Source organism: Biomphalaria glabrata, chromosome 12 (genome assembly GCF_947242115.1).
Source record: "Biomphalaria glabrata chromosome 12, xgBioGlab47.1, whole genome shotgun sequence".
NCBI lineage: Eukaryota > Metazoa > Mollusca > Gastropoda > Planorbidae > Biomphalaria > Biomphalaria glabrata.
In genome coordinates, this window is record NC_074722.1 from 18,267,168 (window position 1) to 18,389,063 (window position 121,896).

General features: G+C 36.3%; 4 protein-coding genes across 10 annotated transcripts; 3 read left to right on the forward strand and 1 right to left on the reverse strand.

Moving 5' to 3' along the window:
* Positions 1 to 8,531: 8,531 nt before the first annotated feature.
* LOC106051888 (uncharacterized) lies at positions 8,532 to 58,319 on the forward strand. The gene is made up of 5 exons (XM_056007171.1): positions 8,532 to 8,844; positions 38,396 to 39,508; positions 52,219 to 52,490; positions 55,334 to 55,646; positions 56,973 to 58,319. The coding sequence occupies exons 2-5, from the start codon at positions 38,468 to 38,470 to the stop codon at positions 57,150 to 57,152; spliced, it is 1,806 nt and encodes a 601-aa protein (XP_055863146.1). The 5' UTR covers positions 8,532 to 8,844; positions 38,396 to 38,467; the 3' UTR covers positions 57,153 to 58,319.
* A 4,232-nt stretch (positions 58,320 to 62,551) lies between these two features.
* LOC106073049 (replication factor C subunit 2-like) lies at positions 62,552 to 74,475 on the forward strand. The gene is made up of 9 exons (XM_013233519.2): positions 62,552 to 62,705; positions 66,072 to 66,183; positions 66,549 to 66,655; positions 68,999 to 69,100; positions 69,593 to 69,693; positions 70,266 to 70,423; positions 71,446 to 71,511; positions 71,859 to 72,053; positions 73,779 to 74,475. Exons 1-9 carry the CDS (start codon positions 62,620 to 62,622, stop codon positions 73,893 to 73,895), a joined length of 1,044 nt encoding a protein of 347 aa, XP_013088973.1. The 5' UTR covers positions 62,552 to 62,619; the 3' UTR covers positions 73,896 to 74,475.
* Positions 74,476 to 75,838: 1,363 nt separating this feature from the next.
* LOC106073048 (uncharacterized) lies at positions 75,839 to 97,604 on the reverse strand. 3 transcript variants are annotated; one of them, XM_056005208.1, is made up of 9 exons: positions 97,370 to 97,604; positions 85,350 to 85,547; positions 84,847 to 85,051; positions 83,941 to 84,009; positions 83,556 to 83,594; positions 82,840 to 82,975; positions 80,730 to 80,910; positions 80,286 to 80,446; positions 75,839 to 79,404 (listed from the first exon to the last, which is right to left on the reverse strand). In XM_056005208.1, the coding sequence occupies exons 2-9, from the start codon at positions 85,407 to 85,409 to the stop codon at positions 79,269 to 79,271; spliced, it is 987 nt and encodes a 328-aa protein (XP_055861183.1). In that variant the 5' UTR covers positions 85,410 to 85,547; positions 97,370 to 97,604; the 3' UTR covers positions 75,839 to 79,268. The 3 variants fall into 3 exon arrangements, with proteins under 3 accessions (XP_055861183.1, XP_055861182.1, XP_055861184.1); XM_056005207.1 differs by having other exon boundaries at positions 84,847 to 85,069; positions 97,370 to 97,600; XM_056005209.1 differs by lacking the exon at positions 83,556 to 83,594 and having other exon boundaries at positions 84,847 to 85,069; positions 97,370 to 97,588.
* A 133-nt stretch (positions 97,605 to 97,737) lies between these two features.
* Positions 97,738 to 120,654, forward strand: LOC106078224 (uncharacterized). 5 transcript variants are annotated; one of them, XM_056005204.1, is made up of 19 exons: positions 97,741 to 97,918; positions 101,184 to 101,340; positions 101,541 to 101,719; positions 102,725 to 102,837; positions 107,069 to 107,246; positions 107,606 to 107,746; positions 108,534 to 108,736; positions 109,465 to 109,689; positions 110,274 to 110,517; positions 111,253 to 111,397; positions 112,546 to 112,701; positions 113,121 to 113,151; positions 113,554 to 113,591; positions 113,797 to 113,866; positions 114,474 to 114,584; positions 115,751 to 115,829; positions 116,486 to 116,576; positions 118,873 to 119,106; positions 119,480 to 120,654. In XM_056005204.1, the coding sequence occupies exons 3-19, from the start codon at positions 101,551 to 101,553 to the stop codon at positions 120,009 to 120,011; spliced, it is 2,760 nt and encodes a 919-aa protein (XP_055861179.1). In that variant the 5' UTR covers positions 97,741 to 97,918; positions 101,184 to 101,340; positions 101,541 to 101,550; the 3' UTR covers positions 120,012 to 120,654. The 5 variants fall into 5 exon arrangements, with proteins under 5 accessions (XP_013094497.2, XP_055861179.1, XP_055861180.1 ...); XM_013239043.2 differs by lacking the exon at positions 101,184 to 101,340 and having other exon boundaries at positions 97,738 to 97,918; XM_013239045.2 differs by lacking the exon at positions 101,184 to 101,340 and having other exon boundaries at positions 97,750 to 97,813.
* Positions 120,655 to 121,896: the final 1,242 nt, after the last annotated feature.

Below are 121,896 nucleotides of genomic sequence, written 5' to 3' on the forward strand. Positions count from 1 at the left end.
CTCTTTGCAATGTCTTTGTCGTGAACACCTCCACTCTTCTGGTTCTAGCCTCTTTGCAATGTCTTTGTCGTGAACACCTCCACTCTTCTGGTTCTAGCCTCTTTGCAATGTCTTTGTCGTGAACACCTCCACTCTTCTGGTTCTAGCCTCTTTGCAATGTCTTTGTCGTGAACACCTCCACTCTTCTTGGTCTAGCCTCTTTGCAATGTCTTTGTCGTGAACACCTCCACTCTTCTGGTTCTAGCCTCTTTGCAATGTCTTTGTCGTGAACACCTCCACTCTTCTGGTTCTAGCCTCTTTGCAATGTCTTTGTCGTGAACACCTCCACTCTTCTGGTTCTAGCCTCTTTGCAATGTCTTTGTCGTGAACACCTCCACTCTTCTGGTTCTAGCCTCTTTGCTCTGCAATGTCTTTGTCGTGAACACCTCCACTCTTCTGGTTATAGCCTCTTTGCTATGTCTTTGTCGTGAACACCTCCACTCTTCTTGGTCTAGCCTCTTTGCAATGTCTTTGTCGTGAACACCTCCACTCTTCTTGTTCTAGCCTCTTTGCAATGTCTTTGTCGTGAACACCTCCACTCTTCTTGGTCTAGCCTCTTTGCTCTGCAATGTCTTTGTCGTGAACACCTCCACTCTTCTGGTTCTAGCCTCTTTGCAATGTCTTTGTCGTGAACACCTCCACTCTTCTGGTTCTAGCCTCTTTGCAATGTCTTTGTCGTGAACACCTCCACTCTTCTGGTTCTAGCCTCTTTGCAATGTCTTTGTCGTGAACACCTCCACTCTTCTGGTTCTAGCCTCTTTGCAATGTCTTTGTCGTGAACACCTCCACTCTTCTGGTTCTAGCCTCTTTGCAATGTCTTTGTCGTGAACACCTCCACTCTTCTTGGTCTAGCCTCTTTGCAATGTCTTTGTCGTGAACACCTCCACTCTTCTGGTTCTAGCCTCTTTGCAATGTCTTTGTCGTGAACACCTCCACTCTTCTGGTTCTAGCCTCTTTGCAATGTCTTTGTCGTGAACACCTCCACTCTTCTGGTTCTAGCCTCTTTGCAATGTCTTTGTCGTGAACACCTCCACTCTTCTGGTTCTAGCCTCTTTGCTCTGCAATGTCTTTGTCGTGAACACCTCCACTCTTCTGGTTATAGCCTCTTTGCTATGTCTTTGTCGTGAACACCTCCACTCTTCTTGGTCTAGCCTCTTTGCAATGTCTTTGTCGTGAACACCTCCACTCTTCTTGTTCTAGCCTCTTTGCAATGTCTTTGTCGTGAACACCTCCACTCTTCTTGGTCTAGCCTCTTTGCTCTGCAATGTCTTTGTCGTGAACACCTCCACTCTTCTGGTTCTAGCCTCTTTGCAATGTCTTTGTCGTGAACACCTCCACTCTTCTGGTTCTAGCCTCTTTGCAATGTCTTTGTCGTGAACACCTCCACTCTTCTGGTTCTAGCCTCTTTGCAATGTCTTTGTCGTGAACACCTCCACTCTTCTGGTTCTAGCCTCTTTGCAATGTCTTTGTCGTGAACACCTCCACTCTTCTTGGTCTAGCCTCTTTGCAATGTCTTTGTCGTGAACACCTCCACTCTTCTTGTTCTAGCCTTTTTGCAATGTCTTTGTCGTGAACACCTCCACTCTTCTTGTTCTAGCCTTTTTGCAATGTCTTTGTCGTGAACACCTCCACTCTTCTTGTTCTAGCCTCTTTGCTCTGCAATGTCTTTGTCGTGAACACCTCCACTCTTCTTGGTCTAGCCTCTTTGCTCTGCTATGTCTTTGTCGTGAACACCTCCACTCTTCTGGTTCTAGCCTCTTTGCAATGTCTTTGTCGTGAACACCTCCACTCTTCTTGTTCTAGCCTCTTTGCTCTGCTATGTCTTTGTCGTGAACACCTCCACTCTTCTTGGTCTAGCCTCTTTGCTCTGCTATGTCTTTGTCGTGAACACCTCCACTCTTCTTTGTCTAGCCTCTTTGCTCTGCTATGTCTTTGTCGTGAACACCTCCACTCTTCTTGGTCTAGCCTCTTTGCTCTGCTATGTCTTTGTCGTGAACACCTCCACTCTTCTTGGTCTAGCCTCTTTGCTCTGCTATGTCTTTGTCGTGAACACCTCCACTCTTCTTGGTCTAGCCTCTTTGCTCTGCAATGTCTTTGTCGTGAACACCTCCACTCTTCTTGTTCTAGCCTCTTTGCTCTGCTATGTCTTTGTCGTGAACACCTCCACTCTTCTTGGTCTAGCCTCTTTGCTCTGCAATGTCTTTGTCGTGAACACCTCCACTCTTCTTGGTCTAGCCTCTTTGCTCTGCAATGTCTTTGTCGTGAACACCTCCACTCTTCTTGTTCTAGCCTCTTTGCTCTGCTATGTCTTTGTCGTGAACACCTCCACTCTTCTTGGTCTAGCCTCTTTGCAATGTCTTTGTCGTGAACACCTCCACTCTTCTGGTTCTAGCCTCTTTGCAATGTCTTTGTCGTGAACACCTCCACTCTTCTTGTTCTAGCCTCTTTGCAATGTCTTTGTCGTGAACACCTCCACTCTTCTGGTTCTAGCCTCTTTGCTCTGCAATGTCTTTGTCGTGAACACCTCCACTCTTCTTGGTCTAGCCTCTTTGCAATGTCTTTGTCGTGAACACCTCCACTCTTCTTGTTCTAGCCTCTTTGCAATGTCTTTGTCGTGAACACCTCCACTCTTCTTGTTCTAGCCTCTTTGCTCTGCAATGTCTTTGTCGTGAACACCTCCACTCTTCTTGTTCTAGCCTCTTTGCTCTGCAATGTCTATGTCGTGAACACCTCCACTCTTCTGGTTCTAGCCTCTTTGCTCTGCTATGTCTTTGTCGTGAACACCTCCACTCTTCTTGGTCTAGCCTCTTTGCTCTGCAATGTCTTTGTCATGAACACCTCCACTCTTCTGGTTCTAGCCTCTTTGCAATGTCTTTGTCGTGAACACCTCCACTCTTCTTGGTCTAGCCTCTTTGCAATGTCTTTGTCGTGAACACCTCCACTCTTCTTGTTCTAGCCTCTTTGCTCTGCAATGTCTTTGTCGTGAACACCTCCACTCTTCTTGGTCTAGCCTCTTTGCAATGTCTTTGTCGTGAACACCTCCACTCTTCTTGTTCTAGCCTCTTTGCAATGTCTTTGTCGTGAACACCTCCACTCTTCTTGTTCTAGCCTCTTTGCAATGTCTTTGTCGTGAACACCTCCACTCTTCTGGTTCTAGCCTCTTTGCTCTGCAATGTCTTTGTCGTGAACACCTCCACTCTTCTTGTTCTAGCCTCTTTGCAATGTCTTTGTCGTGAACACCTCCACTCTTCTTGTTCTAGCCTCTTTGCAATGTCTTTGTCGTGAACACCTCCACTCTTCTTGGTCTAGCCTCTTTGCTCTGCAATGTCTTTGTCGTGAACACCTCCACTCTTCTTGTTCTAGCCTCTTTGCAATGTCTTTGTCGTGAACACCTCCACTCTTCTTGTTCTAGCCTCTTTGCAATGTCTTTGTCGTGAACACCTCCACTCTTCTGGTTCTAGCCTCTTTGCAATGTCTTTGTCGTGAACACCTCCACTCTTCTTGTTCTAGCCTCTTTGCAATGTCTTTGTCGTGAACACCTCCACTCTTCTGGTTCTAGCCTCTTTGCAATGTCTTTGTCGTGAACACCTCCACTCTTCTGGTTCTAGCCTCTTTGCAATGTCTTTGTCGTGAACACCTCCACTCTTCTTGTTCTAGCCTCTTTGCAATGTCTTTGTCGTGAACACCTCCACTCTTCTGGTTCTAGCCTCTTTGCAATGTCTTTGTCGTGAACACCTCCACTCTTCTGGTTCTAGCCTCTTTGCAATGTCTTTGTCGTGAACACCTCCACTCTTCTGGTTCTAGCCTCTTTGCAATGTCTTTGTCGTGAACACCTCCACTCTTCTGGTTCTAGCCTCTTTGCTCTGCAATGTCTTTGTCGTGAACACCTCCACTCTTCTTGGTCTAGCCTCTTTGCTCTGCAATGTCTTTGTCGTGAACACCTCCACTCTTCTGGTTCTAGCCTCTTTGCAATGTCTTTGTCGTGAACACCTCCACTCTTCTGGTTCTAGCCTCTTTACAATGTCTTTGTCGTGAACACCTCCACTCTTCTGGTTCTAGCCTCTTTGCTCTGCAATGTCTTTGTCGTGAACACCTCCACTCTTCTTGGTCTAGCCTCTTTGCTCTGCTATGTCTTTGTCGTGAACACCTCCACTCTTCTGGTTCTAGCCTCTTTGCTCTGCAATGTCTTTGTCGTGAACACCTCCACTCTTCTTGGTCTAGCCTCTTTGCTCTGCAATGTCTTTGTCGTGAACACCTCCACTCTTCTTGGTCTAGCCTCTTTGCTCTGCAATGTCTTTGTCGTGAACACCTCCACTCTTCTGGTTCTAGCCTCTTTGCAATGTCTTTGTCGTGAACACCTCCACTCTTCTGGTTCTAGCCTCTTTGCAATGTCTTTGTCGTGAACACCTCCACTCTTCTGGTTCTAGCCTCTTTGCAATGTCTTTGTCGTGAACACCTCCACTCATCTGGTTCTAGCCTCTTTGCTCTGCAATGTCTTTGTCGTGAACACCTCCACTCTTCTGGTTCTAGCCTCTTTGCTCTGCAATGTCTTTGTCGTTAACACCTCCACTCTTCTGGTTCTAGCCTCTTTGCAATGTCTTTGTCGTGAACACCTCCACTCTTCTGGTTCTAGCCTCTTTGCTCTGCAATGTCTTTGTCGTGAACACCTCCACTCTTCTGGTTCTAGCCTCTTTGCAATGTCTTTGTCGTGAACACCTCCACTCTTCTGGTTCTAGCCTCTTTGCTCTGCAATGTCTTTGTCGTGAACACCTCCACTCTTCTGGTTCTAGCCTCTTTGCTCTGCAATGTCTTTGTCGTGAACACCTCCACTCTTCTGGTTCTAGCCTCTTTGCTCTGCAATGTCTTTGTCGTGAACACCTCCACTCTTCTGGTTCTAGCCTCTTTGCAATGTCTTTGTCGTGAACACCTCCACTCTTCTGGTTCTAGCCTCTTTGCTCTGCAATGTCTTTGTCGTGAACACCTCCACTCTTCTGGTTCTAGCCTCTTTGCAATGTCTTTGTCGTGAACACCTCCACTCTTCTGGTTCTAGCCTCTTTGCAATGTCTTTGTCGTGAACACCTCCACTCTTCTTGGTCTAGCCTCTTTGCAATGTCTTTGTCGTGAACACCTCCACTCTTCTGGTTCTAGCCTCTTTGCTCTGCAATGTCTTTGTCGTGAACACCTCCACTCTTCTTGGTCTAGCCTCTTTGCTCTGCTATGTCTTTGTCGTGAACGTAGACTCATTATTAGGGAAAGTTTCGTCAAAAACAAAAAGTACGTTGGACTTTGATTTGTACTATAGGCTGTATATGGGTGGATACAAAAAGGATTTTAGGTTTAACAAAACCATTTAGGTTCCGATTTTCAACGCAGCGAATCACGGGTATCAGCTAGTAGCTAATATATAGGCCTATAGAAAGTTTGGTAATAATCACAGTCAAAGGAATGTAAAAAAAAAAAAATGATGAGCATGTTTTTTTTCTCATGTAGGTCTACAACAGCTGATAATTACATATGCAATGCATATTGTATGCATATACAGATTTTAAAACAATATAAGACTTATCTTGTCTTGGAGTCCTAAGATTAATGAGACATGCAGTATTTCCAGTGACTACGCAGCCCCAGCTGTGATCTACATATTTTCCCACATCTAGCGTAGGCATAACCATTGTCCGCCAGTGGTTGATTTAGATGTTCTTTTCGCCGCCGTCTATGTAGTTAATCCCCTGATTTGTTTGTTTATTAGAGACGAAGAGAATTATATAGAGAGATATATTTCATGAACTAATAATGCTGTTTTTGAAAGAAATAGACACAATGAAGTTGAACAACGTCAAGGAGGCTGTACTAAAACATCACTGTTGCCAACTAAATAATACAATTCAATTGTGCTACAAATGTAAGAGCTTAGAAATTAGCTTTATAGTGCTAACAAGAGAAATACAAATATAAAGCTCTTTTTTTTTCATTTCCATCTCAGTAATTTGTAATGTTTATTCCAATAAATTTGATTCAAGAACAACAACAGAAATCTCAGATACTAATCCTTCTCTACTTACTGTCAAGCTTCTAAGGTTTAAAAAAAAAAGCAAAAAAACACCAGCTCCCTAGTTGTAAACAGATCTGGGTCATTACAAAAATAGATTTCTTGGCTGACCTATTTCAGTTACGCCCAGAGCTTTTGAAGCGACCAATTCAGAGTCAATGTATTCCGCCTGATTGTTGATCAGTGTACAATTGGAGTATTGAACCTGTTGTAATTGTGGAAAAAAAAACAAGCAATAGAACAAAGGATTCCTTTTGAAAACAAAGCTTATCTAGCGGAAAGAACCGCTAATGATTGAAATTCATACAAAAAAGCAGGGTTTAGCTCCCTTTCTGTTTTATAAAACATAATTAATTAATTATTACTTTTTGAATAATTAATTGGGTAATATTTGGATTGATTCGTGTACAGTTATCGACTTCCAATAATTCTTCCAAATTTCAACTTGATCCGAGAATGGGAATTAGGAGAAAAAACGTGTCAAAACGTACTAAGGGAATTAAATCGCTCATTTATTCCCATTATTTCGATATCAAACACAAAATAAATCACCAATAATTATTTATTGGGCTATGACGGTACTGTTAGCATTGGAGGAAGAAGAATCACTAACTTGCGCTTCGCAGACATTTAATGGCTTAGCAGGGACAGAAGAACTAGCTGTCCTGGTGATGCGCATTGACAAGACTTCCGCAACATATGGCAAGCAAATAAATGCCGAAAAAAAAACAAATTATGACCAATAGCCAACAGGGCTTTAAAAGAGGCATCAGTATTGGAGGTGAAAAGCTGACTAGTGTTAACAGCTTCAAATACCTCGGAGCTATTGTTTCAGATGAGGGAACAAAACCCGAACTATTGGCCCGAATATAGCACAATCCACGGCAGCCCTTTCAAAACTGAAAATAATTTGGAATCACAAGGGCTTGGCCCTCGGCACCAAAATCAGACTGATGCGCTCCCTGGTCATGGCCACATTTTTATATGCTTGCGAGTCTTGGACGCTGACTGCAGAGCTAGAGAGGAGGATCCTAGCAATGGAATTGAGATGCTACAGAAGGATCCTAGGCATCACTTTCGAAACCGCATCACAAACCAAGAGATTAGAGACAGGGTTACTGCAGCGATCAGACCCCATGATGACCTGCTAACTATTGTAAAGAAACGCAAGCTTAAAATATATGGCCATATTACAAGATTCACGGGGCTCGCAAAGACCTTCCTTCAGGGAACAGTACCAGGAAAAAGAAGATAACAGGCAGACAGAGAAAGCGATGGGAGGACAACATAAAGAATGGACGGGCCTACCATTGATAGAGATTTTAAACAAGGCAAAAGACGGGGAGGAATGGAGAAAGGCGGTCGACAAATCTTGCTTGGTGCCCCAACGATCCAACATACTAAGGGATAGGTAAAGGTAAAAAAATTAATTAACTAATAAATTATTTGTTTTATTGATTCATGTCTTGTCAGGAACATAGAATAACGGTGTAAAATTTCATCTTGATCCGCTACCACAGATACCACACACTTTCTCTCAAAAATTTTCACACATTCTCAGAGACACACTCTCAACAGTCTCTCACACATTCCCACAGACACACTCTCACATACTCTCTCACACATTCTGGATTTTACACTCACATACTATCACACAGCCACACTCACACATATACACTCTCATACATATTCTCTGAGACACACTCTTACAGATACTATCACAAATTCTCAGAGACACACTATTACATATTCTCTTACACACTCTCACACATATTCCCAGACACGCTCTCACTTATTTTCTCACTCATCCACAAAGTTACACTCACAGACTCACATACACACACACACCCAGACACATTTTTACACACACTCTCACACTGCCATTATAAGATACTTCGTCAGCCATCCTAGGTCTAGGACAACAAATAAATGTTGGTCAGTGAAAGTCAGTTGAAAGGCAATCTGTAGAGTAGAGCGTTAGGGTTATCATGACCATAAGTTCTAGTGACTATTTGACTATGTCTATATTAATTGAGGATGTGAGACACTTAAGAAATTACCTACTTGTACTAGAATTAGTTTGTTATCAAAGTAAGATAAGATTTACATAGAAATATAATCATTGTTTTAGAGAACATCTGTAATTTAAAAACAATTTAAACAAAAGTTATCGTAGGCCTACATGTGCTTTCAATAGTTATATTAGTCAATGTAGGACGTAATCATCTTCTTTTTTGAAGTAACGTATGTATTATATAAGATGTAGGCCTAAATGTGCTTTCAATAGTTATATTAGTTTTTGTAGACCTACATGTGCTTTCAATAGTTATATTAGTTAGTTTTTGTAGACCTACATGTGCTTTCAATAGCTTGAACATATTTCTTGAGTGCTTTGTACTTTATATTTATTGTAATGTTTACACTTCCAGATCAGTTCATAGACTCAAATCCTTTCTTTATTTGGTCGCACTGTAAACACTTTATCGATTGGATCGATCTGGGCGGGAGCCAATCGTAATCTGTAGATCGAATGTTTGAATGACAAACCCCCACCGAGTCAACGCAGGTTTTCTGAAGTCTGCACAACACTAGTTCCTGTTCAGCGACATACCTGACCAATAGATCTACTGTCTACATAATAAGTTCATGAGTCAAGTTATTATACGCTGTGACCATATACTTTAGAAAGAGATACTTGTGTTCGTTTGTGTTAGGAAAGAAACTGAACCTTGAATGTAAACATTTGACAAGAAAGGGTAAGTCTTGAATACTAATGATACTAATAAGGGCGTCTTCAAGTAAGAACATTTAACTAGATCGAAGAATTGGATGTGGCTGTGGGGGATTTTTATGAATAAAGTCTTTTGTGTATTCGTACAATACATTTTGAGACACTTAACGTAGATAAGTATTGTCTGCTTGGAAGTCACTTTAAGTTTTTCTATCTATCTATCTATCTATCTATCTATCTATCTATCTATCTATCTATCTATCTATCTATCTATCTATCTATCTATCTATCTATCTATCTATCTATCTGTCTGTCTGTCTGTCTGTCTATCTATCTATCTATCTATCTATCTATCTATCTATCTATCTATTTATATATCGAACCAAATTTTATCTTATCTTATCTAATCTAAAGTAATCTCTTATTTCATCCTGCTTCTAACAATTAGCTCACGTCAATCAAAGCCAGTCACTTAATCTCATGCCAAGAAATATAAAGATATAGCTCCCTCCCAGTCCTGACATCGAATGTCTGTCATGTAAACCCCAAGATCACGTGTCATCTATTGTTGAAAAAATAGCTTCACACAATCTCAAAACTATCCAGTCACATGACATGTATTTACCGGCACAACTGACAAACACAGGACGGGGTAAATTGAGTTTGTCTTCATTTTGATTTATACAATTAGCATGATTGATTCAAAAGTGCGGGACAAATAAATAGAATCTAGTCTTGCTGTGTATTTCTTAATGCATCGCAGAGAATTCATCACCAATTTTTTCTAGCTCAATCTAGCACTTTGCCATGTGTGTGTGTATGTGTGTGTGTGTGTTTGTCTTTTCTAAATTGTTTTTCAGTTCTATTGTTGAGGACATTTTTTTTTTCCATTTTTGTTCTATCGTATGTCATAGATTATAGACGTTACTTCACTAAGTACGTCCTAAGCATTTCATGTGTCAATCTAGTCTGTAGGTTATAAGGTAAGAGAAACAACTGTCTGTAGGTAGTATGAATATCTAATTAATGTCCGAGTCAAAATATGGCCTCATGTATAAAATGTATCTTTCAGAACACTTGGGCACGAGCTGCAAGTTCTAGGAAGTCATAAAGTGAAAATTTCGGAAAACAGTCAAAAACATGTGCACCTAATCTTTCTAATCTTTCTTAAACAGATTGTTTTTCAAATGATAACAATCTTACTTTCAGACTTGTCTAAGACTATCAACAGCTCATAGAAAGTCCTCATATAAACAACTCTTATCACTCACAGGACTATATATGCCAGAAGCCGGAATAGATCGCAACAATGGCATGTTTGACCTAATAAAGCAGCGTTTCTCAAGCCGAGAATGGTGCCACTGTCAAGGGGGCGCGAAGGCGATTTTTAGCGGCCCCCTAAAGTGGAAAAGACGCTATTAGTTTTGTGTGGAATGTCTGTCTGTCCGTCCGACCGTTCCTCCGTCCAATTAGATCTCATAAACTATTAAAGATAGTGAAAATCCGACATCATAATATTTTAGACCACTCAAAGTTCTGATGCAACGGCTACTTTTTTTTTTCTGAAAGCGAAAAAACTAATTTTTTAAATCATTTATGCAAGCAGTTTTTTCATAAAATACACCATTTTACAACTATTCAGTATTAATAGTAACAAGCTTTTTTGTAGGGGAGTCTACCATATTTACAATTTATTTATGCATATGGTTTTAGATTTTTTTGTCAAAACAATTTTTTTGTTTTTTTTGTTTACATATGTATTGCCAAGTGCTGTACGTTCTGTCCTACTAACTACAACATTTACTCAAAATAAATGGTTACCTTTTTTTAAAAGAGAAAAAAATCTATTTATTATATATATATAAGTTGGACATAATTTTAAACAACAATTAATAAGTAGTTTATCATATTATCGCGTAAACTGCCGGGTGACATTCAACCTATAGTACGCTTAACAAATCGAAAAAACATTTTTTTTTTATGGAAGTGTTTATTTCTTGAGGATTTGATAAGAGATTAGCGCCCTTTGCAAAACAATCAGATCACTCAGATATTTACTACTCGACTCATGGCGTATTTTGCAGGGCCGGCTTTAGGCCAATGCAACCTATGCGACCGCAGTGGGCCCCGCACTTTCAAAGGACCCGCGCTAATTCTAGGAGTAAATTATTAAATTAAACCATTTTTATAACTTATAACAGAATTCCCGCAGCCTCCTGATTTAAAATAACTGCTGAAGCCTACATTTCAATGCTCGGATCGCCAAATAATTCACATTTTTCTAAATTTTTCTTGATTTACATTGACGAACGTGTTCAGTAGATCCCCGAATATCAAATTAGAGCTACAGTATATTTTTCTTACATAATAGATAATTTGATATAGAATCATGGGCGTAGCCAGGATTTTTTTTCTGGGGGGGATTGTTGCCCCTCATCTTTAGCCAATATATATATATTATATATATATATATATATATATATATATATATATATATATATATATATATATATATATATATATTTGTATGTATGTGTGTGTGTGCGTACATAATTAATCATTATTACATTCTGACCCTTCTTTCGGAAGACGTTTATTGTTCCCTAGAATATGTTCTTCCTGGAGTTAGTGGAAAACTTGTAGACTCCCCGCCCTTGCCAGCAAAGGGGTCTGGGGGAGCTCTGGGAGCTCTATTTCCTGTATTGAAAGCTAACAAAATGCCTATTCTGAAATATCTACAGTGCATTATCCTGCTATTAAAAAGTTTTATTTCTAAAACCTAATGTCCTATTCTTACTGACTTAGATCCTCCAGCGCCGCTCGGCGCATTGGGCGGCTAGCTGTTTCCACAAAAATCTGTCACTGGCAATGTCTGAAGCCTCTTAAATTCCCACCTGCTCTGAGGACCTCCATGAAAGTGTGGCACCAAGTTGTACTAGAATGTCATCGCAACTCTTATTATATGTAACTCATTTTGTCGGAGAAATGTGTGACCTCTCTTGACTACGCTCTTGGAATTAAGATTTTATATCGAAAAGGGAAGTTTTTTCGTCAAAATCATCTGCTGGGGGGGGGGGGGTTTAAACTAAAAAATCTGTGGAGTTGTTTTTTTTAAATTCAAAACCCCATTTAGATACGCTCATAGAATTAGGTGACTGTAGTTTGCTTTAGAAAAATATTGAAGAGAGAGGTTTTTAACCTCAAAACTCTCTGTAGGGGGATTTTAAACTCAAAACCATCTGGTGGGGTTTTAAGCTTTAAAAAAAAAGCCATCTGGGGGAGGGTGTGTGAATGAAGGTTGAATGGTGTAAGATTGCAGAATGCGAATGTCGTGTAATGCTGGGTTCTTGCTTCCTGAAGTACTCTTGACACGTGACAAGACAAATATTATAAACTGACTGAAGTCCGTTTCAGCAGACAAATATGAAGTTTATTTTACCACACAATAATAATAATACTGCACTCCTTGTTAGTGCTACAAGTCAAGAAACAATAAACAAAATCCTATCCGCATAACAGCGGTGTCAAATGTATCCAATATATGTTAGTTACAAATCACGTCCGCATCTCAGCGGGTAACACTGTGCAGAAATATAGATCAACTAATACATGTCTCAAAAGACCACTGGCAACAACTGCCCACAAGTTACTTTCTAACTGAAATTACTACAGACTTTTCTAAGTCGCTACTGTCCATCCCGGACCAAAATATACTTTACCACTCGGTCCCAAGAATACCACTTGACTTAACTAACTTGACTTCACTTGTCTGCTTGACTTCACTGACTGAACTCAAAGTCTAACTTTATTCATTCTACTTCCTGTTTTCTACATCAGGAATTCCACGTGTCTTTTAAACTCTTAACATGACGTGAACTTTAGATCATGCAATGTCAACTAAGACTGTGACAGGGTGGTTGAAACTCAAAACCTCCCATTGGCTTGGCTACGCTCAAAGAATTTTAGTGTGTAATTAGCTTTTTATTAAAGAGGTATTTTTTAGCATCAACCCCCGCTGAAAAAGGGGGGGGGGGTAAACTCAAAACCCCTTTGGCTACGCTCATAGCATTTTGAGTGTGTAATTTGCTTTTTTATATTGAAGAGGTATTTTTTAGCTTCAAATCCCGCTGAAGGGGGGTTTAAACTCAAAACCCATTAGGCTATGCTCATAGCATTTTGAGTGCGTAATTGGCTTTTTTTGTATATTGAAGAGGGGGTTTTATCGTAAATTTCGGAGGGGGTTTTAACATCAAAATCTTCCTTAGCTATGCTCTTGGAATTTGGGGATTGTCATTAGTATTTTTTTTTTGTTTTATACAAGAGGGGGATTTAACTGCAAAACCTCCTGGTAGGGAGTTTTAAACTCAAAACCCCCTTGGCTGTGCTGGGGCAGGTGATGGTTTAGTTTTAAAATCTCACCTAAAATAAACAAAATCAAAGCAAAAGATCAGTCAGTAAATTCCGCCCCCCCCCCCACAGAGGGGGGAAATCATTTCGGTAGGGGGGTTTGAACCCCACCCCCGGCTACGCCCATATATATAATAGAATATTATTGTATATCATAGTATAAACTAGATCTAGAATAGAGTTTAGATTTATAATACATTCTTGTTTTACACAATAGAATATGAGAAATCATTTCGGCATTTTAAAATTAAAGACGAAAGAATTTGGCACGTGCCATTGTTTCTACTCTGTTGGAATGGTGAAACAGACTTATGACTTTGTCACAGTTCTAGTGTCAGAAGTCAATAAAACATTGTTATCTGTAGGTCTCTACTTGATCTAGACTTGACTTGATCTTATACACCCTGACAACATTGAAAGGTTTATCTCTTGGCATGTCTGTAGTCGGGCTGTGTGTTTATATGTGTAGGTTTTATCGTAATACACAATATACAGCTTAATATTAAGCCTTCAAAATTATAGAGGGGAACAAAAATTCTTTATTCATCCTTTAATGATCTTTTAGCTTTTTAGGTGGGTTTTTTTTTTTTTGGTGTAATTGCATCATTTTAAAGACAGATTGATAATCTTATCCTCGAAGCAGAACGTTTTGGCGCAGACGTTATGACGCGGGACGTTTAGACGCGAAATGTTTCAGTCACATTATGTTCATTTTATGTCTTTAAGAAAAATGACAGGTCTACATATCTTCTATGTTTAGTGTGTGTGTTTGTGCTTAGGTCTACCTATTATGTACAGAACAATAGTGTGTTGTTGTTTTTTTAACCATTAGATTTGAGATTTAAGTTCAGTTTGTAGTTATTGTTATATGCATAGGCCCTAGAAGGCTTGTCTTCGGGCCCGAAGATTAATGAAAAGGGCAGTTTTTCACGTAGCTAATTAACCCCAGCTGCGACCTACATATTTTGCCACAACCAGTGCAGACATAACGATTGTCTGCCGATGCTCGATTCTCTTTTTGTCGTCTGCGTCTGTCCTCGACAGTTGATTTTAAACCATCTACCAAAAGAAAGTTGTCATTCAAAAGTAAGATGTAGAGAATATCTGAGTCACAGGGGTGAAGCTAGGGATTAGGGGGCCCGTGGGGATTGATCTTTTTTAGGGCCCCTGCATTTTGACATGAGATAATGTACTTAATAAATATATTTCTAAATTTCAGTTGGTACCGTATATAAGTAAAATTAACAAAAAATAATCTAAATAATCAGTAAGACTCTTTAGTAAACAATACCGTTGTTTGTAGGCGAGATAATGTACAAGTGACAAATCTCAATGGACCTCATTCACGAATCGTAAACAAACAACATTTAGTCACGTGATAATATTGATAAAACAACGGGAAAAAACTGTCACGTGATAGCTATTGTGTATACAAAAAATTAGATCGTAATTTGTATAGAAGAGATAGAGAATCACGTGGCTAAATGTTGTTTGTTTACGATTGGTGAATGAGGTCCATTCATATGGCCTCACGTCGTGCTTTCTGTGCTACAAAGGCCACACAATAACACCATCTAGATCAATGCTGTCTAGTCTGGTTGACTCCACGTGAATAGCAAGATTAAATTACAAAGGCGTAATATCAAACATATAATGTAAAATAACTTTCATTTGGGGGAACCCCTCAAGTAGGGGCCCGGGTTAGGGTTACATTTGAATTCGGACCCTCCCCTTCCCCCACCATAGCCACCCTAGCAACGCCACTGCTGAGTCAGAGAGTGTCCGACTATAGTGTGCGTTCAAAAAAATAATTGAAACAATCGATGCATAGTTAAGTGCCAACGAAAATGATTTACTTAATGTCTAGTACCTTCAACTAAAAAAAAGAGAAAACTAATGAATGTCACACTGTGCGTTTCACACATCTCACTAGAGTTTACGAAAGCGAGGAAAGCATGCCAATATTCTGGTCTCAGCCAATATTCTGGTCTCAGCCAATATTCTGATCTCAGCCAATATTCTGATCTCAGCCAATATTCTGGTCTCAGCCAATATTCTGACCTCTCAGCCAATATTCTGGTCTCAGCCAATATTCTGACCTCTCAGCCAATATTCTGACCTCTCAGCCAGTATTCTGACCTCTCAGCCAATATTCTGACCTCTCAGCCAATATTCTGACCTCTCAGCCAATATTCTGACCTCTCAGCCAATATTCTGATCTCAGCCAATATTCTGACCTCTCAGCCAATATTCTGGTCTCAGCCAATATTCTGACCTCTCAGCCAATATTCTGACCTCTCAGCCAATATTCTGACCTCTCAGCCAATATTCTGACCTCTCAGCCAATATTCTGACCTCTCAGCCAATATTCTGACCTCTCATGGTTTGCACGTTTTACGTTTCGAATGTTTACTCAGCATTGAAGATGATTACATCCTAGCCCAACTCCTCCACCAGAATGGCGTATTTTGTGTGGAAACGCAAACTCAGAATCGTCCCCCTAAAAGGTCCCCCCAAGTAGGTAAAAAGATAGGATTCAATATTTTCATCAGGACTGTCAGAAGCTAGGAAGTATCAGCTACCACCATCCTCCCTCTCTCCACACCAAATAGACTTGCGCGGGGTGAAAGTAGTCCCGGTAGGATTCTATTGTTAGTACGGCTGACGGTGATACTGCAAGGTGCGGAGAGATCTATTTATGTTGTAATTGTTCTACATTGTTAATGTTCATATGTTTTCATTGACTCAATTGTTATTGTGTTATTAAATGATCATCTAGTTGAGGATTGTTGAAGCGCTTTCATGGCCTCAAGTCTTGTTTAGATTGTCTGTAGTCTGTATTATATTAAACAAAAGGAATTCTTTATTTTTAAAACTGAAAAATAAACGTCATTTAGCTCGTATAACAGAAAACACGTAATTTAATTCTCTAGGAAGACCATCTATATTAAAAAAAATTGCTTTCAGAAAATAAAGGTTGCCATTGCAAAATATTATGAAATCAAATTGTCAATATCTTATCTAGTTTTTGAGATTGAACTAAATTTGAGGGATGAACGGACAGACAGACCACACAAAACTAATGGCACCTTTCGAGGGCCGCTCAAAAAGGAGTGGAGTGGTAAGGAATGTGTGTGTGTGTGTGGGGGGGATGGAGGGTAAATGCAAGAGGAAATACTCAATCATTCAATGTCCACACGCGATATTTTAGATCTCTCTCGTTATAAAAATCAAACTATCAGTTTATATTATCAATAATGTTGTATCAACAAAAGGACCACGTTCAATATAATACATTATCAATTCCACTAGAAAAAGATCAATCAATAGTTCTTCAGTTCAAAGAAAAATATCGATTGAATGATTCAAACATTCTACAATTTATTTAATTTATTTTTAAAAATTTAATGAGACACTCCACTACATATTATCTTGTAGATACACCTTTATCATATAGTATCATGTAGATACTTTTTGTATCATATATTATCTTGTATATACGAATTGTATCACATACTTTCTGGTATATATTCCTTTATATATTATCATTTAGATACTTTTTGTATCATAAAATATCTTTTAGATACTCCTTGCATCATATGATTTCTTGTACATACTCTTTGTCTGACATACTGTCCTATAGATATTTCTTGTTTGACATACTGTCCTATAGATATTCCTTGTCTGACATACTGCCTTATAGATATTCCTTGTTTGACATACTGTCTTATAGATATTCCTTGTCTGACATACTGTCTTATAGATATTTCTTGTCTGACATACTGTCTTATAAATATTCCTTGTTTGACATACTGTCTTATAGATATTTCTTGTCTGACATACTGTCTTATAGATATTCCTTGTCTGACATACTGTCTTATAGATATTTCTTGTCTGACATACTGTCTTATAGATATTCCTTGTTTGACATACTGTCTTATAGATATTTCTTGTCTGACATACTGTCTTATAGATATTTCTTGTCTGACATACTGTCTTATAGATATTTCTTGTCTGACATACTAACTTATAGATATTTATTGTCTGACAAACTGTCTTATAGATATTTCTTGTCTGACATACTGTCTTATAGATATTTCTTGTCTGACATACTGTCTTATGGATATTTCTTGTCTGACATACTGTCTTATAGATATTTCTTGTCTGACATACTAACTTGTAGATATTCCTTCATTCACATACAATCTGTTACGTTGTATGATTGATGTAATGAGAGAAGCAGTAGTTTTGGTGCAGGCCCCTTCACTTTTTCTTAAGTTTTAATAAAAATCCGCTTATTAATAATATCCCTTTCTTACTACTACTACTTGTCAAATACATAGTACAGTCAAGAAGAAAGAAATAGAATACTTTTACATTTGATCTCATTTTTCATAATAAAAAACAACAACATTTAAAATGCATATTTGAGAACAAAAAAGTTTTTGTTTGAGTTTGTGGAGGATAAGGTCCTGGGTTGAGACACTGACGTGGATTTGGAGATTTGCTTCTATAATACGGACACGCTACAGGTGGAAACGTCTTAATCACGGCAATGTTACCAACAGTAAGATTTAAAATAGTTTTGTGGGGAAAAAATTAAACATAGAAAAAAATATAAACAAATAAAACGTAAAAGCTTATGACCTGTCAAACTGTGGATGTTTTTTTTTTAAAGCTTATATCAACTGACGCTTTCTGTCTTGTCAAAAGTTTGAACACATTATTTCTTCGACACCCAACTCTCGGATCAAGATGAAACTTTGCACAACTATTTCTTGTACTTGACAAAACAAGAACCAATAAAATAAATTTAATCAAATAGTTAATTAATTAATTATTTTGTTTGGTATCGAACAAGCATTGAAAGAAATTGTACTTGACTGGTGTCGCGGTATAAGTTGAATTAGTCTCCTTTATACTTTGTGCAGAGAATTAAGTCGTCGTTTAAAATTTTGAAACTAAGAATAGATATCTATAAAACTTTTTATTTTCAGAAACACTTCGCTGGCACAGTGGTTAGTGTATTGGCTTGAGGAGGCTTGAGCCTTCGAGTTCGAATTCAAGTGTCGTACAGTTTGTTTTTTTTAATGTGTAAATATAGAATGCATTTAAAAAGCTATTACAGTTACTTCAACCTTTCATCCCCTCCCTACACATCTATCCCAACTGGTCTTTACAAATGATAGGAACATCGCGTAGTGCACTAAACAAAAACTGTTGGTCAAATATTTCTTATTGCACAGATGTTTTTGTATATTTAATCTAAATCTAATACAACTTGAATCACATGACTGATGATCCAAACTAATTGATCCAACTACACTTAAAGATTTTTAAAAAAAATAATTTACATTTTTCTTGTTTTTATTTCTAATTTGGAGGCCCCTATATTGTGGAGTCTCCTGGGGGAGGGGGGGGGAAGCCCCGCCTGCCCACCCTTAAATTCGTCCCTGACATTCAAATCAAATCATGCTCGCGTCTCCTTATACAGTCACTATATTTCCTGAGCCTCGTCTGCTACCAGATGTGACCTATTGATCAGTAAGGCAGAAGTAACATGTTATTTTGAATATCATTCAGATCTAATGTGTATCTAATCGTTCAATAGACATTATAGTTACAGGTGAAGATAGCCACTATAACATTAAAGATAAATCCATCTTGATAGAGCGGCAGTAAAATATGCATTCTCCCTGTGATAGTATTCACTATCAATTAATAGTCTGTTAGTAGTAGTATGCATCGAGTTAGTCTTTTCTTTCTTGCATTGAGGTATGCTTTGAGAGCATGACTGCATGGTCTATGACTGCATGGTCTATGACTGCATGGTCTATAAGAAGAATGAAAGGAGTCACGAGTTGATATTTGCAGAATGGGGAGATACCCTAAACAAAGTATTCAGATTTATTTATTTCAGATACCCAAAACAAAGTATTCAGATGCCCTATACAAAGTATTCAGATGCCCTATACAAAGTATTCAGATGCCCTATACAAAGTATTCTCTTTGTATTTGTAGAGTATCCGGTTTCAGCATCTGATAATTTCATTCTTATTTAAAATACAAAATCAAATGCCCCAAATATTTTTGCATTAGATTGCTGCGTGTTAATCATTTTAGCTACGTGAAAGTTTTTTCCCCTTGTATTTTAAGAATTGTATCTCAAGGCGAATTGTGTTTGGTTTAGTTTCTAGTTTCTTGTGATTTATTATTTATTGTATTTTGTCTCTTTGTCTTCTCGTTGATGTTGCGCTTTCAACGAATTGGAATTGAATCTGCAACATCAAAATGTTACTTCTGACATGGCTAATTGTGTTTTTAGTTTAATTTGTTTTTCTCCTTGTCCAATGGAAAACACAAATATAGATCTAATTTTAAGATCAAATATCTAGTTCTAAGAACAAATCAAGAACAAATTCGAAGCCAAATAAAGAACTGATTCTGTGAACAAACAGAGAACTAATTCTGAGGAATAGATTACAAATATTCTTTTCTAAGAACAAATAGAGAACTAATTCTGAGAAATAGAGTACAGATATTCCATTCTGAGAACAAAGAGAGAACTAATTCTGAGAATAAAGAGAGAACTAATTCTGAGAACAAATAGAGAACTGATTCTAGGAACAAATCAACAACTAATTCTGAGAAATAGAGTACAGATATTCCGATTCTAAGAACAAATAGAGAACGTATATTCAATTCTGAGATCAGATAGAGAAACGATATTTGATTCTGAGAACAAATAGAGAAACGATATTCGATTCTGAGAACAAAAAGAGAAACGATATTCGATTCTGAGAACAAACAGAGAAACGATATTTGATTCTGAGAACAAATAGAGAAACGATATTCGATTCTGAGAACAAATAGAGAAACGATATTCGATTCTGAGAACAAATAGAGAAACGATATTTGATTCTGAGACCAAATAGAGACCTGAAAACAAATATTGATCAATTCAATCTAATAGATATAGATATCTAATTCTGAGAACAATTCAATATCTTATTATGCATTATTAATTTGTGTGATAGGCCTATTTAGCTACAGACTAACCAGTTTTGACATTAGTTCTTAGTAGACAGTTGTGTTCCCTCTTTTTCTTGTTAACTCTGTAAAACTAGTAACTAGAAGGGATCTTATTCTGAGAACCAGTAGGGGTCTTATTCTGAGAACCAGTAGGGGTCTTATTCTAAGAACCAGTAGGGGTCTTATTCTGAGAACCAGTAGTTATCTTATTTTGAGAACCAGTAGGGATCTTATTCTGAGAACCAGTAGGGATCTTATTCTGAGAACCAGTAAGGATCTTATTATGAGAATCAGTAAGGATCTTATTATGAGAACCAGTAGGGATCTTATTATGAGAACCAGTAGGAATCTTATTATGAGAACCAGTAGGGATCTTATTCTGAGAACCAGTAGGGATCTTATTCTGAGAACCAGTAGGGATCTAATGTTGAGCAGAAATAGAGAATTGATTCGGGAAATATTGATATCTTCATGCTTATGGTTAGGGTTATTTTGTCTCCCATAGTTCTCCCCATAGTTCTCCCATAGTTCTCCCATAGTTCCCGTTTGGTCTTTTCATCGCTTTTGTGTTTATTTTACTTCAAAATAAAAAGCCACAAGTTTTGTTTTTGAATCAATGATATTAACAACAAAAAACTTCAGAGAACAGAATCCTTGGCACTCTTTTCATTCCGAGTTTGTATAATGTGAGCCGGTGTCAATTTACAAATGAGCAAGACCAGTGTAAATATTAACAAAACCGGTGTACTGTAAATTTATGCTATAAAGAAAAGATAACAAAAGTTGTAACTGTTTTTTTTATTATTAAACAAAACCCTAGCAAGAGACTACGTCACGTGATTGTGTGTTGACTCAACACTACACTTTTGAAGTTTTCCTAAAGCATCGGATAACAGACTTGAATAGAGGCAAATATCCTGTCACAGTTCTGTATGCTATCTCGCGCGTTGGGTTGTTGGAGTAATCTCATGCGATACAGATTTTAAAGATCAAAACTGGAATGTGAAGGGGAACGACTCTCATAACACGAAACCAGCAGGCTATTTGGTTAAAAGTAGGGTTATGATTTTTTTTTTTTTTTTGCTCGATTTATTGATATTTGGGCGATGTCTATTTTTATTCATATTTGTTTGTTTTGTTGATATTGGAGCGAGGTCTACTTTTATTCATAGTTATCCAGCTTTTTAATATTTGGGTTATCTCTAGTTTTATTCATAGTTATGCATCGGTCAATTTTTGAGTTATGTCTAGTTTTATTCATATTTGTTTTGTTTTGTTGATATTCGGGTGATGTTACTTTTATTCCTATCCATCTATATCATAGACTTTATGGCTGGTTGGAAGGGACGCATCAGGGAAGAGGGAGATAAAGTTTCGCTGGTTTAAAAAGTTGAACATGACTTGATTTATATAGCTTCTGGTATATACTAGATTGGAGCAACTGTAACAAACGATAGTGTATAATTAGTGTATGCAGATCGATAGAAAAAATCAATAGTGTACACATCAGCAGTGGCGTCACTGGAGGGGGAGATACGGATGCGACATTGTTACCAATGTAAAAGTAATTCAATTCAGTGACGTTGTTTCATCTTTTAAGTGAAACCTATTTTTCGTGAAATACATCAGCAACAAAAGAGATTCACAAAGAAAACATTTCAATTCTAGAGTCTGACACCCTCTAACGTCAGAACGGACAAATGTTTCTTGAGAAAAGTACCGTCGTCCTATTGCCGTCTTTTGCGTGAACTGAACATGCCCGCCACAAGACGACTTGCTGAAGACGCCGATCAAGCTCATTCCAAACCTGTTCACACTGCCTCGTCTCTCACAGCTAAGTATGAACTCGTCCCAACTCTTCTTGATTGAATTCTACTGGACTTGAAATCTTAATGCGTTGTAGACGCCAGGAGAAAGAGTTTCTGAAGCTCAGAAATAAAACAAAAGATCGGCGGTTTGTCTTTTCCCCCGACAACTCTGAGTGAATTACAGCTCTCCCACCCACCCCCCACCCCCGGACCTCTTATCTGACCAAGTAGGTGGTGAACGTAACATTTTTGGTTGTAAAAGTTTGAGCAACACTTAGACTTAGGCCCTCTCGCGCCGTTCGGCGCATAGGGCGCAAGCTCTTTCCACGAAGATTGATCTACAACTCCATAACCAGGCTAGGCGACTATTGATGATCTCATACATAGAAATACTGTACAGAGATGTGAGCATCACTTACCTAAATACATTCTTATAATTTTCTTTCGTATCTTTAATTCTGAGTATTTGCGTCTAAATCTGCCAAACTTACCACAGTGTAGCCCATTCAAATGAGAGATATCGCTATTTGCGTTTTTCTGGACCACATGGACAGTTGTTTTAAAAGTTTTTGTCCGGACATAAGCTTAAAAAATAGTATTACTTAAGATTATTTTTTAAACTAATTGCATGAAAACCGAACAAAAAAAGATTAATGCCAAATCAATTCTCAGAAAAGCACAATGAGCATGAAACATTGAGGGGATTCCCTGGGGCAATGTAAATATTGAAATCTGCAGGTTCTCATTGAGATAAAGGAACAAAATGAATTCCTATCCCACTAGTAAAGATAACATGGAAGGTCATGTCTAAATGTCGGACAAAGGTGTTTACCCGGAACTGAAATTGACGTTACCATGACAGCATGTGATAACAGGAACTTGCGTATGCATGGAATGTAGCCAACCGATGATTCTCCGATATCCTCCCCCCCCCCCTCCCCATTCGCGTCCTTAGGAGATGTGGGATCGAGTAGTTAGGACTAGGGATGACCTAACTAGTGATTAGTGATCACATGGCTGGTCATCACGTGACACGTGATCACGTGACCATGCTCTTCGTACACGAATATTGGTGATGTTATGACTAACTGTAGACTATAGAGTAATAGTAATTTATTGAAGTCAAGAGTGCAATCCCAGAATTCATACGTGTAAAAGTTTTATAAGATCAATTGTTTCTCGATTATAATGGCCTATTATTTACATATATTTGTTGACAGTGAACTATTACCATTATAACTGTGTTTATGACAATTCTGAGTGAGCATATTTGGTCCAATGACTCGTGGTTAGAGTCCCACTGTCAACATTCCCTGAGACCTAGTCTTCCAAGCGTACAAATGTGTCAATACAGCTAAGTAGAGTCAATATCCCAATGAACCATTCACGATAGATATATTACCGTTTTGGAAGGGTAGAGAGCACACATATAATGTATTCAAACGTTGCATTGGGCACCAATGTCAAGGTCGAAAGATGTGCTTCCCATCAGACCTTTCGTTTCACGTGCAAGCTAAAAGGTCAAAATGACCATATTTGAACTGCGCATGTTCATCCATTACATAGCTCACTTGAACCAGACCTGGTCATGGGTTTGTAAACTCACCGGAAGTCCTACATTTTCTCGCTTGGTCAGCTCTCGTGCTGGATACGTTCAACGATTAGTTACACTCTTAAATAAACAATGAAACCAAACAGGAGCTCGACCTAACAGAATAGCGTTATGTTTGGGCCGCTGGGACATTTTAGTGTATGACATCATACTACTGTCGTTATTACGACCACGACCAGGGCTTGAGTATTTAAAGATCAAATGAAATGTTTCTAGAGCGAGGTGCTCAAGTGTTGTTTTGTTTGTTTTGAAACTCTAGCCAAGTCTACCATAGCCACACATGGTGTGCTAATCATTTAGAAACCAGTTCATATCATCGTGTTGCATTTTATCAATACAAAAAAGTTGCTCATTGATAGTCCAACAGACTGGATGTCGATCTACTTTATCCCTACTTTTAACTACTTTATTCTTAAGTTGATCTACTTTATCCCTATGTAGGTCTACTTTATCCCTAAGTTGATTTACTTTATCCCTATGTTGATCTTCTTTATTTCTATGTTGATCTACTTTATCGCTATGTTGGTCTACTTTATCCCTAAGTTGGTCTACTTTATGCCTATGTTGATCAACTTTATCTCTAAGTTGATCTACTTTATCCCTAAGTTGATCTACTTTATCCCTAAGTTGATCTACTTTATCCCTAAGTTGATCTACTTTATCCCTAAGTTGATCTACTTTATTCCTATGTTGATCAACTTTATCCCTATGTTGATCTAATTATCCTTATGTTGATCTACTTTATCCTTATGTTGATCTACTTTATTCCTATGTTGATCTACTTTATCCCTATGTTGATCTACTTTATCCCTATGTTGATCTACTTTATCCCTATGTTGATTTGCCTTATCCTTACGTTAATCTACCATGTATACGTAAAAAGATGTATATGTTTTTTTAGCGGCCCCCGAAAGGTGAAAAGACGCTATTAGTTTTGTGTGGAATGTCTGTCCGTCCGTCCGTCCCGTTTGATCTCGTTAACTAGAAAAGATGATTCAAAGTTCTGATGCAATGGCTACTTTTTTTCTTTTCTGAAAGCGGAAACTTTTTTCTTTAAATCATTGATGCAAGCAGTTCTTTCATAAAAATACACCACTTTTACAACTATTCACTATTAATAGTAACAAACACTTGAGGTTCTTTAGAAGGGGAGTAGCCTATTTACTATATTTTTGACACATGTATGCAAATGGTTTTAGATTTTTTTTCAAAAAAAAATTTTTTACATTTGTATTGCGAAGTTAAATAAGTTCTGTTATTCTAACAATTACATTTACACAAAAAATGTTTATTTTTTGTCTAGAGAAAAAATCTATTTAGTATAAGTTAATATAAGTTAATATAAGTTGGAACATAATTTAAAACAACAATTAATAAGTAGTTTTTCATATTATCGCGTGAATTGCTGAGGGACATTATGACTATAGAACACTTAACTAAAGATTTTTTTTTTAAATTTGAATAAGAGATTGACCCTTTACAAAACAATTAGATATTCATTATAAGACATCATTTAGGCCAGGTTCACATCTAACTTCACATTCACTTTCACCTATCCTTTGGTCTGCAGGACCGCTGGGGCACCACACAAGATCTGTCAACCTTCTCACTCCATTCTTCTCTGTCATTTGTCTTTGATAGAAATTCATTCTGATGTTCTTACTGAAACTATTGAAACCTGTCTGTTTACCTGCCTGGGTGGTTACTTTAATGAAATCGTCCTCAATGATGTCGAAAGTAAAAAAATGTGTGTACTTACGTCACACGGCTTACCGAGACTAAACTATGTCTTTGTAAGCAAGAGAGAGTCTTAATGAATCACGAGAGCTAATTAACACTTGTACACGAGGTGTTACAACATTTATACCAATGTTTTCAATTATTGCAACTAGTCAAAAGGCCATCTAGCATGGTTCTCAAACAAATCATTTGATCGAGTGACGAATCTAGGTACTGAAGATAATTAGTCTTATAGACATTCGGACACAATTGTCATTTGTTCAAAAGAAACATTCTTAAATAAGCTTTTAAAAAAAACAGTAAAATATTACAAAATTCTTGTGCAAAAAGAGAAAGAACTTATATAAAGGAAGAACTGTACATTTACAGCCATATAACTCAATGCTGTAAGATCTATTTACCTGTTCTATACCTAACACAATTAATTAATTACCACTCATTAATTAAATAATTGATAAATAATTGATTAATTAATTTGTCTATTGATTCATGTTTTGTTATGGAAAATGAAAACTTATGTTTCAGTGGGAGCACTAACGTGTGACCATTTGACCATCACAGAAAAGATATATGACACCAATGACAAAAAACAGACACTCAAAACGTTGCCATTCAACTTATTGCAAGTCTCACGTGTAGCGTTTGAGTGAAACTAGTGTCAGACTTTATTTTGTTTTCTAGAGTTATAAAGTTCTTGTTTGGTGTAATGCACAAATTGTAAGACAAACTTCCTCATGGATAATAAAGATTATTAGTATTATTATTATTAATTCTTAAGAGAGATTTTAATGAATCTTTTGGCGTTAATTTATTTTTAAATTGAAAAATAATGTAGGTTTTATTTTCTATAAAAAAAAATTGGAAGAACCTATTACCAATAATGATTTTTTTTTTTTTGCTACATTTTTGCTTTAAAAAATAAAAAAAAAATTAATTATCAAAAAAAAAAAAAATCAGAACCAACGATCATTGATAATAAGATTTTTGCGACGTTTTAGCAAGAAAATCAAATGTTAGAAGAGCAAGTTCGAACAGCTATTTGGCTTAAATTTCTTTTAACTAAAATCCGGAACAACCTGATATCGATGATGAAATTTTAGCCACGTAAAGTTTATGTAAAGAGCAATTTCAAACATTTCTTTGGCATTAATCTGTTTTTAATAGACCAATAAAATCCAAAACAACCTATTTTCGATAAATAGACTTTTTCGATGTTTTGGTGAAAAAATTAAATGTTATATATAACTTAGAATAGCGAAATCTAACAACCTTTTGGCGTTATTTTCCTTTTTTATATTAAAAAACCAGGGTTAACCTAATATCGATATTTTGGTCGTTTTTGCAAGAAAATACATGTTATATTAATCAGGAAAACAATTTGCTTAATGTGATAGCTTGCCTAATTATTTTTTTTTTAAAGTTCGCTTTTAGAAAACAAAGTAGCCGTTGCACCAGAACTTTGCTAGCAGCTAAATATCTTGAGGTCGGATTTCAATAACATTTTTTAGTTTTTGAGATCTGAGTGTAACAGACGGGCGGACGGACGGACAGACAGACTTTTTCCGTTTCGGGAGCCGCTAGAAAAAAAACAACATCTAGCCTATATAAGACCATAAAATAAGACCGGCAAATTCTTCTTGTATGTGTTGCGCTAATTTATGACTTTGACTCACGAGGCCGTCGTTCAATGCAGATTTTGAAATCAAAACAAAACAAAGCAGACACAACAAACAGCAAGAACAGGCGATCACGTGACACGATTCTTTCCTCTTTACTTTGTTTTGTGTTTGTGATATTTTTTTTAAAAATACAATGCGTTTGACGTCACATAGTATTTTTAACAATGCAGTGAAGAAAAACAAAACCAGATCTAATAGCTAATCAAGACGTCGAATACAAGAAAAAGTCGATACGAAAATAAGGTCATTAAGCTAATGGAGCTTTAGCAGACGTGAGAAGTTGCTTCCCTTAATGTTGAAAAAAAATATCATTAGCCTATAGGTTTTATTTTTTACCATTGGAGAACATGTCTGCTTTAACATTTGAGCTCATTGGAGTAGGGTGAATGATAAATTCTGGGTGAGAAAGGAAATGAATAAAATTTCAATAGATTTCTATCGAAATTTGCGTTAGAAAGAAAATAATTTATCCAACATGTAGACTCAAATTCTCACATTCCATAGAAAAACTGAATGGTTGTAGGTAGACTCTGATAATTGTCTGTCACACACACACACCAAAGTAGATCTAGATCTGATTACGTTAGTTAAAGCAACGCCTTTCATAATTGTCCCCCTTTAAAAAAAGTGTCCGAAGGAGATACACGCCTGTAACAGACATGTTTGTCTACCTGCCCAGCACCACATTAAGACAGAAATCAGATCACTCTGACCTGCGTTATCGATGAATCAAAACAAAGTTGATAGTCTCATTTGTTTTTTTGTGTTGAAGCACGAAAGTGTAGAGCAGTCTTTTATTGGTATGAGTGTAGTGGTAGAGCAGTCTTTTATTGGTATGAGTGTAGTGGTAGAGCAGTCTTTTATTGGTATGAGTGTAGTGGTAGACAAGTCTTTTATTGGTATGAGTGTAGTGGTAGACAAGTCTTTTATTGGTATGAGTGTAGTGGTAGAGCAGTCTTTTATTGGTATGAGTGTAGTGGTAGACAAGTCTTTTATTGGTATGAGTGTAGTGGTAGACAAGTCTTTTATTGGTATGAGTGTAGTGGTAGACATGTCTTTTATTGGTATGAGTGTAGTGGTAGAGCAGTCTTTTATTGGTATGAGTGTAGTGGTAGACAAGTCTTTTATTGGTATGAGTGTAGTGGTAGACATGTCTTTTATTGGTATGAGTGTAGTGGTAGAGCAGTCTTTTATTGGTATGAGTGTAGTGGTAGAGCAGTCTTTTATTGGTATGAGTGTAGTGGTAGACATGTCTTTTATTGGTATGAGTGTAGTGGTAGACATGTCTTTTATTGGTATGAGTGTAGTGGTAGACAAGTCTTTTATTGGTATGAGTGTAGTGGTAGACATGTCTTTTATTGGTATGAGTGTAGTGGTAGAGCAGTCTTTTATTGGTATGAGTGTAGTGGTAGACAAGTCTTTTATTGGTATGAGTGTAGTGGTAGAGCAGTCTTTTATTGGTATGAGTGTAGTGGTAGACATGTCTTTTATTGGTATGAGTGTAGTGGTAGAGCAGTCTTTTATTGGTATGAGTGTAGTGGTAGACAAGTCTTTTATTGGTATGAGTGTAGTGGTAGAGCAGTCTTTTATTGGTATGAGTGTAGTGGTAGACAAGTCTTTTATTGGTATGAGTGTAGTGGTAGAGCAGTCTTTTATTGGTATGAGTGTAGTGGTAGACATGTCTTTTATTGGTATGAGTGTAGTGGTAGACAAGTCTTTTATTGGTATGAGTGTAGTGGTAGACAAGTCTTTTATTGGTATGAGTGTAGTGGTAGACAAGTCTTTTATTGGTATGAGTGTAGTGGTAGACAAGTCTTTTATTGGTATGAGTGTAGTGGTAGAGCAGTCTTTTATTGGTATGAGTGTAGTGGTAGATAAGTCTTTTATTGGTATGAGTGTAGTGGTAGACAAGTCTTTTATTGGTATGAGTGTAGTGGTAGACAAGTCTTTTATTGGTATGAGTGTAGTGGTAGAGCAGTCTTTTATTGGTATGAGTGTAGTGGTAGACAAGTCTTTTATTGGTATGAGTGTAGTGGTAGACAAGTCTTTTATTGGTATGAGTGTAGTGGTAGAGCAGTCTTTTATTGGTATGAGTGTAGTGGTAGACAAGTCTTTTATTGGTATGAGTGTAGTGGTAGAGCAGTCTTTTATTGGTATGAGTGTAGTGGTAGAGCAGTCTTTTATTGGTATGAGTGTAGTGGTAGAGCAGTCTTTTATTGGTATGAGTGTAGTGGTAGACATGTCTTTTATTGGTATGAGTGTAGTGGTAGAGCAGTCTTTTATTGGTATGAGTGTAGTGGTAGACAAGTCTTTTATTGGTATGAGTGTAGTGGTAGACAAGTCTTTTATTGGTATGAGTGTAGTGGTAGAGCAGTCTTTTATTGGTATGAGTGTAGTGGTAGAGCAGTCTTTTATTGGTATGAGTGTAGTGGTAGAGCAGTCTTTTATTGGTATGAGTGTAGTGGTAGAGCAGTCTTTTATTGGTATGAGTGTAGTGGTAGACAAGTCTTTTATTGGTATGAGTGTAGTGGTAGAGCAGTCTTTTATTGGTATGAGTGTAGTGGTAGACATGTCTTTTATTGGTATGAGTGTAGTGGTAGACAAGTCTTTTATTGGTATGAGTGTAGTGGTAGACAAGTCTTTTATTGGTATGAGTGTAGTGGTAGACAAGTCTTTTATTGGTATGAGTGTAGTGGTAGACAAGTCTTTTATTGGTATGAGTGTAGTGGTAGAGCAGTCTTTTATTGGTATGAGTGTAGTGGTAGACAAGTCTTTTATTGGTATGAGTGTAGTGGTAGACAAGTCTTTTATTGGTATGAGTGTAGTGGTAGACAAGTCTTTTATTGGTATGAGTGTAGTGGTAGAGCAGTCTTTTATTGGTATGAGTGTAGTGGTAGACAAGTCTTTTATTGGTATGAGTGTAGTGGTAGACAAGTCTTTTATTGGTATGAGTGTAGTGGTAGAGCAGTCTTTTATTGGTATGAGTGTAGTGGTAGACAAGTCTTTTATTGGTATGAGTGTAGTGGTAGACAAGTCTTTTATTGGTATGAGTGTAGTGGTAGAGCAGTCTTTTATTGGTATGAGTGTAGTGGTAGAGCAGTCTTTTATTGGTATGAGTGTAGTGGTAGACAAGTCTTTTATTGGTATGAGTGTAGTGGTAGAGCAGTCTTTTATTGGTATGAGTGTAGTGGTAGACAAGTCTTTTATTGGTATGAGTGTAGTGGTAGACAAGTCTTTTATTGGTATGAGTGTAGTGGTAGAGCAGTCTTTTATTGGTATGAGTGTAGTGGTAGAGCAGTCTTTTATTGGTATGAGTGTAGTGGTAGAGCAGTCTTTTATTGGTATGAGTGTAGTGGTAGACAAGTCAAGATGTATACGTGTGGTTTGAGAAAGATAAAAATCAAAAGCTTCTGGCTCAGGAGGAGTGCTTCAGTAGTGGTCAGAAGTGTGGAATCGGTGCGTCGTAAGGTGATTTGATGAAATGGCTATTGATTAGTGCTGTGACGAAGTGGCAATTGATTAGTGAAGTGATGAAGTGATGATTGATTATTGATGTGATGAATTGATGATTGATTAGTGATGTGATGAAGTGGTGATTGATTAGTGATGTGATGAAGTGGTGATTGATTAGTGAAGTGATGAAGTGATGATTGATTATTGAAGTGATGCAGTGATGATTGATTAGTGACGTGATGAAGTGATGATTGATTAGTGATGTGATGAAGTGGTGATTGATTAGTGATGTGATGAAGTGGTGATTGATTAGTGATGTGATGAAGTGGTGATTGATTAGTAATGTGATGATTTGGGGATTTAATAGTGATGTGATGAAATGATAATAGATTAATGATGTGATGAATTGATGATTGATATAGTGATGCGATGAAGTAGTGATTGATTATTGATGTTATGAATTGGTGATTGATTAGTAACGTGATGATTCAATAATGCTGTGATGAAGAGGTGATAGATTAGCGGTGCGATGAAGTGGTGATCAGAAATTGATAGAGTGGTGAACTGTTGGCATAATGACTATTATAAGACTATAGTGACTATTAAAAGACTGTAAATAGTGATGTAATGTGTTGCTGAACAAAACTATACTAAGTTCTATTATGACGTTAATGGTGAGTCTACTCTCACGAATGTTTGTTACCACATGTAACATACTATTGCTTGTGGAAGTTTTACAATTACTAGGCATTCAAATTAGTATTTTTTTTCCCCTTTTTTTCCTGTTCTCTACTTTGACTAGCTAAAGCAAAAGTTCCTCCATTTTGTAATTTCATTTATGACTAGCTTGTTATTTTCCTTATCAATTCTACTCAATGAGCGATGAAAGCCAAACCCATATATGATATAGTTCAGTGCATGCAGCAAACGACACTTCACCAAGCGATACATTCAAGATTCAATGAAGTCTGAAGTTAACAAACACTTCACAACCCGTGCTTTCTTTTTCAATCTGCTATATTCTATTTCCTAATTAAATTATACAAGTACGGATTTGTACATTGTTTGGACTCTTCAGCGCCATGGTCCAAAACACAATAGAACCAAGCAGCCGCATGGTGCTTAGCTTAACGCTGAGATCGAAGAATTAGAGTTGAATGGTATTCACTAATGCAATACAATTTAAGTAATCGATTTCTATACACACGACCACTCTCGCCTTATAGGAAAATTGAATTTCTATGAGCGACTAGTTCCTATAATCATAAGAACAAGATAAGTGTTTGTATTGGGCAATCGATGAATATGTCGACAGAAGAAGCTAAAGGAGCGATTCTAAAATTGAAATAAGCCGATGAACTGTAAGAGCCATGAAAGTTCATCAGTAGATTGTTAATTGTTTTCTTGTAACAATTAATTAGAACCTCAAGTTGGGGGGGGGGGTGCTCTAATAGGTTATAATCTAAAGATGTTCCAAATAAAATTGTAACATTCTCTTGAAATATTCTAGTCTTAATTAAGGCGTTATGTTAATTAAAGATATAGATGAAGTAAACCAATATTGTTGTTTTTTAAATCCCTGACACTCTCGTCCTAGACTGAGGAAGTTGGAACATATACATTATGAGTTAGTTTGTATTTTTTTTTATAGTAGGCCTACTCGTTTTCTGGCCGATTTAATCGATTCGCTAGATGTTCGAGAGTTATTCGGCAAGAAAAAATGATTACAGTCAAATCTAAGTTCGCCATAGAATATGGAATAAAATGTGATTTACTTCTTATGTCTTACAAGTATTTTAATATACTGTAGGTGTGAGTAAAAAAAAAGGCAGGACTAGTATCATTTTATAAGTATTATTACCCCTTTAGTTTGAAATCTCCTGTCTTAGACTGTTTATAGTTTTACTCTTATTAATACTGCAGCCTCAAAAAAAAAAACAACCCAACTTTCCTTGGTTTATTCAAGTTGCTCTATGTTTTCTCAGTTCTAATACAGAGGATACATTAAGTGAAACTCACTGAAGTTAAATTGCATTCTAGGTTTGTATACGTTTAACAAATAAACCCTAGTGCCTTGTTTGAGTTTAAATCTTATCAATCTGGGGGTTTAATGATAGCTTTTTATTTATTATTATTAGGAGAAGATAAGATAATGTTTTATTGGTCCATAATAGATAATTTTGTATTGGTCCAGTCAAATGGAAATTCGTTTTGACTACAATTGACCACCACAGCGTAACTACTGTAACAATAACAATATAGATGCAAATACGAACAACATTCACACACGAAACACATACACACTCTAATTATTAATAAGTTTTGTTGTTGTTGTTGTTGTCCGTATAGTTTCTTTGGTCATGACCTATTGATGTTTATTGGGGTAGACTGAATGCTACTGGCCTATATGTCAATGAAAAAAAATATTTCTGATTTTGTCTATTTCAATCCATCCTGTGCTTGCGTTTTGATATAACTAACGAGTTGCAAATCTTTTTGTGTGTTAATTTTCAAAGGTTTTGCTGACTTGTTATGACGCTTTTGTTCACCACTAAAGAACGCTAAAAGTGGCATATTTTTAGACCCCTCGAAGACAAACGGAGTGTCAATGATTGTGGGTTTAATGTAGTGCAGAGTTGGCAGTAGAATGTCACTTTTGTCTCTTTTCCTTTCACTTCACTATTCGGGACGAGAGAAATTAAAAAAAAAATGCTTTAGTGACTGGTATGAACGAAAGTAATTATGGGATTAGCTTGTAAAGTTGACAGGTGGGCGGAGATCCGAAAGCACGAACGTACCTGTGTACAGTACATATACATAGCATACTCTATGAATAGCTCCAAAATCTAAGGAGTTATAGATTACTAATCAAGCTTTGAATATTAAATAATAACTAAGAATAAAACAATAGATCTAGAATTCTGTGACAGTGAACAAGAACATTAGATTTGTAAGGAAGTGAATTAGAAGATTAGATTTGTATGGAAGTAAACTAGAACATTAGATTTGTAAGGAAGTGAATTAGAACATTAGATTTGTAAAGAAGTGAATTAGAACATTAGATTTGTAAAGAAGTGAATTAGAACATTAGATTTGTAAGGAAGTGAATTAGAACATTAGATTTGTAAAGAAGTGAATTAGAACATTAGATTTGTAAAGAAGTGAATTAGAACATTAGATTTGTAAAGAAGTGAATTAGAACATTAGATTTGTAAAGAAGTGAATTAGAACATTAGATTTGTAAGGAAGTGAATTAGAACATTAGATTTGTATGGAAGTAAACTAGAACATTAGATTTGTAAGGAAGTGAATTAGAACATTAGATTTGTAAAGAAGTGAATTAGAACATTAGATTTGTAAAGAAGTGAATTAGAACATTAGATTTGTAAGGAAGTGAATTAGAACATTAGATTTGTAAGGAAGTGAATTAGAACATTAGATTTGTAAAGAAGTGAATTAGAACATTTGATTTGTAAAGAAGTGAATTAGAACATTAGATTTGTAAGGAAGTGAATTAGAACATTAGATTTGTAAAGAAGTGAATTAGAACATTAGATTTGTAAGGAAGTGAATTAGAACATTACATTTGTAAAGAAGTGAATTAGAACATTAGATTTGTAAAGAAGTGAATTAGAACATTAGATTTGTAAAGAAGTGAATTAGATTATTAGATTTGTATGGAAGTAAACTAGAACATTAGATTTGTATGGAAGTAAACTAGAACATTAGATTTGTAAGGAAGTAAACTAGAACATTAGATGTATGTGGCAGTGAAGATTTGTATAGAAATGAACTAGAGCACTTCATTATCCTTACATGGAGCTATAGATTTTTCGATATTTAGACGTCCGGGATATGTCTTTAGCCAATCTACCTTTGAACCTAATGTTATAACACTGTCATCCATAACACTGCCATCCATAACACTGCCATCCATAACACTGCCATCCATAACACTGCCATCCATAACACTGTCATCCATAACACTGCCATCCATAACACTGTCATCCATAACACTGTAATCCATAACACTGCCATCCATAACACTGCCATCCATAACACTGCCATCCATAACACTGCCATCCATAACACTGTCATCCATAACACTGTAATCCATAACACTGCCATCCATAACACTGCCATCCATAACACTGCCATCCATAACACTGCCATCCATAACACTGTCATCCATAACACTGTCATCCATAACACTGCCATCCATAACACTGCCATCCATAACACTGTCATCCATAACACTGTCATCCATAACACTGCCATCCATAACACTGCCATCCATAACACTGCCATCCATAACACTGCCATCCATAACACTGCCATCTATAACACTGCCATCCATAACACTGCCATCCATAACACTGCCATCCATAACACTGTCATCCATAACACTGTAATCCATAACACTGCCATCCATAACACTGCCATCCATAACACTGCCATCCATAACACTGCCATCCATAACACTGCCATCCATAACACTGCCATCCATAACACTGCCATCCATAACACTGTCATCCATAACACTGCCATCCATAACACTGCCATCCATAACACTGCCATCCATAACACTGCCATCCATAACACTGCCATCCATAACACTGCCATCCATAACACTGCCATCCATAACACTGCCATCCATAACACTGCCATCCATAACACTGCCATCCATAACACTGCCATCCATAACACTGCCATCCATAACACTGCCATCCAAGTTAGTGCCGAAGTTGCTGTGTAGCTCGTGCACTGCTGAGGTGAATGCTGACATAGTACAGAGACAATGGAGTTCCCCCTTAAGTCAAGGAGCTTGAGAAGAAGCTGGACTTAATGCACACCTTGTCATTGTGTCTTTGTGATGCCCTGTTCATAAACACCTGTCCTCCTGAGTTGGCTTCCTTAGATTTATGACAATATCATATGAATGCCCGAACATCAGGAAATTGTATTTACTGATTGCTGTTCCTAGCTTTGAGAGAGTAAATTACATTTCTCCTATTATCTTTTTTTTTAAATTCTATTTTAACTCACCCCGTCAGTTTGTCATGCTAAGCGAAAACTTGTACACATTTCCCACTTCCCATTCTTGTACACATCTCCCACTTCCCATTCTTGTACACATCTCCCACTTCCCATTCTTGTACACATCTCCCACTTCCCATTCTTGAATCAGGTTGAATCTTTGCACAATTATTCATTAATGAATCAATTAGTCGTTTTGAATTAATTTTGAAATTTTAAAACTATAAAACATTTTCATAAGTACTTGAATAGCTCAGTAGCAAAACATGTCGGCCTTCCATCATTGAAGCTCTAGACCTCGGGTTCTAATTTATACCAGAGCAACTTTTTTTTTTAACAAAAAAAAAAGCTTTTGAAAACAGCGAACTGAATCCTTCTCCCAGATACCACCTCTCCCACCCCAACTGATCCACATAAGTGATTTGACCGTGAAACAATGAACATCATCGGCGTAGCCAGGGGGGGGGGGGGTTGGGGTTCAACCCCCCCCCCCCCAACTGAAATCCCCCCTGCGGGGGGGGGGGGGTGGATCGGAATTCAGTAATTGATTTTTTGCTTTGCTTTTGTTTATTTTGGGTGACATTTTAATACTATACCAACACTTGCCCCAGCGCAGCCAAGGGGTTTTGAGTTTAAAACCCCCTACCAGAGGGGTTTGAGTTTAAAACCCGTATCAGGGGGTTTTGAGTTTAAAACCCCTACCTGGGGGTTTTGAGTTTAAAACCCCTATCAAGGGGTTTTGAGTTTAAAACCCCCTACCAGGGGGTTTTGTGTTTAAAATCCCCTATCAGGGGGTTTTGAGTTTAAACTCCCTACCAGCGGGTTTTGAGTTTAAAACCCCCTTACCAGGGGTTTTTGCTGTTAAATCCCTCTCTTACAAAAAAAAAAAAAAAGCTAACGACAATCCCCAAATTGAAAGAGCACAGTTAAGGAAGACTTTGATTTTATAACCCCCTATTCAATATTTAAAAAAGCAAATTACACACTCAAAATTCTATGAGCGTAGCCAAAGGGTTTCGAATTCACCGCCCCCTCCCCTCGTCATTAGGGTTTGAAGCTAAAAAATACATTAAAAAATATTTTAAAAAAAAAGCAAATTACGCACTCAAAATGTTATGAGCGTAGGTAAATGGGTTTCGACTCAGTTTTTAGTTTAAACCCCCATACAGCATGGTTTGAAGTTAAAAATACTTATTCAATATGAAAAAAAAAGTAAATTATGCACTTAAAATGTTATGAGCGTAGCTAAATGGATTTTGACTCAGTTTTGAATTTAAACCCCCCTTCAGCGGGGTATGAAGGTAAAAAAATACCTCTTTAATATTAAACAGAAAGCAAATTATACACTTAAAATTCTATGAGTGTAGTCAAATGGGTTTTGAGTTTAAACTCCCCTCCAGTGGAGTTTGAAGCTAAAAAAATAACTCTTCAATATAAAAAAAAGCAAATTACGCACTCAAAATGCTATGAGAGTTGCCAAAAGGAGTTTTGAGTTTAAACCCCCTTTCAGCGGGGTTTGATGCTAAAAAAATACCTCTTTAGTATAAAAAAAAAGCAAATTATACACTCAAATTATTTGAGCGTAGCCAAGCCAATTGAGGGTTTTGAGTTTAAACCCCTCTCCAACAGATGGCTTTTCTTAAAATGGTTTTGAGTTTAAAATCCCCCTACAGAGAGTTTTGAGGTGGGAAAACCTCCATCTTCAATATTATTCTAAAGCAATTAAACTACAGTTACCAAATTCTATGACCCTAGCTAAATGGGGTTTCGAATTTAAAAAAAACAAACTCCTGAGATTTTTTAGTTTAAAATCCACAACAGATGATTTTGACGATAAAACTTCCCTTTTCGATATAAATTCTAAAGCAAACTACAGTCACCTTATTCCAAGAGAGTAGTCAAGAGAGGTTACACATTTGTACCAGTGGCGGGCTCCGTTAATAAAGTGCAGTGAATAGTCATCTGCGAAATTGAAATGTGGCTCAACAAAGATGGCTAAGACAGATTTTAGGAGTCAGTTATAGAGATCGGGTCTAAATCAAGGAAATCCTATGCCGAATTGGGAGTCGACACCTTAGTAAGGTTGTGACAAAGCCTCGCATGAGGTTTGCGGGACATGTTTTCCGACAAAATGAATTACGCATACTAAGGGTTGCGATGACATCCTAGTACAACTTAGCGCCAGTAAGGCAGTAAGAATGCATTTTAGGTTTTTGAAATAAAACTTTTTAATGGCAGGAAAATTTACTGTAGTAACTTCCGAATATTCATTTTGTTGGCTTTCAATACCAGAAATAGTGCTTGGCGGCGGGGCTTCGCCCCGCGCTGGAGGAGGTCCAAGCGCTCCCCAAAACCTTTGCTGGCAATGGCGGGGAGTCTACAAGTTTTCCACTAACTCCAGGAAGAAACATTCTAGGGCATAATAAACGTCTTCCGAAAGAATGAAGGGTCAGAATGTAATAAAGATCATGTACACACACACACATACATACTATTACATTTTTTTTCGCGGGGGGTGGGGGCGGGGGGGGGAGAAAAAAAACAGAAACTAAATCCTGGCTACGCCCATGATGAACATGCTATACGCCTGAAAGTTTTGCTAAACAAAAACAATGTTTTTGTTCCCCAATCACACATTAGTTATTGTTAGTCTAGATGTATTAGAGCGGATTGATTCAAAATACGCTTTTTTTTTATTTTAAATTTCTTTTTTTAAGCATTTGGCTACGAGGAAATAATTCAATGGATTTTAATTTTAAAAAAATGGAATACGCAGAATCTGTGAATATGTTTTTTTTTTATTTTCAGAATCTGTCTACAAGATGTAAAACAGAAACAGACATTAAAAAGACATAAAACAGACATTAAACAGACTTCAAGATGAATCCTCACACCAGTGATATCCTCACATTCATCCAGTTTGCCAAAAAAGGAGAAACATCTCGAAAATTGCGTGGCCTCATCGAGCACATTCCTCTCAGTGATGTCATGGCTTGGCGCGACGAAGACGGCCTTGACCTTATGCATCACGTAATCCTCGGCAACAACTCCGAGCTGGTCGCCTTCCTGTTACAGCACAACTTTTTCGTGCGGCCTCACATACCAGAAGTGAACCCGTACAGCCACCTGGCGGCCCTGCTGGGAGAGAGAGCTTTGCTTCAGGTCTTGCTGCAGCATCGCCCAGACGATTATTATCCATCTAAAGTTTCCATCCGACTTCCACAATCCGTAATCGATTCTTTAGCTAAGAATAACAAAATGAATACATCCACAGTGCTGAATTCAACGAGACTGTCTGGAGCTGGTTCAACCAGTTCTTCATCATCATCAACATCATCGTCATCTTCTTTGCCCAATAACTCGACAGGTAACTTTTACAAGACCGAAAGTCTTTCGGAATTGCTAAAAAACTTATCCAATCAGGCCACGTCTCCTCTGGACATTGCTTCGCGTGCCGGTCACTTGCAATGTGTTAAAGTCATTCTCAACCAATGCGTTCTGAAAAAGCATTCAGAGGATACCCTCCTGGACAAAAGTGACTACACCTTGGCTTGCATTGCTGACAGCCCCCTCTCCTTGGCGCTGCTTATTCACGAACAGGCGCCCAGCAGAGAAGAGTGGGAGGGCGCCGTGCAGGTATGCCTCCACTATGCGCGCCCCGAGTGCCTGGACCTTCTCCTCCAGCAGAAGCGTGACACGAAGCAGATGTTCAAGGGAATGAACTTTTACCACGTCCTGTACACCTACACCTCGGTACAGGGAGCCTCAAGTTATCCAAAGCTTGCCCAGACCACAGAGGTTCTAGTCAAACACGGCCACAAAGTGGGTGCTAAAGTGCCATGTCGGACTTACCCCATGTACAGTCTCCTCACCCACGCTTTCTGTTTTCATGACTACTCCAACACTCAGTATTACATCAAAGTAAGTACATAGTAAGTACACAATAAGTACACAGTCAGTACACAGTAAGTACACAATAAGTACATATTAATTAAATAGTATTGAAAAAGAGGTGTTAACCACAATATCCCTTTTGTTCTCTAATGAAATTTAGTAATTTGAGCTTTGCTTTTGTTTTTTATTATTAGGGGGCTTTAAACTAATAAAACACTTTTGCAATTTGGTGGCTATAGTTTTCTTTATTATTTTTTTTTTGTATTGAAGAGTGGTGTCTTAACCTCAATCCCCTTGTCTGGACCAGAAGGAGAAAGAAGGGAGTGACTTGTCTGGACCAGAAGGAGAAAGAAGGGAGTGACTTGTCTGGACCAGAAGGAGAAAGAAGGTAGTGACTTGTCTGGACCAGAAGGAGAAAGAAGGTAGTGACTTGTCTGGACCAGAAGGAGAAAGAAGGTAGTGACTTGTCTGGACCAGAAGGAGAAAGAAGGTAGTGACTTGTCTGGACCAGAAGGAGAAAGAAGGGAGTGACTTGTCTGGACCAGAAGGAGAAAGAAGGTAGTGACTTGTCTGGACCAGAAGGAGAAAGAAGGTAGTGACTTGTCTGGACCAGAAGGAGAAAGAAGGGAGTGACTTGTCTGGACCAGAAGGAGAAAGAAGGTAGTGACTTGTCTGGACCAGAAGGAGAAAGAAGGTAGTGACTTGTCTGGACCAGAAGGGGAAAGAAGGTAGTGACTTGTCTGGACCAGAAGGAGAAAGAAGGGAGTGACTTGTCTGGACAAGAAGGAGAAAGAAGGTAGTGACTTGTCTGGACCAGAAGGAGAAAGAAGGTAGTGACTTGTCTGGACCAGAAGGGGAAAGAAGGTACTGACTTGTCTGGACCAGAAGGAGAAAGAAGGTAGTGACTTGTCTGGACCAGAAGGAGAAAGAAGGTAGTGACTTGTTTGGACCAGAAGGAGAAAGAAGGTAGTGACTTGTCTGGACCAGAAAGAGAAAGAAGGTAGTGACTTGTTTGGACCAGAAGGAGAAAGAAGGGAGTGACTTGTTTGGACCAGAAGGGGAAAGAAGGTAGTGACTTGTTTGGACCAGAAGGAGAAAGAAGGGAGTGACTTGTTTGGACCAGAAGGGGAAAGAAGGTAGTGACTTGTTTGGACCAGAAGGGGAAAGAAGGTAGTGACTTGTTTGGACCAGAAGGGGAAAGAAGGTAGTGACTTGTTTGGACCAGAAGGGAAAAGAAGGTAGTGACTTGTCTAGACCAGAAGGGGAAAGAAGGTAGTGGCTTGTCTGGACCAGAAGGGGAAAGAAGGTAGTGACTTGTCTGGACCAAAAGGAGAAAGAAGGTAGTGACTTGTCTGGACCAGAAGGGGAAAGAAGGGAGTGACTTGTCTGGAAAAGAATGGGAAAGAAGGGAGTGACTTGTCTGGACCAGAAGGGGAAAGAAGGGAGTGACTTGTCTGGACCAGAAGGAGAAAGAAGGGAGTGACTTGTCTGGACCAGAAGGAGAAAGAAGGGAGTGACTTGTCTGGACCAGAAGGGGAAAGAAGGGAGTGACTTGTCTGGACCAGAAGGAGAAAGAAGGTAGTGACTTGTCTGGACCAGAAGGAGAAAGAAGGTAGTGACTTGTCTGGAAAAGAATGGGAAAGAAGGGAGTGACTTGTCTGGAAAAGAAGGAGAAAGAAGGGAGTGACTTGTCTGGAAAAGAAGGAGAAAGAAGGGAGTGACTTGTCTGGAAAAGAAGGAGAAAGAAGGGAGTGACTTGTCTGGACCAGAAGGAGAAAGAAGGGAGTGACTTGTCTGGAAAAGAAGGAGAAAGAAGGGAGTGACTTGTCTGGACCAGAAGGGGAAAGAAGGTAGTGACTTGTCTGGACCAGAAGGAGAAAGAAGGTAGTGACTTGTCTGGACCAGAAGGGGAAAGAAGGTAGTGACTTGTCTGGAAAAGAAGGAGAAAGAAGGTAGTGACTTGTCTGGACCAGAAGGGGAAAGAAGGTAGTGACTTGTCTGGACCAGAAGGAGAAAGAAGGTAGTGACTTGTCTGGACCAGAAGGAGAAAGAAGGTAGTGACTTGTCTGGACCAGAAGGAGAAAGAAGGGAGTGACTTGTCTGGAAAAGAAGGAGAAAGAAGGGAGTGACTTGTCTGGACCAGAAGGGGAAAGAAGGTAGTGACTTGTCTGGACCAGAAGGAGAAAGAAGGTAGTGACTTGTCTGGACCAGAAGGGGAAAGAAGGGAGTGACTTGTCTGGAAAAGAAGGAGAAAGAAGGTAGTGACTTGTCTGGACCAGAATGAGAAAGAAGGTAGTGGCTTGTCTGGACCAGAAGGAGAAAGAAGGTAGTGACTTATCTGGACCAGAAGGAGAAAGAAGGGAGTGACTTGTCTGGACCAGAAGGAGAAAGAAGGTAGTGGCTTGTCTGGACCAGAAGGGGAAAGAAGGTAGTGACTTGTCTGGACCAGAAGGAGAAAGAAGGTAGTGGCTTGTCTGGAAAAGAAGGGGAAAGAAGGGAGTGACTTGTCTGGAAAAGAAGGGGAAAGAAGGTAGTGACTTGTTTGGACCAGAAGGAGAAAGAAGGGAGTGACTTGTCTGGACCAGAAGGGGAAAGAAGGGAGTGACTTGTCTGGACCAGAAGGAGAAAGAAGGTAGTGACTTGTCTGGACCAGAAGGAGAAAGAAGGTAGTGACTTGTCTGGACCAGAAGGGGAAAGAAGGTAGTGACTTGTCTGGACCAGAAGGAGAAAGAAGGTAGTGACTTGTCTGGAAAAGAAGGGGAAAGAAGGGAGTGACTTGTCTGGACCAGAAGGAGAAAGAAGGGAGTGACTTGTCTGGACCAGAAGGAGAAAGAAGGTAGTGACTTGTCTGGACCAGAAGGGGAAAGAAGGTAGTGACTTGTCTGGACCAGAAGGAGAAAGAAGGGAGTGACTTGTCTGGACCAGAAGTGGAAAGAAGGTAGTGACTTGTCTAGACCAGAAGGAGAAAGAAGGTAGTGACTTGTCTGGACCAGAAGGAGAAAGAAGGTAGTGACTTGTCTGGACCAGAAGGGGAAAGAAGGTAGTGACTTGTCTGGACCAGAAGGAGAAAGAAGGGAGTGACTTGTCTGGAAAAGAAGGGGAAAGAAGGTAGTGACTTGTCTGGACCAGAAGGGGAAAGAAGGTAGTGACTTGTCTGGACCAGAAGGAGAAAGAAGGTAGTGACTTGTCTAGACCAGAAGGAGAAAGAAGGGAGTGACTTGTCTGGAAAAGAAGGAGAAAGAAGGGAGTGACTTGTCTAGACCAGAAGGGGAAAGAAGGGAGTGACTTGTCTGGAAAAGAAGGAGAAAGAAGGTAGTGACTTGTCTAGACCAGAAGGAGAAAGAAGGGAGTGGCTTGTCTGGAAAAGAAGGGGAAAGAAGGGAGTGACTTGTCTGGACCAGAAGGAGAAAGAAGGTAGTGACTTGTCTGGACCAGAAGGAGAAAGAAGGTAGTGACTTGTCTGGACCAGAAGGAGAAAGAAGGTAGTGACTTGTCTGGACCAGAAGGAGAAAGAAGGTAGTGACTTGTCTGGACCAGAAGGGGAAAGAAGGGAGTGACTTGTCTGGACCAGAAGGAGAAAGAAGGGAGTGACTTGTCTGGACCAGAAGGGGAAAGAAGGGAGTGACTTGTCTGGACCAGAAGGGGAAAGAAGGGAGTGACTTGTCTGGACCAGAAGGAGAAAGAAGGGAGTGACTTGTCTGGACCAGAAGTGGAAAGAAGGGAGTGACTTGTCTGGAAAAGAAGGAGAAAGAAGGTAGTGACTTGTCTAGACCAGAAGGAGAAAGAAGGTAGTGACTTGTCTGGACCAGAAGGAGAAAGAAGGTAGTGACTTGTCTGGACCAGAAGGAGAAAGAAGGTAGTGACTTGTCTGGACCAGAAGGAGAAAGAAGGTAGTGACTTGTCTGGACCAGAAGGAGAAAGAAGGTAGTGACTTGTCTGGACCAGAAGGAGAAAGAAGGTAGTGACTTGTCTGGACCAGAAGGGGAAAGAAGGTAGTGACTTGTCTAGACCAGAAGGAGAAAGAAGGGAGTGACTTGTCTAGACCAGAAGTGGAAAGAAGGTAGTGACTTGTCTGGACCAGAAGGGGAAAGAAGGTAGTGACTTGTCTAGACCAGAAGGGGAAAGAAGGGAGTGACTTGTCTGGACCAGAAGGAGAAAGAAGGTAGTGACTTGTCTGGACCAGAAGGGGAAAGAAGGTAGTGACTTGTCTAGACCAGAAGGAGAAAGAAGGTAGTGACTTGTCTGGACCAGAAGGGGAAAGAAGGGAGTGACTTGTCTAGACCAGAAGGAGAAAGAAGGGAGTGACTTGTCTAGACCAGAAGTGGAAAGAAGGTAGTGACTTGTCTAGACCAGAAGGGGAAAGAAGGGAGTGACTTGTCTAGACCAGAAGGAGAAAGAAGGGAGTGACTTGTCTAGACCAGAAGTGGAAAGAAGGTAGTGACTTGTCTGGACCAGAAGGGGAAAGAAGGTAGTGACTTGTCTGGACCAGAAGGAGAAAGAAGGTAGTGACTTGTCTGGACCAGAAGGAGAAAGAAGGTAGTGACTTGTCTGGACCAGAAGGAGAAAGAAGGGAGTGACTTGTCTGGAAAAGAAGGGGAAAGAAGGGAGTGACTTGTCTGGACCAGAAGGAGAAAGAAGGGAGTGACTTGTCTGGACCAGAAGGGGAAAGAAGGGAGTGACTTGTCTAGACCAGAAGGAGAAAGAAGGGAGTGACTTGTCTAGACCAGAAGGGGAAAGAAGGGAGTGACTTGTCTGGAAAAGAAGGAGAAAGAAGGGAGTGACTTGTCTGGACCAGAAGGAGAAAGAAGGGAGTGACTTGTCTAGACCAGAAGGAGAAAGAAGGGAGTGACTTGTCTAGACCAGAAGGGGAAAGAAGGGAGTGACTTGTCTGGAAAAGAAGGAGAAAGAAGGTAGTGACTTGTCTGGACCAGAAGGGGAAAGAAGGGAGTGACTTGTCTGGAAAAGAAGGAGAAAGAAGGGAGTGACTTGTCTGGACCAGAAGGGGAAAGAAGGGAGTGACTTGTCTGGACCAGAAGGAGAAAGAAGGGAGTGACTTGTCTGGAAAAGAAGGAGAAAGAAGGTAGTGACTTGTCTGGACCAGAAGGAGAAAGAAGGGAGTGACTTGTCTGGACCAGAAGGAGAAAGAAGGGAGTGACTTGTCTGGACCAGAAGGAGAAAGAAGGGAGTGACTTGTCTGGAAAAGAAGGGGAAAGAAGGGAGTGACTTGTCTGGACCAGAAGGAGAAAGAAGGGAGTGACTTGTCTAGACCAGAAGGGGAAAGAAGGGAGTGACTTGTCTGGACCAGAAGGAGAAAGAAGGGAGTGACTTGTCTGGACCAGAAGGGGAAAGAAGGGAGTGACTTGTCTGGACAAGAAGGAGAAAGAAGGGAGTGACTTGTCTGGACCAGAAGGAGAAAGAAGGGAGTGACTTGTCTGGACCAGAAGGAGAAAGAAGGGAGTGACTTGTCTGGACCAGAAGGAGAAAAAAGGGAGTGACTTGTCTAGACAAGAAGGAGAAAGAAGGGAGTGACTTGTCTGGAAAAGAAGGGGAAAGAAGGGAGTGACTTGTCTGGACCAGAAGGAGAAAGAAGGTAGTGACTTGTCTGGACCAGAAGGAGAAAGAAGGGAGTGACTTGTCTGGACCAGAAGGAGAAAGAAGGGAGTGACTTGTCTGGACCAGAAGGAGAAAGAAGGGAGTGACTTGTCTGGAAAAGAAGGGGAAAGAAGGGAGTGACTTGTCTGGACCAGAAGGAGAAAGAAGGGAGTGACTTGTCTAGACCAGAAGGGGAAAGAAGGGAGTGACTTGTCTGGACCAGAAGGAGAAAGAAGGTAGTGACTTGTCTAGACCAGAAGGAGAAAGAAGGGAGTGACTTGTCTAGACCAGAAGGAGAAAGAAGGGAGTGACTTGTCTGGACCAGAAGGAGAAAGAAGGTAGTGACTTGTCTGGACCAGAAGGAGAAAGAAGGGAGTGACTTGTCTGGAAAAGAAGGGGAAAGAAGGGAGTGACTTGTCTGGACCAGAAGGAGAAAGAAGGTAGTGACTTGTCTGGACCAGAAGGAGAAAGAAGGGAGTGACTTGTCTGGACCAGAAGGAGAAAGAAGGTAGTGACTTGTCTAGACCAGAAGGAGAAAGAAGGTAGTGACTTGTCTGGACCAGAAGGAGAAAGAAGGTAGTGACTTGTCTGGACCAGAAGGAGAAAGAAGGTAGTGACTTGTCTGGACCAGAAGGAGAAAGAAGGTAGTGACTTGTCTGGACCAGAAGGAGAAAGAAGGGAGTGACTTGTCTGGACCAGAAGGAGAAAGAAGGGAGTGACTTGTCTTGACCAGAAGGAGAAAGAAGGGAGTGACTTGTCTGGACCAGAAGGAGAAAGAAGGGAGTGACTTGTCTGGACCAGAAGGAGAAAGAAGGGAGTGACTTGTCTGGACCAGAAGGAGAAAGAAGGGAGTGACTTGTCTGGACCAGAAGGAGAAAGAAGGGAGTGACTTGTCTGGACCAGAAGGAGAAAGAAGGTAGTGACTTGTCTGGACCAGAAGGAGAAAGAAGGTAGTGACTTGTCTGGACCAGAAGGAGAAAGAAGGTAGTGACTTATCTGGACCAGAAGGAGAAAGAAGGTAGTGAATTGTCTGGACCAGAAGGAGAAAGAAGGGAGTGACTTGTCTGGACCAGAAGGAGAAAGAAGGTAGTGACTTGTCTAGACCAGAAGGGGAAAGAAGGGAGTGACTTGTCTGGACCAGAAGGAGAAAGAAGGGAGTGACTTGTCTAGACCAGAAGTGGAAAGAAGGTAGTGACTTGTCTGGACCAGAAGGGGAAAGAAGGTAGTGACTTGTCTAGACCAGAAGGGGAAAGAAGGGAGTGACTTGTCTGGACCAGAAGGAGAAAGAAGGTAGTGACTTGTCTGGACCAGAAGGGGAAAGAAGGTAGTGACTTGTCTAGACCAGAAGGAGAAAGAAGGTAGTGACTTGTCTAGACCAGAAGGGGAAAGAAGGTAGTGACTTGTCTGGACCAGAAGGAGAAAGAAGGTAGTGACTTGTCTGGACCAGAAGGGGAAAGAAGGTAGTGACTTGTCTAGACCAGAAGGAGAAAGAAGGGAGTGACTTGTCTAGACCAGAAGTGGAAAGAAGGTAGTGACTTGTCTGGACCAGAAGGGGAAAGAAGGTAGTGACTTGTCTAGACCAGAAGGGGAAAGAAGGGAGTGACTTGTCTGGACCAGAAGGAGAAAGAAGGTAGTGACTTGTCTGGACCAGAAGGGGAAAGAAGGTAGTGACTTGTCTAGACCAGAAGGAGAAAGAAGGTAGTGACTTGTCTGGACCAGAAGGGGAAAGAAGGGAGTGACTTGTCTAGACCAGAAGGAGAAAGAAGGGAGTGACTTGTCTAGACCAGAAGTGGAAAGAAGGTAGTGACTTGTCTAGACCAGAAGGGGAAAGAAGGGAGTGACTTGTCTAGACCAGAAGGAGAAAGAAGGGAGTGACTTGTCTAGACCAGAAGTGGAAAGAAGGTAGTGACTTGTCTGGACCAGAAGGGGAAAGAAGGTAGTGACTTGTCTGGACCAGAAGGAGAAAGAAGGGAGTGACTTGTCTGGACCAGAAGGAGAAAGAAGGGAGTGACTTGTCTGGAAAAGAAGGGGAAAGAAGGGAGTGACTTGTCTGGACCAGAAGGAGAAAGAAGGGAGTGACTTGTCTGGAAAAGAAGGAGAAAGAAGGTAGTGACTTGTCTGGACCAGAAGGAGAAAGAAGGGAGTGACTTGTCTGGACCAGAAGGAGAAAGAAGGGAGTGACTTGTCTGGACCAGAAGGGGAAAGAAGGTAGTGACTTGTCTGGACCAGAAGGAGAAAGAAGGGAGTGACTTGTCTGGACCAGAAGGAGAAAGAAGGGAGTGACTTGTCTGGACCAGAAGGGGAAAGAAGGTAGTGACTTGTCTAGACCAGAAGGAGAAAGAAGGTAGTGACTTGTCTAGACCAGAAGGAGAAAGAAGGTAGTGACTTGTCTAGACCAGAAGGGGAAAGAAGGTAGTGACTTGTCTAGACCAGAAGGAGAAAGAAGGGAGTGACTTGTCTGGACCAGAAGGAGAAAGAAGGGAGTGACTTGTCTGGACCAGAAGGGGAAAGAAGGGAGTGACTTGTCTAGACCAGAAGGGGAAAGAAGGTAGTGACTTGTCTGGACCAGAAGGAGAAAGAAGGTAGTGACTTGTCTGGACCAGAAGGAGAAAGAAGGGAGTGACTTGTCTGGACCAGAAGGAGAAAGAAGGGAGTGACTTGTCTGGACCAGAAGGGGAAAGAAGGGAGTGACTTGTCTAGACCAGAAGGGGAAAGAAGGTAGTGACTTGTCTGGACCAGAAGGAGAAAGAAGGGAGTGACTTGTCTGGACCAGAAGGGGAAAGAAGGTAGTGACTTGTCTGGACCAGAAGGAGAAAGAAGGGAGTGACTTGTCTGGACCAGAAGGAGAAAGAAGGTAGTGACTTGTCTGGACCAGAAGGGGAAAGAAGGTACTGACTTGTCTGGACCAGAAGGAGAAAGAAGGTAGTGACTTGTCTGGACCAGAAGGAGAAAGAAGGGAGTGACTTGTCTAGACCAGAAGGGGAAAGAAGGGAGTGACTTGTCTGGACCAGAAGGAGAAAGAAGGGAGTGACTTGTCTAGACCAGAAGGGGAAAGAAGGGAGTGACTTGTCTAGACCAGAAGGAGAAAGAAGGGAGTGACTTGTCTGGACCAGAAGGAGAAAGAAGGGAGTGACTTGTCTGGACCAGAAGGGGAAAGAAGGGAGTGACTTGTCTAGACCAGAAGGGGAAAGAAGGTAGTGACTTGTCTGGAAAAGAAGGAGAAAGAAGGTAGTGACTTGTCTAGACCAGAAGGGGAAAGAAGGTAGTGACTTGTCTGGACCAGAAGGAGAAAGAAGGGAGTGACTTGTCTGGACCAGAAGGAGAAAGAAGGTAGTGGCTTGTCTGGACCAGAAGGAGAAAGAAGGTAGTGACTTGTCTAGACCAGAAGGGGAAAGAAGGTAGTGACTTGTCTGGACCAGAAGGAGAAAGAAGGGAGTGACTTGTCTAGACCAGAAGGGGAAAGAAGGTAGTGACTTGTCTAGACCAGAAGGAGAAAGAAGGGAGTGACTTGTCTAGACCAGAAGGAGAAAGAAGGTAGTGACTTGTCTAGACCAGAAGGAGAAAGAAGGTAGTGACTTGTCTAGACCAGAAGGAGAAAGAAGGGAGTGACTTGTCTAGACCAGAAGGAGAAAGAAGGTAGTGACTTGTCTAGACCAGAAGGGGAAAGAAGGTAGTGACTTGTCTGGACCAGAAGGAGAAAGAAGGGAGTGACTTGTCTGGACCAGAAGGAGAAAGAAGGTAGTGACTTGTCTGGACCAGAAGGAGAAAGAAGGGAGTGACTTGTCTGGACCAGAAGGAGAAAGAAGGTAGTGACTTGTCTGGACCAGAAGGGGAAAGAAGGTAGTGACTTGTCTGGACCAGAAGGAGAAAGAAGGGAGTGACTTGTCTAGACCAGAAGGGGAAAGAAGGTAGTGACTTGTCTGGACCAGAAGGAGAAAGAAGGTAGTGACTTGTCTGGACCAGAAGGAGAAAGAAGGTAGTGACTTGTCTGGACCAGAAGGAGAAAGAAGGGAGTGACTTGTCTGGACCAGAAGGAGAAAGAAGGTAGTGACTTGTCTGGACCAGAAGGGGAAAGAAGGGAGTGACTTGTCTGGACCAGAAGGAGAAAGAAGGGAGTGACTTGTCTGGACCAGAAGGAGAAAGAAGGGAGTGACTTGTCTGGACCAGAAGGAGAAAGAAGGTAGTGACTTGTCTGGACCAGAAGGAGAAAGAAGGTAGTGACTTGTCTGGACCAGAAGGAGAAAGAAGGGAGTGACTTGTCTGGACCAGAAGGAGAAAGAAGGTAGTGACTTGTCTAGACCAGAAGGGGAAAGAAGGTAGTGACTTGTCTGGACCAGAAGGAGAAAGAAGGTAGTGACTTGTCTGGACCAGAAGGAGAAAGATGGGAGTGACTTGTCTGGACCAGAAGGAGAAAGAAGGGAGTGACTTGTCTGGACCAGAAGGAGAAAGAAGGTAGTGACTTGTCTGGACCAGAAGGAGAAAGAAGGGAGTGACTTGTCTGGACCAGAAGGAGAAACAAGGGAATGACTTGTCTGGACCAGAAGGAGAAAGAAGATAGTATATAGTATCTGATAAATATTACCGTGGTCGCTTTTTAAATGCATAAAAAAAAAGTTGTACGACTTGAACCCGGGGCTCAAGCCTTTATAAGGAGACTTTATTCAACTTATACCATCACATCTTTCAAGTACGATTTCTTTCCCTTGTTCGATACAAACGAAATGATTAATTACCAATAGTAAATAGTATTGGTTAATTTTTTCTTTCATTCTTATTTTGTAACAGAATTAATTGTGCAAAATTACAAGTTGATCCGAGATTGGGTGTGGGAGAAATAACGTGTACAAACCTTTTACCAGACAGAGTGAGTTGATTTAAACTTTATAAAAATAGAACCCATTTTACAAGAGATTTTAAGCACAGTTATACCAGTTGACTGATATACTGATACAAAGGGGCCTGGTGCTGTTGATCCCACCCACAAATGTGTGGTATTCCTTTTGTCAAAGCATGGATGGCTACCTGGTCTTGAGGTTTGCGCTTTGGACTATCTTCTCGATATCTCCGGGTTCGAGCCCCGCCGAACCTATTCCTTGCCGTCCCACAGGAGATTCGGGCAAGGGTGTAATAATATTCCACCCTTAAGGAATGTCTGAAAAATTGAAAAGAAAACAACAAATGTAAATTTGATATTGCATCGATAACTTCAAAACAAAACAAAGAATATACATTTGATATTGCATTGATAACTTCAAAACAAAACATAGAATTAAAATTTGATATTGCATCAAAAACTTCAAAACAAAGAATGTCCATTTGATATTGCATTGATACCTTTAACCGGCTAAACGCAATGCTGTGTGGTTTACGTCACGTGTCTCTAACATGTAGTTAGGATGGTATCCTGGACTTACACCAAATGTACACAACAAGCACAACTTTCATTCATTTTAGTTGAAAACTTTGATGGAAATCCGAGCCGTATATTCAAAGTAAGGCGAATTCTACATGACTTTAAGAAATAGATTGAGCCTTGGGTAGTAAGCTCATGGTTTAGACTGGATAAAGGATGGAAGCTCACCAAAAAGCAAGATAAACGGAGATATTTGATTGGCTTTAATATTAACACGTAAAATGTCTTGAGCTAGCATTACACTGTTAGGTCTGTACAAATGTAAGGCCAACGCTCCGTGGCCCCTCTAAAAAGAGAATCTTCTACTTCTTTTTTTTTTCTTCTAGTCATTTTTTTTGCAGACTGTGCTAAGGAAAAATAGTGTGCAGTTTTCTTCAGTTGTTCAGCACTGCCGTACAGGGTGTTGGTTATGTTGGGCTGTAGTGGTAGCAGGGTCTGCCTAATGTGGATTAGGAAGGGGCATTCAAAGAGGATATGGTTTACAGTTTCATAAGGGTGGGCGCAGTGTCTGCAAAGGGGGAGCTGTGTGGAATTTATTTTGTTCAGATGGTAATTTAACAGATGTGTGTGTCCTGTTCTTAGTTGAAAGATTGTAGTTTGTTCTTTTCAGTGGATGAAGTTAATACTGTCCAGCTTGTTGGGCGACACCCAGTCTACAGTAACAACGTGTTCAGTCTTTTCTTAACTGAGATTCCAAGCAGACAGCTGCACCAGTGTCCAACCCGGAATTGGCTGCTCTTTATTTGTCCAGACGATCTTTGTGTTTGACTATTGTATAAGAAACATTTCATCATCAAATAAAATTCATAATATAATAATAATATAATAATTTTAAAAGAACACAAATATTAACACACACAAAAATAAAAGTAAGAATAAAGTAAGAATGCAAATAAAAACATAGACAAGAACACAAATAAAAACACAGATAAGAACACAAATAAAACCACAGATAAGAACACAAAAAAAAAAAACCACAGATAAGAACACAAATAAAAACACAGATAAGAACACAAATAAAAACACAGATAAGAACACAAATAAAAACACAGATAAGAACACAAATATAAACATTGACAAGAACACAAATAAAAACACCGATAAGAACACAAATAAAAACACAGATAAGAACACAAATAAAAACACAGATAAGAACACAAATAAAAACTCAGATAAGAACACGCATAAAAACACAGATAAGAACACAAATAAAAACACCGATAAGAACACAAATAAAAACACAGATAAGAACACAAATAAAAACTCAGATAAGAACACGCATAAAAACACAGATAAGAACACAAATAAAAACACCGATAAGAACACAAATAAAAACACAGATAAGAACACAAATAAAAACTCAGATAAGAACACGCATAAAAACACAGATAAGAACACAAATAAAAACACAAATGATAATGCAAGATTACGTTGACATTTGTGCATATTGATTATTAATAAAATTATATTCATTAATTATTTTACAGTGTCTTGGTAAAGGGTCACCAGAAAAGAAAGGGGGGGGGTTACGAAAGGTAATGGGGGTCACAGTCTCACTAAAAGTTGAGAACATCTGTTTGTGAGAACTATATGTACTTTGTAATAATGACTGTTGTGAAAATCATTGTTTGTAAACCTAAGTATGACTGTTTGTGAGAATGATTGTTTATTAGAATGTCTATTTGTAGCTTTATAATTTTACTCAGTATTTTTCTTTTCTTTCCTCCTCTAGGCACTGCGAATTCTTCTCAAGCAAGGCGCCGACCCTTGCTTCGATGAAGTGAAGTTTGAAAAGCGACACCCTAAATTCGCCGCCAGTAAGATAACGGGGAGGTCCGCCTTCAGCTCCGCCTTGCACTGTCTGTTGGAGACTGTCGAAACATATTCGAAATATCTGGACTCTCCGACCCTGGCAATCAAGTTCGTGGAAGATTGTGCAATGGTGTTGATGGGTAACAACGCTAGTATGAACCACGTGGGACACATCGGCCACTCGGAGAAAAGGTCAGAAATTAATGTGTTCGCTCAAGTAATTCATTTTAAAAAGTAGGTGCGTGTGTGTGTATGCCTAATGCAACTAATGAAAACTGTAGTTGTGTGCCTGATTAAGCAACTAGATTAGATTGTGAAAATATATCCAAAATAACATAATGTTTTGTGTATGCCCAATCAATTAACTTAAAGCCAACTATTTTTAATTGTTTATGTATGCCCAATCAAGCAATTAATTTTAATCGTCAATGTATGCCCAATCAAGCAATTAATTTTAATCGTCAATATATGCCCAATCAAGCAATTAATTTTAATCGTCAATATATGCCCAATCAAGCAATTAATTTTAATCGCCAATGTATGCCCAATCAAGCAATTAATTTTAATAGTCAATGTATGCCCAATCAAGCAATTAATTTTAATAGTCAATGTATGCCCAATCAAGCAATTAATTTTAATCGTCAATGTATGCCCAATCAAGCAATTAATTTTAATCGTCAATGTATGCCCAATCAAACAATTATTCTTAATCTCATATGTATGCCCGCCCAATCAATATGTCCTCTTCAGTCGCGAAGAGACTCTGGATCATTCCATGGATGATTAGATGAATGCCTGGCATGGGCGCCCGCAGGGAGGTGCAAGGTGCTGCACTTGTACCTCTCCCCTGGATGGATTCTGAGCAGACAAATTCTAGCCATTTTTTGCACCATCAGATCAATCAAAATCTAATTAACAATTGAACAAGTAGTGTTTCCACTGGTGACTGAAGTACAGTTGTAGTAGACTAGCCCAGGCTTATCAGGAATTGATGGCTGACCATGTACTACGACCCCTCTGATTTCTGAGTAACCAACTTTTACCCAGTTTTTGCCACTTTCAAATCAATTAACTTCTGCTAGGAAGCAACTTAACATGTAATGCTTCCACTGAAATAAAGTTAATAAAGATAAGCTGTTATTGTAATCAACTAGAATAGACTAATCCGTGGATCATATCTGACCACGTGAGCTTTATTATTGGCTTGCAATTCAATCTTCTATAGCTGCACTATAGCATGTTAGTCGTGACGATTTGTTTTTCACTTGCACACTATTATAGTTATCATTATATTTAGTGAATGCCTAGAAGATGATAAAGATGATCAGAATTAAGTGACTGATTTTTTGCTTTGATTTTGTTTATTTTAGGTGAGATTTCAATACTAAACCATCACTTGCCCCTGCGCAGTCAAGGGGGCTTTGAGTTTAAAAACCCCTAAAACAAAACCAAAAAAACAAATGCTGCAAACGACAATCCTCATATTCCAAGAGCATAGTTAAGGAAGATTTTGATTTTAAACCCCCCTCCAAAATTTACAATACCCCCCCCCACTTCAATATAAGACTATCCAAACATCCGTTTACGTATTCTATGAGCGTAGCAAGAGGGGGTTTGTTGTTAAAAACCACCTCCACGGGGTTTAGAGCTAATATCCACCTCTTCAATATAAGAAAGCAAAATACACACTCAAAATTCTATGAGCGTAGCCAAAGGGTTTTTGAGTGTAAACCCCCTTTCAGCGGGGTTTGAGGCTAAAAAATTCCACTTCAATATAAAAAAAAGCAAATTACACACTCAAAAATCTATGAGCGTAGCCAAAGGGGTTTTGAGTTTAAACCCCCCGTCAGCGGGGCTTGAAGCTAAAAAACACACCTTCAATGTAAAAAAAAAAGCAAATTACGCACTCAAAATACTATGAGCGTTGCCAAAAGGGGTTTTGAGTTTATCAAACCCCCTTCAGAGGGGTTTGATGCTAAAAAAATACTTCTTCAATATAAAAAAAGCAAATTACACACTAAAATTATTTGAGCGTAGCCAAGCCTATTGGGGGGTTTTGAGTTTAAACCCCTCTCCTACAGATGGCTTTTTTATAGTTTAAAATCCCTCCATATGGTTTTGAGTTTAAAATCCCCCTACAAAACCTCTATCTTCAATATTATTCTAAAGCAAACTACAGTTACCAAATTCTATGACCGTAGCTAAATGTAGTTTTATTTTTAAAGAAACAACTCCAGAGATTTTTTAGTTTAAAACCCCCCAACAGATGATTTTGACGATAAAACTTCCCTTTTTGATACAAAATCTAAAGCAAACTACAGTCACCTAATTCCAAGAGCGTATTCAAGAGAGGTTACACATTTCTACCAGTGGCGGGGCTCTATTAATAAAGTGCAGTGAATAGTCATCTGTCGAAATTGAAAAACACTAAATGTGGCTCAACAAAAATGGCTAACGCAGATTTTAAGAGTCAGTTATAGAGATCGGGTCTAAATCAAGGAAATCCTTTGTCGAACTGGGAGTCGACCCCTTAGTAAGACAGAGCGTCGCATGAGGTTTGCGGGACATGTTCTCCGACAAAATGAAAATTACGCATAATAAGAGTTGCGATGACATCATAGTACACCTTGGCGCCACACATTCATGGAGGTCCTCAGAGCAGGTGGGAAGAGGCTTCAGACATTACCAGTGACAGATTTTTGTGGAAATAGTTTGACGGCGAATGCGCCAAACGGCGCGGGAGGGTCTAAGTCAGTAAGAATAGCACATTAGGTTTTTTAAATAACACTTTTTAATAGCAGGAAAATGCACAGTAGATACCTCAGAATATGCATTTTGTTGGCTTTCAATAACAGAAATAGTGCTATTGGGGCCTCCACATATTTAAATCCAGCCCTGTTCCCAACCATTGCTATGCATCAATATTATCAATCTCCTATTTCATTTGCCATTACTTAACCCTGTCACTAGAAGATATAAAAAAAAATTTGCATACATTCTTATAGTTTTAGATGTTGTCCACTCTTTGTCTCCAGGACTATTCAAGGCACTGTGCTTCATCAGCTGGCTAAGTCCAGCGTAGCGCTAGGGGTCAATCCGGCCATGGTCCGGTGTGTTTTGCGCCACGGGGCGGACCCGAACCTCAAAGTGGACGGAAAGTATGCAATCAATGTCTACTTTGACCGGCTGTTCCAGAAACTTTCCGGCAAGTCCAAGCCTGCAGAGACTGGCAAGTATCTGAAAGACTCCATGACTATGTGTAGGCTGTGTATGTTTATGAAACCAGAGTCCATCCGAGATTGTCTGAATATCTTTGTTAAAGACCACGGGAGAGCACTTTCTGATCAGGTGAAAATGAACATGGTCAATAACTTTTTTTTTTTTAATTTGTTTGATCTCCGAATTTCAGGCAATACCAGATTAACGCACTACGCTGTTTGCTGTGATTTATATTCCTACATCTCTTGAACTTCTGAAGAGTCTCTGGTTGACATGAGACGTGAAGCTGTTTGACTCATGGCTACAGAAGGTTCTAAATAAAATGAATTGCTCGTTATTTAAAAGCTAAACCTAAACAAATTCGGGCACACTATGAGACTATTCTCTAACCTACAATGAAATCCATTAGTATTTCAAAGTGGACGGGCCACTCCATTTCCCTCTTTAACCGCTAAAAATGATTTCTCTCAACGGACAGCAGGGAGCTCTTCAAACCTAGTTCAGTCTGAATTTTCCAAAGTCATCGATCATAACTGGGAATTGAGTCGTAGCATATTACAGGGTTTGGGTCTTCAGTCACCCGCTTCTGAGCCGAAGAACGTTTCTTGGAAATGCGCCGTATTTTTATTCTATAACAGAATTGAGGCCGTGTCTCTTGAGAACCTCACTATCGACATATCCATTTACTTCATCAGTATTATTTACTAGACTTCAACAGTAAAGAAGGCACGAGGTATGAATGGCCTATAAATAGTTTATGAATAACTTAAAGACTTTGCTGTGGGTGGCATCTCATCGAGATCATGTCATTCACATTTAGTAACTCTAACTACCAAAACAATATTTATGAAAATTCAATTTTTATCTCTAGTAAAATAAATGTCGCTCATTTAACATTAACTTTATAACATAAACTTTCGGTCTGTCCGTAAATAGAAGTCCATGTCCCGCAAATCCAATTTATCAGCCTCGAGCAGCTTACCATAGATAGTCTATAATAAACAAAAAATGCCTCAAAAGAAAATCAAAAGGACAGTTTGACTTATGCCTATAGTAAAGGAGAAATATAAATGTGCCCATAATGTTTGTTTACAGTTTTACAATCAGTTAGTTAGTAAAAAACAAGGTAAAATATGGTCTGCATTCTATGTAGCCTCAACTAGTGACGGAAGTCATTACCGAAAATGTAGAACCATGAAACAAACACGGATCATATTTTGTCATCGGTTCCCAGGGGAGGTAACCAAAAGTTTGTCTGCGAGTAGGAGTAGGGAGCTTGATAGAAAATAAAATGATTTAAATAAAATATAATTCTCACTTTTCCTCAAGATACCTGATTAGAGTTGGATGATGCTGATGTCTAATACTAAATCTTATCGGGATTTTGTTAGAAGTTTTACCAAACTTTGTGTCTCTTTGGAAGTACTGACAATCTATTTCCTCTCTGCTTGACAGCTTCAGACCTATGTCCGAGCAGTTAGAGACGAGTTGACCAGACGAAGCAAGCAAATTCACTCACTACGTGACCTAAGCGCCTGGGCAGTCTGGACTTCGTGCGGATGTCAGTCGGAGAGAGTTCATGGACTTAAAATTTCTTCAGAGTTTAAGACATTTATCCTGCCTATGAATTTTTAAATGTGAATGTAAAAGTGTAGTAAAATGTGTACACTTTGTTAAAGTTAGTGTCATACTTTCCGTAGTCAATGTTCAAAACATTCCTAGTTGAAGTGTTTCTACAAATGATCCACTAGTTAAGGTCCACGGCCTGTGACATTTTGTTGTATTGACATCATCGATATCGCGTTCATTTTGTTGTATTGACATCATCGATATCGCGTTCATTTTGTTGTATTGACATCATCGATATCGCGTTCATTTTGTTGTATTGACATCATCGATATCGCGTTCATTTTGTTGTATTGACATCATCGATATCGCGTTCATTTTGTTGTATTGACATCATCGATATCGCGTTCATTTTGTTGTATTGACATCATCGATATCGCGTTCATTTTGTTGAAACTATCACTTCAAAAATTGTGTCACAAAACTCTAATATTTATTTATGTCTATGCTCTAATATTTTCCCTTTGAATTTTTCATTAAAAAATGTGTGTCACAAACCATTTATTTTCGCGGACCTATCTTATAGTTTTATCTAACCTTTACAATTCGACTGCCATTTACCATAGCTTTTCATTTGTTGACGTCATTCACTAATCTGTATTCATAACTTCTCGAATTTCTCTCGTACATCTCTCATCACGTTGGTCTAACATTGACAGTTTTTGCTACACCCTCAAGTTGGCTCTCCGTTTATAGACATAACCAAGAAATTGGACTCCCCCCCCCCTCCCCAGCCCAAAACTAAGAAGTTAAATTTTTTACCCCCCCCCTCCCAAACAGTCATCATGTTGCATTTTTACTTTCATTAAAAAAAAAACAGGTTAAAAAAAGTTGAAAAGACTTAGCAAGCAACAATAGTCAATAAAAAAAATAAACCACATCAAAATTAACAGTCTTGATACAATTACTTAGCAGCTCGAGGAAAACAAGTTAGTAGCTACAGATAAAAGATGATGGGCATTGTTATAAATATATATAGCTTTAATTCTAACACACTGACTAAAATGAACATGCATGCCATGAGTAGAGAAATGGTTGCGGCCCTATGCTCCCCTGGGGAGTGCACAGGATTGCGCGCTGGACTGTCGTTCGGATTTATCGATGGTCCCTGGTTCAAACCCTGCCCGCTCCCATCCCCCGTCGTCCTGCGGGAGGTTTGGATTAGGAAGTAAACTATCTTCAACTCTGAAGGAACATTCGAAACATTAAAACAAACAAACAAAAAACCCGAGATCGTCGAAATAATCAGTTCAGCACGCTAACCGCTCGACCAGACATTGCTCTTAACTTAATAACAAACTGGTTACAAACTAATAGCCTATTATTGATAAAGAGATATATTACACATTACGGCATGTGATCTCTATCGGATATGTAGGCTACAGAATTGATAGCCTATATTGTGCTTGTACTTCGACGTTTCAGCACAGCTATCAACAGAGCTATTGGCATTTTCATTTAAACGGAACTAGAATAAGGATGTAGCTTCAAGTTTCTACATAGTTCATTGGAATGTAGAAAAAAAAATTAAATGTAATATAAGTTAGAAGAGCAAACAAACATTCGTTGGCATTGAGTTGTTTTTCACAAAAACATCCGGAACAATCTATTATAGATACTTAAAACTATTTCAATGTTTTTGGAAGGAACATTGAAGGTTAAATCAAATTTTCAATAGCGTTTAGTGTGTTTTTTTTTATATAAACGTGACGGACAGACCGAGCAACAAACAAAACGCACAACAATAAGCGGCTTTCATCCTGATGGGGACACTAAACAAAAAATAAATAAAATCTGATTATTTTTAAAATTTTTAAGGAATTAGTTTAGCACTATATCATGCCGCGGCGTTACGCTACTGTACGAAAGTCGCTGCATAAAAAGTCCATTTAAAAAAAATGTGCGTAATATTCACATACAAAGTGCATTCTTAGCCTTTATAAACAAGTATAAATGTTTTCTTTTAATTTTAGCAGCTAGTTGACCAGAAAAAAAACACATTTAACTAATATTTATATTTGCTGTGAACTGTGAACATTTCTTCCGTATTTCTAGAGTAAAAATATATTTCACTTAGTGATACTAAAAATACACACACAAAAGTGTCTTTCTTTGTTAACATATTGTAACATTGCCTCCCTTACATTTACATAATTGTTTTAGAATTGGTGTAATTTTATGAAAGAAAAATCGTGGTGAAACTCCAGGAAGGGTACAATAATCGTCTTCAAGGCCGGTTCTACAGGTTGCGAAACGGAATTTACGGGGCCTAATTTGGGTTGTGATAAGTATAAATAAGTGAAAATTAGGACGCTGTATTAGAAAATAAATTCGTCTTTGCATTTTATTTATAGTACAAAATCTCTGTCAAAAATGAACTTTACGAGCCATCTACAGTAGATAGTAGTTTTTCAACAAAAAGCCGATAAATATTCAGATCTGCCTTTTAGATTTACTATCGACTAGCAAAATATCGCTTTTTTTTTCTAAGAGGTCGAGATAGATAAACATCTTTATTTGTATGCCAGTGACTATTAAAGTAAATGAAGTATTAGAACTTCTTGTTTTGGTTAAAAATTAGCCTTATTATTACATTTTTATTAAATGAAAGCTGACAATGCCGTTTTTTTTTTAATCGCGAGCAGGATAGGCGTTTTCCATATTGAATGACACCCTTAAATTACAATTTTGTCTGTTTAAGGAGATTTGCATCAGTTTTCAGAAGATTTTAATAATTTCAGGAGATTTGCATAACTTTTTCTTATATTTGATCATTTCAGAATTCCAAGGACCCTTTAATATAAAGTTAAAATGGTTTAATATAATAATTTACACCTAGAATGCGCATTGCGCGGGGCCTATGAAAGCGAGGGGCCCACTGCGGCGGCATAGGTTGCAGTGGCCTAAGACCGGCCCTGATCGTCTTCCACAAGAATGAAGATTAATTACGTACGTACACGCACACACACACACGCTCATAGCCCCCCTCCCCCTCCAGAAAAAAAACCCTGGCTACACCCATATTATGGGCCTACATATGAATGACCTAAGAAACTCAGGATAAACGTTATGTTCATTAATACCATGAAACAAATTCTATATGACATGACGCATGGTGTCACTGATCAAAATTAAATTATTCTCTAGCATGGGCGTAGCCAGGGGGGGGGGTTCTTCGGGTTCACCCCCCCCCGAAATGAAATCCCCCCCCCCGGGGGGCCCCGGGGGGGGATCGGTATTTATCGACTGATCTTTTGCTTTGATTTTGTTTATTTTAGGTGAGATTTTAATACTAATCTATCACTTGCCCCAGCACAGCAAAGGAGGTTTTGAGTTTAAAACCCCCTACCATGGGGTTTTGAGTTTAAAACCCCTGCCAAGGGGGTTAAGGGGGTTTTGAGTTTAAAACCCCCCTACCAGTGGGGTTAGAGTTTCAAACCCCCTACCAGTGGGGTTTGATTTTAAAACCCCCCTACCAGTGGGGTTTGATTTTAAAACCCCCCTACCAGTGGGGTTTGAGTTTAAAACCCCCCTACCAGGGGTTTTCGCATTTAAATTCCCCTCTTCTATAAAACAAAACAAAAAAAAAATGCAAATGACAATCCCCCCAAATTTCACGAGCACAGTTAAGGAAGATTTTGATTTTTAAACTCAATCCAAAATTTATGATATACCCCTCTTCAAAATGTAAAAAGAAAATTACTCACTCAAAATTCTATGAGCGTAGCCAAAGGGGTTTTGAGTTAACCCCCAACCCCTCTTCAGTAGGGTTTGAAGCTAAAAAATATCTCTTCAATACCCGGTATAAAAAAACGCAAATTACGCACTCAAAATGTTATGAGCGTAGCTAAATGGGTTTTGACTCAGTTTTGAATTTAAACCCCCCTTCAGTGGGGTTTGAAGGTAAAAAAATACCTCTTTAATATTAAAAACAAAGCAAATTATACACTCAACATGTTATGAGTATATTCAAAGGTGTTTTGAGTTTAAATTCCCCTCCTGTGGAGTTAAGTGAAGGGAATTTAAGCTAACAATTACATCTTCAATATAAAAAAAAAGAAAATACACACTCAGAAATCTATGAGCGTTGCCAAAAGGAGTTTTGAGTTTAAACCTCCCTTCACTGTGGTTTGATGCTAAAAAAATACCTCTTCAATATAAAAAAAAGCAAATTACACACTAAAATTATTTGAGCGTAACCGAGACAATTAGGGGTTTTGAGTTTAAATCACTCTCCTACAGATGGCTTTTTTAAAAGTTTAAAACCTCTTCAGATGGTTTTGAGTTTAAAATCCCCCTACAGAACGTTTTGAGGTGGAAAACCTCCATCTTCAATATTATTCTAAAGTAAACTACTGTTACTAAATTCTATGACCGTAGCTAAATGAGGTTTTGAATTTTAAAAAAAACATAACTCCAGAGATTTTTTTAGTTTAAAACCCCCAACAGATGATTTTGACGATAAAACTTCCCTTTCGATATAAAATCTGAAGCAAACTATAATCACTTAATTCCAAGAGAGTATTCAAGAGAGGTTACATATTTCTACCAGTTGCGGGGCTCAATTAATAAAGTGCAGTGAATAGTCATCTGCCGAAATTGAAAAACACTAAATGTGGCTCAACAAAGATGGCTAAGACAGATTTTAGGAGTCAGTTATAGAGATCGGGTCTAAATCAAAGAAATCCTATGCCGAACTGGGAGTCGACCAGTTAGTTAGATTCTGACAGAGCGTCGCATGGGGTTTGCGGGACATGTTCTCCGACAAAATGAATTACACATAAGAAGAGTTGCGATGACATCCTAGTACAACTTGGCGCCACACATTCATGGAGGTCCTCATAGTAGGTGGGAAGAGGCTTCAGACATTACCAGTGACAGATTTTTGTGGAAACAGCTTGACGGCAAATGCGCCGAACGGCGCGGGAGGGTCTAAGTCAGTAAGAATAGCACATTACGTTTTTGAAATAAAACTTTTTAATAGCATTAAAATGCACTGTAGATACCTCAGAATATGCATTTTATTGGCTTTCAATATCAGAAATAGTGCATGGCGGCGGGGCTCCGACCTGCGCTGGGGTGAGCTTCTAGCGCTCCCCCAGACCCCATTGCTGGCAATGGCAAGGAGTCTACAATTTTCCCACAAACTCCAGGAAGAACCTATTCTAGGGCACAATAAGCGTCTTCCGAAAGAATGATGGGTCAGAATGTAATAAAGATTATATATACACACACACACATACATACTTATAAATATATTTTTTCCCGAAAAAAAATCCTGGCTACGCCCATGTAATCTCTAGGATATAGATCTAGACTCTAATGCCCGTAGCAAGGCGGCGCGGAGGTCACGAGCAAGGAGATTTGGAGTTGGACCATCAAGTTGATAGATTTAGATTTGAATCATATGCAAGTGAGCTTTACTATGTTAACTTTTTTCCAAAAGAGTATCTGTCCTTGACCCTGGTAGATTAAAATGGCGGGAGAAGGAGCAGAAGAAATGGAAATAGAAACTGAAAAAACAACAGAATCCAGAAAAGTTGGTGGATATGAAACACCTTGGTAAAAGTTCCATAGATATAAGACTAATTTGTAACAATTTATGACACTTCTAGAGATAATATCTAGATCTAATTTATAGATCTACTAACTAGACTCTAGTTCTAAGACTTGATAAAAGTTGAAGTTAGTTGATTATAGCCAGAGTCGTATTATTTTTACTATCTACTACTACTAACTACTCTACTAGTCCTATAGTAGGCTATAGTACTAGATCTAGACTTACTAGAGAATAGACTATAGTTTCATAGTCATAGTAGATAAGTAGATCTATTAATCTATTCAATTCTATTCTTTCTATCAAATCAATTATTCAATATTTATTAGATCTAGATTTCTAGATAGATCTACCTACTTACCTACTAGTATCATCTAGATTCTAGACTCTAGTCAAGTCTAGTCAGTCTAGTTAAGCTAGTAATAGATCTCTAGTATTTATATATCGTCATATCATAATTATATAGATCTATGATGATATTTTGATATTTAGGCCTATAATAATCTATTTCTTTCTAGAGTCTAGACTGACTAGACTTACACTGGCACTAGGGGTGACTAGGTACACCATCTTATCATGTCTTATCACTTATCTGACTAAAACTACATTACAATTATAATAATTATAATACATTAAATTTATATTTAGACTAGAAATTCTTGTGTTGACAGTGTTGTCACTGTTGTATGGTGTTGTCTAAATCGAGATTAGATTCATTCATAAACTGTGATAAACTTGTACATAAACCATCACTCAGTAGTAGTTTTTATATTACTTATATTTATATATTATATTATAATAAATATAATTAAGGACTTAAGGGAGGCAACTCAAAGAGGTATAGGTGTTTATTTACATGGAGACTAGACAAACACATCTATAGGACATCTGACCTGCCTTGAGCACAGCATCTTCATCTCTCGGCTCTAGACTTGGGCGGAAATCCTTCTCTTCTAATGTCAACATCTTTCCTAGTCTAGTCACTAATAGTGTGCACTTTCTGCACTATTTTGGATGCCGGTGTGCATGGCAGGGTTATAACAATATATTATATATATATACATTTTACCATCACAAAAGAGATACAAGACACCGATAGCAAAGAGACAAACAGACACAAACACTCTTTTGTTCCCCTGGCAATCAAATCATTAAATAAGAACAATCTGCCTTATCTGGTATAAACTTTGTCACATACATGTAAATTATGAGTGAGTCTGGTGTGAATGTACACTTTGGTTTCTTATAGTTATAATGTTTTTTGTTTGGTGTAATGCACAAATTGTAAGACAAATTTCCTTACGGATAATAAAGATTATTATTATTATATATATATATATGTTATTATTAGGGGTGCACCGGATAGTCGCTCCGTCTTCTGCTGAATATCCGGCATTTTTTCACTATTCGGCGATATCGTCTCCGGCCGGATATCACTACCGAATAGTAAAAAGTACACCTATTTAATATAATATGCAAACAAAGAAACAATATGCTGGAGCGTAAAAAAAAACCAACCCTTGACCTCTAACTAGTGGATGGGTATAATTTATCGATATGCTTGACTGACCATGCCAATGTGTTATCTTTTTTGACTGACACCCAACTCTGTTGCGTGCGTATGCTCAAGGAAAAAACAATGCGTGATGGTTAACACTAACAACTATACACATTACACTAGGACTACATGTGTGGGCTCACTAGGTATATATGACCAGGTTGTTGGTCTGAAATTCATGAACACATACATCCGACCACTATACAAGGCAGATTGCACTTTACTTATGAGAGATTTACATTAGTAACTAGTTAAATATATACTAACATTATTTACTTTGACCTTCCTACACACATCCTTTACAGTTGGTAGCATTGTACATACACACAGACACACTCATGCTATACACATTTTTAGAAATACTGTTAAGCTTGAATTTAATAAATCAATCAGTAACAGAGTTTAAAACAATAATGTATATAAAAGGAAAAAAATAAAACCAACCAATATAGATATGTTATTTAACAGTTTCGTAAAATGTTCAGCAACACAAGCTATTAACAAGACACTTAGGTATCCGGCTCCTGCTCCGGCCGAATATCAAATTTTACTATCCGGTCATATCCGGCTCCGGCCGGATATCAAAAAGTACTATCCGGTGCACCCCTAGTTATTACACCTAGATCTACTTTACAAGGGTGGACTTTACTTTAAAAATGTTAAAATATTAGGTGTATATATTTAATTATATAATAGATCTATATATGGACTAGATTTAAACTGAGTCTAGATCTAGAATAATGTAGATCTAATAATTTAATCTCATTTAATCTAGGTCTGACTAGATTACTCTAGACCTAGATTAGGGCGTCACCTGGGAGTGCAGACTGTAATTGGGTGAAACCCACTTAGGGTGTCGTTATTGTGCACCTTCAAAAAATATTTCTTTAAAGTTGATTTAAACTCACTCTTTTCAAAGTCAATCTAGTATTGAGTAAATATATTAGTAAATATATCTTAGATCTATTTGCCAACCTATGTTATAGAAATGAAATAGAAATTTTGTGGCTGGAATTGAAAACGATAAGTCATTAAGTGGGGAAAATAAAGTCCAAAATTAGAAAATCACAAGATGTCTTTAGAAAGAAAATACAATCACATATATATATATATATATATATATATATATATATATATATATATATATATATATATATATATATATATATATATATATATGAAGCGTGAGAAGCGTGGTCGAGAGGCTAAGTGCGCTTGAACTTGGCTTGTCTTGGCTACCTAGAAGGGGGCTCGAGGTTCGACACCCGACTCGGACAGAGTTGCGTTTACTGAGCGCCCAAAGGCAGCATGGAAAACCAACTCCTAGATACCCCCCCCCCCCCCCCCCCAACTGGTCCACAAATGAGATTGGACCAAAGCGCTCTGAGCATGCTATAAGCATGAAAGTAGCGCTATATAAAAGCTATAATAATAATATATTGATATGTTATGTTTATAATGTAGATTTACTTATAAATTTAGAATTATGGTACCTTTACATATGGTTTGACTTGATAATATTATAATAAATATACTATCATTACACAATGGTAAATGCCCTTTGATTTGTTTCTAGGCTATATTGGAACAGGAAGGAACAGTTCCAAACTAATATCTCGAGTTGCAGATTAGTTCACTCTTTACACCTGACCTTTGAGAAAAAAAATTGTCAGTTATAAATCTAGACTTTACAGTGCACTTTTAAATTTTTTTTACTATTAACTATTTCCACCACATTTAGGCTTTGGCTTTTTGTCTAATTGATTATTTATATGTAGTAACAATTGTAATTTGCTTTTTATTCTATATCTAGGGTTGAGAAATACAGGCCAGTCAAACTACAAGATATTGTTGGCAATGAAGAAACCATCAGCAGGTTATCTGTCTTTGCAAGAGAAGGAAATGTTCCAAACATCATTATTGCTGTTAGTGGTTTATAGATTGATGTATTTTTACAAGTCTTATTCTTTTATCAATTAATTTCATACCCAAAATGTAAAATTGAGACATTTGTAAGATGGCACATCATTAATTAGAACTAATTCAACCAACAGATAAAAAATAAATCAGTATTAAGTTTCCTAGTTATGAAATAAAATAAACTACATTTGGCCAATTACCCTACCATAGGACTACATTTTGCCAATTACCCTACCATAGGACTACATTTTGCCAATTACCCTACATAGGACTACATTTTAAAATGGTGTTGAGAAGCTACTATATATTCCTGTGCATCATATTGTGTCAATAGATTTGGACAAGCTCTGGCACTAAATTTGTATTTCAGGGCCCACCAGGCACAGGTAAGACTACCAGTATATTGTGTTTGGCAAGAGCTCTTTTGGGAAATGCTTTTAAAGATGCTGTTCTTGAATTAAATGCTTCAAATGACAGGTCAGTCAAAAGTTTCTTTTTTAAATATTATTGTGGATTGCATAATTTTCATATTTTGGTGCATTGCATTCATGGTAATAGTATGAAGCTAAGGAAGTATATATATATATGTAGCATATAGTCAGCATCTAAGAACAACACAAAATGTAGGTTTATAAATATATGCATCAAAACATCAATAGTCATAAATAAGAGAATATCACTATTAGATCTACAATTATATTTTTATTTAAAACTATGTGTCACATCATTGTTTGGTAATTATTGTGACACGGAATAGTTGGTAAGCACGGAGTACACTTTATAACTTTATATTTGTGTTTCATGGGAAAAACAAGGGTCCGCAGTTGCATTGTGAGTAAGAAGTCTCGTTTTGAGCATTGACCACATGGTCAGAAATTAGTCGACGCCATGGGTATTGAAGAAGACAGACGTGTCATGTCTGTAGAGTAGAAAGCTTTGCTAATTGTGTATATTTGATATTTTTCATTGGATTATGATTGATTTTTGTAAAGTATTCCATGTCATTTATTGATGGCTGAAGTTGCCAATTTATTGTGAACTGCTTTATTATCATGATTAAAAATATTGTCTCTATGATGGAGTTTATTTCTGAATCTAATTGTTTGTGGTAATAGTGCTCAGTAGATTTAGTAGACATATGCAACAACAAATTTAGTGTGAAGAAGGATGTTTAATTAACACACAAAGAACATTCTAATAATACCAGAAGAGGTATTAAAACAACACAAAGAACCTTACATATTCAAAGAAACACATATTCAAAGTACTTTACACTATGTCAACAAATATTATTAAGTATACAACTATAACATGATTTGTTTAATTCATACACTTTTTTTTTCTTGAATGCATAAAATCTTAAATAAATATGACCATATTTCTCATTATATTCTTTTGATATTAAATTTGCTTTATAACTATTTTCTAATATACTTGACAAGTTTTGTTTTACTTTCAACCTTCCTTTGAATGTTCTTAGTCTTCTAATCAGAGTAATAACAAAAGTTTGAAGTTTGTTTTTAGTCCCACTGGCTTTCAATAGACTTTTTAGCAAAGAATCTTAACAATCTGTTTATTTTGTATAAATATGATCTGATAATGTGTATATAAATGGGATCTTTTGGGCTATGTTTTCCTTCATTTAGATCTAGGACCATAAATACTTTTTGGGGGCTGCACTACTGTTGACCAAATTAAATTATAATTGCTGTGACAGTTCACGTAACCAAATCCTTCCATTTTTTCTGGTCAGAGGCTGTTCTTAGTATGATATTAAGAGACTGGTCAGTTCATTCACTTACATTTACATAGCCAACTTTTCTTTTGTGCTCTCTCCACTGTATTGAAGAATGAATTTCAATAGTGATTAATGTCTTGCAATATGACCAAACCAGCTCAGCTTTCATCTCTTTTACCATCCAGGGTGTTGACTTGTAACTGTGCAAACTCATTTGTCTTCTTTTCCTGGTATCTGATACCCAGCATTTTTCTCTACCATTTACTCTCAAGGGCTTGAATTCTACTAAAATAATGAATTAGCCTGATCTAAACTGTTGAGAATGCCATGAGTAGTACTAGATATACATTAGCTCCTTTTCAAGTATTTCATCATCATCATCAAAACTCCATTTGAGTGAGGGCTTGAGAGGCTCAAATCCTCTCTTTCAAAAGCCCTGGACAGAAACCCTTCTGTTATACAGGTTGAGAATTTGTGGTTTCCCAGTCCTATCGAGAAAGAGATCAGCAAGTCTGTGAAAAAAAGTCAAAAAGAATATGAGACAGTTTCCTCTTCTTCCCCGCAATGGGGGACACAGTGAGTAAAAGTTTGGCCATAGCCGTGAGAAATATGAGCCAAAAGGGCAGTGGCCTGTCCTGCACTGTGCTGTAATAGCTTGCTCAGGCCTATACAGCCTCCACCATGGGGAAGTGCAGTCAGGGTGCCTCATGCGCTCCCAGACTCTGCAGGCTTTTTGGGACTTGTCCCAGCACTCAAACAACTTTTCCATTTCTATTTTTTGGATTATAGCCAGAACATGATGAAAACTCGGCCTGTTCGGTGGGTGGTGTTAGCCCTCCCTGGTGGGCCAAGGAGTCTGCCAGTCACACCTATATGACACTGTAACCACTCCATTATTACAGGGGGGCATGGCCTAGGGCTTTGCAAGTGTTTAGTTAGATAGGTTTACTGTAATAATTTCAATTTTTTGTCAAACTTTGAATGATTATAAATTAGTAAGAACAGAAGGCATTTATAATTTTCTTCTATTATTATTGTTAGTTCTGATATAAGTATTGAAATATTTGTATTTTTCTTTACAGAGGCATTGATGTTGTAAGGAATAGAATCAAAATGTTTGCACAACAGAAAGTCACATTACCTAAAGGCAGACATAAAATCATTATCTTGGATGAAGCAGACAGGTAACTTGATGTTTCTGTTATAATGCAGTTGTAACTGCTTGAAAATCTTCTTGGATTGTAACTCTTATATAATATACTAAACTCATCAAGCTGCAAGTTTTCCTTTTCAAAAGTCACTATTTTTCATGAATGATAGAGAACAACAAAATGTTTATAAATTTAAAAAAAAAAGGAAGGCCTTGAAATATGAGATTAAATGTGCACAGTCAAAAAAAGATAAGATTTGAAGACATTAACTTTGCTAGAATACGCTCTAATAACAAGCCATAGAAGAAGTAAAGATTTCATTTTGGGATTTAGAGCTCATCCCATTCCTAAGTGATTTGTTTGTGTGAGATGTCACCAATGAAGCAAACACAACAAACAGTCCTTAATCTTATCCAGACAGTTGTCAAGTATCCAGCAGAGCTATTAGTTGATTCAAGTTATAGTTTAATAGGAAAACACTTAGTCATAAGATTTTATAATTGAAAGTCTTCATTTCTACTTCAGTATGACAGATGGAGCCCAGCAAGCACTACGTAGAACAATGGAGATATTCTCAAAGACAACCAGATTTGCTTTGGCGTGTAATTCATCTGAAAAAATAATAGGTTAGTGGAGTATTTGTAATAGTGCTACTTTTCCCTTTCACTTGTATTAGGTCTGGTAACCTCTTTCGATAGCTTAATCCTTGTAACAGTGCTGCTTTTCTCTTTCACTTGTGCTCTTATATTATACTAGCTAGGTCCTTCGATAATTCTTTGCCAAAGTCCCATAACCTACCATGCATAGGGTTTTATTTAAACACACACACACAAAATTACTTACAATAAATTAATAAATAATCTTGTCATCAAATCTTTAGTCAAATTAAAACCTTTATTAAAAAAATATAATTTAATACTATGCCACTAGCAATTCTTATAAATAATTATATACACATATAGACATTTTATTTTGAAAATGTCTAAAAAATGTCTTAAAATTTGACATTTCATGTATGTTTTCTAAAAACAAATTCCAGTTAAGTGACCTTATTATGGAAGCTTATGTTCAACAGCTTTCAAAAGTGACTTAAAAAAAACAGACATTGATATATTTAGATTATGATTTTTTAAATCTGCAAAACAATGATTAATTTACTTTTACCATTCATTTATCAACTTTTAAAAAACTTTTACAGAACCTATACAATCTCGGTGTGCAGTGCTTCGCTATTCTAAACTAAGTGATGCTCAGGTTTTGGCTAGAATATTGGAAGTTGTTAAGGCTGAGAATGTGAGTTATACTGATGATGGCTTGGAGGCTGTGATATTTACAGCACAGGGCGACATGCGCCAGGTTAGGCTTAATTTTATTGAATAAATATATTTGAATTGTTATGAACATTCTAATGAAATAAATTCAATTAAAATACATTTAACTATAAACACAGAGCTTGATACGACATTTAGAAACAATATTTTAAAAATTAAAGATAAAAATTTTAAGTGGACTGTTATTCCCTTATATTGACATATATTGACCACACCAGAGAGGCAACCTTGATAAGACCCTGTTTATATTGTAATGACTCTCACTATCCAACTCAAGAAATTTGAGAACTCAGGGCTCCAAATAACAATTCTTTAATGTCCAATAACCAATACTGTATGATTGGCAACAATGTAACACTGACTGTACTAATGCTTTACTGTAGATAACCGCACCGCCGTGTAAACTCTGTACACGTACTGCTGTATCATACTGTATCCAACTCCTCTGGCCTCTTCGCCTCTTCCTGGACATTTCTGGGTTCAACTATTCCTGACCGACTTTGCATAGGAGTTGCTGTACTGGACTTGATCTTGAATCATCATGACTTGTGAACTGAACTATACTTGTGAAGTGATGGTGAAGTCACTTGACACTGACTCCTTTGTTCTTTATATAAGGTCCCCAAAGACCTTCTCAAACAAGTTGGAATATCGCTAGATCCTTCTGGATAATCACATGACTATATCTGACGTGAATGGCATGGGTATTGTTCACAACTTATACATCTTTCCAGTAACAACAACGTCACCATGTTGTTACTAATTGCGGTTGACCATCGCCACTTGTCTAGTTCTGGCTTGAGTAATTACACACACTACACATACCCTTATCCTCAATACCACCGGTTATAACAATCTATATTTACCACACCTGAGCAGTAACTTTGTTAAGACCCTGATTATATATTGGTCTATTTTTGCTAGGTAACCCTAAATGGAATTCTATTTGAAGGTTACATTTTAAATATTGTTATTTATTTTAGATAAACAGTCTGGAGAATTTAGCTTTTTACTTTAATTTCTGCTTTTTTTCGCTTTACTTTACAGGCTTTAAATAATCTTCAGTCAACATATCAAGGTTTTGGTCATGTGAATAGTGAAAATGTTTTCAAGGTACTTACACATGTGTTTAGGCTTGAAAATATGTGATGAGTGCACCATAAAATATCTATAAATTATTTCCTGGGTCACCAACATATTCCATATTTAACATTCCCCCCCCCCCCCCTTTCCCCATGTTGGTTACAAATGTTTTATATATATCTTAGTGGCATAACAGTTACCATACAAAGTCAATGTCAAAGTATGAAATCCTACTTTCTACAAGATGGAAACAACCTAGCTTTCATTTATTATAGATATTTTTCCAATCATAGTACTGCTGAAAAATATGTTTGTCATTTCAACTCAATAATTTGGTCATTAGTTAGTGAAAAATGTTTTTTCTTGAACTATTACAGGTGTGTGATGAGCCTCACCCAGTCCTGATCAAAGATATGTTGCAACATTGTGTCCTGGGTCATCTGGATGATGCCTATAAAGTCATGGCTCATTTGTGGCGTCTAGGTTATTCTGCTGAGGATATCATTACTATTGTGTTCCGAGTTTGTAAGAATCACAGTATGCCAGAATATCTCAAGCTTGAGTTCATCAAGGTATCAGAACATGTAAAAACTAAGCATTTCACTTTTTTTTTTATTGATTATGGCAGGGTGCCTCTTTTCTGGAATACCTCAGAAATCAGGGTTTTGAGAGGTCTGATTTTCCACCCTCTTGGTTTGTCCACTACTATTTTAAAAAATCTGTGTTTTTGGTTTAGCAGAAAAATTTGGTCAATATTTCTTCACATTTTCCCTGTTAATCTTAGTCTAGTTTGCTAGTTCCAATTGTGCTAGCCACCATTTTGAAACAAAACTGACCTGTTTTTTTTATCTCGTCTTCCAAGAGAGTTTCACTTTACATGTGCATAGTAACATCATTGTTATTCATGCACAGTAAGCATGATTAAAAAAAAAAAAGTAAACATTGTATATACCTGAATTTGGTTCAAAATCTAGATCTAAGCCTAGATCTATTTCCAAGATTTAGAAATAGAATAGGTATAGATCTATTCACCTACCTAGAAAAAAAAAATTTCATGAGTGAGCTCTTTCTGTTTTATATTAGCTCTAGATTAGATATTGATCTAGATTTGGATGGATTAGATCTAGATTTACTTACACTAGAGATGGATTTATATTGTTTTAGTGAATGTGGCTGAGCTCTAGATCAGAACTAGTCAATGATTGAAGAATTATCTATATTCACCTAGATAGATATGTACAAGCAGTCCAGCACATTGTAGATCTAGATCTACATTAAAAATATTGGAATCTTAATCTAGATCTGGGCTAGGTCTAGAAAAAATTAATGTCAATTTGGGACTAGATCTGGACTAAATCTAAGTCAGTTTTCTGTTGAAGTTCTTGTTGAAATAAACCTACTGCTCCATGTACATTGGTGGAATGAGTTTTAATATTGTAATTAAAGCAGGGTGTTTCAAAAGAATAATGGTAGAAAAAAAAGAGTTTAAAGTAGAGAGAGAAACATTTAAAAAGTTTTTGTGGGGTGTTGGTGGTGCAGAATGATCTTTGGTAAAATAATTGTCAAACATTCGTTGACCAATCCAACTCTTGAATTACAATTTCATCAATAAATACACCCAAACTCTATTTTATACATTATACATTATATTGATAGGCCTATTCTAATTACATATTTACTATATTGTTCTAGTTTTGTGAAGTGATGCCATTTTGAAAAGTAAAACTTATACATTCTGCCTCTTCCCATAATCCCATTTTTTTAAATTTATGGGGATTTTTAAAAAAATTGTGCAAAGCATCCTTTGATTAGAACAATTAGGAAGAAAGTAAAAATACAAATTAAACAAAGCAATTTTTACTGTTCACTCATTTCAATAAAAAATTTAAATTAAAACATTTTAGCTGGCATGTGCTTTATTTCAGGGTTTGTGAAGTTTGTTTATTTCAGTTACAGGGTTTATTAAAATTGAGAAGTTGAGTTTCAGGGTTTATTGGTAAAATAAGTGGCATCCAAGGATGAGGATCACATTGGTCTTGAAATATTTATAACTACTTTTTAATTTATTTTTTTTCAAAACTAAAAAACAGCAACAGTTTCAGGCTATTTCATTATTCCTGTACACTTCATTCTTCACCTGAGTATAAAAGTCTTAAGCTGAAGTCTAACATTAAGAAAAAAATTTTAACACAATAATCAACATTTGAGTATGTTGTCTGTTTTTCATTAGTATTATTACTTTTGTATTTGTACAATTAAAACAAAAATAACAAAACCATTATCTATTTTTTTTGCAGGAAATTGGTTACACACATATGAGGTTTGCGGAAGGTGTTCAGTCTCTGTTACAGATGTCTGGTCTTTTAGCAAGATTGTGTCGAAAATCAGCAGAACCTAATTCTTTAGTACAGTAAAAATTCCATATGCACTCTTTACATGTATTAGAATTTGTTCCCTGCATTTTGTACTGGTCAGTGATTAGTTTCGACCTTACAGGTGTATAACTAAGCATTGTAAAACACTTAGGGTCTTTAAAACTCTTTTCACAGTGAATCATTACTTTCCTTAGCAGATTTTAACTGATTTGAAGAGGCTGGTAATTCATCAAGGATTGGTACTTGGTTAAGAACAATGCTCTCTTTATTTCCTTCTGAATGGACTCTTAGTACCCTACATGTCCAATGAACTTCCTGTTTGTCAGTGAAGAGTGTCACTATGCAGCCATGCAAGCTAATTAAAATTAAGTATAAGGAGATGAATTTATTTTTTAAAAATTTTAATTGTAGTTATTGGTTATATTGGTCAATGGTAACACACAATTTTGGCTAAATAAAAATTTGTTTTCACTAGTAATAACCTAAGACCCATGTGATGGCTATTACTTTTTCATTTTTTTAAAATTTACTATTTAAAAGCAATCTCATGTGAAATTTTTTGTAGTTTACGTATTACATTTGTAAAAAAAAACTTGAAATAAATAATTCTGTACAATCATTTCTTTTTGATTATAAATTACTTTTCATTCTTATAGTCTATAGAAACTATTACCAGGAAGTATACATCTTGACTAAATAAATCAGTTTAAGATTTGATCTTACCCACATTGTAGGTTGAAAAAATACAACCCAATATCACTTTTCTAGATTTCTCATATCATCCATATCATTATCCTTGCAATCAGTGGATCAGAGTTTACACAGATGGCTCATCCCATAAAGCCACCACAAATGGAGGAGCTGGAATACTCATTGAATAGAGAAAACCTAGAAAAATCCATTGCAACTGAAGAGCTCTCTGACAGCCACAGAGCAGAACGGGAAGCACTAGAACTAGCTGCTACCATGCTAGCAAATCATCCAAGTACCCCACACAGTCAGATAGTCTTTCTAACTGATGCAAAAACAACCCTCCAAAGCTTGGGAAACTCTGATTCCTCTTATATAAAACGACTCAGAACAGCACTTACAAAGCTCAACAACAACAGCATAAAAACTTATTCAATGGATATCAGCTCATATAGAACTAGAAGGAAATGAGAAGGCTGACACACTCCTTAAGAGTGGGAGAACATACAAAAAAACATTGCACTCTATCCAGAAGAAATTAAGAAACTAATAGTAAATTAAATAAATGAGAAATGGACCAAATTACATCCAAATTACAAGAAAGATGATGCCTATTATAAGCTATCCCGACAAGATCAAGATCTTTTGACTCAGGACCAGACCATCAGAATGAGACAACATGTATCAGAAGCTCAAAATTGAAACCAAGTGAAATCTGCCCATGTGGACTGTGAGCAGAGAATGCTGACCATGTCTTCCAAAACTGCTCTCTTTACCAAGAGGCCTGTAGAAGACACTGGACCCAAAAACACCCCAATAGAAAGAAAACTATATCTAGAGCCCCCTGATTTGGAAACCACTGCGTAGTTCATCTCATATATTGGTCTAGTCATCTGAAGGCTCCAAAATAACAATGAGAACGAATAAGAAGAAATCCATATCATTTCTATCAGAATTATCTTTTTGGTTAATAATCACTCAGCTTATCTAATGTATTTTGGGTTTTGTGCAGTCTACATTATTGTCATTGTTACCAGTACTGCGTAGAAGTAACCTAACCCAAACATATGAATGTATTTAATCATGAAATCACAGACACTACCCTCTTAGATATGTTGTATACAATTGACTAATTGCCACTATAGTTATGGATAGATCATGCTAAAATAAAATTTCCATGTGAAATACTACAACTAAGAAACACTTACTAGTACCACTGGATGATGTTAAACTAATATTCTCATAAGACTTCCAGGGCTTTACCTATGTAACTCAACCAATACAATACATAATGCAAAACAAAATCATTTATTTCCAATAAAACCCAAAGGAGACAGGTCAAAATTGTTTTAGAAAAATACAAAAGCAAAAAGCATAAAATTATTAAAGACCAGGACAATTTTCAAGTAACAATGAATATGACTTGAAACATCTAGAACATATTTATCTTTATAAATATTTTTTATGTATATTCTCACGTATATTTAAAAAAAAAAAAAAAAAAAAAAAATCAGAAATTTGCAACTGTTAGTCTACCATTAGATGTACCGGTACCTGTAATAAAAATAAATCTTGTTCAGTTGTTCAAAGTAGATTAAATGCCCAGTGCTAGCCTGTTGTTAACAAATCACAATCTAGCTAGGAACATATATGACAATAAATAAATTATAGCTTTTATATAACGCTTCTTTCATGCTTATAGCATGCTCAGAGCACTTTGGTCCAATCTCATTTTTGGACCAGTGGGGAGAGGGGGTATCTGGGAGAAGGTTTTCTGTGCTGCCTTCAGGCGCTCAGTAAACACAACTCTGCTCGAGTCGGGTGTCAAACCTGGAGCCCCCTTCATAGGTTGCCAAGTTCAAGCGTATTGGGCCTCTCCACCACGCATCTAATATATACATATCTGAGCAGCTATAATATGAAACAGTCCTGACTACAAAATGATTAATGTTTATGACACTGCTGATTCCATATACAATATAAGGCTACTTTCTATAAATAGTTGTTTTTAGTAATTTTCACTAGGTATATCTATCTGCCTGGGGCATGTACATTCAATGGCAAACTAAGATTAAAAGAAAATGATGAAGATACACTAAGGCGCTAGTTCAGCAATTTTGCCACCAGTTTACTTACTTTTTGGCTTGTGATATTTGTAACTAGGTTCTAATTCTTAAAGCTAATACAACTGCAAGTTTTATTTCACACTTTGAGTTTCGTTGACATAGTTCACATAGCTATCACATTTCTAGCTCACATAGTTATCACATTTCTAGTTCACATAGCTACTACATTTGTTTTTTGGCCTAGAACAGTGATGCCTAACCTCCAGCCTGTCATGTGATACCATCCAAACCTCATACCCTTAAAATCTTTACCCACAGTGCAGGAAATAGGCACATTTCAGAACAAGGGAAGGAAAACACTAAATGTCAGTCAGTGACATGTCGGGAAAAGTATATCCCCCCACCCACCACAGCTGAAAAAAGGTTGGACATCACTGGTCTACAAAAATCTTACTGAATGATGATGATTGATCTGACTAAATGATGATGACTGATACATAAATAAATCTTGTCATTGTGCAATAAATATTCTTGTTTTGTCAGTTGATCACAAATTAATGAGACTTTCATTTCACAATACATAGAACAAATATGACAAAGAGAGAGTTAAATAATCAGCTCACTATTTATATGTGCATATTTCATATATAGGCCCTATATATATATATATATATATATATATATATATATATATATACTAGCAAAGTATAAAGTCAAGGCTTTCTACTTTATATCTTCTGTTCAATCAAATTCTCCCTAAATGTCCAAGAAAAAAATATTTCCTTGGACCTGAATAGCAAACTGTGTGATTATGCTAAGACACTGACCTATACATTGGTGAGTCTGAAGCCTAAAACATAACTACTGATGTTAGTGCTGGGATTTCCCAGTCAATGTATGTTGTACTTTTAAATTACTTTTCAAGCTCCAAATAAATGATATCAGCAAGGAGTTAATGAATTGTGACATCAGTGTCATAAATAAAATCATCAGATACTTAAGAACCACCTTTGAGGTTGAGATCTTGTCCAAAGAAATGAATGAAAAGGGACAAAGTTTGATGCTTACAATGGCAACTAACATAAATAATGACAGAAGTCCTCTACAGGCTGAAATAACAAGTGTGACAACTTACTGGGAAGATGAATGGAAAATCAAAAGATCCATTTGGTGTGCAACATAATCCAGTCAGTTCAAACAAGCAAAATATTTGTTTAAAATCCTTTAAAAGAACCCAAAGCTTATCTAAGGGGAAAAAAAACTGTACTTAGAACTATACCACTCAATAAGTTATTTCCCTTTTCAAATCAAACTAAATAATTAATTTAATAATTAGTTAATTTTTTAGTTGGTTATGTTTCTTTTTAGGTATAAATAAAAGTTTAAAGTTTCAACGTAATCTGAGAATTGGGTACAAAACCCGACACCATACCAGTGAATACTGAAGACAAAAAATTAATAACCAATAATTGACTAATTGGTTAATTTGTTTTATTGATTCATGTATTGTCAAAGCCAATGAATAATTGTGCTAAATTTTAACTTGACCCAAATTCAAACTCATGTATGAGGGCAAATCAGGTGAACATGATACAACTGGTAAGTGTTAAGCCACATATCTTTGATTATATAGTTTGATGGTCAGCATTTAAACAATAATTTGAAGTTACAAATTGGGAAATAAATGCTGAAAAAAAAAAGCACTGGCATAATGTTAACCTTACATGGAATGGCATCTTAATAGAGATTATCTAGCCAAGAGGATGTGGGAGATAATTATATGCAGGAGGTTTTTAAAGTGCAATCAAAGCCCCATCAGAAAAAGGAAAGATGTTAAATGAACTGGCATCTAATTATTGTTGCACCTGGCTTATTTTTAAAGATCCAGGATACTCTTGATGAATTTGTAATGGATGTCTTAATTGAAGGAGTTAGTGATGCAAAATTGAAAAGACAGCTATGGACCAAACACATGGAAAACCTCCATTTAACCTTGGGCTGAATGTTAAGAAGAAAAGACTTAATGCAGCTAAAGTAAGTATGGGGGAAAGGCTCCATCAAATTACCAAGAAAAAAAAAAGTTTTTTTTCACAGCTTAGTATAGTGATGCCCTGGATACCTTCAGGGGGAGCAAGTAGATCTGGTCACCACAGAGCCATGAATACTTAGTTCTTTATAGGCAGCACTTTACAATGAAAGCCATGGACTTGTACTTATTGTTTCAGTAGTTGTGTTTAGAATGAATAAATTCCAATACATCACATTTTGTTTCAATGTTGGATTTTTCTCAGATCTGCAACAGCTTGGGGTTCGGCCGTGGAGTGGAAAGGCCCAGGAGAGATCTGAATGGAGGGATGTGTTGAAGCAGGTAAGAGCCCTTCAAGGGCTGTAGCGCCACTGAGATGGATGGTTGGATTTTACTCCATTTTATCATCAAGCCTTACATAACAGTGTTGTTCTGTGGCTAATACAAACTGAATTTTATTTTCAATCTAAACATTAAGCTTGATAGGTTTCATTCAATAAAAACTTTACATTTCTGCAGAGGATAATCTAAAGTGGTTATTTATGACAACATAGTTAACAACAATTATTAGGTCAACATCATGTTCTCTGTCTTAAAAACATTCAACATAAAATCAAAAGAAAAAACAACTCAAGGAAGAGCACTAGGACGAAGTTTTGACTTCTGTATAATTTGTGTCTTTTTTTTCCTTTCCACAGCTTTATTGCCAACTGTTAAATGTAGAGCTGGTAAACTGACATTTTCTTTCACATATGCAATATCTGGACTGGAAAGTAAAGAAACAACAAAATGTTCAAACCACTGGCTACTAATACAGATTTATTGACTTCAGTTTACATTTGATTAAATAGTAAATATTCCACAAATTTATAAGCCTTGATTTGGCAGAAGCAGGGTTGAGTATGTGAATGAATGAAGCATTACGGAATGGTCACTAACCGACTGTTCCATGCTCTATGGTCATAAATCACTGATTTCATTATAACAAAGGGACACTAGACCTTATAATGACTGCCAGCTGACCTCAGTTACCAAGCAAAAATTTATAATTTTAGGCAGGATAGAATCTCTGGTGTAAGAACAGGGTAATTTGTACTGATGTAAGAGCTGAGTCAACTAGCTTACAGGAGACATTATTATTATTATTATAGCTTTTATATAGCACTACTTTCATGCTTATAGCATGCTCAGAGCGCTTTTGGTCCAATCTCATTTGTGGACCGGTGGGGGGTATCTAGGAGTTGGTTTTCCGTGCTGCCTTTAGGCGCTCAGTAAACACAACTCTGCCTGAGTCGGGAGTCGAACCTCGAGCCCCCTTCTAGGTAGCCAAGCCAAGTTCAAGCGCACTTGGCCTCTCGACCACGCTTCCCACATGCTATGTTGCTAATTATAGCATCAACATATGCAAGCCTAGTATACAAAACCTTCACTACTATATGAACACTGATATACCAAATGACCTTTGATGATCCCAAACAGCAAGTGTTGAAGAGGAATGTCAACAAAGCAAGCAAGAAGGGAGGTCAGAGGATTAGATTAATCTGAGTGGTCTCCTCTTAACATGGTTTATTACAGTAAAATCTTTGATTGATATAAACCCTTTAAGTATAACTCAAGAAATTTTCTAAGAAATGCTCACAAACTTACATTTTTCTAGTTGGGTTTTTCATGGGTATCCTTGGTAGATATCCTGATCCTTCTTCTTTTCTATCATCTTCTGCAATATAGGCTTTAGCCATAAGAAATGCATCAGGTGTCCACTTGTGAGAGTAGAGAACATCTCGCAGATCAAGTTTGAGTTGATTCAACTGTTAGAGAGGGAAATATACAGGCTATGAAGCTTGAAAACACTTGAACTGGTTGGCAAGAAAATACATTACTTAAACCAGCATTGTTTTTTTCTTCATATTCTAAAATTTGTTCAACCGATTGATTTACAATTGTGTAACGAAATCTCATGAAATGAAATAATAAAAAAGACAAAAGAAATGAGAGCCTCTTTCTAAAATTTCCAACAGAAAGACTGTCTCTAAAATGAAGATGAAATTGAACAACTGTGTCACCATAGAAAACAAATGTATTAAGGCACACCTCATGGGCTTGTTTCTCATTGGCTTGCTGAAGGTGTTTAATCAGGGCATGACATTGACTTAGACTCATTGGCTGGCCATCTGGTTCAACAGGTGCAGCAGGCACTGGCTTGCTGTGGGTATCAAGAGAGTTAGGATAGGTGGCTGGAAGTGTTGACTCAAAGTTGTCCAAGTTTCCTTTCCTGTGAATGTCACACATACTCACATTTTATAGAAGTAAAAAAAAAAACAAAAAAAAAAACAATCAAATCAACAAAAGTTAATTATTAGATATTAAATTATAATTTATAATATCAGCCTACATTTTTACAAAAAATTGTTTTATCTTCAAGTAAATTTATTTTTTTTGTTAGTATTTCTGAACAGCAACAGAAATAATGTCTGGATTGATGGCTAGGCAGTGGACAAAGAAAGATATGGATGGGGTGAAACTATTTTTATTATCTATATCAACAGTAAACAAAATAGTTGCTCAGAATATTATATCTTTTAAGTAAGCCTAGTGTTCTCTTAAGTTCATCCTGACATAGGAAAAATGAAATATTACAAAGATCAAAGGATACTTTGTTTTTTACACATCATTTCTAACAATAGAAGACCTAGATCTATAAATAGACTACAATTTCATGAAACTCTGTATAATAAAAAAACCCACAACTTTCCAGTATGTTTTGAAATGCCAAATTTGTAACTGGTAACATATAATACTTTAAAGTCTCTCTATATATTATTTATTGGTTGATGAGTTGAATATATATGATTATTGATTTTAGCACTGGAAATAATGACAAAGTTGAATTCTTATCACAAGCAAAATAATCAACAAGAAATAGTTCCATTTCATTTCTGAGTTTATAATATAAACTAAAACTTTTAGCAAATCTATTAGATCTAAATTTAAATTTATTTATTATAATGTAATTTTATTGTAAACAAAAGAGATACAAGACACAGATAGCAAAGACAAACAGACACAAACACTCTTTTGTTCTCCTGGCAATATAATCATTAAATAGGAACAATCTGATATAAACTTTTCACATGTAAATTATGAGTGAGTCTAGTGTGATTGTACATTTTGTTTTTTTATAGTTGTAATGTTTTGTTTGGTGTAAGGCAGTCAATAAAGATTTTTATTATTATTATTATTATTTATATTATTTACTTTAAACTTTTAGTAACTAAATTTTAAAGTAAAATTGATTAATGCATTTTTATGCAAACAGCTACAACACAACTTGTAATAAGGTTACAAAGACAAATTGTGTGGAAACACAAACTCAAAATCGGCCCCTGAAGTGGTCCACCCAGGCAGGTAAAAGGCAGGTTTCAATATTTTCAAAATGAAATTCTTTCAAAGACAAATGACAGAGTAGAATGGAGAAAGAAGGTTGACAGATCTTGTGTGGTGCCCCAGCGGTTCAAAGGACCACAGTACATGTGATAATATGAAAAATTAATTATTAATTGTTGTTTTAAATTATGTCCCACTTATATGCATACTAAATAGATTTTTTCTCTTTAAAAAAATGAAAACATTTTTATTGTGTAAATGTAGTAGTTAGTATGACAGAACTTACATAACTTAGGAATAAAAATGTAATAAAAAATATTTTTGGACAAAAAATCTAAAACCATTTGCATTAAATGTTAAAAATAAGGTAAATAGTTATCTCCCCTTCTATAAAGCCTCCCATGTTTGTTACTATTAATAGTGAATAGTTGTAAAAAAGGTGTATTTTTATGAAAAAAAAACTGCTTGCATAAGTGATTTAAAAAATTCGATTTTTCGCTTTCAGAAAAGAAAACAGTAGCTGTTTGAATAGTCTAAAATATTATGGTGTCAGATTTTTACTATCTTTTCTAGTTTACGAGATCTCAACGGGACGGAGGGACACAAAACTAATAGCATCTTTTCCTCTTTCGGGGGCCGCTAAAAACAAACAAACATACTCTTGTAAAATAGACGTTCTCACATACTATCTACATTTTCACTAGTCACTAAGTTTAAGATTAACTTAAAAGTTAGTGAAAACTTCATAAGAGAAAATTCATTTTTTCCAGATTTTAGTTTTATTTAATGTCCTTCATGAAAAAATTACTGCTCTTACTGTTTTTCTTTTTGTTTTTCTTCTTGCTCTAGTCGTTGAGTTAAATAATGGTTTTTGTTGCGTGTCTCCCTTAGAGCATGTTTCAGTTCCTTAATTTCTTCTTCTAAAAATAGAATCTTTATTTCTTCTTTCTTACCTGAGCAAAACAAAAATAATTAAAAAACAAATGTTGCATAGTTTATTAAATGTGATTAAAAGAAATGCTTGATTTAATTCTAGCAAAGAAACAACAACAATACATTATTATTCATTTATATGAAGAATGACAAGAACATAAGGATCTAGAACTTAGTAGCTATACTTTACAATGACCTTTAGAAGTGATTATGCAACCTTAATATTCTTGCAAGTTCCTCTCTTTTTAAATATTTTTTTCTTTGAATTTTCATATATACATATATAATTATCTTAATCTCAAGCCTACTATTTTCTATCAGATGTGTCCTTGGCAGTCATTCAAGTGAGACAAGCTCTAGATTTCTAAAGGTTTCAACCAGATGTGTCCAAGAAATAAAAATTTTAAAAGCTATTTGAAACTTGTTTCTACTCACATAATTGACAATAAAAGAGATTGGTATAACACAATACATTCTAGACCTCCATCTTATCTTATCTTATAAATTACAGATTAAAACAGAAGATAATTACTAGATAAGCATTTCAAGTGTCATGCTTGTTAATCAGTAAAATAAAACTCTGCTAAGTCATTGGTTTACCTTGTGGATTCAGGCAACACATGCCATGCTCTAATGGCACTAGGGAAGAAGGAGCATGTGTACAAATTTGTTCTAGCATATGGAATAAGAAATGTGCGTTTATCTTTATGTCTTTCTGAGTATTTTAAATTATTAGTTTTTGAGTGTATTCTTTTATTTGCAATAATGATTGAATTCTTTTATTTGCAATAAATTGGCAATAATGACAAATAGGCCTAAACATAAAACCAAATAAAAGTCCTTAAGTTTTATTCTCTCTCCAGTGGAGAGGAAATTATTCTAGCAGCTGTTCATATGATAATACTCAAGTGGAGCGCTGTCCTATTTAAAGGAATACTTTTGAACCAGTAAATGAAAACTGTCAACATCAGAAAAAATTATTTACCAGATTCAGGAAGAGATACATCTACATCTTCCTTGGGAGTCTGACTCATCACAATTTTAAATTGCAATTCTGTTTAGAAAACAAAACCATATTAAAATTAGAAGTTAATTTTTCCATACAATTAATTTGCACTTAATTAAGCAAGCAAAAATAATCTATTTATTTTCAGAGTAATAAAAAAAACAAGATAAAATGTTTTAGTCAATATTAAAGGAGTAGTTTCATTAAGTTTGACAACTTCAAGTACTTTTAATTACTGAGAAGAGCTGGATGAATATTTTATAAAATCAACACATTTCTTTAGTCAGGGATATAAATCACAATTGGATATTATGAAACTCTATCCTAATCTTAAAGCCAAAAGTTGAATGAAAAAAGATTTCTCAAATTCACTTTTCTCAACTTGTGGTGCATGAAGGAATGGGAGAGGAGGGGTGTTGATGAAGAGGGAGAAGAATGTGGTCATTTATAAAAAGACTCTCATATCTTATATTTTTATAAGTAAAATAGGCTTGCATTCTAAATTAAGTTATACTCATGCACCTTAAATTAAATTATACAACTTCATTCTAAATTAAGTTATACTTCACATAAGAAAAGAATGAATTTCTTCTTCTGTGTGAGTGGGACATGAAAATACGCTTTTTCTTCCAGAGCATCACAAATAAAAGTGAGGTCCATTTTTTTAAATGTAGTAACTCCCCCCCCCCCCCCCCCCAAAAAAAAAAAAAGCCCATACATATTGCATGGATGCACCAAGAGTCCTCTATTTATTGTTTGTATTTTTGACAAATATTATGATCTTGATATTGTGTGGGCATATCAGTTGAGACATTTCTTATATTATGTAAATATTGAAATTTTAATATTACTTTGATATAGATATTATATTCACACTCAGACTACCTTTATTTTCTCTTTTTAACATGTCTACTTCATCCTGTAAAGATTTGAGCACCTCTGCATGCTCATGTTGTAAAAATGCAATGTTTCTTTCCAGGTAATGAATTCGTTGTAATGTATTTACTTCACTCCCAGTTGACAACTCTTCAGTATTATAATTTTCATTTCCATTCATCTCCATGTTGAGCTTAGCATCTCTAGTAGAATACTGCTTTGGAAAATAAACCTTTTGTGGAGATTAAAAATAAACAACAACACTAAATTATTTTTGTAAAGAGTTCAAAATACAATTTTATGTTCATATTAATAGTGTTTCAAAAGGTTTACAACAAGAGAAAAGTTTTAAATTTTTTCTGCATATCTGCAGCATATTTAATTTAGCCTGAACATAAAACTATAGGCCTATACATAAATCTTATTGATTTTTTAAGTTTAATCCTATACAATAATAATTTGTGAAACTTAGTAGTTAACCCACAAAGTATTTGGTTCTAAGTATACCCTACCTTGTCAAGAACATTAACACGTGTCCAGTGGGGCATCATGTGTACATGTGTGTTGTTCATTTTGGTTGACAATGTGACTCTTTGTTAGCACAAGGCAAAAAAAAACAACACTTCCCAAACCCACTGGCCAATAGTTCTTATTAATAATTTTAAGTCATTGCTCTTCTTGGGTCAATATTTATCATTTTAAAATATTTGCTGAAAAAAACAAACAATAACAACTTATAAATAAATATATTGGAAATTTCTTTTTTTTTTTAAAGCTAGTTTAGATCTAAATCAACATTATTGTACATACAGACGTGTGAAAAAAAAATTTACTTTATATTTTATAAAGCCTTTTGTGTGTGTGTGTGTGTTGTTTTTTTTTACTAAGCTCGTAAAAAACATAACTCTTAGTCTAAAAATTTCTAATGGAGTATTTTTTGTCAATACAAACTACATGTAGAACCTAATTTGACTTAAATTTAAAACTATAGCAACAGATGTATAAAATACTAAAGTATCAAATGACGTTAAGTTTCATAGTTGCACAAGAACAATATAATAGTTGATCAAAGTAATGTAATACACTTAATGGTTAGGCTTCAAGTTTACATTGCACAAAAGTTTTCTTTATTATTTGCTTAAAATAATGAGCTTAAGGATGGAGAATTTGTGTTTAAACATGTGTAGTTCTTGAATAGGTCCATAAGACTACATGAGAATGATTTCAAGTTTGAGCACAGAGGTCACATCCTCAGTTATTGTATAGTTTTGTATTAAGAGTTAATAATAAACACTGCATTCTATCACAATAAGAGTTCATATGTTAAAATTAATTTACAAATTAAAATAAAGGACATTAGAATCTCAAAATAATTAATCCCAACAAAAGGCGGGCGACCCAAAGGCAGACCCAGAATGCGATGGACTGACAATGTTGAGGCATATCTATGATAGCTTGGGGTTAGGGCATGGAGGCAGAAGGCCCAGGAGAGATCTAAATGGAGGAATGTGTTGAAGCAGGCCAGAGCCCTACATGGGCTGTAGTGCCACTGGAAGGGATGGATGGTTTTATTATCCAGAAAAATGTTATATTGGCAACTGCATTGGTGCCACCTATTTAGTACAAAATACATTGAAACCCTTATGATTTCAATCCTGCTAAGAATTAAATTTACATTTTAAAATTTCTTCATGAGGGTGAACTTAGGAAAAATAAAGGCAACTATATGGCCACATCTAGCTATTACAACAGAACAATCACAGCAATTGAATGCTTTTTATTCTTCATCATTTCCTCCAATCTTATAAAGTGAATCTGTATCAAGAAAATAAGAACTTCATGGAAACGACAACTTAGATGCTGGTTGATGTCTTTCAACCAACAATGTGGCTACCTCAAAACTATTCCAAAAAAAGTCTTTCATGACCCAGGCAAATGAAAAGGGAGAAGTTTAACAATTAAAAAAAATGGATAGCCTTTAACATTCTTAGGATCTTATCATAATAAAAACATAGATCCACATGATGTACTAACCAACATGTAAACAGCATACTTCCAGCAAAACTGTAACAAGGACTATAATGATTGCAATATTAAGATCTAGATTATAAATCTAGAGGGAAGCTATTGTCACTCCCCTTTTAAAAAAGGAAAAATCTGATCTGGGAAACTACAGACCAGTATCACTAACCAGCATCACATGTAAAATAATAGAAAACATAACAGGTAGCAACTTCATAAATCACTTTGATAAAGATAATGTTCCTACTTGATACCAACATGGCTTTAGGAAATTTCACTAATGTAATTATAATTATCATTATAACATTAATTGTAGGATGCTTGTAGGAATATTTCTCGTAGGCATGTCATTCATAAGCAGCATTACAGGTTTGGACTAGGAAGTAAACTATATTTTCAACTCTGAAGGAACATCCAAAACATGTAAAACATAAAACAAACATAATTACTGACACTGGACTTATAAAATATAGACATTACTTAAAAAAAGAAGACAATTACATCCTATGCCTCTCCCTTAATCTAGGAATGCATTTTAACCAATGACTTAAATTCTGCCCAGTCATTGGTTTTCCTGGCTGACTACGACAATCTATTCCATGCTCTAATAGCATGAGAAGGAGGAGCATTTGTACACATTTGTAATTGTATATGGAACAAGGAATGCACCATTATCTTTGCGCATTTCTGAGTATTTTACTAGGTTTTTGTATTTGAAGATTTTGGTTCAGTGTTTTATGAATAATTGCTACTTTACTTTTAAGTCTTCTATCCTGAAGGGTTTCTAAATTAGATCATTTTATAAAATCTTTTTCAAATGTGAATATTCATTTGTTATGAATCTCACTGCTCTATTTTGTCTATGTTCCAGTTTCTTATGTTTTATTGAGTTTAGGGGTCCCAAACAGGACATATTCTATTATTGGCCTAACTATAAGGTTAAATAACATTTTAGTTTTATGTCCAAATTTGATTTGTAGAAATTGTTTTTAATAAATCATAATGCTTAGTTTGATTTTTTAAAATAATTTGATCAATATGGGGGGGGGGGGGGAGTTCCATGATAGTTTTTCATTTATTATAACACCTAAGTATTTTGAATTTTTAGTCTGTGTTACTGGTTTACCATCAATAAGATAAAATAAATGGTATTTATTTGTTTTAGTTTTTTTGTTACTCTTAATAATTGACATTTTTTTTCTGGGTGGAAAGACATGCTCCAATTTGATTGCCATTTCTGTAATTCAACTAATTCTCTTTGTAAAAATTCTGTATCTTGTGTTGTTTTTATTGTTCTATATATTATGCAATCATCTGCGAATAATCTGACTTTTGTTCCTGATGTAATGCAATTTGGTAAATCATTTATGTAAATTAAAAATACTAGTGAACCTAAAAGTATTATATTCGTCAAATATCATCATGAAAATTAAATTGATGTCATGTAAATAAACCTCATGTTCTACAGGCAGTCCTTTTTATTGGTTGGACGGACAACAACTACATGAACTAATTGTTCTGTATGGAACCATGTCGTGGGCCAGTTCTGGCCCGTGGGGCATACTTTGGGCATCCATGAGTTATTGCATAGATTAAAAATGTAAAATTATTAAATTGAGAAACATTGAGTTGAACATATTTTTTATTAGGGATTATTTAAAGAGTGGTGAGAAATTCAGAAAAAACTCAAGACTTTTGTGTTTATTATAAGACAGATCACACTCACTCTCAATGTGTGAGTGTGACAAACTCTCAAAGGCTAAAGCCTAGGCAAGGCTATACAAAAGTGTCTGAGGGCTTTACTGATACAAGATCTAGTAAAGTGAAAAAGTCTAATCCTATACTCTTAAGCGAGCAATTCTTGTATGTATGTATGTATGTATGTATGTATATATATTTATATATAAATTTTATTTCGAAAACGGCTCTAACGATTTTCTTTAAATTTCAAGGAATGTGCATATTAGTAAGCAAAAAATTCTCAACTCATTGGCCACATCGGGAAAACTCGAGGTCGACCGTTATATCGGTTTGAAAATGCCTCATTATCGAAAAATTAATTTTGGCTTGAATGTTTTATGAATGAAAATTTTCCATGACGTAAACGGGAAAAACGCTGCTTACGTCACTAGGCTTACCGCAGTACACTAAAATATTTCTTTGCAAACAAGAACGAGTTTTAAAGAATCAATAGACCTAATTAAATATTTGTGCACCATCTTACTGTAGATTGATTTATTGTAGAACTATGAAAGAAAAGTAATGAAATTAAATGTGCCGATGTATGATTAGTTATTGTCTTTTAAGTTTGTAATAAATTGTTTACTCTTTAATTGCGTAGAGCGGTGTAGATACCTTTTACTTTGTTGTTTATTTTGCTGGTGACCTCCAGCTGTCCCGTTCTGAGGCCGCATGCAACCATGTGCTCTCTTCTATGTCAGCTAAGGCAAGTTGGCGCCTAAGCTGGTCTTTTAAGCGTTTCGGCGTTACGTCCTTGGGGGAGCTACCACCTTCTACCACGCGCCTCCCCAGTTGGCGGATAGGGGAAAGACCCTTAGATATAAGGGTTAGCTGTGAATAGCAAATAAACAGCCGCGGGCCAACTGGTTTGCAGTCATGGAGGATGAGGTGAAGTATTCCAGTGGTTAGAATATTTACTAAAAACATCTCAGAAATCCAGGGAAATGATTGCAAAAAGCGAGTATAGGGCGCTCTAACTCTAAACCCCAGGTAGATGAAGCTCGTTAGCTAGGGATAGCAGTTCATCTAGGAGAGAAAACTCAGAAAATAAACACCTGCTGCCTTGCAGATGATCTTGGATGATCAAAGGCTATGGGAGCACACCCAGAAAGAAAAGCAGGCTGAAGTCGGAGTCAATGGGCCTCCTGGTGCATAATACATTGACACGCAACCTCATTTATGTTGTAGTTTAGTAACGATTCTAATAGATGTGGCGTCCTGCCTGTGGAATCCCGCCGCGCAGGTAGGGGGCCGTGCTCTCCGCCTCAAAGGAGCCCACACAAGCGAGCTGGTGGTTCTTCTATCTCTGCCTGTGGAGCCAGGAGCAGGGACAAGAAAGTAAATACTACTGGCCAACACTCCAAGACCAAAAGTCTAAAAATCTTACAATGGAACGCAGAGGGCATCCAAAAGAAAAAAGAAGCTCTAAAAATATTTCTGCATAATCTATTTAACTGCTACTTCCCACCAGACAAGGAAATAGAGATTGACCACATACAAATACCTGACCAAGAAGACTGTCTAATCTTAGGAGATATAAATAGTCGCTCTCAGAGCTGGGGATACCCAGACCTAAATGCCAGGGGAGAAGAAATTGAAGAATGGCAAGCAGAGAACAGACTTATCTTGCTTAATAAACCTGAGGATAAACCAACCTTTTTCTTATGAGCCTGGCTAACATCAACCACACCAGATCTAGCCTTTGCAACTGACAACTTATCCAAAAAGTGCACCAGAGAAGCTGCAGACCAGCTAGCCACCAGTGACCACAGACCCATATTGATCAGTATCGATACCTCCTTCAAAATATCAGAAAACTCCACCATCCCCAGATGGAACTACAAAAAAGCTAACTGGCACCTATTCTCAAAGCTCACAGACCTATATACACAACTTCAATAAACTGCAAATCAAATCAGGTTAATAAGTCATTCTCAGCTTTCTCCAAAGCAATCCTCATAGCAGCTAAGGAATCAATTCCTAGAGGAGCAAGAAAAGATTATATCCCCAACTGGTCTGACCACCTTCAACAACTCCACAATGCCACTATTGAAGCCAGAAACACAGTAGAAAATAACCCTTGTATAGAAAATAACATAAATCTAAAAGCAGCTAACGCAGTTTTCAGGAAAAAATACCTTTTCGCCATGAGGAAAAGTTGGCATGAAAAAACAGAACAACTAAACGTAGATAGAGATGGCAACAAACTCTAGCGTATAGTCAAATGTCTCAACCAGGAAAAAAACAGAACAACTCCTATAGTAATAGAAAATGACAACAAACCCATGAAAGGCCAAGAAGCAGCAAATGAATTCATTAAGTTTTTCCAAAGCGTGGGACAAATACAAATTAATGAAAGTAGAAATAAAGATGTAAACTCAGAAATCCAAGATAAAATTAAAGAAAACAATCCAGCTTACTCCTTGGGAATGACCACTATAGTTTCGTCCATCGTGGTTCGATGATGACCACTTTGTCATCCAGGGGGCTGAGGGCTTTGCACTGGGGTTTTATGCCTCATGTGGCTGATGAGACCTATGTGAGCCTGGAATGTTCGGTCGCACACTTGGCAGGTTATTCCAGCTGGAGCTAGTGTCGTTTATCTTGCTTTTCTTTTCTGGCGTTTTTCTTCTGCCAGTGTTGTTCTTTTTTCCTCAGCAACCTGTGCGCCAGTTTTCACAGCGCGACGCCATGATGCTCTGTCATGTGCCTCTGTCTCCCAGGTGCCTGGGTCTATGCTGAACGCCTTCAGAGAAGTTTTGAGGGTGTCCCTGAAGCGCTTTCTTTGCCCACCTTGCGAGCGCTTTCCTTCGTTTAGTTGGCCATACAAGAGTCGTTTAGGGATGCGTCGGTCTTCTACTCTGTAGACGTGACCTGCCCATCGCAGCTGGGACTGCATCAGGATTGTGTGGATGCTTTGCAGACACGCTCTTCGAAGGACTTCTGTATCTGGTATTTTGTCTTGCCATTTGACATTTAGTATTTTTCTCAGACATGTCATGTGGAAGTGGTTTAGTTTCTTTGCATGTTTACTGTACACTGTCCATGTTTCTGAGGCATAGAGCAATGTAGGGAGGATGACGGCTCTATAGACCCCTAGCTTGGTGTTTGTGGTGATACCACGTCTGTTCCAGACATTTGTAGACAGTCTGCCATAGGATGCACTGGCCTTGGCGATACGCTGGTCGATTTCACTATCGATTTTTCCATTTCTGGAGAGTGTGCTGCCAAGATATGTGAATTTGTCCACTGCGTTTATATCCTGTCCATTTATAGTAATGCTTGGATCCGAGTAGGCTTTCCCAGGAGCAGGTAGATATAAGACTTCAGCCTTGTTCGTATTGATGGTAAGGCCAAAGTCTGAGCATGCTCTTGAGAAGTCACTGACGATGCTCTGCAGATCGTTTTCAGAGCAGGCATTTAGGGCACAGTCGTCAGCAAATAGCAAGTCTCTGATTACTGCTGCATTTGTTTTTGATTTTGCTTTAAGCCGACTCGGGTTGAATAGGCCACCATCAAATCTGTATGATATATTTATCCCGTTGTTTTCTCTATTTGTGAATGCATCTGTCAGCATAGCGGAGAACATGATACTGAACAGTGTAGGTGCTAGGACACAGCCTTGTTTTACCCCGTTTGATACTTCGAAGGGCTCTGATGGTTCTCCACTTTCTTGGACACGAGCCTTCATGCCATCATGAAATAGTCTCACCATAATTATGAATTTTTGTGGACAGCCATACTTTGACATGATCTTCCAGAGTCCTTCTCTGCTAACAGTGTCGAATGCCTTTGTTAAGTCGACATATATTGAGAACAGGTCAGCATTTTGTTCTTGGCATTTTTCCTGGAGCTGCCTTGCTGCAAAGATCATGTCAATGGTTCCACGCTCTTTTCTGAAACCGCACTGGCTTTCTGGTAGTAGACCATATTCTATGTGTTGCATGAGCCGATTTAGTAGGATGCGTGCAAGGATTTTCCCAGCAATAGAGAGAAGAGATATTCCTCTGTGGTTGTCGCAGATCTGGCGGTTTCCTTTTCGCTTGTATAAATGAACAATTGTGGCATCTTCAAAGTCTTGTGGTATTGACTCTTTTCCCCATATAATTAAGAAGAGCTTATGAAGTCTTTCAATCAGGGCTAATCCACCTTTTTTGTAGACCTCTGCGGGAATGGAGTCAGCTCCTGGGGATGAGCCTGACTTTGTGGGTCCATAGATTTCGTTTATGGCATGGTAGAAGTTCTTCATATCGTGCTTGTCAGCAAATTCCTGTATTGTTTCCACTTTCTTGCTAAGCCAGGTATCTTGCATTTGGCGTAGCTGTTTTTGCACATTTTTGCGGATGTTAGTAAATGCATCTTTAGTGGACTGGGAGTTTGGGTTGTTCAGACACAATTTGTGGAGCTTGTGCTTTTCGTCTAATAGTTTTCTGATCTCAGTACTGTTTTCATCAAACCAGTCCTGATGCTTTCTCTCCATAGGACCGAGTATGTTTAATGCTGTGCTATAGATAGCTTTTTTGAAGCATTCCCAGCTTTTATCTACATTTGATTCAGTTAGAAGGGTGGACTTGAGGCAATTCTCTATTGCATCTGCAAGCGACTTTTCAGTTTTGTCATCTGCTAAGCTGGCCGTGTTTAGCCTTTTTAGGGGTTTTGATTTTTGCGGACGTCTCTTTGGTTGGATACGAATGTTTAGTTTTGTGATGATGAGGCGGTGGTCTGTTCCACATTCTGCACCACAGCAAGATTTGGTGACAAGAATGTCCTGACGGTCAGATTGTCTGGTGATGACGTAATCTATGAGGTGCCAGTGTCTTGAGCGGGGATGCATCCAGGAAGTTCGCTTTCTCATTGGAAGACTGAATATTGTGTTCGATATGAGCAGCTTGTGTTTAGCACAGGTCTGGAGTAGTAATAATCCGTTGCTGTTGCATTAACCTATCCCGAATTTGCCTAAGACTCCTTTCCAGATGTGATGGTCAGAGCCGACTCTTGCGTTGAAGTCACCGAGAATGAGTAGCTTTTCTGTTTTTGGAATATCAAGTAAGGTGGAGTTTAGTTCTTCGTGGAATGACCCTAATCTTAAAATGAAGGAACTAGATGAATCCCTAAAAGTCCTCAAACCAAAACAAGCCCCAGGCTCAGACAAAATATCAAATGACATGCTTCTTCACTTGGGTCCTCAAGCCAAAAGAAAACTGCTACAAATATTCAATGCTAGATGGAAATCTGGCAGAATTCCAAACATCTGGAAAAAAGCCATTATGATCCCTATCCTAAAACACGGCAAACCAAGAAATAAACTGGATGGCTACCGTCCCATCAGCCTCACTAGCTGTACTTGCAAACTGATGGAAAGACTGATAAATAGAAGGCTGACATAGATCCTTGAGTCAAATAACCTACTCACTGAAGCCCAGGCTGGCTTTAGAAAAGGCAGATCAACAGATGATCAAATCGCCTTCATCACACAAGAAATAGAAGACGGCTTTCAAGAAAAGAAACCAACAACAATTGTGTGGGTTGACTTAGAAAAAGCATTTGACAAAGTCTGGGAAAAAGGTCTTTTGCTCAAGCTAATCCAGCATTACATATCCCACAGAATGTACAACTGGATAAAGGAATACCTAAATAATAGAAAAGCCTTAGTTTGCATGCAAGGACAAAGAAGCCACACAGTGGGTATAAAAAATGGCGTCCCCCAAGGAGGAGTTCTATCCCCAACACTTTTCCTAATATTCATAAGTGATCTAAATCAAAACCTACCAAGAAAAGTTAAAAGCAGCATGTATGCAGATGACCTTGCCTTAATTAGCACAGAAGAATATGTAGGAACATCGAAATTTCGATTACAAGATGCTCTTGATAAGCTCAATAATTGGTCCAAAGACTGGGGCATATCCATCAACACAAAAAAGACCACATATACCATATTCTCACTGTCAACAAAACAACAAACAATAAAATTAACATTAGATAAGGAAGCTTTACAAAAAAATGACAGCCCTACATATCTTGGAGTCACCTATCACCCGAGACTAACCTGGAAAAACCAAATAGATAAAACACAGAGTAAAGGCATCCAGAGACTATCCCTCTTAAAAAAATTAGCTGGCAATGATTGGGGAGCTAATCACAACATCCTGAAAAAGACCTATACCAGTTATGTAAGACCTGTACTAGAATATGGTTCACAGCATGGGGCTCAGCAGCCCAACAAAACCTAAGAAAAATAGACAAGGTTCAAAATATTGGTCTAAGGATAATGACAGGAGCAATCAAAACAACACCCATAAGAGCTATGGAGGAAACCGCTGCCCTGATCTCTCTGGATGAAAGAAGAAAAATAAAAATCATTTCCCAATTCACTAAATTGGAAACCTTGGAGAGGCACCCACTCAGAACAAAAATCCACAAAACTGGCACAAAAAACTGTCTCAAAAGGACCAATTTCATACAGGAATCTCTAAACCTAAAAAAGATACACCAACTTGAAAAAATTACTCTGGAATCCTCAATACACTATAATGAATCTCCACCCTGGGACAAAAGCCCTCTTCCTACTATAAGGGACCATATTGAAAACATAAAAAGAAAATCTGATTACAGACCAAAAGAGCTCAAGGAAATAGTGAACTGTTTTCTACATACCAATTACCCTAGCAATCAGTGGATCAGAGTTTACACGGATGGCTCATCCCATAAAGCCACCACAAGTGGAGGAGCTGGAATACTTATCGAATGGCCAGATGGAGGAAAACTAGAAAAATCCATTGCAACTGGAGAGCTCTCTGACAGTCACAGAGCAGAAAGGGAAGCACTAGCACTAGCTGCTACCATGCTAGCAAATCATCCAAGTTCCCCTCACAGTCAGATTGTCTTTCTAACAGACGCATAAACAACCCTCCAAAACCTGCAAAACTCTGGTTCCTTTTATATTAAAAACCTCAGAACAGCACTTACAAAGCTCAACAACAACAGCAAAAAAACTGTTATTCAATGGATACCAGCTCATATACAACTAGCAGGAAATGAGAAGGCTGACACACTCGCCAAGAGTGGGAGAACAAACTCACAAATTAATTCTGCACTCTATCCAGAAGAAATGAAGAAATTAATTGTAGATAAAATGAGAAATGGACCAAATTACATCCAAATTACAAGAAAGATGATGCCTATTATAAGCTATCCCGACAAGATCAAGATCTTTTGACTCAGGACCAGACACAACAGAATGCGACAACACATGTACCAGAAGCTCAAAATTGGAACCAGTGAAATCTGCCCATGTGGAGTATCACCAGAAAATGCTGACCACGTCCTCCAAAACTGCTCTCTTTACCAAGAGGCTCGTATAAGACATTGGCCCCAAATCACCCCAATAGAAAGAAAACTATATGGAGAGCTCCCTGATTTGGAAACCACTGCGCAGTTCATCTCATGTATTGGTCTAGTCATATGAACACTCCAACATAACAATGAGAATGATGAAGAAGAAGAAGAAAAAGAAGGTGTTACGTCGACCACTTTTTAGCTCAACAAAAAAGACGTTTGTCTGAGATTCGTCTCCCATACAGGATAATGCTCTGCCCAGCGTAACTGTCGGACTTAAAGAATTCCTTCTATACAAAGGCCATGGATACACATTTGAGACCATTAAAAATCTTCTGCCGAGGACAGACGCAGACGCTAAAAGAAAATCTTAATCGAGCACCACAGTCAATGGTTATGCTTGCCCTGGATGTGGCAAAATATGTAGGTCATAGCTGGGGCTGCGTAGCCACGGGAAATACTGCAATCCTTATTAATTTTTGAACTCAAAGACAAGCCTTATTATTATTATTATTATTGTGCTGGTGAATTATCACCATGTGTTCATGCTTCGGTGTCTACTGTCCCGTACCAAAACAAAGGAAATGGTCATAACGCAGCTTCTCTACGCCTTACTTTCTAACACTAAACATGATATCCATCTAGCGGTCAACGAGTTTGCGTACGCTGCAGCCTCTTTTGATTTAACTATAAACCTCTGTAAAAACAAAAAGCTTGGAATTAGGGCCTTGATGACGGAAGGCCCAGGAGAGATCTGAATGGATGGATCTGTAAAAGTAGGCCATATCCCTCCATGGGCTGTAGCACCACTGGGATGGATGGATGGCAAAAGGCGGTATAAAACTTCTTATAGTCTGACAGTCATGCTGGGCAGGGCACGTATCCCGTATGAAGACGAACATATTGTTCGGCGTAACAGAGGTGCCCCACGGAAACGTTTCTTTAGAAAACTAATGCAATGATTTAAGTCTATTAAGAAAAATTGTGCCAGTTAACTTTGTCACAAAGTGCCTGGTTTACCCTATAACCTAGAGATTTGCGTCACTTGATGTTTCGTACTAAAGCCATAATGAATATACTAATTCTATAATTAAATGTCTGAACGTAACCATCTAAGAAGTTACACTGCAAAGACTTTCTTCCCAAAATGACTTCGGACATATAACCTTTCTTAGGAAATTATTTAACCGAGCGAATCGAGGCCACCTGATATTAAAACTAATTAAAGGCATTATCAGTGATTGTCGTAAATTGAGTAACGTAAAGGCGTAAAGCTTCGACTTTTAGAGGGATTTTAGATCTAGTAAAGATTCATTAGATTGCAATCTTACTGCAACTTTAGTGATCCAATATGAGCTGAAATATTAATGTAAAATTGATACATAACAAATGTATATATAGTATCAAATATTGTTCTAACAATCAATAAACTTACGTTTAAAACGTTTTTCAAGTTAAAATCAACTCTCAAGTGGTTGGTCGTCAACGACTCTTCGACATCTACAATGTTACTATATTTAGCAACTGAAACTGACAGAAAAATCTTCGCAATTTTACTTTTTCTTAAAATTTTTATCATTATTCATCAATTATATATAGATCTAGTTTATATCCGATTTTATATAACTTATAAGCTTTATATATTTTTTAATACTAGATATACAGCCTAAACTTGTTTCTTAGCTAAGTATTAACATGTATTATTATTATATTATTATATAGTCACAGAAAATCACGTCCCCTAAACATTTTATTTCATTAACCAAAGAGCTCTTAGAAAACGGAAATAACTCCAACAACAAATACCTTTGTTTATAATTTGGTGTCAAGCTCTAACTTGTTATTCTAACTGTAGATCTACATTATGATTATCTTTATGGTCATCTAGATCAAGTTTAGATATCTAGATTTATATAGATAGATTATTTAGATATCTAGATCAATATTATAATATATTATAGATTCTAGAAGACTAGATCTAGAGGTAATCTACATATTTATGGATAGAGTCTATGTATTATTTATGATTTATTATCATAATTGATATTATAATTATGTAAATAAAATATGTCATTATTTTTTTTATATCTAAAAATCATTAAAAATGATAATTAACAACTTAAACAACCCTATTCACTCTATACTATACTATAACGTCTATAGTATAACTCTAGTAACTCTAGTATAACTATTCATAATGAATTTAATGATAATTCATCTCATTGAACTGAAGTCATTGAGTTGATTGAGTGAGTCTCAGTACTCTCAGTCTCATTGAGATGATTGTCCATTGACGACATTCATTTTCATTTTGTAACCTAAAACCTTTTTTGATTCATGCATCATCATCATCATAATTCATTAATTGATTCAATTCATTGATTTAAAAAAATAGATCTAGTATATAATTTATAAATTTATTTAGATCTAGATCTAGTAAGTAAAGTAAGTAGATTAGTAAAGATTATTTTAGATATCATCTAGATGATAGATCTAGTATTAAGTATTAGATCTCTCTAGAGAGTACATTCTAGAGTCTAATAAAGTCTAATTTAGCCTCAATTTTTGGCATTATATTGCATATAATCATATATAATAATAGTCTTTTTTTTTAAAATAGTAAATAAATTTAAAATAGGGTTAGGCCGGTTAGGTAGAGGAGGGTTAGGTAGAGGATGAAGTCATTCTAGATTCTAGATTGAAGATCCTACTAGGTGTAGGTAGGTTTAGTAGTACTAAATCTAAATTTTTAGTAGTAATAGTAATACTAGGTGAGTAGGTCTAAATCTGTAAATCTTTTCTATATAGATCTATACTGCTGAGTATATATATTTTATACTTACAAACTTTTTATTTTTATCTAGTGGGAAGCGTGGTCAAGAGGCCAAGTACGCTTGAACTTGGTTACTTATGAAGGGGGCTCGAGGTTGAACATCTGACTCGAGCCTAAAGGCAGCACGGAAAACTTTCTCCCAGATACCCTATCCCCCACTGGTCCACAAATGAGATTGGACCAAAGCGGTCTGAGCATGAAAGTAGCGCTATATAAAAGCTATATCTATTTAACTTTTTTTTTTTTAGAATAGAATCTAAATCATAATTATCTAGATCTAGAGTCTAGATCTTAAATCTTAATTTAATCTTATCTAAAAGATCTCTAGTCTAGATTATTGTAGATGGTAGATTTATTTTTGAAGGGGCTTAGATAATAATGAAAAAATAGATGTTTATTATGACTATATTTTTCTAAGGCAAAGTTCAACACCATAGCTTGCTTTTAATTAAAAAAATATTTTGTCATTACTGGTCTATTACATTCACCAGTGGACTCTGGATTTCCTGATTACTGATAGAGAACAATCTGTTATATAATATATGGCTCCAAATCAACACCAATACAGTAAACTCAGCTGACTCAGGTGTACCTCATGGAAAAGTTTTTCTAATTTATATATAAATTGCTTTAGTTCAGCAACAAAAGTTAGACAATTTGTTTATATATTATATAGAACAATAAAAAATACTGAAATTTTAATAAGAGAATTAGAAAATAGGAATCCGATTGGAACTTGTCTTTCCACCAAAAAAATGCTAACTATTAAGAGTAAAAATTAAAACAAATAAAAAACTAATTACCTTATTCATGGTAAACCACATACATGTACTCAAAGTATCGAGGTGTTATAAAAAATGAAAATTTATCACGGAATCTCCACATTGACAAAAATAAAAAAAAATTAAACTAAGCTTTATGGTTTATTAAAAGAAATTTTTAGAAATCAAACATGAACATAAAACTAAAATTTGACTTCACCTGGACAAGGTGCACACATTTAGCCTCATTAAGGCTAGAACAGAAAGAGTTAAAAACTTCTTTATTCCACTTTCAGTCAGGGTGTTTCAATGTTACTTGCCATCACCCAGAAATACATAGAAAGCCTAATTCATTAGGCACTTTGGTCATGTATGTGTGTGTGTGTATAAGTTATGAATGTGAATGCTGTTCATGTTTTCATCTATATTGTTATTGTTGTATTAGTAATGCTGAGGTTGACATCCATTAATTAGAATATGTGTCCTGTGCTTGGGATTCGTCAACTTGAGAAAACATTTAAAAAAACTGCAACAGATGCAAAATAGAGCTGTAAAATTTTTAACAAATAAATATTCACTTTTGACTAGAGTAACATCATTAGTAAAATCACTAAATTTAGAGACCATTCAGGGCAGAAAATTCAGATTAAAAAAGTAAAGTAGCAGCAAATTCATAAAACACAGAATCATGACTTGTTATTCCATATGCTAGGACTAATACATACAAGTTATCCTTCTGCTCTAGTGCTATTAGAGCAGGGAATGGGTTTCAAATCAGCCAGGAAAACCATCAACTTAACAGAGTTTAAGTCTCTAATTAACTTGCGTGACTAGAATAACACATGCACACACGTAGACATAGTTATCTTCTCTTTGAAGTTACCTCTGTAAATTATAAGATAAGTAAATTCCCTGGGCAGGGTTATTATAAAGGTGCATACAATCTACTAGGCAAATTTAATTTTACTTAATAAAAATCCCTTTAAGGGTGCACAGTCTATGACAGTCATAAATCCAGCCATGTATATAATGATATATATGTTAAATGTGTGTTATAAATAATCTAGTTAGAAGAAACAGCATTCAATAAAATGTTTTTTTTATTTTCACCAGCCTGTTTTACCTGGTACCTTTTGGATCTAAAAAACTGATTTTAAAAATCCTTTAATTAATAGTTGACAAATCTGAGTGAATCCAAGCAATTTTTAAATTTAAGGATGTTTTTTTTTTTAAATAACTATTTTAAAAGATACATAAAATGTATATTATGCATTATTTAGCATTTTGTTATTAAAATTAGTTTGATTTTAAAATTAAAGATACAAGCAAAATACATTTAAAGTCATCAGGTCTCAAATAATTAAAAATAAGCCAAGAAAGTAATCTTCTTCTTATAGATTACAGACGTTACTTCAAAATCAATGACTTAAACTCTGCTAAGTCAATGGTTTTCCTGGCTGAAGAAATATCCAAGACATATGAGTAAAAAACTTGTAATTCCTTATTTGATTGAGCACAATTTATTCAAAACATAAAGACAAATTTTATTATCAAAGACAAAGTACCATATTTTGAACAAATGCAAAAATAGAATATATATGGATTATCTATGGGAGAAAATGATTCCGTTTCCATCTATCACACTGTGTTAACAGGATGGCTGCCTGGTCGTGCGGTTAGCGTTCTGGACTGTCGTTCAGATTTATCGATGGTCCAGAGTTCAAACCCTGCCCGCTCCCATCCCCCGTCGTCCTGCGGGAGGTTTGGACTAGGAAGTAATTATCTTCAACTCTGAAGGAACATCCGAAACATGTAAAACATTTTACAAACATTTTTACAATTAGCTATAAGATCCAATACAAGTCTTCAAAATAGTTCTACTTTTCATGATCTTTTAATTGATCTAATTGTAACACTGTTCTCTTAGAATTACTTTTTAAAAATTACTCTTAATTACTCTACCGTAAATATTTTTATAATAATTGACTGGAGACTTTTTTTTTTCATCACAGAAATACAGAAATGAACTCTGACTATTCAATTCCATTTCGAAACCAGCTTCAGTTTAATCTCAATGTTCCCATAACTACAGATAAACTAGCAGTTCAGTTCCATCGTCCACAACCTATTTATATTGAAAGAGTTTCAGGTCACCATACAATAGCTGGAAAAAGTGTGTTAAGAACATCAGGTTAATATTTACAAAGCTTATATCAACTCTGTTTGTCTTTCTCGCTGTCTGTCTGGTACAATTTTTTTACACATTATTTCTCCCACACCCAATCTCAGATCAAGTTAAAATTTTGCACAATTATTTCATGTACCTGACAAAATAATAATCAATTTAAAAAATTAACCTATTAGTTAATTTATTATTGGTAATTAATAATTTCATTGGTATTGAACAAGGGAAAGAAATTGTATTTGACTTATGTGGCATTATAAATTGAATTAGTCCCTTTATGTCTCAACTTAATAGTTTGAAACTAACAATAGATAGGTTTGAAATTATCTATTTTCATTTACCTCTTTGCTGGCACATTGCTTGAACCCTCGAATTCAAAGTCAAGTCATAAAATTTTCTTTTTTATGAAATACAGTTTAAAAGCTATCACAGTAGCCTTCACCCAGATACCCCCTCCCCCCCTTTCCCAACTGGTCTAAACTAGTGATAGGATCATAGTGCATTGAGAAAGCTAAAAGCATGAAATCGTACTAAACAAAAACAATTGATAAAAATATTTCTAATCGCACAGATTTATTATAGTTTGACTAGTTCAGTGATGGGCAAGCTATGTCCTGCGGGCCAAGTCAGGATTCACAGATAAAAATATTTGGTTAAGGTCATTATAGAACTGTTCGTAATAGACATCTTAACAGTAGTGAGGGTCAAGTTGATCATTATTCAAACTATCCGATCAAATGTAGCAAAATTATTTTAATTGTATACAATTTTCATCTTTCTGTAGATCCATTACGGTCCTCTCATGGTCTGCGGACCACAGTTTAAGAACCATTATGGTACACAAATGCTCATTAGTTTTGCATTAAACATACAGATAAATATTTTAGGGTTTTCTTGAGTAAATCTGGGGTTTTCTTGAGTGAATCTGGGTTTCTATAGTGAATCTGGGGTTTCTTAAAAGATTTTGTGTTTGAAGGTTACAAAAGTATTTTTCACACTTTATATCAACAGAAAATCATGATTCTAAAAAAGATCATTCACATCTGTTTGAAGAGACAATGTCAGTTATGACGCAGCTTGCTAGAAGAGACATACAGAGAGGAAACCTGCAAACCAGGAATGAGGTAGGTTTTGGACATTTGTTATATTTAAAACAGCAGATGTTTTTATTAAAGATAATACTTAAAGATAATTGAGCTCTTTCCTAGTAAACAAAATATGAACTTGATGATTTTCAAAGAAAATAATAACTGCATCAAATGAATTGTTATATTTTGCTAATTTTTTTTACACCTATACCTGCCACGTTTTCTTTGTGTGTTCACTTAATATCTTGGACATAAACTGTCTGGACTGGTCATTGGTCTTCTTTCATCCTATTTTTAAAAAATGTATTCTCTGGAACAATATGAGTTTTATTTCTCTTTCATCTTTTTTGCCAGAAATTAAAAAGTGAAAGAACTCCATGTGTCTTTCTTCTTTTGAAGTGTTGTATAATCAGGTTCACAAATAGTTGTATAATCAGGTTCACAAATAGTTGTATAATCAGGTTCACAAATAGTTGTATAATCAGGTTCACAAATAGTTTTATAATCAGGTTCATAAATAGTTCTGTAATCAGGTTCACAAATAGTTGTATAATCAGGTTCATAAATAGTTGTATAATCAGGTTCATAAATTGTTGTATAATCAGGCTCATAAATAGCTGTATAATCAGGTTCATAAATAGTTGTATAATCAGGTTCATAAATAGTTGTATAATCAAGTTCATAAATAGTTGTATAATCAGGTTCATAAATAGTTGTATAATCAAGTTCATAAATAGTTGTATAATCAGATTCATAAATACTTGTATAATCAGGTTCATAAATATTTGTATAATCAGGTTCATAAATACTTGTATAATTAGGTTCATAAATACTTGTATAATCAGGTTCATAAATACCTGTATAATCAGGTTCACAAATGGTTGTATAATCAGGTTCATAAATGGTTGTATAATTAGGTTCATAAATAGTTGTATAATCAGGTTCACAAATAGTTGTATAATCAGGTTCATAAATAGTTGTATAATCAGGTTCACAAATAGTTTTATAATCAGGTTCACAAATAGTTTTATAATCAGGTTCATAAATAGTTCTGTAATCAGGTTCACAAATAGTTGTATAATCAGGTTCACAAATAGTTGTATAATCAGGTTCATAAATTGTTGTATAATCAGGCTCATAAATAGTTGTATAATCAGGTTCATAAATAGTTGTATAATCAGGTTCATAAATAGTTGTATAATCAGGCTCACAAATAGTTGTATAATCAGGTTCATAAATAGTTGTATAATCAGGTTCACAAATAGTTGTATAATCAGGTTCACAAATAGTTTTATAATCAGGTTCACAAATAGTTTTATAATCAGGTTCATAAATAGTTCTGTAATCAGGTTCAGAAATAGTTGTATAATCAGGTTCATAAATAGTTGTATAATCAGGTTCACAAATAGTTATATAATCAGGTTCACAAATAGTTGTATAATCAGGTACACAAATAGTTGTATAATCAGGTTCACAAATAGTTGTACAATCAGGTTCATAAATAGTTGTATAATTAGTTTCATAAATAGTTGTATAATGAGGTTCATAAATTGTTGTATAATCAGGTTCTTAAATAGTTGTATAATCAGGTTCATAAATTGTTGTATAATTAGGTTTATAAATATTTGTATAATCAGGTTCATAAATTGTTGTATAATCAGGTTCATAAATAGTTGTATAATCAAGTTAATAAATAGTTGTATAATCAGGTTCATAAATACTTGTATAATCAGGTTCATAAATATTTGTTGAATCAGGTTCATAAATACTTGTATAATCAGGTTCATAAATACTTGTATAATCAGGTTCACAAATAGTTGTATAATCAGGTTCATAAATAGTTGTATAATTAGGTTCATAAATAGTTGTATAATCAGGTTCACAAATAATTGTATAATCAGGTTCACAAATAGTTGTATAATCAGGTACATAAATAGTTGTATAATCAGGTACATAAATAGTTGTATAATCAGGTACATAAATAGTTGTATAATCAGGTACATAAATAGTTGTATTATCAGGTTCACAAATAGTTTTATAATCAGGTTCATAAATAGTTGTATAATCAGGTTCACAAATAGTTTTATAATCAGTTTCATAAATAGTTGTATAATCAGGTTCATAAATAGTTGTATAATCAGGTTCATAAATAGTTGTATAATCAGGTTCATAAACAGTTGTATAATCAGGTTCATAAATAGTTGTATAATCAGGTTCATACATTGTTGTATAATCTGGTTCATAAATAGTTGTTTAATCAGGTTCATAAATAGTTGTATAATTAGGTTCACAAATAGTTGTATAATCAGGTTCACAAATAGTTTTATAATCAGGTTTAAAATAGTTCTGTAATCAGGTTCATAAATAGTTGTATAATCAGGTTCATAAATAGTTGTATAATCAGGTTCATAAATAGTTGTATAATCAGGCTCATAAATAGTTGTATAATCAGGTTCATAAATAGTTGTATAATCAGGTTCATAAATAGTTGTATAATCAGGTTCATACATTGTTGTATAATCAAGTTCACAAATAGTTGTATAATCAGGTTCATAAATAGTTGTATAATCAGGTTCACAAATAGTTATATAATCAGGTTCACAAATAGTTGTATAATCAGGTACACAAATAGTTGTATAATCAGGTTCACAAATAGTTGTACAATCAGGTTCATAAATAGTTGTATAATTAGTTTCATAAATAGTTGTATAATGAGGTTCATAAATTGTTGTATAATCAGGTTCTTAAATAGTTGTATAATCAGGTTCATAAATTGTTGTATAATTAGGTTTATAAATATTTGTATAATCAGGTTCATAAATTGTTGTATAATTAGGTTTATAAATAGTTGTATAATCAGGTTCATATATAGTTGTATAATCAGGTTCTTAAAGTCATATTCATATACAGAGCTACTTATAATTTCGTTTAATAAAGAATGAAGCCGAATTCATAGATATAGTTATTTATAAATAGCTTAAAGAAAGCCTATAAAAAGAGCTATTGGGTCAGGAGGGGTTGCTTTGCTTGTGTGCATTTTATTTGCTTTTTTTTAATAGCTCAACTTCATGTTTAAAGCATGCTCAGAGCTCTCTTCCAATCTTCTTTGTGAGGGGGAGGGAGTATCTGGGAGAAGATTTTCTGTGCTGCCTTTAGGATCAGCAAAAACAACTCTGCTCAACTCAGGTGTAGAATTCAAGCCCCTTTGATAGATAGCCAAGCCCCCTTGATAGGCAGCCAAATGGTTTAAGCCTCTCAGCTACACATCCCATCTCTCTATGTCTAATATACTTGGGTCATTGTCTATATACTTCGGTCATTGTTTATATGCTTTGGTCATTGTCTATATATTAGGTCATTGTCTATATACTTTGGTCATTGTCTATATATTTGGTCATTGTCTATATATTTGGCCATTGTCTATATATTTGGCCATTGTCTATATATTTGGCCATTGTCTATATACTTGGTCTATATACTCGGGGTCATTGTCTATGTTCCAAATTGTTCTATAAACTTGAGTACAAAAATGTCTTTTACCATTGATGTAACTTGGAACCAATGTTTAGAAGATTTTTATCAGTTTATAGCATAATTTTTACAGCACTTTTAAATGTTTAAAAAAATTTGTATTTGCTCTGTTTAGTAAACTAATATATATTTGCTCTGTTTAGTAAACTAATGTATATGTGCTCTGTTTAGTAAACTAATGTATATGTGCTCTGTTTAGTAAACTAATGTATATTTGCTCTGTTTAGTAAACTAATGTATATGTGCTCTGTTTAGTAAACTAATGTATATTTGCTCTGTTTAGTAAACTAATATATATTTGCTCTGTTTAGTAAACTAATGTATATGTGCTCTGTTTAGTAAACTAATGTATATGTGCTCTGTTTAGTAAACTAATGTATATTTGCTCTGTTTAGTAAACTAATGTATATGTGCTCTGTTTAGTAAACTAATGTATATGTGCTCTGTTTAGTAAACTAGTGTATATGTGCTCTGTTTAGTAAACTAATGTATATGTGCTCTGTTTAGTAAACTAATGTATATGTGCTCTGTTTAGTAAACTAATGTATATTTGCTCTGTTTAGTAAACTAATGTATATGTGCTCTGTTTAGTAAACTAATGTATAAAACTTCACTAAATAAGTATGTTTCCTTTCCTTCTGACCTCACTAGGGTCATACTCTCACATAGTCAAAGAACTGTGACCTTAGAAAAATTTGTTAAAACTAGAACTGTGTTTCTACTGCTCTTTATCTAGGCTTCACATGAAGCAACAGTGACAAAAAGTAAGCCACCTTCCTCACCTCAGCACTCCTGCCATCTACATCACAAGTCCTATATGAAGCGACAGCGACTTCAACATCCTGTCACTGGAAAAGAGGCAGAAAAAAATCGTATGTTTGGAGCAGTTTCAACACCACCACCTCAGAAACCAAGTTTGTGTTTACTAACTAATCGACAACTAAATTATGTAATCTTGCGTATCTACAGAGAAACACATTTATATTAGATTCACCATTTAACAATTGTCTCTCTTTTTTGTTAAATTACAAAGTTGTATAAATTTAGGTCATAATTAAATGCACTATAAATCAAAATTAGAAACTAAAATAATTGTTTTGGGTGTAAAGTAGAAAGCATTTTTGGAAGAAGACAATGAAAAAGTATTGTAAAAAAAACAGACAGAGATCAATATAAAGAGCATTTATGGAATTTTAAAGATTTTAATTCTTTTTTTTTACCAGAATTTTGTTTGAGCCATTAAATAATATCCATTTATTATTTTTTCTTACAGAAGCTCTCAATGAATCATCTATCTATTTAGATAAGAATATATCTTGTGTAGCAACAGGCCAGGATGAATACATTCGGCTTATATCAGAAATACAAAATTATTTCCAGATTCTTCAGAATTTCTTGGAGAGAGCCCTAGCTAGTAAGTGATGTTAGAGAAGTTGGGAACATGCCATTTGTAATGATTGCTAACTCAATTGGGTTTGCAAAGTGAATATATTTAAGCTGATCTCATACAAAATTAGCAACAATAATTAAAAAATAAAGCACTAAACTATAGATCGGAAACCATTAAGGATGATATAAATTATTCTCTACTTTTACCATCATGAATGTCTTTTATTTCATCTCTGACTCAGTAAATCGTGTTATGTCTTAGTATTATCTGTCATTGTATATTGATTTATCACATAATTATATGTCGATTTATTTCTTGATTATATTCCGATTTATCGCTTCATTGTACATTGATTTATCACAAAATATCTTGACAATATTGCTATAGTAATTTGAAAATTAAACAATTCTAGGCTAGTTTAGACCATATATATATCAGATTGACCCCTACAGCAAGTTCAATCAAAAGAAGAAAAGAAATGTCTGTATGCAAAAGTAATTTGTAAAAGCAAATCATTGAGCAGTTTCTGTTTCTAAGTTCAAATTAAATAGACAAAACCATTACTGCTCTAAATGTTTAAAATATCTTGAAATCTAAATTTGTGAATGCAAAGTTTTCCTTCTAAAAGTTGAGGGAAATTTGTCATTAGGAAAACAACTGAATTAATATTTCCACCTGTTGACCACTCTTTGAGAACTCTGTTATTAAACTTTCAATGTTATTGTTTTATTATGTGGTATAAATGCTACTTGTTCATACTAAAATATTATTTAATTATTATTATATTTATTATTATATGTTTATTTTTCAGCTGACAGTGCTGAAATTGTACCAGAGACCAAAGGAAAACAAAAAGATGGCTTTTTGTATCAGGAAGAGACGACAGACAGAGCCCAACATCGAGCAGAGGAGAACAAAGTGAGATGTGTTAGAACAGTTTACAACCTAACACAGAAAGTGAAGCAGCTGCAGAAAGATGTTTCCACCTGTGATATGAACAACTTTGTGAAAAAAGTAAATCATTCATTTGTCTCAGTTTAAAAGTTTTGATCTGTAAGATAATTGTTTGATAATTTGAAAGTTATGATCTGTAGGATCATTTTAAAAAGTTTCTGACATTCCTTCAGACATGAAGATTGTTATATCTTAGCCCAAAACTTCTGCAGGATAGCAAGGGGATAGTGGTGAGCTGAGTTCAAACCTTGGACCATGGTAATGACTGTCCGGATCATATACCACATGACCATGCAACCACTGGTTATACTGATATACATATGGTTGTAATGGCTACTTGAAACATATTTAATTGATAGCTAAAAATGTTAAATTCATATTTTGTTTTTATAAAGCTCCTTAGTCCACCTGACATTGTGGGTATCTGCAATGGTTTCAATTTTTAAAACATTTTTGTCATTGTACTTGCATTGCAAGGTCACTCTATCAGTTTTTAAACACAGAAATAAGTGAACAGGTTTTATGTATTGTTGAACTGTGAGACTGAATCTTTCATCCAGCTAGAGGCTGAAAATTGTATTTTTATAAGAAATCCTAATTTCCACATCCTTCTGTTTAGAGATTTAAGATAGTAGGTTTTGTCTTTCAAGAACAAACTAACTCTTGTTCATACATTTCCTAAATACTTTAATTTGAAAATTTTTTTTTTTTAAATCACTTGCTCTTTTTAAAATCTACTATCTCAAAAATATATTGAAAAGTTATTTACCTTTTGTATTTTTTATCAGAGTCACATGACAGCACAATTAGTGGCTATTTATAGAGGCTGCACCAAAACTCTTCAAATGTTCATGAACCAACTTCCTTTCCAAAAGTTGGAGTCTAGTTTACCTTCTCACTACCATGACCTGGACTTGTTGCTGCGTAGTTTGTTTAGCTTAAGTCAGGAAATGCATAAGGAGGATAACTCTGATCAGTTGAAGCAGCTTGTGACACTGATGGATAAAATAGACGTGAGTTGGGGCTTGTAATATTAGCTAGATTAAGACAGCATCCTTTGCTCTACATAAATAAACCTTGTCTAGTTAGTGGAGTTGAATTTAAATTAAAAAAAAAAATCTAGCTTTATAATATGTGTCTAATTGAATATAATGTACTTCTATTAGAACCTGTTTTATGTTTGGCTTGTATGCCAACATAATATAACAGAAAAGATATATTACTTAACAGTAATATCGCAAGTCTAGATTAGTTTAAAACACAACAGAAAATGGATGAAAAAATGACAATCACAAACAAGTTTAAAAAAAATTATGGATTTTATTTGTACATATAATTATAAACTAATGATTATTTTTCAAACAATTATGAACCGAAGAATATTAGATATCTAATTTGAATGATAAAACAATAAATCTTTCATTTGGCCATACAAAGTCCTGAATTTAAAGCCCAGTCCTCTCCTAAATTATAGCTCAAAACCCATAAAGTATATATTTATTTTAAAGAAAACATTTTTGATTGATAAATAATTTTTTACTATTTGTCAAAAATGTATCATGCCGTTTCTTTAAGAAATTATTTCCTTTCACTACAGAATCTTAACAGCCACTGGAGCCTAAAGGGCAAAAAGAAAGTTTCCACTGCTGACAAGAAGCTGTCAGGACAGACATGGGTCAGTGATACCAAAGTGGATAAAAATATATTTGTGACTAAGGACAACCCACAAGTCATTCTTATGGCACAGAAGAAAGCAAGTAAAGTTCCCAAAAATCAGCCCACTCTACGCCAGGCGCAACAGAAAAAAGGAAAAGAGAATATTTTCAACATGGGCAAATCAGGTTCAGAAATATTTGCTTGGATTAGTGAATAGAGAGTTTCAATAAGAATAGTTGTGTTTTTATGACCTCTAAACACACATTTTTCACAAATAAAAACAGTTTTGGAAGAGCAGAAAAATATTTTAAAGAAGTTTTTAAAATGCAGCTCCAAAATAAAACTGTTAATGGGGTTGCCAGCCTTGAAATAATTTATTATATGATTTTTTTATGTTAATATTCTCTTTCATTAAATCTTATCGGAAAGAAGTTTGGGCTCTTTCAGTTTATCTCAGATTAAAAGATTTATTATTTGAAATTATTATTATTCTATAAAATAAATTTTGTAAAATCATAACTGATTGTAATGAAGTTTAAGATTAAAATGAAATGACATGAACAAATTTTGGAACCTCTGAAGTGTTTATAAAACCATTCCCAACACAGACTTTGCTTAATCAAGACACACTTTATCACAGATGAATGATGGTTTCTAATGGTCATTGCAATGGCCTGCTATAATACAAACTAATATTTGCTCATGTTTAATCTTTATTTAATCCTAAAACTCTTCAATTATTGCATACTGACAGCTGAACTGTCCTATAGTGGCCTATCGTCACTGTAATTCGAACACAATAGGATAATGGAATATTGTGATTCTTTGAGTCATTGAGTTTTATACTGTGAAAGTATGTCATTGTTTGATTCTTATTATCACATGAATTTAATGACCAGAAAAATTATTTTTTTATATAGCTCAGCATTCACACTATGCCAGTGAACCCAATCCAAGACCAGCAACTGGTCCATCCATCAAGAGAGGCACAAGCTATTTTCACAATAAACAAGTGATAGACAAACCTGCAGTTGGCAATATGAAAACATTGGAAGGTGGAATCAAGTAAGAAAGTTCATTTTGTGAAAAAAAAAATACATTCTTCAAGCAATCTATCCTTTTGTTCTGTATTGATCTATCTATATTTTAAAACATTTTCTTGACATAGCTGGTCTGGTGTGCATGTATTGTGAAGTGAACTGAACTATTTACAAATACCTTTTGATCATCAGAGTACAACAACCTTTGGACATTTTTTGTAGGCATGCTATTGTCATTTCTTTTTACCCAGTTAATACTTTGACTTCTATTTTTGTGTGTGGCCTTTTTGAGTTTTTATTCACTAAATACTAAGGGAACAAGAATGAGTCCTATAAAAACACAGAGTATCCCTAGAATCTCTTGATTAATTTGCCAATGAGTAGTATTCATTATTATCATTGTTTATCAATTATTTCTTTTTATTTCTAACATTTAGATTTGCATAAAGTCAAACTTCAGATTGCAGTCTTTTTTTTGTTGTTGTTGTTGTTATTTGTACAAGTTTTTCTTAAAAGTTAAACAAAAAGATTAATTCAAAATTATATATTTTTTAAAAACAAGTTACTAAAATGCTATTATAATGTTTTGCACAATCAAATTCAGCTCAATTGCATTACGAACAATGAAAAAAACTTTTGAAATACAAGATTTTTTTAATATAAATATTAAACCCTAACATATAAATCCATGTGTATTGGGTTTAAAGAAGGTAAAAAATTCACAGACTCTTATATCAGTAGCAATGTAGAGTGAAATATCCCTAGCTCAGACAGAGACTGAGTTCTATTGCAATTATGATTGTTGAAATCAACATTAAATTGTTTTAATTGTTTTAAGAATAACTTGAAATGATCTCATGTTAAGATAAAATAGAGTTAAGATAATTTTATTGGTCGAAACAAATGGATATTCAGTTTGACAAATATAGTTTTTCTCCATAGCATTGCAACGATAATAATAACATAGTTGCAAATACAAACAACATAAATTTAGAAAGAAAACAAAACAACAAACAGCACTTTTTGTAGGGAGAGTCACATTTCTACTATAAAAAAAAGGTTTGTTAGTAAAATGTCTTTGTTCCAGTTAAGATTGTGTTGATCAAAGAACAATTTTACTAATTTAAGAGTAATTAGGCAGGAAGAGTATTTAATTTGTTGAATACTCAACAGAAATATAAAAGATGTGAACTTTGACCTTGGCAAAAAGCAGACAGTAAGTGTACAGAGATACCAGACAACTGGAACTTCTCCAATAGTGGCATCAGATTTGAATTCCAACACCAGCTCACCTTTCTATGTTGAGAGCTTAAACAATGAAGACATCAGGTCAATACTTCAGTTCCTTTGTAACTTAGTAACCACATTTTTTAAAACATCATTCATCAACTCTTTCAACTTTGGCTTTTATATTAGTCCAGCTTAATATGGTTCTTCTCTTATTTAGTGAATATGGTCCTTCTTTTATTTTTATTTGGGCTTTAATATTTTTTATATTAAAAGGAAAAGCATCTGGGCGAATGACAATATTTACATCTTTGCTAATTAAATTATAAGCTTATGGGATAATGAAAATATATGTGTTTGGACTGCATTGTTAAAAAATTATATTATTATATCCTTCAAATAGTTCTCTTTTTTTTTTTTTAACAGTTCCTCTGTACTTTCTATTACTGAATGCTACTTTTATAGAATGAATTAATTCTTTGTGTGTCATTGAATACGTTTGCTCTAATTGTTTCTTACAGACAAATATTTCAAGATGAGTCATATACAGAAGTAAGTGCATTAAAGAGTTGCTTTTTTTTCATTTAGTTACCTAATAAAGAGGATATTACTAAGATGGTTTGCTTTGCTAAATTAAAAAAATAAAATAAATTTATATCTTAAATTTATAGCAACTATAATTATAGTGATTTTATTTTAGTTCAGCAGTGTTTTAATCAGACTTGAAAACCTGACAACTAGATACATTTTGCATCACAGTTGGGCACACTTTAAAAAAAAATCTAGCCACTGGTTTTAGTGATTTAAATAACAAATGTTTATACCAAACCAGCACAGAGGTGACTGTTGACACCAGAGGGTCAGGGACTATGACTTGTGACTTACTGTTTTTAGACACTTGGTGCACCATTGTTGACAATGCTTTAATTAGATCTTCATCTATATTTTTAAAAGGACATTTCCAGTTCTATTGCAGACAACATTAAGTTACAGTAAGTAGTTATGTAAAAATGTTTCTTCTAGATTTTATTTAAGATATACTTAATCCAACTAACCAATTAGTCAAGTCATTCACTCAGAAGTGTACATATAAATCATAGTTATTTAATTGTAAACTGTAAAAAGCAAAATAAATTTGCACTCAATGTTTACATTTTAGATTTATTCACATGAATGCACTTGTCTTAACATTTCCAGCTCGAAAGATACTTCCACTTGTAGTTATGCTGACAGGACAGAGACTACACTTAGAGATGAGGACATTATGGTAAACATACATACATATACAACTATTAGCTCATAATTTTGTTAAATTGCACAAATATTAATTAATTTTATAGCATTCTAACTGTAAGTAGTTAATTTGTTTATTTTGAAATGAGTGTATCGGTGTAAACTTCCTGAATGATTCTATGTCTAAGTAGAATTTTTCATTTGTTTTTTTTGGTAAATAGTAATTGGGAAAAGGGTGTAGTGGCAGAGTGACAAAGTACTTGGCTTCCAAACTGAGAGGTTCTGGGTTTAAATCTCGGTGAAGACAGATTTTTTAAATTTCAGAATTTTTAGTGCTCCCCTGAGTCCAGCCTACTCTAATGGTTTCTGACTGGGGAAAGTAAAGCAATTGGTCGTTATGCACATGACACCTTCATTAGCCTCTGGCCATTAAACAGATGACCTTTACATCAGCTGCCCCATAGATTGCAAGGTCTGAAAGGGGAACTTTACTCTCTACTAGTAATTGGGAATGGTGTGACCTGTATAATGACCAACAGGTGCAATAGTTATCCTTAAGCAATGGGAGCTACTTTCAATTTCTTTTAAAGAACCATTATGTAACAGACTTCAAAATTAATAAACTCATCAATTTGTTTCAGTTGGATATATCAGTCAGAGAAACTAATACAAAGACAGTTCAAGCTGATGCTGCAGCAATGTGTGATTTGCCATCCCTAGAAGCTATAAGGTTGAGACTGGCTGAGATGCAGGTTTGTCATTTACTATCACTAGAAGCTATAAGGTTGAGACTGGCTGAGATGCAGGTTTGTCATTTACTATCACTAGAAGCTATAAGGTTGAGACTGGCTGAGATGCAGGTTTGTCATTTACTATCACTAGAAGCTAGAAGGTTGAGACTGGCTGAGATGCAGGTTTGTCATTTACTATCACTAGAAGCTAGAAGGTTGAGACTGGCTGAGATGCAGGTTTGTCATTTACTATCACTAGAAGCTAGAAGGTTGAGACTGGCTGAGAGGCAGGTTTGTCATTTACTATCACTAGAAGCTAGAAGGTTGAGACTGGCTGTGAGGCAGGTTTGTGATGAGCCATCTCTAGAAGCAATAAGGTTGAGACTGGCTGAGAGGCAGGTTTGTGATGAGCCATCTCTAGAAGCAATAAGGTTGAGACTGGCTGAGAGGCAGGTTTGTGATGAGCTATCCTTAGAAGCTATAAGGGTTTAGACTGGCTGCGATGCAGGTTTGTCATTTACTATCACTAGAAGCTAGAAGGTTGAGACTGGCGGAGAGGCAGGTTTGTGATGAGCCATCTCTAGAAGCAATAAGGTTGAGACTGGCTGAGATGCAGGTTTGTGATGAGCCATCTCTAGAAGCAATAAGGTTGAGACTGGCTGAGATGCAGGTTTGTCATTTACTATCACTAGAAGCTAGAAGGTTGAGACTGGCTGAGAGGCAGGTTTGTGATGAGCCATCTCTAGAAGCAATAAGGTTGAGACTGGCTGAGATGCAGGTTTGTGATGAGCCATCTCTAGAAGCAATAAGGTTGAGACTGGCTGAGATGCAGGTTTGTGATGAGCTATCCTTAGAAGCTATAAGGGTTTAGACTGGCTGCGATGCAGGTTTGTCATTTACTATCACTAGAAGCTATAAAGCTAAAACTGGCTAATATTTAGGGGTTATTGTTTTGATTTTAAAATATTATTTCTAATGTAAATGTGTTTAAACAATGTAAAGGGAAAAAAATTAATTCCCTTTGGAGATGAATGTTTCTTGGCAACAGAAGGACGGGTGTGTGGTCAACTTCTGAGTTGAATTTTCAATCCTGGCTACCAAGATAGTTAACAAGTTTATAAAATATGTTTCGTTTGACTTTAATTGCATTTATAACCATTATATAAATTTTTGCTTCCTTCCTAAAGAGAGAAAAACAAGAAATTCAACAACGCTGGTCTACATTCAAATTTATGAGCTCATCTCAAAACTTAAATTCTAAAACAGGTAAGTTTGTTTTATAATAGGTGTTTGTACCCTGACTGATTTGTTCCATTTGGCTGTTACTATCATCATCATCATCATCATCATCATCATCAAACTCCATGTGAGTGAGGGTTTGAGAGGTTCAAATCCTTTTTCAAAAGCCCTGGACGGAAACCCTGCAGTCTTACATAGTGATTACATGTCACTATACAGGCTGCGAGTTTTTGGTTTCCTAGACCTGTCGAGACAGAGATCAGCAAGTCTGTGCCAGTCCAAAAGAATATAAGGCACGGTTTCATCTTCTTCCCCGCAGCGGGGCCCTCCCGCAGCAGGGGCACAGTGAATCAAAATTTGGCCCTAGTCATGAGAAGCATTAGCCAACAGGACAGTAGCCTGTCCTGCAATGTGCAATAATAGCTTGGTCAGGCCTGGACAGCCTCCACCACGGGAAATTGCGGTCAGGGCGCCTCATGCACTCTCAGACTCCACAGGCTTTTTGGGACTTGTCCCAGAACTCAAACCATTTTTCCATTTCTATTTTTTGAATTATAGCCAGAGCATGATGAAGACTCAGGCTGTTACTATACATCTGGTCATTTAAGATAAGTGAGACTTGGCTTCTTGTAGATTTGATGTCCATACTTTCTATTGAGTTATATGTTTTTTCACTTCACCAGGTAAACATCCAATCAAATCAACTGAAACTCATGTCACATGGTCACCTGAGACTGACAAAAGTTGGACTGAAAGAAGGGGTTACACTGAAAGGTTTGTATTCACTTGTTGAATTCACTGTATGGAAGTTACTTTTTTTTCATAGTGTAAACTATAACTTCTTGCATCATAGCCTCATGATCTTAATAACATTGCTAGTGCATTGTATCTTCCATGCTCCTAGAGCATACTAAATGGCTTTGGTCCAGATCAAATATTGATCTCAAAACTACAGCAGGGTTTGAACTTGAACCACTCTCAGTAAGCCAAGCAGGTTTTGCAGCCCTTGACAATGTAGTGCTCCATGCTGGCTTATTATGTTAAGTTCACCTTTTCAAGATGAACAATAAATGAGGATGTTGTGATGCCAGCAAAATGACTTGACTTTCTCCAGATCCTTTGGGAGCTGGGTGTGATTACCAGATCTCAAGTTGGAGAAAATCCTGATACTTCTAGTTGGACTTCAATTTGTGACCTTCATATTAGCAGCCATTAATCACTTGACCACTCAGTTCTCATTACTTGCATAAGAAGTTATAACATGTTTTTAGATCAATAACACAATGTTCAATAGCAAAAATAATTATTCTTATGTCATAAGGCTTGTCTTTGAGTCCGAAAATTAATGAGGAATGCAGTATTTCCTGTAGCTACGCAGCCCAGCTGTGACCTACATATTTTGCCACATCCAGGGCAAGCATAACCATTGTCCGCTGGTGGTCAATTAAGATTTTCTTTTTGCTGTCTGCGTCTGTGGATTTTCTTTTGGTGTTAAATGTGTATCCCATGGCCTTTGTGAGTGACCTCCAGCTGTCTCATTCTGAGGCCATATGCAATCAGATTCTCTCTTGTATGTCAGCTAAGGCAAGTTGGTGCCTAAGCTGGTCTTTAAAGCATTTCCGTGGGGCCATAATGTAACAGTAATGTATGCAATAGTTGCAGTCATCATTTTAGCACTTGTGCCTTGGTTATGGAACACATTCCTCTGAATACTCATAAAATGATCTTCAGTCATGAAACAATTATTGCTCATCTTGTACATTTAGAGAAGATAAGGAGCTGGGCTATGGATATGGTCATTACATTGCAGGCTACTAAGAAGTTTATTCCTCTAAATGCAACTGTTGAGTCAAGTTTAGGATCAGCAGTGGACTAGTATATGCCAGAGTGTAGTACCGTGTGCTACGATGAGCCTAAAAGTCACCAGCTCTAAATTTTTTCCATGTTTCAGTTAAGCTTCAAGGCTGTGGAGGTTTTTATTAAGATTTTTTCTTCTCCTAGGTGATGTTATGATATGTATTTAGAGTAATTTTGTGTATTAATCTCAAGACAAAAAGAGTAGATAGAACTAGACAGGAAATACGACATGTTAAGGGACACTAGGAAGGAAGTAAGATAGAGACGCTTAGAGAGAAGACTCGACGACCATTTTCCCTTGAAAATAAATGTTTTAAAGGTTTGAAAAGCGTATCTTAGTTATTTCAAGAGCGTCTGTAACGCCAAGCAGCTGTGGGAACTCGCATGTGATGGCATAGTTCTAATTGGAGCATAACAGTGAGTAACAAGCCTCTTCAGCCTGAAGCTTATTGGATTATGCACCAGTTGGTCACCTTTTCATTAGGCCCAATATATGAGCCATATGAGAAGGGCAGGAGTAGATAGTTGTTAGAGGCTATGTGAGACATATGTCATTTGAAGCATTTTGTCTATAGTGGTGTCACTGCTCATCACTTCAGTTTTGTGCAATTAGTGGCAAAAAGTTTAGCTTTGGGACAAATCTGGTCAGAGATAATAACACAAGAAATGTTTAAGAGATGATAACACAAGAAATGTTTAAGAGATGATAACACAAGAAATGTTTAAGAGATGATAACACAAGAAATGTTTAAGAGATGATAACACAAGAAATGTTTAAGAGATGATAGATAACACAAGAAATGTTTAAGAGATGATAACACAAGAAATGTTTAAGAGATGATAACACAAGAAATGTTTAAGAGATGATAACACAAGAAATGTTTAAGAGATGATAACACAAGAAATGTTTAAGAGATGATAACACAAGAAATGTTTAAGAGATGATAACACAAGAAATGTTTAGTTGTCCTATTATAGGGAGTAAGGGAAAATCTGTATCACAAGAGTTGATGACTTGAAATGTTTTTCTATGTTTTTCTTACTATATCTCTGTTTTTTTTAATACCTGTCTAACTAAATGCAAATATTTTAAGTAAATCAATTCTGACTAAATGGAAATACTTTAGCAGCCTTTTTAAAAATTTTTACCACAAGCAGGAATTATTATTATTTTAGATAAATTGATCATTAGAATGAACATTTTTGTTGCCAGGTTGGTTGAGAAAGAACCCATTTTGTTTACTAAACCTTTGAGGGAAGCCACTCCTAGAGAACCTGTCCGAAGTGAACAACATTATGTCAGCCTACTGCAGGGGAAGCAACTGTTGAAACTGAAGCAGACAAGTGTTGAAAAAATTGTGCAGAATCAAAAACAGTTTGAAAAGTATCTGAAGTCAATATCCCACCATCCGACTGGCAAGTTTAATCCTTGGCAGCTGATTGAGGAGTAAGTACACAATCTTGATGTTTTATTTGAACTTTTAGAGAGAAAAAGAATTCCACCTCACAAAAATCTTTTAAACATTGAATGAGGATTAAACTCAATAAGACATTTATCAACTTGTGGTTTCTAAGATGAAGAATGCTTGACTTCCAATCTTATGGATCCAGATTCAAATCTTTCTAAACCCTAGCATTTGTTCTACTTCTCTATGATAGTCCAGAGCTAGCTCTTATGGCTTCTGATACTCTTTAATGTTGAGGGGAGACTTTATTTCTTTTGTGCTTTCCAAATTGAACTATAGTACACTAAGAAACAAATACATTTTAAAACTTAAACAGTCCAGATATTTTTATGTGAACTTTGTATGTTTGTTTAGGCTGTCAGATGAGATCTTGATGGACTGCCTTCAAGAAGTAGGAAGGGAGATAGAAACTATCAATGAAGAAATAGCTAATCAAATGTTTGCTTCTGAGTTTTTGGTGGACAAGAGTTCCTCAGAGATCCCCCATCCTATTGACAGCAGCAACCCTGAGAACTTCATCGAAGAGATAGCTCATCAAAAATTTGCTTCTGAGTTTTTGGTGGACAAAAGTTCCTCAGAGATCCCCCATCTTAAAGAAAGCAGCAGTCCTGAGAACTACAATGAAGACATAGCTAATCATATGTTAGCTTCTGAGTTTTTGGTGGACAAAAGTTCCTCAGAGATCCACCATACTGATGACAGCAGCAACCCTGAGAACTACATCGAAGACATAGCTAATCATATGTTAGCTTCTGAGTTTTTGGTGGACAAAAGTTCCTCAGAGATCCACCATACTGATGACAGCAGCAACCCTGAGAGTTACATCGAAGATGACATCAGGGACAATTTTGTGTCATCCACTGAAGAAGCAAGATTTCAGAGCTAGTCACTTCTTCAACACATACATACAATCATCTACTTCATCATTTTCTTCAGAATCTTCAACCTATTCATCAGAGTAGTTACCCCCCAACATCTTCCTTCTGTTCATGTGATTTCTCTTCTTCTGAAACTTCTTTCTCGTGTTCAGCTAAAGATTCTTTCTTCTCTCTTTCTTCCATAGTGTCAGATTCACTTTTTTCATGAGCAGAATCTTCAACTCTTCTTTCCATGAGAGAATCATCTGGCTTCTCTCCTCAGTTATATCTTGTTCCCTTTCTTGAAAAGAATCATCCTCACTTTTTTCATCAAGAGAATCAACCTTTTCTTTCAGAGACCATTCTTTTATTTCTATCTGATGAAGCTGAATTTCATTCTTAAAATACCAGTACACACAAAGAAGTTCCCAGCAAGTCTTTAGAATAATAGAATATACTCTAACTCATTACTCCTACTCCCATTGGTATTGTATTGATATTTGTATAATTTATTTATTTCAAATTCTATAGTAACCTCTTATTATAAATGTGTAATAAATCTAAACTAATTTAAATACAAATTGTTTTGTTTTGATAATGTTATTGTAGACCAATAGTCTTCTGACACATGTTGTAAACCAACAGTCTTCTATTAAATTCTGTGTATTCTTACATACTGAGCTGTTGTTTTTTCAACAACTATCACACACTCTCAGTGGTGCCAGAGGTAAGTTCAACAAGTTTTTTTTTATATTATGTGCAAATGATTAGAGAAATTTTTTTTTTTTTAAAGAGATCTAACAAGCTTCTTTAGATCAACAAGAAAAACGATTAGTGGATGCCTGTGTCATGGTGGGTTTATCAAGGGGAGGATATAATTAAAGGAGTTCTCCACCTCAACAGGCTCATGCATTAATCAAAGAACAACATCAAACCAAATTGCTTAATAACCGAACTGTAAATAAGTGGTCAACGAGCGTTGAACAATAATAAATAATATTCAAAACATATACAAATGATGGGCTAGCAAAATAATGCATTGTTAATTATACAAATGAACACATCTCACGCACGCACACTCAAGGTCGACCACAACACCAACACGGAGATGCAAGTCTCAAAATAATCAAATATCAGTCAAGAGCGAGCTCAAATATGCACACTTCATCGTAGCCCCCAAGCCCAACACCCGAGGAAACAGTGCAAACTGTAGCGCAAATAGATTGTACATATAGAAAGTTCTCTCCCGCTACAAGAACACTATAGGAACACACACACACACTATTCTTACATAAATATTGATAACCAAGCACATCCAATGCAAACTACTTCCTATACCTAACAACACAACTATTAAACAAGAAAGAACTTCACGCGCATACGACTGTCTGGTCATGTGGTGTGCACAGTCTGGTCATGTGCTGTGCACAGTCTGGTCATGTGGTGTGCACAGTCTGATCATGTGGTGTGTACACGATAGTCCAGAGTTTGAACCTTGCCTGTTTTATCTCCGCCATCTTGCAGGAGGTTTGGACTAGGGCGCTGTAATCTTCATTTGTAAAGGAGATTAGGACCAGGGCGTTGTAATCTTCATTTCTAAAGGAATGTCTGAGACTTACAGATCAAAACCTAAGACACTGATAGGTTTGAAACAAACTGCTAACCCTAACTGTTGACTTAGTCATTAGGGAGACGTTGGAAAGTAGATGTAAACAAATTCATTGACTAATCAGATATGTTACTAATGATACTATACTTTAGGCTATATGTCACAGGGATGGTAGCACTCACAATATGCTCAGTGTCCAGCAATCATTCACAGTATATTCATTATATTACACTCTACTCAAGGCTCTAGATTAGAGATCGGCTACGCCAGTGGTGAGAGTCTGCTGCTCATAGTAACTTGAGACC

Bases quoted from the DNA above. Each gene is read 5' to 3' on its own strand.
- LOC106078224 (XM_013239043.2), top strand. From the start codon at position 101,551: ATGAACTCTGACTATTCAATTCCATTTCGAAACCAGCTTCAGTTTAAT. The intron at 112,702-113,120 runs GTCAATACTTCA...TGTTTCTTACAG, and splicing joins TTAAACAATGAAGACATCAG to ACAAATATTTCAAGATGAGT. The intron at 115,830-116,485 runs GTAAGTTTGTTT...TCACTTCACCAG, and splicing joins AAACTTAAATTCTAAAACAG to GTAAACATCCAATCAAATCA.
- LOC106051888 (XM_056007171.1), top strand. From the start codon at position 38,468: ATGAATCCTCACACCAGTGATATCCTCACATTCATCCAGTTTGCCAAA. The intron at 52,491-55,333 runs GTCAGAAATTAA...CTTTGTCTCCAG, and splicing joins ATCGGCCACTCGGAGAAAAG to GACTATTCAAGGCACTGTGC. The intron at 55,647-56,972 runs GTGAAAATGAAC...TCTGCTTGACAG, and splicing joins GGAGAGCACTTTCTGATCAG to CTTCAGACCTATGTCCGAGC.
- LOC106073048 (XM_056005207.1), bottom strand. From the start codon at position 85,409: ATGAACAACACACATGTACACATGATGCCCCACTGGACACGTGTTAAT. The intron at 84,010-84,846 runs GTAGTCTGAGTG...TTTTCTAAACAG, and splicing joins GTTAAAAAGAGAAAATAAAG to AATTGCAATTTAAAATTGTG. The intron at 79,405-80,285 runs GTAAGTTTGTGA...TTTACTTTCCAG, and splicing joins AAAAACCCAACTAGAAAAAT to TCCAGATATTGCATATGTGA.
- LOC106073049 (XM_013233519.2), top strand. From the start codon at position 62,620: ATGGCGGGAGAAGGAGCAGAAGAAATGGAAATAGAAACTGAAAAAACA. The intron at 66,656-68,998 runs GTCAGTCAAAAG...TTTTCTTTACAG, and splicing joins TTAAATGCTTCAAATGACAG to AGGCATTGATGTTGTAAGGA. The intron at 69,101-69,592 runs GTAACTTGATGT...TTTCTACTTCAG, and splicing joins ATCTTGGATGAAGCAGACAG to TATGACAGATGGAGCCCAGC.